The sequence below is a fragment of the Tasmannia lanceolata genome, unplaced genomic scaffold, assembly GCF_043159265.1.
Source record: "Tasmannia lanceolata isolate RefF3 unplaced genomic scaffold, GAP_Taslan_0.1 ptg000025l, whole genome shotgun sequence".
Lineage (NCBI taxonomy): Eukaryota > Viridiplantae > Streptophyta > Magnoliopsida > Canellales > Winteraceae > Tasmannia > Tasmannia lanceolata.
In genome coordinates, this window is record NW_027518702.1 from 1,166,563 (window position 1) to 1,310,741 (window position 144,179).

Below are 144,179 nucleotides of genomic sequence, written 5' to 3' on the forward strand. Positions count from 1 at the left end.
CTCCTCAAAAATTCGTCGGAGATCTAATCGACGCAGAACAGCAAGTTGAATCGATGGATTCTTTTTGTTGCGTAAAGGATCTTGTGTACAACTCTTTGTTCACTTTGTAACCTGATCTAAATCATATTATAATATGGGAATATGTATTTAGATCAATGGAGCTTGGTTGGGTGTTTGTCGTTGATCTAGAAAAGACAAAACTAGTTGATGGAATTGAAGGAGAAGCAGAAGAGAAAGACTTTGGGGTGTCTCTACCAATTTCCAGCACATGGAATTATGAAAAAACTTTTGGAAACTCCAGTCATATGTCTTGTATTTATAGAGTTATCAATTTTCATATGCACAATCCGAAGTTTCTAGAGAAATCTCAAAAAATATGGAAACTAGCCACAATTGGAAGCTCAATTGGGAAAAGCAAGTAACTCCCCATTATGAAAACCCTACGGGACTCCCCCAAGCAATCCCTTGGGTGCTCATGTGGCTCCTTAGTTTCAAATTTGGTTGTTTCTTCTTTCTGTCTATTTCTCTTTCCAATTTCATCAAGTGTTGCTTTAATTTGAAAAAAACAAATCAAGCAATAATATTCTAAATATTATTTGAATTCTAAATTGATAATGGCACACCACATGGGCGTGTGGCGATGGGTCCCACCCAGATTCGTCCCATGTGGGTCCACTTATCCAATTCAAATTCTTATTGCATTTCACATTTAATTCCAAATTAAATTAATGCAATCCACTCCTATCTAATAGAATTAAAGCTCCAATATAATTTATGATATTCCCAAAATACACTTATGGTTGACACTTAACCATTTTGGTATTCCCAATGTTTCCCATAGTGTCTATACACTACATACATTGTGTAAATCCTTTCAATGCATCCAATGCCAGTTCGTGTAAGCAACTAAATAAATGCGGGACCTCTATCTAATAGATTATAATAGGTCAATCAAGTGGTCAGTGGGATCATAGCAAGGATTTAACGGAAGATCTTACAGAACCCACAAGTGGGCCCCATTACGATTATTGCTCCGTAGTCAATTCTACAATCGCATTGAGTCAGCGGTTTCCATCGAGATGTATCCCTGAAGATAACCGTCAAATCATTATACCCCTAATCACATGAAATATGCTGTAAGCCCAATGGTTTTTACCTTGGCATTCCCATCTTGTTTTGATGATTCCAATACACAAGTGATCTTTTATCACTAATGTGTTTGAATGTCTAAGTTGTAGATTATGATAAAGTAAGATCAAGGATGCTTGGATTGAAGGCCAAGAAGCTCACATTGGACCACAAATTGGAAGGCCAAAGTCATCAAGCAAGAAGTCATGAAGACTTGAAGACATGAAGAAATTCATATTGAAGACCATTTTTTGTCTTTTAGAATGTAATTGATCCAAACCTAGATTAGGTTTTTTAGAGGCATAATTAAGTTAATCTCACACACCCTAAATAAACAAGTGATTGTATTTGTGGAGTTCCAACACCTTGGAACCCTCATAGCAATCCCATCTTGGTTGAGAATTGGAAGCCCAAAACAGAACTGAAAATCTGCTCTGCATAGGCTTCTCGGAACTCCGAGAGTTTTTCTCGGAACTCCGAGAGTTTTTCTCGGAACTCCGAGAATTCTCGGAACTCCGAGAATTATTCTCGGAACTCCGAGAAATGGTCCAGTAGACATTTTTTTATCTTCTGTTAGAATTCCCGGAACTCCGAGATTTTTTCTCGGAACTCCGAGAATTATTCTCGGAACTCCGAGAACACTAATAACGGCTAGATTTATATCCGTTGGTGTTTTTCCAGAAATTACCGTAATGCCACTGAACGGTCATATTTTGTTTTTCCTATAAATATGGGTGTTCTAAACATTCAAAGGATCAATCCTAACACTCTAAAACTTCATTTGAATATCCAAGAGTGAATCAAACTTCAATTGTGCCTCTCATCACCATCTTTAGGATTTGGATCATAAGCTCAAATTTGTACATCCATTTTATAACCCTTGTGAGGGATTTTTCATTTCTTTCTTTCAACCTTCGAGTGTTGTATTCGGGCGAGTATTCGGAGAAGCGAAGCCCATTCTCCGTGGTGAGGATAGCCACCAAGGTTAAAGCTGCTGGGGTGAGGATAGCCACCAAAGTTAAAGCTATTGTAATTGGCATTCGATCTTCGCCAAGGTTAAGAAGATCAAATAGTGAAGCCATCAACGGGTTTGGTTGGTGGAGTGGAGTAGGCCTCGGATTTGAGGACCGAACCACTTTAAATCTCGGGTGCACTCTTTCTATCTCTTTGCTCTTTTATTTGCATTGCACCATTAGATTTAACTTGTATGCTTGAATATTGATTCCTGATCTCTTAATCTTAAAATCGGTTTAAAGGTTTTAAATTGGTAGATTCTATTTCTTAAAACAACCATATTCTCCCTCCTCATTGTGTTGCCATTCTAGTATAACTTGGGACCCCTCTACATCGGATTTTCATATGCAATTCCTTTCTCCATGTCCACATTTGCAGAGTTGAGTCCTACGAGGGGGTGGACATCAACTACCCCTGGGCTCACTCACGGTATACCTTTCAGTCAAGCAGTGTTGGCCCGCAAATGTATTTGCTAAAATCATTTCAAAACTTATTTTGTGAAATCCTTTTGATATACACTTTATCAAATCCACCTGGCCAGGTATTTTTCTAAGCCTACTGCTCTGACCAAAACCGTAGAAGTTATCCTATAAAATAGGTGGAGAATTCCATGCTGGGTATCACTATTGACCTCAAAAGTTTGTCCATCACTCCAGTACTACCCTCTTGTGACTCAAAGAGAATCACGGTTAGATAGACAAAAAATGAGGAACTCGCCAACAGATCAATATGACCCCTCATGTCAAAGGACATGTAAAGGATCCAGTCTGGTAGATAACTCAACTGTCTTCTGTCCACAAGCTATTCAAATGTGATCCTGTTCAGTACGCAATCTCATTGTCGTACCCAATCTATCTTACTTAGGATCCACTACCCTAGTGATTGAGATAAGTTACTCTACATCTCGTGCATGTTGACAAGATAGATGCTAGTTGTATACAGGAGGAGGTGTCCAACCTCAACCCCAACTAGGAACTATTAAGGTCTGCAAAGAACCAGAATCTCATATCTCTTTGCTCCCTAGGATCTATGTATCCATGAGCATGAGTCTCCTACTTTGCTACCTAAGGACAAATACGTGCCAGTAACAAGTAGTATGTCACACATATTTAACTTTCAGTACCCATAAATTGTCATGAAAAGAAACTTTCATTGATTAACATGTGAAATATACTGGGTTTTAGGGCACCAAGTCTAACATTATTCTGTATAGTGATCCGTTCAATGAGTGATCCAATGATCACACCCATTTTACATACTTAGAGTCAACTACTCCACTGACCGAGATAAGTCACCCAATGCATGTATGGAAGCAGGTCTAATGTTGGTTGTGTACAGGTGCAAGATGTCCAATCTCAACCAAATTCAAAAAAATTATATGTCTACGAAGAACCGGAAGGTCATATCTCCCTACCACATAATCTTTATGTGCATGACCAATCCTACGATGTTGCCTAAGGACAAACATGTGTCTAGAAGCACATAACACACTCCAATAAAGTGCCAAATAGATGTCATGAAATAATAAATTGTCATCAACATAACAATTTCAATACAACTAGCTTTTATGGCATACATTTACACAGTACACTCGGCGACAAAAAATTGTCCCATGATTCCTAGTAAACAAATCCATAGTATACATAAGATTTTGGATCCATTTTTCGGAAGCTGGCGGACGACCTTCGATATTAAGACTCTCATACAACATCGTATTGTTTGGACCAAGATATTCTGGTGGTCGTATTCGACTGCCGAAATCGCCAGTATTATTTGTAAATTTACTTATCGTTTTAGGGTATTTTAGCTATTTTCTGGAAACAAAAACAACTCGACGAACTTGGGTATATTTCTTTTCTTTTTGCACACATTTCCCAATTACCAGTCCCCAGTTTTTTAACAAACACAGGTTCTCGTCATCCTAGCGGCTCTCATTAAAATTGTTGGATGATCAAAACCTTTCATTTATTAGGCTCCAACTCAAATAGTTCATGTTCTTTGATGAGCACATTTATGTGTGAATTATAGGTAGGAAAAGCACGCATTTCTCTCATTTAAAGCGGTGCTACTAAGGTATTTTTTGTGTTTTTGGTGTTTCAGGTTGTTTTCTAGATTTTCACAGAAAATAGAGCTAAGAGATGGAATTGCAAAGAAAATTCAAGGATCTATATGGTTTGCAAAGATGAAGTGTGTGTGATTTGGATCTCTACCTTCTCACTGCCAGTTACAAATTTGGGAAGGCAAATTGGAAAAACAACTAATTCGTATTTTAGTATTAAAATGAATGGTTCGGATTACACCACACTGAATTCCAAGTTGCTGGAATCGAATTAAAGCTGCTGGAATCAGTTGCTGGAATCGAATTAAAGCTGCTGGAATTCCATGTTGCTGCTAGAATCAGTTGCTGGAATCGAATTAAAGCTGCTGGAATTCCATGTTGCTGCTAGAATCAGTTGCTGGAATCGAATTAAAGCTGCTGGAATTCCATGTTGCTGCTGGAATCAGAAGCTGGAATCAGTTGCTGGAATTAGCAAAGCTGCTGGAATTGAATTGGAATTGAACTGGAATGGAATCAGGTTGCTGGAATTAGCAAAGCTGCTGGAATGAGAAGCTGGAATCAGTTATTGCTGGAAACAAAAGAGGCCTGATGGCATGTATTACATGCAAAAGTAGCCCACGTTTTTCTTTGGAGAAAAATAGCAATTTCCTAATTGCTATACATGCAAGTGGGACCCACTTGAACATGGGAGGAAAATAGCATGCACTCATTCCCACGTTTTGGTTTGGCAAAAGAGCACCAATTCCCACGTAAGAGTAAGAGGAGCAAGAGAAAAGTCAACAAAAATTTACTAAAAGCGAATACCAAGTGGCTGAAATTATGAAGAAAGAAAAGATGAAGTTTGCCATTACCAACAAATACTCAAAGTTACAAAATTGCCAACTACAGGTGGTGATTTCCAAAATTACAATACACTTTCCAAAAGTTAGTGTTTCTCTTGAGTGTTGAAGATAGAAAGGGAAAAAAATATTATATTAAAGAGAAATCTACATCTCTCTCCATTCTCTCTACAATTCTCCACCATTCTCAAGCTCTCTCTCTCTCTCTCTCTTAGGTTTTCTTGTTCTCTTTCATGTTCTTTTGCTTTTCTACTCTCAACCAAGGATCAATCATCCACCATTCAAACTCAAGGTGACATTAAAGCTTGAAGGAGAAAGATTCAACCAAAGATTGGAGGAGAAAAAGAATAAGTTCTTTTTATTTTTTTTGTCATTTATTTTTCAAGTTCAAGTTGATGTATTTTTGTTTCAATTCAAATTAGTGGAGAGTTTATTTTTCTTTTAGTTTTATTTTCAAGTAATTATACATGGCACTCTTTCTTCCATCTATCTCTTTTATTTTTATTTTTCTTCCCTTCTTCATGAATAACTAAATCCTAATTACTTAGGGTTTAGTTGAAGCCATGGGGAAGGAGAAATATTTATAATTAGATCAATCTACTCAATTGAAAAATTGTGTAGGATTTTGTGTTTGAAAAATCACAATCATTCATGCCATTGGCTTTCCCCTTTCGTATGAATGATTGTTGATTAACAAATATAAAGTTCTATATAATCAATGTAAATTGGAGAGTGGATTTGATTAATTACTTATAAGGAATGACATCCCTTTGATCTTATCCCTTCTTGACTAGTTAATTGAATTTTCAATCAAATTCAAGAGATGTTTTAATTAATCAATCTAATCCAAACCCATGGTGGATTCTAACCCTAAGTAATCTTTTATATTGAATTAAGATTTTTTCACTATTCCAAATTACTTTCGCAATTTTTCAATTAACTTAGGCCTTTAGAATTTTAATTTTCTAATTAGATTAGATAAGTAGTTAATCAAGATCATTAGAATTTTGGTACACTTTGCCTAAATTAAGATTTCCAAATCAAGATCGTAGTTGAATTTGATTCTTGGATTGAATAGAATACACGCTTATATATAGTGTTGGCTCCGAGGTCTAAGTCCACGGAAATCCTGAGTCCATTCCAGGCAACACTATATCATAGCTAATATTCTAATCGGTACAAGAATATGATTGACAACTAGATTTCTCTTCCCTGAGTTTGACCCGTATTTACACGATCCGTGCACTTGCGGTTATTTAATATCTCTAACATTCTTAAATCATCCATGTTGATGCCAAAATCCGAACTCGAAACTTAGGTGGTTGGTGAAGACGACGGTGAGTGAGCACATAGTCCAAAAGTTAGAGGGCCAGAAGTTTGGAATTTGGGGGGAACCCCTCAAGTGAGTAATTGGCATTGAACAATGAATCAGAGAGCAATGGAGAGGAAGGAGAACTTGGGTGGATTTTTGGGATCGAAGAAGAGATCACCGTACCTTCGCCGAGGTTCCCTTTATGGGTTTGGAGAGAGTCAAAGGCATTCTTCGTGATTTGTCTTTCGCGGAGTCTGTTGATTGGGCAGGCTTTCAGAAAGGCCAGTCTCCGCCTTGATCATTAGCGCTAACGGGGTTGCCATTGTTAGAAAATTGATGTGCAAATCTGTAATTTAGGATTCGAGAATACCTTATAACAAATTAATCTCACAACTTGAAGACAGAGATCAATAATACTATTTTCTGCAATAATAATCTGTAAAGGAAAAAAGAAATCGTTAGATCACTTATCGAGTTGAGGCACGAAGAATCTTCGCTGTCCTTAAGGCAAATCTCGCCCCCCCCCCCACTATGACGAATCAACGGTACAGATGGGCGTCTCGGAGTATGCCTCCAGGATACAACAACTCTCGCTCCAGGGGTGTGCACTCACGCAGCCCGGATGCCTAAGAACTCGCTTATATTTGCCAAAAGCCTTGAGCAGAAAACCAGAGAGAAAGCCAAAGAAGAGAAAGAGCAGAAGAAGAATCCGTCAAGGATATATTTCTGTTTTCTCTAAAAACCGATTTTATAGAAAGGTAATCGATACGTTAGGATGAAACGTCGCACTCTTTTAGTGCATGAGAGACGTTTTCCAAACGGTCACTAAAGGCAAGATGTGTTATGCATCAGTAGAGGTGTCTTTTGGACTTGAACCTTTACTTAGTGTAGGTATATTGAGTTTATCAAGTACTCGGTGAACATGCGTCTTGAACCAAACACTTTTAGTAATAAATTGAGACAACATACCACACACACAAAACAGAAGGCATAAGCAAGTTCATACGGTGTCGCACTTTTCGGCCATGTGCTATGTCCTGTTTTTATGAGCGCTCTAGAGAAATTAGCCCATTCTCATAGGAAGCGGCCACACTTCCACACTCATATAGGTGTATCTATCAGGAGTGCCCTATAACTACGCACCCCACTGACAATCAGCTAGTCAGCTATAGATAACATTAAGAGTTCTATCATCCTCTTTTTGTTACAGGTTGCACCCATATAATAGGGATAGGCTTAGTGAACTTAATTCACATACAACTTGGTGCAAGACAGATCACTCAAATAACTTGTTTTTCCCCTTGAACCTACTTCTTGAGATCTCCAGTCAGATAGGTTGGGTTCCTGTTATAGGTGATCTAACCAGTGGGCTTCAGCCCCATCCCCCTCGATGTGCTCATGACTAAATTTTTATTTAGTCATTTTGTAAGACAATCTGATATATTATCACTTGATCTTACATAATCAATGGTTATCACTCCATTCTTCAACAACTGTCTTATGGAGTTATGCCTCCGACGAATGTGTCGGGATTTACCATTATATACATTATTACCTGCTCTTCCAATAGCAGCTTGACAATCACAGTGGATTGTAATACCCGGTACTGGCTTATTCCAAAATGGAATATCAGTCAGAAGGTTTCTAAGCTATTCAGCTTCCTCACTTGCTTTCTCTAAAGCAATAAACTCAGACTCCATAGTCGATCTGGCTATACACGTTTGCTTGGTTGATTTCTAAGAAACTGCTGCACTTCCTAGAGTGAAAACATATCCACTCCGTGATTTGGTCTCAAATCCAGATACCCAATTTGCATCGTTATACCCTTCTAATACAACAGGATATTTAGTGAAAGGCAAACCATAGTCTATGATTCCTTTAAGATATTTCAATACTCTAATTAGAGCTTCCTAGTGATCACCACCAGGATTACTGGTATAGCTGCCGAGTCTTCCTACTGCATAGGTTATGTCTGGCCTAGTGCAGTTCATCAAATACATTAGACTCCCTATAACTTTAGAGTATTCAAGTGGATTTACTCCACTTCCTTTATTCTTACATAATCTTATACTAGAATCATATGGAGTAGCCACAGGTTTACAATCAAATTGATTAAACCTTCTAAGAATTTTTTTCTACATAATGAGACTGAGATAGAATTATTTATTCTGGGTTTCTTTTAATTTTGATACCCAGGATTACATCTGCCATTCCCAGATCTTTCATATCAAAATTATTTGATAAAATTTTTTTAGTGCCTTTAATTACACTAATGTCTGTTCTGATGATTAACATATCATCTACATACAGACAAACAATAACACCACTATCCCCACTAAATTTGCTATATACACACTTATCTGATTCATTTATTATGAATCAATTTGATAGCATCACACTATCAAACTTCTCATGCCATTGTTTTGGGGCTTGTTTCAAACCATATAGAGATTTTATAAGTTTACACACATTTTGCTCTTGGCCTTATATTACAAAGCCTTCAGGTTGATCCATATAGATCTCCTCATCTAATTCACCGTTCAAAAATGCAGTTTTGACATCCATTTGATGGATTTTCAGGTTATAGATTGCAGTTATGGCAATTAAAATTCTTATTGTAGTTATTCTGGTTACAGGTGAATATGTGTCAAAGAAGTCCATTCCTTCTTTTTGCTTGAACCCTTTAGCTACTAATCTAGCTTTATATTTATCTATAGTTCCATCAGTTTTAATTTCTTCCTAAAGATCCACTTGCAACCAGGAGGTAGATCTGTCAAGATCCATGTCCCATTACTCAAAATGGAGTCTATTTCACTCTTGACAGCTTCTTTCCAGAATGAAGAATCTGGAAGGGACATTGCCTCTTTATATGTCTTTGGATCTTCTTCTAGAAGATAGGCAATGAACTCTGGACCAAAGTTTTTCTCTACTCTTGCCCGTTTACTTGTTCTAGGCTCTACTGATTCTTCAGACACTAGATGGTCTTTATCTATAGATTCAAAGGGTCTTTTAATTGTGTTCTCACTTAGACTAGTCTTATAAGGAAATAAGGTTTCGAAGAATTCAGCATCTCTGGATTCTATTATGGTGTTAGGTTGCATATCAACATGATCTGACCTATAAATCAAGAACCTATATGCACTACTGTTTTGTGCATATCGAATGAATGCACAATCAATAGTCTTAGGACCTAACTTAGTACTCTTAGGATCTGGAATCCTAACTTTAGCTAAGCACCCCCACACTTTAAGATATTTAAAATGTGATTTTCTATTCTTCCATAGCTCGTAAGGAGTTTTGTCAGAATCTTTAAAAGATATCTTGTTCAGAATATAACAAGCAGAGAGAAGAGCCTCTCCCCATAAATTTTTAGGTAATCCTGAACTTCCTAACATAGAATTTACCATGTTCATTAGAGTTCTGTTTTTACGTTCAGCAACCCATTTTTCTGTGGAGAGTATGGTGCAGTAACTTGATGTATTATGCCTTGGTTTTCACAAAATTCACTAAAAGCATTAGAAGTGTATTCACCACCTCTATCAGATCTTAAAATTTTGATCTTCTTTTCTAACTGATTTTCTACTTCAGTTTTATATGTAATGAATTTATCAAAAGATTCATCTTTATTTATAATAAGATAACAGTACAATATCTAGAGAAATCATCTATAAATGTAATAAAATAACTTTTACCTCCTCTAGTTAAAACATTGTTTAAGTCACATACATCACTGTGAATTAAATTTAATAGTTCTATTTTTCTTTCTTCTACTTTGTGAAAAGGCTTCTTAGAGTACTTTGATTGCACACATAATTCACATTTCTCTACTACTTGATCACTTTTAGGAATTAAACCTATGGTCATCATTTTCTTTAAAGATGCATAGTTAATATGACCTAGTCTACCATGCCATAAACAAGAAGAATCAGTAATATAAGCAGAAGAAGATGAAGGTTTATTCATAATGTTCTCAGTTACATTCAGTTTGAATAAGCCCTCACTAGAGTAACCATTTCCCACAAATTCACCACTTTTAGTGATTACAAATTTATCAGCCTCAAAAACCAGTTTAAAACCTTTCTTGATCAGAAGTGACCCAGACACCAGATTCTTTCTTATATCTGGTACATGAAGGACATCACAGAGCTACAGAACTTTTCCAGATGTAAGCTTCAACAGCACTGTTCCTTTACCCGTCACAGCAGATGATGATGAGTTTCCCATGAAAAGCTGCTCTCCATCCCCTACAAGCTCGTATGAAGAAAATACACTTCTGTCACTACAGATGTGTTTGATGGCACCAGTGTCCACCCACCAGTCCTTCACGTTACTAACCAGGTTCACTTCAGATACTACGGCCGACAGATATTGATCTTCAGTCACATTAGCCTGAGGCGCATTGTTTCCTTGAGAGTTTTTCTTCTTATCATTTTTCCGACAGTTTTTAGCATAGTGGCCTGCTTTCCTACACACAAAGCAGTTACCCTTCTTTTTCTTGAAATCCTTATTATTTTTCTTGAAATGACCTTTTCCTGATCCAGATGCAGGTTTAGAAGAAGTTTTCTTTCCAGATGAAGATTCAGTGAGATTTGCCTTAAAGTTAAACTCATAGGCCTTAGATTTCTGTTTTCTGAAACGATTTTCATCTTCAGTTCTAAGATAAACAAACAAGTCTTGAAGAGAAAAATCATTTCTATCATGCAATAATGTGTCTTGGAATTTCTCCCATGAAGGTGGTAGTTTTTCAATAATTGCACAAATTTGGATCTGTTCTTCTATTTTGATCCGTCTAGCAAGAATGTCAGAAACAATCAATTGGATCTCATTCAGTTGATCCATAATGGATTTTTCATCTACCATCTGATATCGAAAATATTTTCCAATTAGATATTTCTTAGAACCCGCTGCTTCGACTAGGTATTTCTTCTCTAGAGTTTCCCACAACACTTTTGCAGACTCAATTCTAAAAAATACATCAAACAATTGATTACAGAGACAACTCAGTATATGACCTTTATAGAGATAGTTATCTCTTTTTCTTTTCTCAGTGAGATGAGTTCTAGCAGGTTCTTCCTCATCACGTAATGAGTCAGGATCATTCAAGATATAGTCTAGGTTTAGAAAAGTGAGAAAGAATCGCATTTTTCCTGCCATCTACCGAAATCTAATCCGTCAAATTTCTCCGGTCTTTCGGTTTGGGAAGCCATGATGATTAATTTTCAATAATCGAAATCCCAAAAATTACAGATCGAAGATTTGCCTTAAGAATGTTAGAAAATTGATGTGCAAATCTGTAATTTAGGATTCGAGAATACCTTATAACAAATTAATCTCACAACTTGAAGACAGAAATCAATAATACTATTTTCTGCAATAATAATCTGTAAAGGAAAAAAGAAATCGTTAGATCACTTATCGATTTGAGGCACGAAGAATCTTCGCTGTCCTTAAGGCAAATCTCGCCCCCACTATGACGAATCAACGGTGCAGATGGGCGTCTCGGCGTATGCCTCCAGGATACAACAACTCTCGCTCCAGGGGTGTGCACTCACGCAACCCGGATGCCTAAGAACTCGCTTATATTTGCCAAAAGCCTTGAGCAGAAAACCAGAGAGAAAGCCAGAGAAGAGAAAGAGCAGAAGAAAAATTCATCAAGGATATATTTCTGTTTTATCTAAAAATCGATTTTATAGAAAGGTAATCGATACGTTAGGATGAAACGCCACACTCTTTTAGTGCGTGAGAGACGTTTTCCAAACGGTCACTAAACCACGATTAAGGAATCTCAAACGGTAAAAAAGAGTTAAAACAAAATAAATAAATTCTTGACCGTTAAAAGGAAAAATAAATAATAGAAAAAGAAAAGCCTTAGGTCCACGCGCGCGGCCGGGCGGCGCGCGTGTGTGGTAAGATCAAAAGCCTACCGAACCCAAGTGGGCGATCCGTGCTCGTAGGATCCCCATGACCTCTTGCTCATTCACAAGGCTAAGAGAGTGAAAGTATATATATGGCCATTCTCATCCTCTCACACTTCCCATCTAGGACTAAAGTTTTCTCATGACTTTAGTCTTTTTGGGGGGAAGCCCAAAAGCATACATATAATGACTAAAAACACCACATTGTAAGTTTGAATTACAAAAAGACTTTTTTTCACATAAAAAGTCAACAGCTATTTTGAAAGGCAGTTACCAATAATGGTGCTCGGGATGGCGCAAAATGACCTTCCTTTCCCTAATTGTTATTAGTCGTTCGGATCCGTTGACCAGCTCAGGGCCACATTGCGACAACCTATTGGAGGTTGGATTCTCACATTAACATATTGCCCCCACTTCCTTGGGGGATTGCAAGCTAAGGTAGTAGTTGATTGTAGCGGACGTTCGCCTTCGTGGTGGGGTTGGTGACCGCGACTTCGTCCGTTTTGCCTGTTAAACATCCATAACGGCTATATTTCATCTGTAACTATAAAAACAAGGCTTGAGATCATTTGTGATCACTTTTTTGACACTTCAAACGCCCAAGAATACACTTCAATTGAGAATCTTTCAGTTAGTGCACAATATACACTTGCCTTTAATTTTTTGTGCCAATTGTTTACTGGCTTTTTAGAGATTAGGTTAGACCTTATTTATCCTCTATTTTTGTGAGTGTTGTGAGGAATTTCAAGTGTAAATTAGCCTATTGAGATGTCAATATCATCTTCAAATTGTACTCATTGTACGTGGTGGGAACGACTCCATATCAACCTTTAGGAAGTGAAAGCTTGCGAATAAAGGTTGTACTGGGTTAATCTCTACCCGTAAGGAGATCGAGATTAGTGGAGCCTCAAGGAGGAGATATCCTTGAGAGTGCGGACTAGGCCAGATTGGCAGAACCACTTCATACAATCTCTCTCTCTCTCTCCCCCCTTTTGGTTGAACTTTTCATTCTTGTTCTTAACACTGCTCTTATTTCTTATTAATCAAAATAGTTTTTTTTTTAAATGACCAAATTTTTTAATAGACCCAATTCACCCACCTCTTGGGTTTGTCTACTTGGGCTTTCAGTTTCGAATCCGTTGGTGGCCGGAAGATCATATAAAAGCCACACAAGTTGTGACTGAGTTCAGTTCAAATCTAACTGTGAAAACCTTAAAATGAGGCATTTGGAGCCAGGGCTAGATCATACATGGCACTGGCCATGTCTGTCGGGCCAAAAAAAGTAAGGGAAATGATATCAACATAACCGTGTTTTAATAATCACACTGACCCATCTTGTCTTTTTTCATTTAAAGGGCTGTCAAAGATTATTACAATACCCAAAAACCTCTCACAAGCCAAGTACAAAAAAAAACAAGCTAAGTTTGTACAATTATTAAAACATGGTTGTGCTGATATCATTTCATTGGGTTGCCATTTGGGTTAATGGGTTGATTCAGTCTAGTTAACCCAAAGTTGTTTGGTCAGCAAAGATGGCAATAGTTTTAGGTAAATGATATCACCACACCCATGTTTTTATGAGTGCACTTACTCATCTTGTCTTTTCTTATTTAAAGTGCTGTCAAAGGTTGTTACTAGGGCTGCAACAGGGTCGGGTTTTTCAAAACCCTAGCCCAACCCTGGATCCCATTATCTCGGCCCTGACCCTGAGTCAGGGCCGGAAAACCTCAACCCATTACCTGCCCTACAAGGTATTGTGCTGGCCCTGGCCCGCCCTGATTGGGCAGGGCCGGGCCGGACCAGCCCTAATTGACTCTAGTGCAAATACCTGTTAAGAGTGCCAAAAGTAAAGCAACCACTTATCATATGGAACAAAATGATCAATAAACAGAGAAATGGAACAAAATAAGACAATATGAATCAAACAACATGCGGGCAACAGAGACAATTAATAATAATAATCTAAAGAAACATCAATCCAAGATAATAGAAAACATTAGCAAAAGAAACATGCACAGATGGTTCAATTCTATAATAAAAAACTCAGGGTCGGGCCGGGTCAGGGTACCCGAGGCATTAACCCAAAACCCTCTCGACCTGAGTCAGGGTAAAAAAAAAATGAACCCTGACCCGCTCTTAGGGAGTTACCAAAAAGCTCTCACAAAACAATTAAAAGAGAAAAGACAAGATGAATTTGTGTAATTGTTACAACATTGTAGTGCCAATATCAGTCCCTAGTTTTATGATAGAACAAAATCCAGAGTTCTGTCCCAAATCATTTCCATAACTCTCTAATCTCTTTAGAGCTCGCCTTCTGACCAAGCAGCCATGAGCAACGCTTTGAATTTCGAAGTACCCATCTCAACCAAATCCTCCTACTTCAAAATAAACCCTAATAATCTAACATTGCGTTTCATCTCGTCTGCTTGTTTTCCTCTTATTCCCCAACACAAAAGCAGAGAAAAGAAGAACAGCATAAAACAAGCCACAACACTCTTCACCGTCAAAATTAAACAATCTCACTTCTCTCAACCAAGTAAGTAGCCATTTTAATCCCTCTATTGTTGAATAGTTTTTTTAAGCTTATCTCCCTGTTTTGTTAGTGGGTATTTGAGAAACTTGTTGTTTTTTTAATTTTGCACAGGTGTTACTATTTTCTGTTTTGCCCATTTTGGATTATAGATGATTGGTTGCAGATTTTCTCTTATTTCTGGTTCATTGGTACCACAGAGAATTTGGGTTTTGCTTTTCATTTGCTTAACTTTCTTTTCTGTACTTTGCTGGATTGCTTGTTGTTTATTTTCAGTTTTTTTTATTTCCTAAGAATTATGCATTAAAAAAAGTGAGTGTTTGATTTTAGGCAGCCTTTGTAATTTTTTTTGTTTTCTCACTGTTGTTTTCAGCAATTTTCATGTCAAAATTTGTAACTAGTAAAGAGAAAAATTTGTGTTTTAAAGCAGCCATTTAATCATTCTATTGTTGAATAGTTGTTTTTAAGCTTCTCCACCTATTTGGTTTTTGGGTATTTGAGAAACCTTTGGTTTTTTAGCTTCTCTCCCTGTTTGGTTTGTTTGTGTTTGAGAAACCTGTGTTTTTCTCCTGTTTGGATTGCAAGAAAAATATTTCTGACAAAAAAATTCATAGATTTTTTTTTTCCTTTCCAATATTTAGAGGGAAATGATATGATTATGATTACTTTAGAGGGATATTATCATGAATTGATTGAAGGTACCTCTAGATAAAAATTTGAATAGGACTGGTTCAAGACATATTTTTTCTTGTATAAAAAAGTAGGAACTCAACTATAGGATTCATTTCATAGAAAAGTGGCAAAGTTTTCCGGCCGGCTGCCAACCTGACGCCAACCCAATTCCTTTATCCTGGCTTGGGACAGGCTGTGAAAAACACAGTCGGAGTTATAAAAAAAAAAGTAGGAACCTTAGGAAATATTTCTCCTTTCCAAACTTTTCCACAAAATTCCTGCAATCCAAGTAGGGCCTTATTTCTGGTTCATTGGTACCACAGAGAAGTTAGATTTTGGTTTTTTTTTGCTTAACTTTCTTCTTTTTACTTTGCTGGATTGCTTGTTGATTATTTTCAGATCTTGTTTTCCAATAATTATGATTTTAGGCAGCCTTTGTGTTTTTGTTTTCTCACTGCTGTTTTCAGCAATTTTCATGTCAAATTTTACAACTTTATTTTGATAATTGCAGTAAGTCATCTTGTCTTTTATTATTTAAAGAGCTGTCAAAGGTTGTTACAGTTCCCAAAAAGCTCTCAGGAGCCAATTCAGAAGAAAAGTGTTTGTGCAATTATTAAGACAGTTGTGCTGATAACATTTCCCTTTCTTTCTTCTTTTTCTTCTATGTTTTATGCCTAAAATAAAAAAGTGAGTGTTTGATTTTATGTAGACTTTGTGTTTTTTGTTTTCTCACTGTTGTTTTCAGCAATTTTAATGTCAAAATTTTTACTAAGAAAAATTTGTGTTTTTTTATCTTTTTGGTTTCACCATTTTTCCTCTTTTTAGTTCACGGGTATCTGTGTTAACCTTTTTTTTTTTTGAAATGAAAAAGTGTAACTAAACTAGTAATTGAAGGCAGGGAGGGTTTGAGTTATGTGAAATGTCTAAGGTTTTAATCCTCTTTAGTTTTCTTTAGGGAATGATATCAGCACAACTATATTTTGATAATTGCACTAAGTCATCTTCTCTTTTATTATTTAAAGAGCTGTCAAAGGTTATTACAGTTCACAAAAAGCTCTTAGTGGTCAATTACAGAAGAAAAGACAAGCTGTGTTTGTGCAATCATTAAGACAGTTGTGCTGATAACATTTCCCTTTCTTTATTCTTTTTCTTGTATGTTTTATGCCTGATTTTTTCCCCTGATTGTTTCTCATGCGATCGATGGGAATCCGAAAAAATAAAATAAAAAATAGATCTTTCAACAAGTAATATCAACACTGCCCAAGTTGAAGAACAAGCTGAGCTTGAAGTTGCAGAAGGATACACCATGACCCAATTTTGTGATAAGATGATTGAGGTCTTCATGAATGAGAAACCTCAAACAAAGGACTGGAGGAAGCTCTTGGTGTTTAGGGATGAATGGAATAAATACAAAGAGAACTTCTACAGTCGTTGTCAAGAACGCGCTGATACTGAGAACGATCAGGTTATGAAACAAAAACTGATCAGACTAAGGAGAAAGGTTAAGAAGGTAAGCTTGTTCCTTAGTTGTCAACTTTTTTGTTTTCAACATCTATATAATCTAAAGGCATTCTTATGTCATTGCCAAATTTTGCACTTCCTTAGTAGGAGATCATGTCTTATATCTGGATCTTTGGCAATTAATGGTCAGATACTTCTCATTGGTTCTCCCATTCAAGGTTTTAAATGTCGGTTTCGGTCCCGAAAATTTTCAGTTTCGGCCTAAATCATGTAAAATTTAGTAAAAAAAATTCGTGGAAATTTTGGTCTTTTCGGTGAAATTCTTAAAATTTCGCTGGAAATCTTGTAAATTTCAGCGAAATTTCAGATTTAGGTTAAATTTTCACGAAATTTCGCCGAAATCCTCTAAAAAACCCGATCCAATGTAAACCGAAATATTTCGGCCAAAATTTTGGATTTCGGCTGAAAATTAAAACTATGCGCCCATTAGATATCTTGTATTTGTTTTGGAATTTCTATATTCAGTTCTTTCAGCTGAGAGTGAAATTGCAGATTGATGATGAAATGGAGAGGCACTCTGAACTTCTGAAAGAGATTCAAGAGAGTCCAACAGACATTAATGCAGTTGTAGCGAGGCGGCGAAAGGACTTCACTGAGGACTTTTTTCGTCACCTTACAATACTTTCAGATACTTATGATAGCCTGGAGGATCGTGACGGTAATCAAATGATTAGTATATGCAGTTTAAGAGCATTTAAACTGGCTATAACGCTGTTTAAAAACTCTCCAAGTCAACCATTGACTATCCCTAGTCAGCTTCATTGTTAACCTACTATATCCATCAAAAACTCTTTTGACTCGACCAAGTGAATAAAAAATCTCTGATTCCTCTGCTATTAATGCTTATGGAACCTATGTTTTTCAAATTTCTGTTCAAACTTTTGAGCATATGTACAATTATTGTGTAGCTTTTCTTTCCAGATATGGCTCATAGGACCATTCCATGTGTGAGCAGCAATGGCTAGGCTTGGAGCTAAATGTCTGTCGGCAGTGAGTGCATATGATAACACAGTGGAAAATGTTGAGATGCTAGATACTGCTCAATCAAAGTTTGATGATATCTTGAACTCTCCATCACTAGATGCCGCATGTGAGAAGATAAGAAGCCTGGCTAAAGCAAAGGAGCTAGATTCAACATTGATTCTATTGATAAACAAAGCTTGGGCATCGGCAAAAGAGTCCACAACAATGAGAAGTGAGGTATGAATAATTATCCTACATCTCTTCTGAATTTGTCTTTGTTTATGAGAATCATCATCTCCTTGTCCAACATTATAAGGATGTTTCTGGGTTATATAGTTAATCACATGCAAGGTTTGAAATTTCGGTTTCGGTTTCGGTTTCGGTTCTGGTTTCAGTTTCGGCCTCTGCCGAAAACAAAATTATGTTGGCAATTTCAGTTTTGGTGGAAATTTCGGTGTAAATCTTATAATTTCAGTTTCAGTTTTAAATTTCGCTCCCGGCTGAAATCCGGCATTTCGGTCCAAAATTTCGGATTTTGGCCGAAATTTAAAACCATGATCACATGTATGTTCACACCCAGAAAATTATGGATTTTAAGCTTGCTTTAGTTTGCCACTCTTCTCTGGATAACTGGTTTTTGTAGTGTACTTACCTCGTATGTGGATCCTGCAATAATGCAGTAGCTGAATTAGCATTAGGATGAAATGTAAATCTATTCATAACCACGATATCAGGATTATTGAACTGAGAAAAATAAAAATCTAGCAATGCGTATCTTTCTTGAAGGGAGATAATCTCGACACTCAGTCGACGCAGGCTCTATCTTGATTGAACATAACCTGGATTGAGAATATTTACGAATTGTGGACACCAAAATGCTTTTCCACACAAATAGATCATTTTTCCTTTATATTTTTTGTTCATTAATAATTTATAGACACGAGAAAATAAAACTAAAATTCTCCATGCACAGGGGATACAAAGATTAAAAAGGAGCTTAGACTCTATTCGATCATCTGGAGGGACTTCCACCCCAAAAGTACAATGAATGATGCATAGTTCAAAGTGTATGGGCCCCATAACCATACGGGATGCTATCTTTACTTTTTTGAACTAGTTCTGAGGTAGCTTAAAGTTCAACGACGGAATTAGTGGTGGAAATTTGAAAAATACTTGGATTTTAGTTATTTTATTTTCCAATTTTATTTCCTTAGTTCTTTAGGAAAGGGTTATGGAACAATTATTGGGCGCTAGGATTACATAATAATGAAGGATTGGCGTTACAAGGTAGGTTCAATTAGAGGAACATATTATCAGATGAGGAATTTGGGAATTTTTTTACTATGATGTGAAATTTATAGACCAAAGAATCACTTCTACACCATGCTTCTCATGATGAGCTGATAAAAAGCTTTATGCTTAGGCATTCTAGGTCGAGGATTGCAGTAGAAACGAGTTTCAATTCATACATCATGGCAAGGGCCAGGGATTATGATGATGAGGAATTGTAGAGTATGACTCAATCTATGATGATTATCCTGCACAATAACCAGAAATTGATGGGTGGTCAAATTTTGACGAGCACTTTAAAACCGTGATGATTTTCCTGCGCAAGAACCCAGAAATTGATTAAGGTCCAAATTTTGATGAACACTCTAATGAAAAGAACTTCTTAGAAAATTCCAAAAAGCCCATTGATGATGAATAAATTGATGAAGATGTTGACTCATTAAAGATATCTTACAAGTTTGTGTTCATTGGATGTCATGGAGTTATTGAAGAATTTGATAATTTGTATTCTTATTTGTCTGTTGTCCTTCAAACTTTATGCAAGGAGGTGATGTTGGTAAATAGGAAAGTTTATGAACAAAGAATTGTGAAAGTTGTGAAAACCAGCAAGATTTTCTGTTCAAAATATTTAATCCATTGGAAGGGGTTTTCGCAATATATTCCACCAAAAGTTGAATATGCTCATGCGGGATTGTTCAACATGTGCATCTAAAAGAACTTGAGGGCAACATTTCTCGCGTTGGGCAAGAGTAGATTTAGTTAGAAATGGAGTCCTTCAAATTGATGCAGAAAAACTTAGAGATATAAATATTGCTCTAGGTTTGGAAACTAATCGTGTGTGGAGACTAAAATGTTGGTTTAAGGTGGTTAAGAAAATAATTTTTTTTTGAATGATAAGTTAAGAAAATAAATAAATAAATAAATATCTATACAGTTATTAATTTTTGAGGGATTTTGACTATTCTATTGATACTTATTATGAAATTGAAGATTTTAGAGATTGTTCTCTTTAAAATGACGATACATTGACCAGCATGTATCTTTCCTTTTGATTTTTTCTCTGTTTCATGCTAGATTTGATGTAGCCCCTAATTGTACCACATCGCTTTTGAAGGGGAGTAGGACAGAAAAGCCAATAGAAAGGCATTCACTTCAAGATCAAGTTGATCTTGAGTCGAGAGAGGCCTGAAAGTGTTGATGGTCTTGACAGATGAAAGAAAAAACTGCTGCATTTATACCATTAAAAATGAGGAGTTTCACAAGTTGGTTGCTGGGAACGAATGCAAGAATCTCTCGAGCAACTCGTTTCACATTACCTTACCAAGCATAAACCGTCTATTCAAGAAGTCTTTCAGATCCAAGCCTTCTTTGGTGTTTAGGATCTTCAAGCAAAGGCCATATGAGTTGAAGATAAACAACAGAGAGGTGGTCCACGACGTATTCCCTATGGGAGTAGCAACATGGGATCTCACATGACAACTCCTGCCCCATCACGACCCAGTCGGGCACTACATCATCAATTTCGACCACACCTCGTCGACCTATCATAAGCTCTCCGACCGTAGCACCAATGACTCAACAACGAGCACACAGTAATCCATCCGGTTCTTGGTTCTTGAAACTCCAAGGATTCCTTCCATCTTTTCATCTTTTACATCCCAAAGAACTACTGTCCTTCCACCTCCCTTAAAACCAACCGAGAACCCATCTTTATACCTAATTAACCTCCATTAACTCCCCTTATCATTCCCGACACAACCGCCTTCCCTTCAGCAAAGATCTCGATTAGTTTCAACTGCCCTTTCAACCTTTTCAACTTCCTTCCTTTTCTTTCGTGCATTCTACCCACGCTTATACCTTTTAAAATCTTTCTAGAACCTGATTGAACCACCTTCTTTCTTTAAACATCCCAAAAACCCTTTCTTGTTTAGGCCAAACCAAAATCTCCTTGGATCTTGAAACTCCATGATCCCCTTTCATCTTTTCATCTTTAACATCCCAAACAACTACCATTCTTCCACCTCCTTTAAAAAAAACCAAGAATTCATATTTGTACCTAATTAACCTATATTAACTCCTCTTATCATTCCCTACACAACCACCTTTCCTACATCAAAGATCTCTATTAGTTTTAAGTTTTAACTGCCTTTTCTACCCTTTCAACAGCCCTTTCTTCCTTTAAAATCATAATCCTTTCTTCCCCTTTCTCCCATTCAATCCTTCATTTGATACTCGACATTTAGAAAGCTTCCCTGCGTAAAAAACCCCTCTAGTTCCGTGTCTCCATTAGCAGATAACCCTATTGTACAGAGGTAAAAGGAGTTACAAGAGACTGAGACTGCAAAGTCTACTCAACCCCTAGTCTACAACCGAAACAGACTGCTCTCCCAATAGTAGAAAATACACCGTTCATTTTAACAATGTTCATATCCTCATTCAAGCAGTAATGTGATTATGGTAGATGCCCCTTCTCCATGATTTTATATCTCAATTACCAATTTAACTGATTTGCACTCAATCATGTACATAGTCCATTTTGATTCTCAAATCCAGATCCCAAATTGTTCACAAAATTTACTTAAATACATGCATTTGTAAGTTTTTCATAATTTTTATTTAAATTAGAGGCATGCATATATGATTTACGTGTGCTCTTTACATATTTTATTTTAACAATTTTTTTTACTTATTTCTATTTTTTAGGACTATTTATAATATTTTTTCCTTTTTATCATGCTTTCCAAAATTATTTTGTGTGTGATTTCTTGAAAAGGTTTCTCACACGTTTTACATGCATTTCCTATGTGTTTAACATACGTTTTCCTCGTGTTTTCTATACATTTCTCATGTGTTTTACACATGCTTCACATAAGTTTCTCAATTGTTTCCCACATGTATAACATTTCGGAAATGATTCCTTAAAAGTTGTCATGTTTCGGAAATGTTTTTCGAAAATGTTTCCGGGGAAAAGTATTTCCCACCCTCGTGTATCCGGCAACTATGCTGTGATCAATCACTGTTTAACATACTGTGCAATCCTTGCATTCCATCGGTTCCAAGGTCAACGCCTCAAACACAACCTGCTGCTGTCAAAAGCATGACTTCTCATGAAATTAAAAATTCTAAGGTTTGGCCAAAGTATCATGTAGGCTACATCTCTGTGTTACTAGCCAAACAAGGATTTCTGATGTTGCAATAATACTCCACCATCTCATAGACCTGTTCAGCTAGTTTGTTATATGCATTGCTGTGTATATGTTGCCTTCGTAGGGGGCTACAAGTTTACGAATTTGCTGGTATGCACTTACAAAGGAAGATTTCAGATCATCCATCTCTCCGTCTGATGGTTTCTCCGTTTTCTATCAAATTACTAAAATTCTCCATTAGTCAAATGTATAGGCTTCTTTACTTGTTACTTATCTATGAGGCATGCGACTGCTATTTGTTAAATGTTAACGCGCAAACTTTTGCAGGTGAAAGACATAATGTATCAAATATATAAAGCTACAAAGAAAAGCCTTAGGAGCATTGCACCTAAAGAGATAAAGCTGCTCAAGTATCTCCTGAACATAACAGATCCTGAAGAGCGATTTTCAGCATTGGCTACGGCTTTCTCTCCAGGAGATGAACATGAAGCCAAGGACGTTGATATTCTGTACACGTAAGACAACTTGTTCTGGAAGAGCATCATTAGCTTAATGTTAGGCTGGCACAAATATCTTCGATATTTTCAAAATATAGCAATTACATAGCGACATTTTGATAAAACGATAGAATCCCAAGATTTTAAAACATAAAATTATATTGTGATTTTTATCATTTACCGTGAAATATCACGATAATATCGCTATCTTTTTACAATATTTTTTAAGTGATACTCAACTCAACTCAACTCAACTCAACTAAGCCTTTATCCCAAACTAGTTGGGGTCAGCCAATGAATTCTTTAGAAAATTTTCGTGAAGAAAGTGAAAGAATCTACCCAGCTCAAATTAACTAAGTTTAATCTTGACACTAGTTGGGTTCTTCTACATAGATCATTTTCTTCCATTCTCTCCTATCCAATGTCATGTTCTCGGTATGTTCCTAGCCATCAAGTCTTTCCTCACTGTTTCTACCCAAGTTGTTTTCGGTCTGCCCCTACCTCTTTTTAGTCCATCTACTTGGCACGAGTCACCTCTTCTCATCGAAGCATCCAAAGGTCTGCGTTGGATTTGCCCAAACCATCTTTAGCGGTGCTCTCTCATCTTCTCCTCAATTGGTGCTACTCCTACCTTTTTTACATATGTCATCATTTTTAATTCGATCTAACCTTGTGTGGCCGCACATCCATCTAAGCATTCGCATCTCCGCTACACTCATCTTGTGCACATGTTGCTTCTTGGTAGCCAAACATTCTGAGCCGTATAGCATGGCTGGCCTCACAGCTGTCTTATAAAACTTTCCCTTCAACTTGGTAGTGATTTTACGGTCGCACAGAACTCGTGAATTATTCTTCCACTTCAACCAACCTGCTTTTATTCTTAAATACAATATTTTTTAATTGATATTTTTCTTTAATTATATATTTTAAATAAATATATTTTATTATTTTTTCTCATATAAACTCCTCAACTCAACTCAACAAAGCCTTTGTCCCAAACTAGTTGGGGTCGGCTAAATGAATCCTTTAGAAAACTTTCATGAAGAAGGTGAAAGGAATATACCCGGCTCTAATCCCGGTTCTAGTTGGGTTCTTCTACGTGGATCATTTTCTTCCATTCTATCCTATCCTAGGTCATGTTCTTTGTTATGTTCCTAGCTATCAAGCCTTTCCTCACCGTTTCTACCCAAGTTGTTTTCGGTCTGGCCCTACCTCTTTTTACTCCATCAATTGGCACGAGCCGCCTCTTCTCACCGGAGCATCCAAGGTCTGCGTTGGATATGCCCAAACCATCTTAAGCGGTGCTCTCTCATCTTCTCCTCAATTGGTGCCACCCCCAATTTTTATGAATGTCTTCGTTTTTAATTCTATCTAACCTTGTGTGGCCACACATCTATCTAAGCATTCGCATCTCCGCTACACTCATCTTATGCACATGCTGCTTCTTGGTGGCCCAACATTCTGAGCCGGACAGCATGGCTGCCCTCACAGCTGTCTTATAAAACTTTACCTTCAACTTGGTAGTGATTTTACGGTCGCACAGAACTCCTGATGCAAGCTTCCACTTCAACCAACCTGCTCTTATTCTATGGTTTGCATGCTTTTCAATCTCTCATTCCTTATGTAGAATAAAACCAAGATAGCGAAAGATATCCCTCTTGCGTACCTCTGGTCCAGTCATATTTACTACATCCTCGTCCTGCCTCCTTACATTACTAAAGTTGCATTCCATATATTCTATCTTAGTAGTTCTCCATAACTCTAAGTTATCATTTACTCTATTATCTGCATCACTATGTCATCTGCAAATAACATACACCACGGCACCTCATCCTGGATGCCCTCCGTGAGCTCATCCATAACTAGCGTAAAAAGATAAGGGCTTATAGCTGATCCTTGGTGCAATCCTATTGTAATTGGAAACTCACTAGATGTGCCATCCGTGGTTTTGACACTAGTTACTGCTCCATCGTACATATCCTTAATCACATCAATATATTTAGTAGGCATTTTTTTCCGTTCAAGGACCCACCACATAACACTCTTGGGAACCCCATCATTCGCTTTCTCCTAATCAATGAAAACCATATGAAGGTCCTTTTTATTTTCTCTAAATCTCTCCATTAACCGCCTAATCAAGAAGATAGCTTTCATAGTTGATATTCAGGGCATGAAGCCAAACTGATTCTTTGACACCTTATTTCCTTAGTCTATGCTCAATTACCCTCTCCCAAAGCTTCATGGTGTGATTCATTAGCTTAATTCCCCGGTAATTGGTGCAACTCTGAATGTCCCCTTTATTCTTATAAATAGGTACTAATGTACTCTTCCTCCACTCATCAAGCATCTTCTTAGTCTTCAAAATATTGTTAAATAATCTAGTTAACCAAACCTAACCTACATCACCCAAGCATCTCCAAGTCTAAACAGGAATATCGTCAGGCCGCCTAGCCTTACCTAATTTCATATTTTCACAGCTACTCTCAGAATGTTCGGATTCTACGAACAAACCTCCGATTTGTGTCATCAAAATCGTTATCAAGTTCTCCCAAATTCGCTACAGGTTCTCCATTAAACACCTTATCGAAGTAACTTCTCCACCTCTCTTTAACCTCGTTTTCTTTTACTAACAATCTTTGATTCTCGTCTTTGATGCATTTTATTTCTCATATAAACCCCAAAAATAAAAAAATTAATATATCCCGAGATTTTCCCTTGCCAATAAATTCCCGAGAACGATATTTGTGACTTAGATGTTAGGCCTCTAGTTTCCAATTTTTCAAAATGCCCATACATAGAAGAAGATGATATTGCCCTTAACATTCCCGTCCAGAGGAATGCTACTCGTGTTTTGAGAATTATACATGTGGCACAACATCTGTTGTGCTTATTTTTTGTTTGTTTCATTTAATTCAAGGGATTTTCATCTTTTCTATAAGCTACTGATATTGGCACTATCATGTTGTGATAATTGCACTAACTCACCTTGTCCTTCCTTAATTTGATTCTAAGAGCTTTTTTGGGAAGTTGTGACAACCTTTGGCATCTGGTTAAATACTAAAAGACAAGGTGAGTTAGTGCAACTATCAGAACATGGTAGTGCCAATATCAGTAGTTTTCTATATCACTTATAATGGGACTTTACATCGTCTATTTTCTGTTTTGGGACAGTACACCTAAGGAACTGCATAAATGGATTAAGATCATGCTCGATGCGTACCATCTGAACAAAGATGCAACGGACTTGAGGGAAGCCAAGCAAATGACTGAACCAATGGTTATCCAAAGGCTTTTCATCCTCAAGGAAACAATTGAGGAGGAATACATGACACGGCACACGGAAGCAAAAGAACCCGACTCAAAAGAGTGAGGTGCTTTTCTTTTCTCTAATTGTCTAAATTAATGATAGCAAGCAAATCCACATTTTACAGTCGTTATTACAGTCTTTGGTTTTGAGTGTTGCAGGCCAAAGGAGACCTAAACTTTGATTACCAATCAGCTTAATTGGATTGCTAGTAAATTTTGATTATCTTGTCAGGATGAGAAAACTTCAATGTGATCTAGGTCTAGGATGAGCTAGATGATGCAACGAATTATAAAAAATTGAAACTAGAATGTAGGACAACAACCAAGATCTGTTAGTGAGTTATTGAGAATATGTTTTCTAGCAAACATGTAAAATTCAAGGAACTTAACGGTCTGTGTTTAATGCTGATATATAATTAGTGACAGTCAATTTTATACATATCTAAATCACTATCTGTTCTCTACTTTGGAAGGTTTTGATTTAATAATTATGGGTGTTTTAAGTTCTTTTTCATACTTTTTTTTCTCCTTTTGCTGTTTTACTAGGATTGTTGAGGCTGAACTGATGACCTCAATGCTGCTAACCCTTAAACATCAGCTGTTGAGACAAGAAGCTCTACCCTCATAAGGATTTTTGCAATTATTAGGTTATTCAAATTGGTGATAGTAATTTAAAAATAACGACTGAATACTTTATACATATAACTATCTACTTTACACATGCAACTATCAGTTTGTCAGCAAGATGTTCATACTAATCCGCTGTAAGGCATGTTGTTAATATTTGTGCAAATTGATCATGGCTCAGTATTTTTTTATGACATAGGGTATCCCCACCCCAATTTTTAGGGCGGGACTATTCCCTACGAATGCACACAATCACCCGTGAACCGCGCTCATCGGGTAAACCCGGGAGGATTTGAACTCTCGTCATTGGGGAGCATACCCATGACTTTAAGCCAAAGAGCCACACCCGTAGGGTTATGGCTCGGCATTTGTCTAGGAACTATCTCACCATTTTCTACCTTTTTCCTGAATGAAGTAATAATCAATTTCTCTTTCTTTGGTCATTGAATGGATCACTGGATTTTGAGATAGCATGGTTGCACTTTGATTATCACAATAGAGTATGTGACGACATGAATTGGTGCGAAGCTCCCATTATAGAAGACAAATTGATGTAGGCCCGGGAAGAGAAATAGAAGAAAGGGGAAAAAGGAGAAGAAGAAGAGAATAGAAGGAGAAGAATAGAAGAAGAGTGGGGGAAGAAGAGAACAGAAGAAGAATAGGGAAAGAATAGAAAAAGAAATTAGGGGAGAAGAGAAGAGGAATAGAGGAAGGAGAAGAAACCTGTAGAGGGGAGAAGCCAATCAATTCAATAATCATCAAAGTTATGATTCCTAATACAATGAGGCCTATATATAGGCAACTGAAATAAAATTCATGGAAAATAAAGTCCCTAAAACTAAAATATGGAAATATAAATCCTAGAAACTAAACAACTTGGAAATAAGAATCCTAAAAGTCCTAATGGGCAAATATTCTTTTTATTGGGCCTACAATCTGCATCATTCTCCCCCGCTTGAAAAGAACTCGCCCTCGAGCTCTCGTCCGCCTGGATCAAATACGTAAACAATCCACTCAAGTAGTAGTAGATGTAATCCGTAGAAGGCACTCCTGATGTCTAAGACTCATGATAACTGTGAAAGTGATCCGAAATGCTGGCCGAACGATAGGGAAGAAATCGCCCATGTAGAATCATAAATATGCGAAACTCTCCTAGGAATCAATGAAGCTGGGAAAATGGCAACGTACTCCTCTTGGAATGGCATGAGAGCTACAGGATGTATCAATCCATGACCATCCTCCAAAAGATCAACACCCGCCGGTATCTCATCAGGCTCAAGGGAATCATCAATAATCATCTGGTGTATCTGGCTCACTGCTGTCGACCAATGTGCTAAAATCCTCTGTCGGAATATCTACAGGAGACTCAATACTGCCATGATGCTTCTCTGTGCTAACACAAAGCTCGACAATATGCTCAATCATCTCAAAGATAGGGCAATCCTCCGTAATATATCCGATCATCCGTCTCAGGTAATGGCTCAAAAGTCAAGTCACTCGGCGTTGACTCAGGATGATGCTCGGTCAACTCAGTCGGTGGAGTAGCCTCACGTGGGCCTGCCATAATATCTGCGTCGAAAGTGTGAAGCTGTCTCTCTGGATGCTCGGCAATTGGTGCAGGGGAAATCTCAGAATCGTCATGCTCGTCGACTTCAGCCTCAGCAGTCGCCAAACTCTCTGGTTCTATATCGGACATCTCTGACTCAGTATCTGCCATCATGGACTCAGTATCTGACGTAACCAAGGACTCAACTATAATGATCTCATCCACAATGCCAGCTGGATCATCATGCGGCTCCGCAATAGTGGTGGCAAACTCCTCATGCATGCAACACTCTTTTTGCATCAATTTTTGCTTCTCGTGCACGTCGGACTGCGGCTTTTCGTTCACGACGAGCAGCTTCTTCTCGTCGAGTAGCTTCTTCAGGCATCAATTGTTTTTCATACCGATATGCCATTATTGCATAAATACCCATAAACTCATCATGGACCTCCTCGCATCGACGGAATAGAGGCATGCCTCCATGACGACGGTCCGTGACTCGACGTATCCATAACCTCTGGGCATGGTATGCATCTAGAGCATAGATCCACCGCAGACATGCATCCTCATAATAACTATAGTGGACGCGGCCTTCGAAATATTGATCGTCGTACCCGTCAAAATATGGAACATATGGTGGAGCCATTGGGGTCAGTGTAAAAAAAAAAAAACAACTGTCCGATCTGTGTTTCATGTCAAAAGGACACAATGTTTTTCACGGATCTGAGAACGGACTCCTGGATGGTTCAGATCAGTGGTCTGACCAAAATGGACGGACACCCAAAGTTGGTCATTTTGGTGCTTGCACTCACTGGTGGCTACTGAAAGTAGGCTGGATATACGCTAAAAGTTGTCACGAACAACTTCGTGTTGATGGAGAAATCAATTTGTGAGCAGAAGTAGACCAAATGAAGAGTGAGAAAATAGTTGGAGAGATGAGAGGCTAGAGAGAAAGTGAAGAGAGAAAAGAAAAGGCTATTTCTCTTTTTTTTCTGATATTTTTAATTTTCTCTGACTCTTTTTTTGGTGTAGGTGCCGAAAGGTATAAAGAGGGGGTGAAATCTAGTATTATTAATATGGGCGCGGGGGGGGGGGGGGGGGTGCCTAAAGGAAAAGGAGGGATTAATTGTTTTTGCTTACCCTCACGGATGGCTCACTTTATTCCGTGTAGCAAGATAGCTGACGCCGTTCAGGTTGCTAAGCTGTTCGTTAAAGAGGTCGTTAAACTTCACGGGCTATCTATTTCCATTGTGTCTGACAGAGTTGTCAAGTTTCGTTAGCTATTTTTAGAGGAGACTTTGGAAACTCTTTGGAACCTAATTGAAGTTTTCATCAGCATTTCATCCACAGACTGATGGTCAGAGTCGTCAGACTGAGGTCGTTAATCGTAGTTTGGGTGACTTGTTGCGATGTATGTTAGGAGACCGTCCATGCACATGGGATCTTTTGTTACCGATTGCCGAGTTCGCGTACAATAGTTCCGTTAATAGGACCACTGGAAAGAGCCTCTTTGAGAGTGTTCATGGCGTCAACCCTCATCAGCATGTTGATCTTATACCATTACCCCCTGATGCCTCAGCCGAATCTTTTGCCCAGCATATCCGTGACTTACATGCTGATATACGCCGTAGGATTGCTACAACTAATGTTGTCTAAAGGAAAAAGAGGGATTAATTATTTTTGTTTTCCCTCACGGATGGCTCACTTTATTCCGTGTAGCAAGATAGCTGACGCCGTTCAGGTTGCTAAGTTGTTCGTTAAAGAGGTCGTCAAACTTCACGGGCTATCTATTTCCATTGTGTCTGACAGAGATGTCAAGTTCGTTAGCTATTTTTAGAGGAGACTTTGGAAACTCTTTGGAACCTAATTGAAGTTTTCATCAGCATTTCATCCACAGACTGATGGTCAGAGTCGTCAGACTGAGGTCGTTAATCGTAGTTTGGGTGACTTGTTGCGATGTATGTTAGGAGACCGTTCAGGCACATGGGATCTTTTGTTACCGATTGCCGAGTTCGCGTACAATAGTTCCGTTAATAGGACCACTGGAAAGAGCCTCTTTGAGAGTGTTCATGGCGTCAACCCTCGTCAGCCTGTTGATCTTATACCATTACCCCCTGATGCCTCAGCCGAATCTTTTTCCCAGCACATCCGTGACTTACATGCTGATATACGCCGTAGGATTGCTACAAGTAATGTTGACTAAAGGAAAAAGAGGGATTAATTGTTTTTGTTTTCCCTCACGGATGGCTCACTTTATTCCGTGTAGCAAGACAGCTGACGCCGTTCAGGTTGCTAAGCTGTTCGTTAAAGAGGTCGTCAAACTTGACGGGCTATCTATTTCCATTGTGTCTGACAGAGTTGTCAAGTTTCGTTAGCTATTTTTAGAGGACACTTTGGAAACTCTTTGGAACCTAATTGAAGTTTTCATCAGCATTTCATCCACAGACTGATGGTCAGAGTCGTCAGACTGAGGTCGTTAATCGTAGTTTGGGTGACTTGTTGCGATGTATGTTAAGAGACTGTCCAGGCACATGGGATCTTTTGTTACCGATTGCCGAGTTCGCGTACAATAGTTCCGTTAATAGGACCACTGGAAAGAGCCTCTTTGAGAGTGTTCATGGTGTCAACCCTCGTCAGCCTGTTGATCTTATACCATTACCCCCTGATGCCTCAGCCGAATCTTTTGCCCAGCACATCCGTGACTTACATGCTGATATACGCCGTAGGATTGCTACAAGTAATGTTGACTACAAACTAGTCGTTGCTGTACATCGTAGGAACGTTGAATTTAATGAAGGTGACTATGTAATGGTTCGTGTTCGTCCTGAGCGTTACCCTTGTCATTCTTTCAAAAAATTGCATGCTCGAGCCATTGGACCTTTTCGTATCCTCCGTAAGTATGGCCCTAATGCATATTTAATAGACTTACTTGCTGATATGAATATTAGTCCCGTATTCAATATTGAAGATCTTATCACTTATCGAGGTACCTTCGAGCCTCCTACTATGCCGACAGATGTTTCTACAGGTCGTACTACCAGCTCTTATGTTCCAGCCTAAGTTCTAGTGGGTCCACCAGTTCCACCACTTTCAGCCTACCAGATTGATGCTATACTTGCCGATGAGATTGTTTCATCACGCCATAGTGGTTTTCAGCTCTATCTTGTGAAGTGGCGTCGTCGACCAGATTCTGACGCTACTTGGCTTACAGAGGAGGAGCTTCGCCGATTGGACCCCGACATCTTGGAGCAATACCACACTCTTCACTCTCTGAAGGAGAGTTCTTTTCAGCAGGGGGAAATGATGAAGATCGACATCCCTTGCGAGTTTATTCTCGGCGGGGCCCCCCTCGAGGAGCCCCGTTGAGATATTTTTATTGATTTTTATTGTTTTAGGGATATTTTTGAGATTATTTGACATTAGTAGGGTTGTTTTAGTATTTATTGCTTTTAGGGTAGTTTAGTCTTTTAGGGATTCTTAATTTCGCAGGTTTCTTTCTTTTGGGGTTGTTAAAAGCCTATATATAGGCTAAGCTACAACTCTTTTAGTTAACTTTGGATGATTAATTGAATTGAGACTAATTTAGTGCTTCCCTCTTCCCTAAATTGCTTCCCTTTACTTCTAATTCTCTTCTACTTCTCTTCTTCTCCTTATTTTCTTTCCCAACCTACATGACAAATACTAGTAAGTTCAGCAGTAGTAGTTACCATAGCATGGTAATGGGCTTTGGCAATGGATCTTCAACAATTTGTTGTTTCTTCTTACTACTTCATTAGATTAGGAAATTATTTATCAGAACACATTCAGGCTTTGGCAATGAACCAATCCACATCTAAATATCCTTCTACCTTTATCGTTGTATTATCACTAACTCCATAAAACAGTTTGTGATTTAGAGTATCCTGACATACCTCATCACTGTCTTCACTGCTTGTTAATATTCTTCATTAGGTCATGTGACATACCTCATTTAGGGCCAACATAAGATCACGTCTCCTGTCTGTCGGATATTGTATGGCCCCAACCATACTTTAATAGGTGTAAGGATCTTTAATTCTGTTCCCTTTATCACATACTAAGCATAGTTTCCATGTCAAGAACCAGGCTTGTAGTCACAAGGAGGCTGCTAACAATCGATGGCCACGATCATGGCCACAGTGAGAGGAACTAGCAGCCTAAAGAGACTCGAATATCTTTAAAGTAGCTGTCGGAGTCATAGGAGGTTTGGTGGTTGCTCATGTTGTGGACAAGAGTCCCTCATGTTGCAAAATAAGTATATGTAACTCAGAAAGAGTTGGAAGGTCCCAACAAGTGAGACTAGATGTCTTAAGTATCACATGTTCATAGACCAATGCTGCGAGAGTGCGCCATACTTGATCTTTCTCGTCTGACCACCGCTAGATGGAAGCAAACTTGTTTTTTTTTTTGGTGGTGGTGGGGGAGGGGTGGTGGCCTTTAAAAAATTTTGTTCTTTTAAAATGAATTACACAAATTTAAGCATGAACAATTAAACTTAAGAACTGAATCAACCATGCACATGCATAGAAGGAAGAGATAGAAGAGTGCACCGGGTTTATTAGTGGTTCGGCTCAATCCAGGCCTGCTTACACTCTCTCAAGTATATCCCCTCCTTGAGCCTTCGTTAAACCGATCTTACAGGTGAAGATCAAACCTTTTACATTCCAAAGGTTGATCCGGTACCTTCCCACCAACTCCAAGGTTGTGTGCATACATACTTTCAGTCAGATTATTGAAATACCGATAATGACTTAATTCTTATGCTGTCTACTTTTCTAACAGATAGGACCTCTGAATGTCCATTAATGTATACTCTTCCTGTTCTATTTTTATTCCCTTTGATTTATACTGTTATTTAGCAGGGTGAATTGTTGCATTCATAATCTCTTGGAAGTCTGATTAGTTTTGTTAAAGTATAAAAATAATGCCTTTCTCGCTTAAGCTTTTGGAGAATTTGGTAAGTTAACATGGTATCAAAGCCAAAGGTCTCGAATTCAAACCTCCCGGATAGCAAAATTCCACATGTGATGGTCGGCCCGAAGTGGGACCACATGTGCCACATGTTTGCCAAGTGGGCCACACGTGCGTATAAAAGATAAATAACGCCTTTCTCCAATAGCTTAAGCTTTTGGAGAGGTTGGTAAGTTAACATGTTTCATTTATTGTAGTATTCTTCCTCTTTGATTTGGATGAGAGATTCACAAAATTTCTCTGCTTGATAGATTTAAACAAACCATTCAGCATAGTTTAGGTGGCTGTTCTTTTTATTAGAGAAATGCTAGTTGCAGTTCCGACGTAATCTAAGGAGTCCATAGGCAAGAACAATTTGAAACAGCCAAATCACATATATTGATGTGTTTACTTTTCCCTGCTGAGAACATAGTGGATACAGTTTGCGTGTGTTCCTAAATCTCCATTAAATCTCCATTGCTCTGGTGAGATCTCCCTGTGTAACATAAATTTAAGAGAAAAAAACAGATTAAAGGAGGAAGAATAGATGGGACAAAAAAAAGAAGAATAAATGGGGAAAAAATGTTGCATAAACCAGTTGGGAATTTCCTATCTCCTATTGTTTACTCTCCTAAACATTAACCCTAAACTGGTATTTTTATTTGTGTATTATAATTAGCCGCACGTTTCGTGCAAGATAAAAATAATTTTTCATAATTCCTGCAAAATATAAACAAAGTTTCTTTTAGGGGACTGATATCCGCACCACCATATTGTGGTAATGGCAGTGCTCACTTTGTTTTACTTTTTAAATTAGCTTTTCGCGGCTATTAAAATACTCAAGAGTCAAGATGTTATCAACATCCCATAATAAGAAAGTGTAAAAACAAAGTGAGCAGTGTGGATAGTAGTCCCTTTTTTATGTTACATCTTGTTGCTGCAAAACAATATACATTAGGAGCTCTTACATTTTTGATTCATGAAGGCATCATTTTACATAAAATGTTAAAGAATATTAAGTATTAGAAAATAAGTCTATCAGCTCTGCCTCTTTTTTCTTTTCTTTTTTGGTAAGGATTCCCCTTCTGATTACTTATACAAGAATATTTCCTTTTGATTGTTCCTGACAAAGGCATTTTATCCGTGTTTCGAGAAATCTGGACCAAGAGATGGATGGATTTAATCGGTGTTTTCTTCGTAATCTGAAATTCTCTACAAATAAGGAGAGTTATGATTATTTTGCCTTCGCCTTAATGCTTGTGCATGTGACAATGGCGAAGGCTTGACTCATAAAGGAGATCATCTATGCTCAACTCAGTTTGGATATACGAAAATGATGATCGAAATTCAAACTACTTCTACGAGTTCAAACCCTAGTCATAAGGTCGTTATATCATATATTGTGCCTATCGACAATTTATGTACTTTGAACAACATTTTCTAAGAATGTACTATCTTATATCTTATATCACTACATTTTATTATTATTAAGTATTATAAATTAGCAACATCGGAACACTATTTGTACTTGGTTTGAGCATAGGATATAAGAGATTATAAATTTATGGAACATTAATTATGAGATCCCCGACTGTAATATTCTCATATAATATTGTTACATGTGTTCTTATATGATAGATGGAAAAATATGAGCAGAAAAAAGTGCAGTTGGGGCGTAGTTGCTTAATGATCCAAAGCATTTCTATTTGTCTCCTTAGCAATAGAGTTGATGGAATATAATTTGGTCGAAACCCTAAGATTCTTTTAGGGCTGTAATTTGAGCAAGGTCTGTAAGCGTTTTTGCTAAAAAATAAATTGGAATCAACCCGAACCCGACTCGATTCTATGGTAAAAGTTCAACCCGGATACCAAAAAATCGACTGAAGTTGCGCCCTAGATTATACATATGTAGGTAATCCAACCCATCATATAAAAACCTAATTAGGGTTTAACTATGTCTTGTAATTAACCACTACAAATTGGATCTACTAAATGACAACCTAACTTGTAATATGTCACAACAAAAATACTTCTAACCTGTGCCACATCTGGTGCACCCTTCACTATGGGCATGTTTGGAAATGTTGGAGTTCCACACCAAAGCAAATAGTCTGATAAACTTTAGAAATTTCACTATTTCTTAAATGCAATTACAGTAATCAAATGGTGCTTATATAAAGCACTTACATGATAAGCATAGAAGGGAAATCAAGATAATTATGGCAGGGAAGGAATCCTAATCAAATCTACCTAATTAAATCTACTTTCCTAATCTTTCTTGCTTGCCTCTTCTTATCCACTCGCCTAATTTATCTAGTCTCCTCATTTAGCCAACTTACCCAATCTACTTCGAAGATGATCCAACGCTGAGATCTTAACCCAATCCAACCGTTGGATCCCACATATTCTAACATAGTCCCACATCGAAAAAGTGATGGGGATGGGGCTGAGTTATAAGGGAATGGGCACCCTGCCTCTAATGGCTAGCTTTTAGCCAAGGGTGAGTTCTACCCGGTTTAGTTCCCTAACAAATGGTATTAGAGCCGGGGCGTGGTAACTCTCGGAAAGATCTCGGTAACCCCGGTATGAAAAAAGAGGAATGATGGGATGAATGGCGCCCTTGCACAAATCAGCTTCAAGGGCGCCCCTATTGGTTGATTTCTGCAAAGTCAACACGGTTTCCAATTTTTTAGGCGCCATCCACTTCTTTCGGCGCCACGCTTTGTAGCACTTTGCAGAAATTAACCAATAGGAGTGTCCTTGAAGGATTTTGCAAGGGCGTCCCTCATTCTATCATTTCTCATGAAAAATATATTCCATGAAATATTTGTAGGGCCAGTTGTGAGAAATGGGTGGAGGAACTTGAGAAGCTTTTTTTAGGGAGGTAAGTTGGGATTAAATCTCTGACCTCTAGGCTGAATAATAAAGCCTTGACCATTGAGCTAGAGGCTCAATCCCAGAAATTGAGAAGCTTGGAGTGAGGATGAGTCTAAAAAGTCCATAAAAAAGGAACTGAAAACACAAAAAATTATGTTGATTGACTTTTTGAATTTTTTTTATAAAGAAACTATTTTTAAAATTTATGTGTTTACAGGAACAAAAACCAATTTGAAGTGGTGTATTTATTTTGTACTACTTTAGGGATTTCTCATGAACTCTTCATGCTCTCTCCACCCATACCCTTTCAAGTCTATCGCCCTGCCTCCTCAAACCCTCTCTCACAGTTGGGCCAAATGATATTGCATGGTGGCCAAACATGCCCTCCCTTAAGATTATTTTGGTCAAGTGTTTGTTAGATTAGGTTGTGATTTTAATTTTCACAATAATCTGTTATAATAAATTTGAATTTATCAAAAGAATTAAATATAGCGGATGGCTAATGGTATCTACACTACGATGTTTTGATAATGACACAAACTCAACTTGTATTTTCCTTTTTAGTTGGCTCCTGAGAGCTTTTTATGAATCTTTTGGTAGGTAGGCTGGGATGGAACTTGCGACCCCAAGGTTGAGATACAAAGCCTCAACCATTGAGCTACATGCCCAACTCCTGCGACCTCAAGCTTTTTGGGAATTGTAATAACTTTTGAGTTTTGATAGCCGGTTAAATAATAAAAGCCAAGGTGATTTTGTGTCATTATCAAAACATGGTAGTGCAAATATGAATAGAGTAACGTAATTTTTACAGTTTAAAACCGAGCAAAAAAAAAAAAAAAACTTTTTAAAGATTTTTTTTCAATCGATTTCTTTCTATGTAAAATAAGAGCAAAACAAATTTTACACCAATTTTTTCTCTTAAAAAAGGGACTAAATTTTAGGGTGCAATTAGGCGCGGGCTCAACCCGATTTTTGGCTTGGGTTGAGCTGGCATTTCCTCTGATTGGATTGGGTTAGGTTAGGACTGAAGCCTTGGCAACCTGCCTCAACATGAACCCGACCTCCTTCTTCTAATTTTATTGTAATTTTCTTAGGGTTATGTTTTTTTCTGTCTGTCCCTAAGTGAACCTGAACCCAAGCCGACTCGACCTCACGCGATCTGGAAAAAAAAAACAGGTTTGACAGGTAGGATTTTGGTTGAGAGATTTAGAGGCGGGTTGCGTTAGGGTTGACCATCCTTGCCCCGAGGCTCTGGTCAGGTCGGGTTAGGGTTGAGTGATGAGTGAATGCTATCTCTGGTTGGGCTATGTTTAGCCTCGACCCAATGCAACTGGAGCCGACTTGCACCCCTAATAAATTTTGTTTTATGCCGGTTTCACCTCAAAAGATACATCCTGGAAAATTTGTCAATGTGCTCTTATATGATGAATGGCCGTATAAATCATTATTTTTCAAAAAGTACTGTACAGCCCACATCATAGGATGATCCAAACCGTTCATATGTATAGCCACAACGTAAATATGTTGTGCCCCCAAAAATCATCTCCGTAGGTTGATCCTAACCCTCCAATCTGTACATGTTCCATAATTTGTGGTCCCTACATAGATAAGAAGGGTAGGATCATCCTATGGAGATGATTTTTGGGGCACAACATAATGATGAATGGCCGTATAAACCATTATTTTTCAAAAAGTACTGTACGGCCCACTTCATAGGATGATCCAAACCGTTCATTTGTAGAGCCACAACGTAAATATGTTGTGCCCCCAAAAATCATCTCCATAGGATGATCCTAACCCTCCAATCTGTACATGTTCCATAATTTGTGGTCCCTACACAGATAAGAAGGGTAGGATCATACTATGGAGATGATTTTTGGGGCACAACATAATGGTGAATGGCCGTATAAACCATTATTTTTCAAAAAGTACTGTACGGCCCACTTCATAGGATGATCCAAACCGTTCATTTGTAGAGCCACAACATAAATATGTTGTGCCCCCAAAAATCATCTCCATAGGATGATCCTAACCTTCCAATCTGAACATGTTCCATAATTTGTGGTCCCGACATAGATCAGAAGGGTAGGATCAACACAAATGAACGCTTTGGATCATCCTATGAAGTGGGCCGTACAGTACTTTTTGAAAAAAAAAAAAAAGTTTTATTTATACGGCCATTCATCATATAAAATTAAAATCTCGCTAGGTAGGTAGCCGAATTGGGGCATAAGCGTAATTTGACCAAAGCCAAGCTACACCGTCAACAAGTCTAGAGGACCGGTACGTGCCGGTAATTTTCAATTTTTACCGAATAAGCAGGCATTTGCGAAAACCCCTCAAAACCCTACGCTTCCACAACTCAAAACCTTGTTTGTTTTTTTATCTCTAAAAAATCACGAACATGGCGACTTCGGTGTTGCTTAGAGCTCTAAGACGCCCAGATCTCACTTCTTCTCTATCCGCTTACAAATCCGTAAGTTCTTAAATTCTTGATTCCGCTCTCATATTTGTTGTGTTTCTGTACCGATCTTCTAGGGTTTATCAAAATTTGTTGAATAATTTGGCGAGTTGCTATGATTGTTGATTGGGAAATGAATGAATGTTGGGAAATCTGGTTGTTTTTATGTGAAAATCGTAAGGATCGTTTTTGTAGAAACTGATATGATTGTTTTTCTTTTATAAATCTCAATTTTCTTTGTATAAGTCGGCATATATTAATCATTTTATCAGAGTGTAATTTAAAGATAATGAGACATTCTTCTAAATGTGCAAAGTATCCGTGTCAATCACGTCTCGGATTCCAATACTTTAGGATTTATGGTGACACTCCTAGGTCACTTTTATTTGTTTTTAATTCTAGTACCGCAACTTTATAATTATCGCATGTTTTGAGTTTTATCCATCCTAATAGTAAATTTTTTATGTGAAATTAAAACATTATTTATACTTAACCTATTAATATTACTTGCTATAATTAAAATTTGACAATTGATTAAAATATTTTGTTGAAACCATGAAATTTTCTTTTTGAGGTTTGTTGAATCCGACACTCGATACCCATGTCAGATTCCGACACTCGTAGCCATACCGATGCAACATAGATTTTTCTCTAATTTTAGTAAACTTACAATTTACAAATAGGTTGAGGTTTCCAGGCGGTAGCATGCTCCTAGTTGGCTTGTGTTTATATGTATATTGAATGCTAAGGATTTGTTAGTTTACTTGGTAGCCTTTTTTTGTTTCCATCGTATTTGAGACTCACTTGGAAAATGATTTTTTATTCAACATATCTTTGCTTTATTCAACTGTTGTGATTTTGAGAACATGGAAATTATAGTCCATGGAAATATAGCTTACGGAACATTAGAGTGATTTCTTTCTTCTTTGTTTTCCCGTTGTTATGCCAGACTATCGGTCAATTTAACTTGTATAATTTGACTTTGTTCCATTCGACCATTAAATTAAGAGTAATGACCTTAATTAGTTTGGTAGATTGGTTTGTAGTTCGCAGTGGGTCTTATAACAAATTTGGTACCAAGTATTTTGCCCCATGCTAAATTTCATGGTCGTCCTTAATGATAACTCTATGCTTCCGTTAGAAGATATTGAAGGACACAAATTGGTCCGTTACCCTGTTCTTCTGGGGGAGGGATGATGGATTGACTTCTAAAGCTCCTAAGGGATAGACAAGACAAGATATCAGGTGGGTTCTCCGTCCTTTGTATCTTGGGATCCGGTGATGACACATAAATAGTATAGGTTGAAATTAGGCCACCAGAGCTTCAAGAAATTCAATCATCGAAATATACAAAACTTGACACAAATATTGTACAATGATCTAGACTGTTAAGGCACTCTTCTCACACCATTGATGGAATATATGCTTGAATCTCTCAAGATCCACAAGAAATCTTATCGTAATAGCTGGCACCAAGGCAACAATCTGACCCTTAGTGATTCATGTTTCTGCCGTTGATTTCATTTGCCTCAATCCCTTTATGGCCACCCAGTGAGAATATACATTACATCACGAAGGTTGTGAGGTGCTCGGCAGATATCTATCTCTACCTGATTCCTCCAATGCCATTTCCACTTAATCACTCTGGACATGCCATTTAAGCTCCCACTTGCTGCCTACGATTCTTTCCATACAGGCACCAAGCTACTTGAGACTACCTCTTCATCTTCATCAAGCATGACCTCCATTGAAGGCCCCAAAATCGGTAATTTCATGATTACATGGACATTTTCAGCCGCCAGCATCCTCTCCAGAGCTTCAAGAAATTCAATCATCGAAATATACAAAACTTGACACAAATATTGTTCAATGATCTAGACTGTTAAGGCACTCTTCTCACACCATTGATGGAACGTATGCGTGAATCCCTCAAGGTCCACAAGAATGTTTATCGTAATAGCTGGCACCAAGGCAACAATCTGACCCTTAGTGATTCATGTTTCTGTTTTTGATTTCATTTGCTGCAATCCCTTTGTGGCCACCCAGTGAGAATATACATTGATTTGAAAGCCACTACATCACGAAGGTTGTGAGGTGCTCGGCAGATATCTATCCCTACCTTATTCCTCCGATGCCATTTCTACTTGGTCCCTCTGGAGTCTGGACATGCCATTTAAGCTTCCACTGGTCGCCTTTGACTCTTTCCGTACAGGCATGGAGCTACTTGAGACTGCCTTTTCATCGTCGTCAAGCATGACCTCCATCGAAGGCTCCAAAATCAGCAATTCCATGATTACATGGACATTTTCAGCTGCCAGCATCCTCTCCGGTCATGGTAATACAAAAGTGGCACTACGTGGCTTAAAAATGCTCATAAGTAGCACCAAATCTCTAACGTCTCGGTTAATATAAGTTCCCGCGATCTTTATTAGCACAACATTCTGGATTCGAAATGCTCTTCCACTGCCTTATTAGCCAGAAGAAGTTCTCAACATGCAGGATATTCTTGTGCAAGTTCAGACCAACTACAACAAATCATGGTAGGCAATGAGCACTTTCTCGTAGGATTGGTGGTTGGTCTAGTTTCTATCTATCCTTCCTTTGTACCAACTGGGAACTCAGAGACCAAGATAGCCTATCTGTCCCTTTGGGAGCTGTAGTAGTGAGACCATCATCCCCAAAAATTTGGAATTCGATCAGATATATGCCCCAGACCTTTATCCCTCTATCCCAACGCCTCATCCTGTCCTTACTTTCCATCCAAGAAAAACATATTGGAACACCTTTTTTTTTCATTCATGTGCAATTTTCAGTATTTAATCTCTATAGTTCCACGTTGTTACATTTGACCATTAAATTAAGAGTGAAATTTGATTAATTTTGTCGGCCGATTTGCAGCTCGGGATTTATCCAAACTTAGGTGTAGGTTTCCTCTCCAAACGAACCCAACTTGAATGCCTAATATTTTACTGCCTTTGCTTGTACAAGGATAATGCCTAATATTGTATGAGAAGTAGGCACACCTGAGCAAAGAATAACAAAAGAAGATATGGGAGTTGGGGGTAATCGTCCACTACCCCAAGTGACTTTTCCTTAATAGAAAAATTGAAGTTGAAGGAATAATCGTCTACTTACAATTCATCCTACCATTTGTTTTTTGAAATGGCAAATTGAATTCATTAAGAAAGAAGAGGGCCGAGATGGACCCCCCAAAGAATACAAAGACACAATACAAATACAAAGATAACCCATTTCAAAAAACAAAAACAAAAACAAATACAAATACAAAGATAACAAGAAGACTCTTAAGGAGGAAGTCAAACCACTCTAACTCCAAACGGCTAACCCCACCCCTAGCCAAAGAGTCCTCTTCCCCATTAGCAAATCTCCTCACATGATTAAAGCTAATAGAAGAACCCGAGATTAGATCGTCTATTTCATCAAAAATAGAAGAAAATCTCCAAGGTGGCAACACCGATCCACGCAACCATCTAATCACATTAAGTGCATCACCCTTCACTATAATACAATCCATACTCTATCAAGCCTTTTGATACCTTGATATACCGCTTTCACGTCAAATACTCTAGAATTTCTCTCTTTCCAAATCACCCACCAAGTCGCAAGAAGGCAAATACTCCACAACAGTTTGCCTTTCTTTTTCCACGGCACAAAGACCCAATGATGCATCAATTCTGAAATAGTAAATGGAAAAACCCAACAAATACCAAATCTTTGAAATATGAAACTTTATATTTGACGGGAAAAGAGCAATGCATGAAGAGATGACCCACATAAATACCATCTAAAGCATAGGGGGCAATGGTCAACAAGCATCATACCACGATTCCGAAGAAAGTTAATCGCTTGAATCTGATCGCAACATTCTGCCCACCCGAAGAAAGGAACTGTAGGCGGGCAAGGAATTTTCCATACCTTGGCTGAGATAGAGGATGCATGGCAAGGCACTAAGAGAAAATAGAAGGATTTAACAGAAAAATACTAGAGAATTCCGCAGTCCATACTCTCTTATCCAACCCATTCCTCTTAATATAGCACCCATCTAAAAGCTCAAGAAAAAAGAATACAATCCAACTCCCTGTCAAAGAAATTTCTCTTAAACCTAGGAGACCAATCTAAGCTACCCTGGCTGCGAACAAAGCAGTCACTGACAAAAGCCTCTTTCTCAGAAGCAACAACATATAAATCTGGGAACAATTTCATAACAGGCTCACAAGCACACCACACATCACTCCAAAATTTAATACATTCCCCATAATAGACCCGAAATTTAATACTCCTGTTAAAAATGTGAGGCATTTTCAATATATCGTGTCACACGGTCAATCCTTGTTTATTAAAAAGGTTGTTTGATTCCCACTCCCCCGGTTTGCAACCATATTTACTCCTAATCACCTTTACCCACAAATGCGATTGTTCCTCCCCAAACCTTCATAACCACTTTCCCAACAGGGCGTGGTTAAATTCTTTCACACTTCTAATATACCTAAACCACCATTCTTAGTAGGAAGACATAATTTTTTCCAGTTCACCAAGGAAATACCCTTCTTCTCCTCAGTGCCTCCTCATGAGAATCTCTGCTGTATTTGTTCAATACGAACTATTACACTGACAGGGTGTTTAAACAGAGACAAAATATTATGGGAATATTGTCCAAGACCGCCTTAACCAAAACAAGTCTTCCCCCTCTAGAGACAAGATTCCTTTTCCAAGTCTCCAATCTCCTTTCTATTCTTTCAACGACAGGATCCCACAAATCTTTATTTGGTCTTCCTACCCTCAGAGGAAGGCCCAAGTAGGTAGAGGGCAGACAATCTAACTGACAACCTAAGATCCCCACCAGATCAAGAGCCTTGGCCTTGGGGATGTTTAGGGCATACAACCTAGACTTGCTGAAATTAGATCTCTGCCTAGTAATCAGCTCATAACATCTAAGGGAAGATTTCAAATTCATCAGTTGATTCACAGCCGTTGCACGAAAAAGAAGGGTATCATTTTCAAATTGAAGATGAGACACTTCTACTTGATCATTCCCAATTTTAAAACCATTGAATAATCCCATCCCAATCTCTCTAGAGATCAATCTACTCAGGGTCTCAGCCATGATGACAAAAAGGAAGGGGGATAGAGGATCTTCCTGCCTAAGTCCTCGAGATGACTTAAAAAATTCTTTAGGGGACCCATTAATCAGAATTGAGAACCAGGCAGAAGATACACAACTCTCCATCCATGCTCTCCACCGACTCCTAAATCCCATTCTTCCAAGCAAGTAATCCAAACAATCCCATTCCACCCTATCATAGGCCTTTTCCAATTTGCACAATTCATCCTACTATTTGTAGGGGGCTGCTAAATTTTCTCCATATGAGAGATCTCCTTCCATTAAAATTTCGTAGGGGGGAGTATTTCCTATGAAATAGGTGTTTTGGAGAAGCATGGGGCTTCTTCACAAACTCCTCTCTTTCTCTCTCTTAGATATTTCTCATGAAGATATTATAGTTGCCTAGCATACTAGGAGCTACATCCATTCAAATAAAAAAAGCAAACTAGGAACTACTCATGTACACTTTGTTAGGTATAGTGTAGCCCTCGCTTTTAGGAATTCAAATCCTATAAAATAAGATCTTAAATCATTCCCTGAATGAGGTTGGCGTGTATGTCCTCCCTGTAAATAGGTGTATGGGATGTCCCTTCCTACAAAAAGGGCGCATGGGAGTTCCCCTTGTCTAGGTGAATATATTCCAAGTATTTTCACACCAATAGAAAATCTCTACATGAGGTGTCATCCATATCTTCTCGACTTCCACCTCTTTCGTATAGGTCACGGGTTCAGGACTAGCCTGTGAGACTGATGCCTCTTTTGCGTACACCAATTGTGACACCATCGACATGATGTTCGTCATCTGGCTCTCGATCTCGGAAAGTTTTGATCAACTCGATGATCCTCCGCCGGATCTCTTCGGTCCACGGGCGCAAGTACTAGGTCATCTTTTTCTTGTGCTTGTTGTCACGAAATGTGGGTGTTCACTATTGTTCAGTCTTGGGTGATGGCGAAATACGGATATGATACCACTTGATCCAAAATCACGTGGAGGGATTCTTCTCTCCAAATGAGCTTTACGTGGATGCCTAATATTCGATTGCTTTTGCTTCTACAGGGATAATACAATTAGAAAATAACATACAGCATGAGAAGTAGGTACCCAAGCAAAGAATCACAAAGAAAGATATGTGAGTGGGGTAACTGTCCCCCACTTGAAGTGGCTATTCCTTAATAAAAGAAACTCAAGTTGAAGGAATAATCCTCCTATTATAATTCATCCTACTATTTATAGGGGATTCTAAATTTGGAGAAGGTTGAGACTTCTCCATTGAAAAACACAAGTTGATGGAGATCTCCTTCCAACAAAATTTCGTAGGGGTGAGTATTTCCTAAAAATTAGGTGCTTTGGAGAAGGATGAGGCTTCTCCATGCTTTTTCTTCTCTCCTCTTAGAAATTTCCCACAAAAATATGATAGTTGCCTAGCATACTATGAACTATCCTTGTTATGTGTAGTTTAGTGCCCCTTTTAGGAAATCAAATCCTATAAAATAGGATCTGAAATCCTTCCTTTAATGAGGTTGGCGCATGCCTCGTCCTTTGAAATAGGCGTATGGGAGCTCCCTTTCGACAAAATAGGCGCATTGGAGGTCCCCTTCTTTAGGTGAATTCATTTAATGTATTTCCACCAATAGGAAGCCTCTACATGGCTGAGCCTTTACGCCCTAAACATCTCCCAGGCCGAGGCTCTTGATCTGACTGGAATTTCGGGTTGTCAATTAGATTGTCTTCCTTCTTCCTACTTGGGCCTTCCTCTGGAGGTAAGAAGACTAAATAAAGCTTTGTGGGAGCCTGTCGTTGAAAGAATTGAAAGGAGATTGGAGACTTGGAAAAGAAATCTCGTCTCTAGAGGGGGAAGACTTGTTTTGGTTAAGGCGGTCCTGGCCAATATTCCCATATATTTTTTTGTCTCTGTTTAAATGCCCTGTCAGTGTAGTACTTTGTTTTGAACAAATTCAGAGGAGATTCTTATGGGGAGGCACTGAGGAGAAGAAGGATATTCTGTAGTGAACTGGAAAAAAAGTGTCTTCCTACTAAGAATGGTGGTTTAGGTATTAGAAGGGTGGAAGAATTTCACCATGCTTTGTTGGGTAAGTGTTTATGGAGGTTTGTGGAGGAACAATTGCATTTGTGGGTAAAGGTGATTGGGAGTAAATATGGTTGTAAATCGGGGAAGTGGGAATCGAACAGCCTTTTTAATAAACAAGGATTGACCGTGTGACGTGATATATTGAAAATGTCTCACATTTTAAATAGTAGTATTAGGTTTAGGGTCTATTATGGGGATCGCATTAAATTTTGGAGTGATGCGTGGTGTGCTTGTGAGCCTCTTATAAAGTTGGTCCCGGATTTATATGTTGTTGCTCCTAAGAATGAGGCTTTTGTCAGTGACTGCTTTGTTCGCAACCTGGGTAGCTTAGATTGGTCACTAGGTTTAGGATAAATTTCTTTGATAGGGAGTTGGATTCAGTATTCCTTTTTCTTAAGCTTTTACATAGGTGCTACATTAAGAGGAATGGGCTGGATATGAGAGTATGGACTGCGGAATCCTCTGGTATTTTTTCTGTTAAATCTTTCTATTTTCTCTTAGTCCCTTGCTTTGCATCCTCTATCTCAACCAAGGTATGGAAAATTCCTTGCTCGCCTACCGTTCTTATCTTCGGGTGGGCGGTATGTTGCGATCAGATTCAAATGATTAACTTCCTTCGGAACTGTGGTATGATGCTTGTTGACCATTGCCCCTATGCTTAGAAGATGGTGAATATGTGGGTCATCTCTTCATGCATTGCTCTTGTGCCTATCCGATATGGAGTTTCATATTTAAGAGGTTTGGTATTTGTTGGGTTTTTCCATCTACTATTTCAGAATTGACGTGTCATTGGATTTTTGTGCCGTGGAAAAAGAAAGGCAAACTGCTATGGAGTAGTTGCCTTCTTGCGACTTGGTGGGTGATTTGGAAAGAGAGAAATTTTAGAATATTTGAGGGGATAGCGAAATCTCCTATTGGCTATATATGAAAATTATTGCTCTCACTATATCTTGGGTGAGAAACCTTTCGGCTTGCCGTTTTGTACCGGCCTTTGACTTATGGGAGGGTTGGAGGGAAGTATGTTTCAGTAGATAGGATCAGCCTATGGTAGTGCAGCGGTGGGAGGCTCCGCCTAATGGGATGCTCAAAGTTAATTTCAACGAGTCGAGTCTCGGGAAGCCGGGTCCAGGGGTTGGTGGTCTTTGCCGAGATGCTTGCGGCAATGTTAGTTGGGCTTATTCTGGCCCTCTTGGGGTATGTGATGCCTCGGAGGTAGGTGAAAGCGGTATATCAAGGCATCAAAAGGCTTGATAGAGTGAGTATGAATTGTACTATAGTGGAGAGTGATTCACTTCATGTGATTAGATGGTTTTGTGGATCGGTGTTGCCGCCTTGGAGATTTTCTTCTAGTTTTGATGACATGGATGATCTAATCTCGGGTTCTTCTATTAGCTTTAATCATGTGAGGAGATCTGCTAATGGGGAAGCAAACTCTTTGGCTAGGGTTGGGGTTAGTCGTTTGGAGTTGGTGTGGTTTGACTTCGTACCTTCTTGAGAGTCTTCTTGCTATCTATGTATTTGCATTTCTCTTGTATTCTTTGGGGCGTCCATCTCTGCCCTCTTATTTCTTAATGAATTCAATTTGCCATTTCAAAAAAGAAAAAAAGAAAAAAAAAGGAAGCCTCTACGTGAGGTGTCATCCATATCTTCTCATCTATTGATTTTCCATAAATGGGAGCTAGGTCTGCCTCCATGCCTTGTCACCCTTGCATCTTGCCACATTTGCATGTAAATCCATGCAATCCTTGCTTGCCATGTGTCATCTGTGTGACTTGGCAGCCAACCACATTCCTCCACTTGTTAAAACACACCAACCTCTTGGGATGGTAAAAAAGACTGCGGGGCCACATCTGTCTCCACTTGCGGTTCCTCGAGTGGGCCCACCTTGATACTGTGAACTATGGGACCCTTGAGCTAGACCCACATTGATGCTAGAGCCTCCTGGATCAAAGATGTGGTCTTATTGCAAGTTTGATATCTAGGGTTCTAAGAAGCACGGGTACGACACGACACGGGTACGCGGGTACGTGATTTTCCAAAAAACCCGGGTGCGGGTACGTTCAGGTACGTTAAATATAATAATATTTTTTATTATTTTATTATATATTTATAAAAATTAAAAACAATTAAAGAACAATCAAATTACAATTAACATCACCAAAATAGCAAAATCTAATATTACTCCATATTTCATAAGTTCCAACTTTAAGTACAAGATGTTACGATCGCATCATTCATTAGATACAATGTCCGTCGCCTCATCTCCAATATCATCATCTACATTATCGGTAAAAACAACGGCTTCCAAATCAGGCTCATCGAGTGAAAGGCTAGCAACTTCAAGCACCCCAACATCCTCAAAAGAGTCAAATGAATCTCCACCTATGTCTCACATCCTCGTCTCTCCCTGTGCATACTGTGGAGATCGTCTTGATAGAAGACGAAGATTACTATGAACAAAAAGCAAGTCCTGAGCCCGTTGTGGAGTTATCTTGTTCCTTCTCAAAGAATGCACAAAGGAGTAAGTGCTCCAATTCCTCTCGGCACAAGATGAAGACGAAGGCTGCATAAGAAGCTTCAAAGCTAAGCTTTGAAGCATAGGAGCACACGTACCGTGGACAGCCCACCAATCATGAGGCTCTAAAGTAGCTCGGTCATTGATGGAATCAACGTCATTGAATAATCCAGACTTCATAGAGAAGTGGGCAAACTCTACATTAGCCTTCTTGCGATCTGCTGAATTGGGAAAGTACCTTTTGAGGCACTTTACCCTCTCTGCATAAATCTCTGTATCCTTATGTGGAGGAACACGATTTGAACCGGCACTAAGCCATTCTTCGTTGTAATACCTTCAAGAATAGAAAAAATAATTTAGTTTCATGTTAAAAGTAGGAAATAAAGTTCACAATGAACATAACTATTAATCTAAATAAAATTTGAAGTCACCTAACCTTGGATTCAATGAATGAGCCAAGCAATGAAGCGAAGTGTTGCTCTTGTTCCAACGATCAAAAAGAATTTCTTGCACCACTTCATAAAAGCTAGACTCTTCTTCTTTTCTCTTTGCTTCCTTCCTATAGATTGTCGTCTTCACTTTCTCAATCATCGTGTCCCACATATCATAAACCAAATGAAGACAAGGCTTATCCGTGTCACACTCTCTTAGCATGTCATACATAGGAGATGTAAAAGGGAGTATGTAATCGATAGAATCCCACCAAATGTCATCCAACACCTTCTCTTTCACAAACTTTGCTTTTCCTACATCATCATCTCGATAGCAATTCCATTTGTCACTAATCACCATCGATTATAGACCTTGCTTTAAGAGTTTAAATCACTTAAGCATCACAATAACACTCGCAAAGCGAGTCTCGGCAACGGAAAGCAACTTCAAACTATTGAAGTCGTTGAATATGGCCAATCTCATCGAATGATTCATGATGAAATTCTTCACTAGCATGACATCTCCCGCAATATCCGAGATCCAACTACATTCTCCATAGACAATTTGATTTACTTCCACATTCTTTGCCGCACAAATGTTCTTCAAAGCAAGATTGAGTGTGTGCACCACACACGGGGTCCAAAATATGGAAGGAAATTGAGCTTCAACAAGTTGTCCGGCCGCCTTGCAATTTGGAGCATTATCGGTAACTACCTGGACAACCTTATCATGTCCAACCTCATTAATGACTTCCTTCAATAAGTTAGCAATGAAATGCTTGTCTTTTGTCTCCTCCGAACAATCTATCGCCTTCAGAAACATAGCTCTACCTTCCGATACCGCCATGAAGTTAATGAGAGGCCTCCTCTGTGAGTCGCTCTATCCATCACTAACAATGCTCACGCCTTTCTCCCTCCACGTGTCTCTAATAGGTTGCAACAACCTATCAATATTAGCTCTCTCTCTTTGAAGTAGAGTTGTCCTAAGCAAGTTGTATTCCGGAGGCAAATAACCCGAAAGTGCATTGTTGGCGGCAAAAGTGTAGGAACTAGCATAGTATGGGTTTCTTGCTAGGTGAAAGGGCAAGCCACCGGAGTAAAACATCCTAACAATCTCGGTATGTAGTTGATCACGGGCCGCAATGTTGAAAGCTTTTTCAAGTGCACTCACATTTCCACTTGTCTTTCTCTTCTTCAAATCATAACTTGGAGCCACAAACATACTTGTGCAACCCAATGATCCAGTACTCGACGATGGCGGCAATGGCACTTTCTTGGGAGCATTTTGCTTCATAATCTTCTTGGCCTATTCCTCCATCCTTTGCATAGCAACTAGATCACTCGTCTTCACTTTAGGACATGCTCCGATTCCTTGTCCGGCTATCTTTAACAAGTGTACCCTAACCCTTGTGTACGAGCTACTAAAATTCTTCTGACAATAATTGCACTGCCACTTCACATTCCCTCCACCTTTAGGATCTTTATCAAATCTCGACACATGCTTCCACAAAGGCTTCGAGACATCTTCATTGGTAGGAGGTGTCACACTAGCACCGGATGAAGACATTCTTAAATCTATTAAAAGAACAATGAACAGATTATTGGAATAAAATATACAACAAATTATTGAATAGATATATAATAAAATATCTATCCAATGAACAATGAACAGACTATCACAGTATAAAAATATCAAATGAACAGGGCCTAAATGTGAGCTCCAAACAGATTATTGGACTCAAAATTAAACAAAATTTTGAATCCAATAATCAATTTTGGACTCTCAACAGGTATTACACCCCAAAAACAGATTATTGTACCCAAAAAACAAATAGACAAACAATTAGTTTTGAATCCAACAGATTATTGCACCAAAAATAGCATTTACGCCCTGTTTGTTTCGGATTTTGAGAACAGATTGTGAGTCCGAAGCTGATTCTTGGACTCAAAATTAGACTCAACAGATTGTGAGTCCAAAAATCTGCTTTGGACTCACAATCTGTCCTCAAAATCCAAAAGAAAGAGGGCCCAATAATTTGTTTTTGGACTCAAAATCGATTCACAAAATCCCCAAAAAAACAGATTCACAAAATCCCCAAAAAGAAAGAAAGACAGAGATACAGAGAGAGAGAGAGAGAGAGAGAGGCCGAGAGAGAGAGAGAGAGAAAGAGAGAGAGGCTGAGAGAGAGAGTAACAGAGAGAGGCTGAGAGAGAGAGAGACTGAGAGAGAGACTGAGAGAGAGAGAGAGAGGCTGAGAGAGAGAGACGGAGAGAGAGAGAGGCTGAGAGAGAGAGAGAGACGGAGAGAGAGAGGCTGAGAGAGAGAGAGAGAGAGAGAGAATCATAGAGAGAGAGAGAGAGGTGAGAGGGAGTGAGGATTACCGTTAAGGTTTGCCGGAGGGGAGGGAGCTTGTCGGAGTGGAGGAAATCTCGTCGGAGAAGAGGGTTTAGGGTTTGAGAGAGGGAGAGAAATGATCGGGGTTTTTCCCCTTTATTTGTTTTTATAAACACCCCCCCATATGTTATAACCACACCCTCTTAAGTTGCTAAAACAGCCCCCTTTTCTTTAAAAAACCCACCAAACGTGTCGGGTACGCGTGGGTGTGCACCCGCGACGCACCCGACACGTACCCAGACTTAAAATTTGGGTTTTTTTTTAAATATAGGGTGCGTACCCGAATGTACCCGCACCCCATACGTGTGGGGTACGAGTATGGGACCCCCGGGAGAGTACCCGTGCTTCAGAGCTAGGGTTTTTCCCTGTATTAGTTTTATTGTATGGTATGTTTTTGCCCCGTATTAAATGCCAGGAAGTAATGATAACTCCACGATTCAGTTATTAGATAGTGAAGGACATAAATTGGTCTTTGGCCCACATAAATAAGAAGACTATTGTTTGTTAATATTGTTGGCTATTAGCTCATGTTAAATGAATTTGTGGAAATTCAAAATGCCTAAACAAAATTTCATATCTAAATGTTTATTTCAAAATAAAATTGGGGATGAAGTGTTGTTGTGAAGAATGACAATGAGGATCTGAAGGTTTTTAGGTCAGGATACTACAAATCAACAGCAAGAGCTAGCAGTTGGTGCCTTTAATTCTTTTCGTCAATGGAGATAACCATGATTTGTGGAGCATTGAGATCGTGATCGATGAATCATTGTAGTTATGTTCGTGAAGTTTGGTGTTTGATTTTGATGAGATTCGGTATTCCGTGGGTCTTTCCGTACTCTACTGAACAAGTTCTTGAAAGCTGGGATTTTGTTCCTTGGAAGAAAAAAGGCAAGGTTCTTTGAAAAATTTGTTTATTGGCAGTCTGGTGGTCCATTTGGAAAGAGCGTAACGAGAGAATCTTTAATGGAAAGGCAAAATCTTCCTATGGTCTATATTTGAAGATTATTGCCCTGGCTATTCTCTGGGCGAAAAGTTCTCATCTTTTCTGTGCGGTTTTTTGCCTATGATTTGTGGGAGGGTTGGCAAATCATATGCAATGAGGCGTCGTTTAAATCAAAGGTGATTCAAAAGTGGGCTCTTCCTCCCGTTGGTCTTTTCAAGCTAAATTTTGATGGTGCTTCTTTTGGGAATCCGGGTGCAGCTGGAATTGGTGGTCTTCTTAGGAATGATAGAGGTGAAGTGATTTGGGCTTTTTCCGGTCCAATCGGTATAAGCGATTCTTCTGATGCGGAAGTAAAAGCGGCTTTTTCCGGAATATTACATTTAGATAATCTCATCCTGGACAAGGTGATGGTAGAAGGGGACTCGACAAATGTGGTAAAGTGGCTTTCGGGTTCTGCTCCGCCGCCATGGAGATTTCTCAGTATTATGGATGAGATCTCTGATTATGTTTCTGATTCGGCTGCAGTTTTCACTCATATTCCGAGATCGGCAAATGGAGAATCTGATTCCCTTGACAAATCTAGAGTTAGCAGGGCTAGTTTAGAGTGGTTTGATTATCTCCCTCCGTAAATTGTACTTTCTTTTTCCTTTTCTTTGTATTTTGTGAACCTTCTCGGTTCCTTCTATCAATATATTAATATTTCAAAAAAAAAAAAAAATTTATTTGGTCCGGCTTGAAAGGGACCTCCTAGTCTATATGTCCAGATGCTCAGAGAGCCAAAGCATAAATAGTGAGTGACTATCATTGAAAAGAGAGATGGCAATGAATCAATTGTAAGCTTATATGGTTTGGTTTGAAATGGACCTTTCATTCTATTTGTCCAGATGTGGAGAGATCCAAAAAGGAAATAATGAATATCAATAACAAGCATTGTTAAAAAAAGAAAAATAACAACCATTGTTAACATCAATGCACTTTTGATAATAGTTTTTGGTATCTTCGTAACATTAGAATCAAAGGTCATGACTATCTTCTTACAAGAATATGAAGATATGATCAAGTTAAATTCAATTTATTAACAAAAAAAGATGTAGTGTGAATTGTACTTGTGGTTTTAATTTTCTATTAAAACCGTCGTGAAATGACTAGTGTTTATGTTTCTATCCTCACCGAAATGCATACTGAAATCGAAACGCACATTGAAGCCAAAATTGTAAGTTTATTAGTGGTATACCATACCAGTATGTGTTATATAATTATATTTATATGAATTGCATATGAAATGTGGTTTATGTCTTATGTATAAATACTTGTATCAAATACGAGTGAAATGTAGTATTAGTATTTACTGAATTATCATACATGCATGACAATGCATCCAACTGGGTATTCAATTTTATACCATTATGGGTGGTGCTTTTGCTTATATGACGATTTTGTAGTCTGTATTTGTGCTTATTCTAACAGTCCATGAAGTTTCATCTTAAATGTCCATCATTTGCATATGTTTTCATATGTTTCTATGATTTTACAGAATTTCTTCCGAAATTTTCATCCGAAACTGACATGTTTTTGTGAAGGTTTTAACTTTGGTTGGACCCACATCGACCCAACTCAAAATACTCTGGGTCGGGTTAAAAAATCATGGGTCTTGGGTTGGGTCTGTTTTCAAGTTGAAAAACCTGGCCAAATCTTAGGTCGGGTCGGGTCGGGTTTAAAGAAAAAAAACCCTGACCCAACTCTTATAGCCGTACTTTAAAATTCTTAATTATCTCTTGAATAACATGATAAGTATGTGTTTGGCAATGTTCAACAGAAACGTTGTAAATGTTTTTTTTTTCCGATTTTAAGATCATAAAGTTCTAAGAATCATGTTTAGCATATAAACTGGAATCTTTTTTCTTCATTTTTTTTTCTTTCTAGAAACATTTAGAAAGAAACACAATATAGTCATTTCCCTCTCAGAACAGAAACGACGGATCGTTTTATCTGGAGAACTATATGACATCTTTCTAAATACCCCTACCCCTTTCATCAGTCTCGCATGTCTCTCTCTTAAAAGAAATAAAAAAAACAGAACACTGTCGGCCGATTTCCGATTTCTGATCCCGATTTCCGACCGCCGACCGTTTGTCATCCCCTGTCAGCTCTCATCTACCCCCCCCTCTCTCTCTCTCTAGTGCTGCTCTCCTCTTCAATATCTCTCTGTGCAATGGTCGCTCCTTCTGGTCACAACTAGCCTCTTGTCCAAGCCCGTCCAGCTTCTCACGACGATTAAACAAAAGGTGCTTCCAGAAAAAGAAACTACCCGGGGGTTTTATTTTTCATTGTGTGAGAAAAATGGGCTTGGTTTTCCTCATTTGGTGTTGACTTTGGCATCTTACTGTAGTTTTAGGCTAGAAATTTGTGGGGCATATCCTAGAGTTAGTATTTTTTTTATGCTTAGGGTTGATTTGGGGGTGAGATAGGTTGTTTCATAAGTGCATTTGGGATTTGTGGCGTTTTCACGAGGGAAGAATTTTGGGGCTGACCGAAAGATTTTAGATTGAGTTGTTGTTAGCTTTCAGCAGTTGATTTCAGTGGAGAAATTTCCCACTTAGTTTCTCTGTGTGTCGTTCTCTCTCTCTCTCTCTCTCTCTCTCTTAGATTGAATCGTGTCCTTCATAGCTTCTTCAATGTTGTTTTGGGTTTGCTCGATCTGAACTACTGGGGACTCTGGCCAGAGGTTCTGAAATTTTCAATTCTATTATTGTGATGAGATCAACCCTGAGCTACCGAGGACTCTGGTCATGTTGGATTCCAGTGGAAACAGTCCAAAACATACTACATAGAGTGTCCAGGAAACGTCTTCTACAGATGATATCTATTTTTATTCCATGCCATATGTTTGTAGGAATGCCTCAAACATATGACATATTAAGAGTATTTCATTTGCCTGCTTTCAGGCAATTCCTCACAGCAGGCATTAGTACTTGAGTGGTAAATTCTTATCTCATGCCTTTCTTGGGAGCTCTTATAGCAGATGCATATTGTGGAAGATATTTAACTACTTGCCGTTTTCGGTTAGGGAAGCTTGGGATCGAACCTCCGACCCATTGAGCTAGAGGCTCAATCCCTACTTGCCTATATGTATTGAATAAGTGATAATCTCTCTCTCTCTCTCTCTCTCTCTCTCTCTCTCTCTCTCTCTCTCTCCAACCATGCTTTGTTTGACAGTCGTGAATAAGAATTTTGTCATATCATGGGTTGTGTTCACTGTAAATCTTTAATAGAAATTGGAAACAGAAATATAAAACAAGGATGCTCAATGTTAATTTGAGTTTCCTAGTCTTGAGCTAGAACATAAGTTAGGTTTAAAGATGCAAACAGTATGTTTTTTTTTTTTGAAATGGCGAAAATATATCATTAAAAGAAGAGGCAGGACCGAGATGGACCACACCCGAATATACAGGAATAAAAAAAGAAAGAAAAATTACAAAATAATTCTCACGGAGGGAGAAAATCAAACCACTCCAAGTCCGAGCGACTAACTCCACCCCTAGCAAACCATCCGCCTCCCCATTAGCGGACCTCCGCACATGATTAAACACGATACTCGAACCCTAGATTAAATCTTCTATTTCATCAAAAATAGAAGAAAATCTCCATGGAGGCAACACCGCCCTACTTAACCACTGAATCACATTGAGTGAATCACCCTCCACAATAGTTTTATCCATGCTCTCTCAATCCTTTTGATACCTTGATAAGGCGCCTTCACTTCAGTCTCCGAAGCATCACATATCCCCAGAGGGCCAGAATAGGCCTACACAACTCCACCACAATCATTACGAAACACATCTCCAAACCCGGCGGTCCCGGGTTTCCAAGACTCGAACCATCAAAATTCATTTTAAGCATTCCACAAGAAGGCGGCTCCCACCGTTGAACAATCCCAGGCCTATTATCCCCTACTAAAACAAACTTCCCTCGACCCCTCCCATAGGTCAAAGGCTGATACAAAACGGAAAGACGAATGACATCTTGCCCAAGTTATCGAATAGTGCAATAATTTTTATGTAAAGCCAATACGGAGATTTGGATATCCCCTCAAAAACTCTAGAGTTTCTCTCTTTCCAAATCACCCACCACGTCGCAAGCAAACAAATATTCTATAATATTTTTCCTTTCTTCCTCCAAGGCACAAAACCCCATTGATTTACCAAATTCGGAATAGATGATGGAAAGACCCAAGCTATACCAAACCTCGAAAATATGAAGCTCCATAGCTGACGAGTGAAGGAGCAACGCATGAAAAGATGACCCACAGATTCCCCATCCTTCAAGCATAGGGGGCAATGGTCAATGAGCAACATACCATGCTTTCGTAGAAAGTTAATCGTTTGAATCCGATCGCGACATACTGCCCGACCGAAGATACAAACTCTAGGGGGGCAATGAAATTTCCATACCTTGGCTGAGATAGAGGATACACCACCAGGCACCAAGATAAAATACAAAGATTTGACAGAGAAGATACCCGAAGATTCCGCAGTCGATATTCTTTTATCCACACCTTTCCTCTTAATGTAACACCCATCAAGAAGCTTAAGAAAACGGGATGCCGACTCCCTATCAAAGAAATTCCTCCTGAAGACCGGGGACCATACAAGAACACCGCTAATGCGGTCAAAACAAACACCAACAAAAGCCTCTTTATCAGAAGCTGCTCTATAAAGATCCGGGAACAATTCCAAGAGCTAGGGCCAAAGAGAAGTCGTATTTGCATCAATCAGTTAGGGCCAAAGACAAGTCTTATTTGCATCAATTGGCTTCCCCGTTTGAAAACAAATATGAAGAACGATACATGCATTAGATTTACAAAATAAAAAATTAGTGTACTCATCGTCAAGCCCAATTCCTCTTTCCCTTTTTATTTTTGTTTATACAGTGCTCGCGAGTTTATTCCTTGTTTACATCTTCAATTTTCCCTAATTTCATATCTAGATTCATTCATTTTTTTTTTTAATACACTTGTCGGCTTCCAGCCAAACCCAGGCTTACCCTTTAAAAAAAGTTCAGCATCAACAACTTTTTTCATATGCATTTCCATAAATCTTCTTCTTATTCATTGCCACGCTCTGGTAAATTTGGAAGCTAGATTTCTCAGTTTTGTGACTTTGTTAGCCCCCATCATCTCCCTTTGTCAGCTAAGGTTTTGTAACTTTGTCGCCCCCTAATATGGAGAAAAGCGAAGTAAGCTGCGAATTTCCTCTTAGGAAACACATTTTCCTTGCAAAGGGGAGAATATTGCCCTCTTCCCTCCGTGATTTTGGACTCAAAGACTCTAATGGAACCCAATACCAAAGATTGTAACTCTATATTTTTATTAATATTCTGGTAGGGGTCTTGCCAAAGCCCAACTTACCCATAAGAAAAAAACCCTTATCACCTTCCTTCATCACCCCTCAAGAAAGATATGGTTTCAAGAGTTTGCCACTATCATTCTTCGCCGCCTTTTTTCTCCCTCCTCTCTTGCTTTTTTTTCTTTCTTACAGCTGTGAAACCCTAACCCCTTAAAGCCTTATTGGTAGCTAGCACTTTTAAAGTTAATCCATGTTCAGATACTCACTGTAATAACTATTTGACAACATACATTCTTTCAATTTAGTAAATTAGAAGTTCATAGTTCCCCCCTTTTCACTCTTTTTTGTTGTTTTTATGACCTACTTGAGTTGGCTGAGTCACATGAGTATATTGGAGCCAAGCCAGCTCGGATTTCCCGTGTGTGCGTTTTGGCCTGCATCCATGTGTTGAAACATTGATTGATCTTAGTAAAGAGTTGGCAGTTGGCACCCTCCTTCTGACATATCCAAAAAATTGCCACTTGCATGGCGGATACCTTGGTGAGAGGTGTAGATTGGCTAGGACTTTGCATTGGATATGTGACGTAGAGTAGGCGTGGCCCGTGTGGCAGCGGAAGCTCTGATACCAAATGACGTTGAGTAGGTATAGGAGAAGCTTTACCAAGGATTAAAGGAGGAATAAAAAGGAAAAGGGGAGGAAAAGACTCGTAAATTGGAAGGAAAGGGTTGTGAAAAATGTTGAAAAGGGAATGTGAAAGTGTTGAAGGGGCAGTTGAAAATGGCACTTGAAGCTAAAGTATCCTCTTTAATGGAGGAAGGTGTTTGTGTAGGGAATCCTATGGGTGAGCTAAAGTATGTTCATTAAGGTGGAAGGGGTGTATCATGGAATTCTTGAATTGGTTTTAAGAATCGTTCCTGGGGTGGTTAAAAGATATCAATAATTGGTTATGGTGGTTGAACAAGAATGGAAACAGAAGGGTTGTTGGTTGATTGCTGGATTTCAAGAATCAAGAAGATGAAGGGTGGTGGGGTTTTTTTTTTAATGGTACAAAAAATGGTTATGAGGCTAAAGATAACAAGAAATGGTTGCCATTTATTGGAAGAAAAAATGGTTTCCAGGTTAAAGATAACAAAGATGATGAGATTCTATTATGAAGGGAAGTATGTTTGATGATTAAAGAAAATCAAGAAGATGAAGGGTGGCTGGTTTTTTTTTGAATGGTACAAAAAATGGTTGGGAGGTTAAAGATAACAAGAAATGGTTGCCATTTATTGGAAGAAAAAATGGTTGGGAGGTTAAAGATAACATAGATGATGAGATTCTATTATGAAGGGAAGTATGTTTGATGATTAAAGAAAATCAAGAAACATGGTGTAATTCGGTTATGGCAAGAAAGGAAGCAATAAAGAGAATTCAGGCTTGATCAGTTAAAGAAGAGGGGAGTTTCAGTGAGGTTTGGGTTGGTCAAAGATAAGAAATATGCTATGATTTCTGTACACGGATACGGAGTGTCGGACATTGCAAACCCCCTAACTTTAGAAACGGGGACACAGCGAAAATAGAAAGTATATGTTATCATGATTTGTGGATATGGATTCGTGTGTCCAGTTTGGACATGGATACGAGTTGTCTAAATGAGGTAAACACAATATTCAATAAAAAAACAGAATGTCACACTTGACACGGTACAAAAACATGTCCACACACCCACATTAACACTTACAGCAATACAAGTAAAACTGTCCAAAGGAGTGTCTACACGTGTGGACACGCGTGTCGTGTAGGACATGGCAGGACACGTGAGTCGGCAATAAATTCGAAGTGTCGGCCAAATGATAGGAAATATGTAGGGACTTACTGGTAATAGAAAAGGGGATGAAGGGCTGGTTTTGAGGTGATTTTTATGGGCTGGTTTGTAACAGCTTTTGGGGCTAGTTCACGTCAACAACAATTGGATAATAATGCTGTGGTTGGGGGCGGTATAAAGCTATGTGATGCAGATCGTAGGGCAATAAGTGGCATATTTGCCCATTAGGATTTCTAGGCATTTATTTTCCATGTTATTTAGTTTTTAAGCTTTTATTTTCCATGTTATTTAGAATTATGAAGTTTAGCCTTTTAGGAATTCTTATTTTAGTAGATTTCTATCTTTTAGGTTGTTAATTGCCTATTTATAGGCCTCTTTATAGCTTTATTGTGAATTTTGATGATTATTGAATAAAGATTGATGTCTCTCCCCTCTACAGGTTTCTTCTCCTCCCTCTAATTTCTTCTCTTCTTCTCTCAGATTCCTTCTTCTATTCTCTTCTAATCTTCTACTTCTCTTCTTCTATTCTTCCCTCTCATCTCCTCTTCTTCTAATCTTCTTCTACTTCTCTCCTATTTCTTCTCTTCTCCCACTCTTCCTCTCCTATTTCTTCTATTTCTCTTCCCGGTCCTACATCACTATGTGATGCAGATATTAGGATCTATTTGCGTATTATTTACTTTCTCGTATTTTTATTTCCATGTTATTTAGAATTAGGAAGTTTAGTGTTTTAGGAATTCTTATTTTAGTAGGTTTCTATCTTTTAGGTTGTTAATTGCCTATTTATAGGCCTCTTTACAGCTTGTTTTGTAACTTTGATGATTATTGATATTTAAGGGTGTCAATTTTGGCTCGGGCTCGGAAGCTCGCTGAAGCTCGGCTCGAATCTATAACGAGCTGAGCCGAGCCGGCTCGCCAGGCTCGTTAAGCTTAACGAGCTGAGTCCGATTTAGGCCAGGCTCGGCTCGTTAAGGCTCGTTAAGAATTTAATATATTTAAATATATATTATATATTAATATATACATTAAAAGGGTTGTCCAGGGAGTGAAAGGGGGGGGGGGGGCAAAATATGTCACTTCATTTTTGGAACCACATTTGTTACTAGGACCACCCCCCACAGTGTAAAAAAAGTAGTCAAATTACACTAGTAGGGCTGTCCAGGGAAGATGAGGGGTGTGAACTTAATATAATCCGAGCTCGGTAAGGCTCGCGAGCCTGACCGAGCCGAGCCGAGCCCGAGCCTGTTTCGAGCCCGAGCCGAGCTTTTGAGCTTAACGAGCCGAGCCGAGCTTTTGATATTGAATAAAGATTCTTTTCCCTCTAATTCTGGTTTTCTTCTTCTCTCTTCTGATTTCTTGTCTTCTCTCCCTAAATTCGTCTATTCTTCTGGTTATTTTCGTCTTTTCTTCCCCTATTCTTCTAATTCTCTCCCCTTTCATCTATTTCTCTCCCATTTCCTCAATTTTTCTTCACGGTGTTGCATCAATTTGGTATCAAAGCAAATGATCCAAGTTGCAGAAATTAATCTCGAAACTCCTTCCAAGGTATGCCACCATATTTCCGTTTAACCCTTGTTTCTTTCACCCCTTTCAGCCCATTGGTGACAAGCCCAAAACAGCCCTCTTCCAACTGATTTTACGCCACTGTTCATCCGTGACCTAGAACTTCAACTCTAGTCCCTATTTCCTCTTCGGTAAACACACAGTCATCTCATCCATAAGCCCTTGATTTTCAATCTCAGCAGCCCTTTCCCAAGTTACTTCAGTCCATGATTTCAGCCTTTTGAAAACCATCATGTGTCCTATAATTTAAGCCACCAAGAACCTCAGCCGTATTACCGATCTGGTCATCTTTGGCCCTACTTGGTCCCACCTTTTCCTTCAAAAACCAGCCATCCTTGCAGCCACCTACCTCCAGCCTTGAAAAACCTACCTTTACCCCCCTCTCTTTGTGAGCCGACCACATCAAACCAGAAACCGCCACTTCTGGGGGGTGACCTTGCTGTTGTTGGTCTTCCTATTGCCGTGCTTGATCAGGAAAGTAACTCTTATTGTTTCCATAAAATTGAGGAAAGTAAATCAGCGAGTTAACAAAAGGAGGAAGTCTCTTTATTTGGTAGCTTTTATTTGGTATCTTGTATATATCCGGTGAAGGTGGGTCACACAGGTAAGTCTTTTTTTTTATATTTTAGACAACTTTATTGGATAACTTGCCCAGCAAGTTATTATCACAAAATACAAAAAAGGCAACTCACGTGTCCTCCACTCCTCCTAAGTCAAGGTACATAAAGTTAGAAAAAAAAAGGGTGTCTCTTTAATAGTAACATATAGAAAAGGGGTAACTTGCTAGAGAAGCAATATTTAAAAAAGGCAAGTTATCTCAACTTTATTCTCATTCTCAGCAGTAATTGTTATCCAAGTGGTATGTTACGTGTCCAACACCCACTAAATGCTTTTTAATTAGAGTCTTTCTAATTCGGTTCAATTTCCAACACCCTAATCTTTCTATTAACTCTAGATTCTCTACACATACCCCCTACTTCCTCTTCTTACCCCTTTCTCATTTAAGGTACACTATTTAACCCCTTCTATTTTACCTCTAGACACCCCCTCCAAAAAACAACAACAAAGAAAACAGAAAAAGAACCTTTTCTCACTCTTTCTCTCTCCTCATTTGGGCAATTTCTGCTCAAAATTGGCCCTCAACTTCAACATGAAAGTTGTTCGTGACAACTTTTAGAGCGCATCCAGCCTATTTTCAGCAGCGGACAACAGTCTTCAGCACAGTTTCAGGACCCATCTCAGCCATTGATCGCGCCCCTTCTTCCGATCATCAGTTTTCACTCATCTGATTTCAGATCCGCGACGGACGTTGTGCTTATTTCAACATGCCAGATATATCATATAGTTGATTTCAATTTTTGACGCTGATCCCAATGGCTCTACCATATGTTCCATATTTTAACGAGTACGACGATCAATATTTCGAAGGCCGCACTCACTATAGTTATTATGAGAATGCATGTCTGCGGTGGATCAATGCTCTTGATGGATATCATGAGTACTACGGCTATGATCACCGAGCTACCATCTACCGAGCCAGTGAAACTGTACGACGACAAGCCCAGAGGTTATGGATACGTCGAATCACGGACCGTCATCGCCGATGGGAGAATGTTCGTGATGAGTTTATGGGTATTTATGCAATAATGGCATATCGGTATGAAAAACAATTGATGCGTGAAGTAGTTGCTCGACGAGAAGAAGCTGCTCTTTGTGAACGAAAAGCCGCAGCCCGACGTGCACGAGTCGACGAAATTGCAGCAGCCACTAGATATCAAGAGCGTCACATGCGTGAGTCGGATTTGCAGAGCCACTTCACTACTTCTTCCCCCGTACCACTTGTTGATGATATTCTTACGGAGCCCGATGCTAGTATTGATGAGATTATCGATGTTGAGCCTTTGATTCCATCAGATTCAGATTTAGAATCTGAGATGGACGATCCAGAGCCAGAGACTCCGTTGCTTTCTGAGGATGACGATTCCGGGATTTCTGCCGCACCGATTGCCGAGCATCCGGCGAGCCATCTTTTAATCTTCTGAGGCAGATATTGTGGCAGATCCACGTGAGGCTGATCCATTGCTTGAGTCCGAGCCGAGTGACTAGATCGTTGAGACATTACCAGAGCATACATAGCACGAGCTGATCATTGCTATCTCCAGGAGATGCACCAATCAAGATGATTATGGAGGTTGAGCCCGCCGATTTCAGTACACATGACGACCATCTTGATGCTGATCATGGATTGATACTGCCCATAGCTGTTTTGCCGATCCAGGAGGAGTATGTTGCGATCTTTCCAGCTAGTTTACTTCTCCAGCGCAGATTCTGTTCGCATGAGTTTACATGGGCACTTTCTTCCCTCTTCTTCTGCCGACCTTGCAGATTCTTCTCCCGATTGTCTCGAGCGTTAGACATCATGATTGCCTCCGCCGGACTACGCGTTCTATTACTTCAGTGGATTTTTTACATCTTTGACTCAGGTGGACTAGAACTTGAAGGCGAGTTCTTTTTCAAGCGGGGGAGAATGATGCATATATTAAGATCTATTTCCGTATTATTTACTTTCTTGTATTTTTATTTCCATGTTATTAGTTTCTATGATTTTATTTAGAATTAGGAAGTTTATTGTTTTAGGAATTCTTATTTTAGTAGGTTTCTATCTTTTAGGTTGTTAATTGCCAATTTATAGGCCTCTTTACAGCTTATTTTGTAACTTTGATGATTATTGATATTGAATAAAGATTCTTCTAACCATTCAAAAAAATAAAAATAAAGATTCTTCTTCCTCTAATTCTGGTTTTATTCTTCTCTTCTGATTTCTTCTCTTCTCTCCCTATATTCGTCTATTCTTCTGGTTATTTTCGTCTTTTCTTCCCTTATTCTTCTAATTTTCTCCCCTTTCGTCTATTTCTCTCCCCTTTCCTCAATTTTTCTTCACGGTGCTGCATCACTATGTCACAGATGTCGTTCTCGGGAATTTCTCGGCAAGGGAAAATCTCGGGATATATTAGTTTTTATTATTTTTTTTGGGTTTTTATTGGGAAATTAATGGTAAAAATAAAATTATTTAAAAATATTAAATTTAAGACAAAAAATATAAAATGAAAATATCTTAAAAATATTGGGATAATCTCGTGATATTATCGGGATATTTTATGATAAAAACGGAAATATCGCTATATTTTTAAAATCTTGGGATTTTGTCGTTTTATCAAAATCTCGCGATAAAAACGCTATATTTTGAAAATATCGGAGATATTTGTGACATAGGTATAAAGGACTGGCTGTCAACTAACTTGGAGCATGTTGTTTTTTAGGACTCTCGAAGCATGCTGATCAATGTGGGTTGTTGATCTTTTAGGACTCTTGAATTAGGCAAACTTAAAAAAATCCCAAAAATAATTAATAAAGAAAATAAAGCTAATTTAGGACTCTTGAAGCATGCTGATCAATGTGGGTTGTTGATCTTTTCCCTGTTCTGATCTACGGGCGATCTGGGACGATCGGTGCACAAGGTATTCCTTCGCCATAGTCTTGAGATTGAGATTAGTCGTCGATCTGGGGAGTTGGTTTGGCAATCTAATGGTCCGTAGTAGTCCGATCATGGATGTGATGTGCTCTGCCTTCGAACGGCGTAGATGCACACCTGCATCAATATGCATTCCCTCTTAGTAGTTGTTTGACTTGTTATTGTTTGTGTCGGTCATCTCATCCCCACGCCTTTTTATTTTTAATGCTGTATTCTTTTTTGCTCTATATTTCAAAAAGTACATAAAATCAAATAAGTTATTCAGAAATTTTATATAAATTAAATAAGGTGTTCAGCAACTTTATATAAATTAGGAGTTATCTCATATGATTTTATGGTCTGATTCAATCTTCAGAATATTGCTGTGCACGGTTTTGATGAGGTACTTTCCATCATTTTCTTTTCAGCTCAGATACCTTTGCTAAAATTAAGAGAATCCCTAACAGTTACTCCAATTATTGTTTGGATTCCTCTTCTAAAACTGATGTGAAGATACTATTGAGAGTGAACATATAATTGTGCAAATCACCCCAATAAAGCTTGTCTTCTTTATCGTGGATTGCTCATGCAGGTGACTAGCAGTGCAAGGATGCCATGGGCTTCTCCTTTGGGCCACAAATTGGCAAGTTTGACAAGACCATTTAGGTACATGTTGATCAAAATATTCTATTCTGCTTTGCCTTGTGACTGCTTTTCGAACTCTTAAAAATCCCCATGTTTCTTTCTTATCTGAGAACAATGATTTTCCAAATATTTTGATCCAGCTCAAAACCTGCGGGCAATGATGTTATTGGGATTGATTTGGGTACCACAAACTCATGTGTGTCAGTAATGGAAGGAAAGGTTAGTTGTCTGACATCTGATGTCGTTATTTGTCACAGTATTACTACTAATAAGTCTAATATTATATGCAGAGTGCAAAAGTAATTGAGAATTCCGAGGGAGCCCGGACCACACCATCTGTGGTTGCCTTCAACCAGAAGGGAGAACTGCTTGTGGGAACTCCGGCAAAGCGCCAGGCTGTCACCAACCCAACAAACACAGTTTTTGGGACAAAGCGTCTGATTGGAAGGCGTTTTGAGGACCCACAAACACAGAAAGAAATGAAAATGGTTCCCTACAAGATCGTCAAGGCTCCCAACGGAGATGCATGGGTTGAAGCTAATGGACAAAAATATTCACCGAGCCAGATTGGTGCCTTTATTTTGACAAAGATGAAAGAAACTGCTGAGTCTTATCTTGGAAAGTCTGTTTCAAAAGCTGTAATTACTGTTCCGGCATATTTCAATGACGCTCAGAGACAGGCAACAAAGGACGCAGGGAGGATTGCAGGTTTGGATGTGCAGCGAATCATCAATGAGCCAACTGCCGCTGCACTTTCTTATGGGTTGAATAACAAGGAGGGCCTTATAGCTGTGTTTGATCTTGGTGGTGGAACTTTTGATGTCTCAATCCTAGAAATCTCCAATGGCGTCTTTGAAGTAAGCATTTTACTTGTTCTTATTAAAACTGTTCATACATCCCTATGTCCCAAATATCTCCGGTATTTTCAAAATATCTCGTTTTTATCCTGACATTTTGATAAAATGATAAAATCCTGAGGTTTAAAAAAATGTAGCGATAGTTTCATTTTTATCATACCATATCACGATAATATCTTGATATTTTTATGATTTTTTTATTTTATATTTTTTCTTAAATTTTATATATTTATATATTTTAAAATAATTTTTTTTTATTGTTTTCCCCTATATAGACCTGAAAAAAATAAAAAACTTTAATATATCCTCAGATTTCCCTTGCCGAGAAATTCCCGTGAACGATGTTTCTGACATAGATACATCCTTAATCTGGATGAAACCCCTCACCTAATTACATCTCCTGCAGGTTAAAGCGACCAATGGTGACACTTTCTTGGGTGGTGAGGATTTTGATAATGCCCTGTTGGAGTTCTTAGTGAGTGAGTTCAAGAGAACTGAGGCGATTGATCTTTCAAAGGACAAACTGGCACTCCAAAGGCTTCGGGAAGCAGCCGAGAAAGCTAAGATTGAACTCTCTTCTACAACCCAAACAGAGATCAACCTGCCATTTATAACTGCTGATGCATCAGGAGCAAAACATTTGAATATCACTCTGACAAGATCAAAGTTTGAGACTTTGGTGAACAACTTGATTGAGAGGACTAGAAATCCATGTAAGAGCTGTTTGAAGGATGCTGGCATATCTCTCAAGGAAGTGGATGAGGTTCTTCTTGTCGGGGGGATGACCCGAGTTCCGAAAGTTCAAGAAATTGTTGCTGAGATCTTCGGTAAGAGTCCAAGCAAAGGAGTGAATCCGGATGAGGCTGTTGCGATGGGAGCTGCAATCCAGGGTGGCATTCTCCGTGGGGACGTTAAGGAGTTGCTTCTTTTGGATGTCACTCCTCTTTCACTCGGTATCGAGACTCTGGGAGGTATCTTCACCAGGTTGATCAACAGGAACACGACCATTCCAACAAAGAAGAGTCAGGTTAGTCCACAGTTTCAACCAAAAGTAAAAGGCTATGATCCAGATTTTCACTTGCACACCACATTTTCTTTCCGTCACCTGATTGTACGGTGATGAGATGTGTGGCTTTCTAACTTATTCCATACCCCTGCTGAAAAAAAGGACTGTGCTTGGTGTGTGAGTGAAACCATGGATTTTTCCTCTTCAAGAAGAAAAACGTTGTTTAATTATTTGAAAAATGTAAGTTCATAACTGGTTATAGAACTGACTACTCATCATCATATTACCCTCATTTGACCAAAGTACCCATGTTTCTCTTTAATTGCATTATTACCTATTTAATATTAGAGGAATGATCCATTGTAATCACTTGCACAAAAAAATCCAGTTGTTGCCAAGGATGCAGATCATCATCACCTGAAACTGTCCCACATTTAGAAAACAATTCACTTGCACAGAAAGTTTTGATGCAATGGGTTACGGAATCAATTATTATTTATGAAGTTGTTTCATCTCCTTCACGACTAAATGCTTCGCCCGAAATCAGCCTTTCACTTTTTGTGAAGGGCTGGGATTAATCTCACTAAAAACATGTTTTTTAATCCAAGCCCTTCACGAAGAAGTGAAAGGCTGATTTCTGGGTGAAGCGCTTAGTCACAACACTATGTGCAACATGGTGAAACAATCTCTATTATTTATGGTATTTGCTAGGGACCATCACAAAAGGCATTTCCCGGACCGGCTGTTGCATGAGAGCAGCCACATAGGCTTACTTTTTGTCTTATTCATTTAGTTCATCCTATGTGGCTGTTCTCTCATGCAACAGCCGGTACGTGAAATGGCTTTTGTGATAGTCCCTAGCAAATCCCATTATTCATATAGCAAGATATGTCGGTGCGTGAAATGCCTTTTGCGATAGTCCCTAGCAAATCCCATTATTCATATAGCAAGATATGTCGGTATGTGAAATGCCTTTTGCGATAGTCCCTAGCAAATCCCATTATTCATATAGCAAGATATGTTTAGCTTGAGGTGAATGGAAATGAGGCATCTGGTTTCAAGATGACTTCAAATAGTTCTATGGCTACAGAGAATCACAGTTGGTGAGTTGAGTTGCCGTGCCAGTATTGTTTGTATTAAAGAATGGAACTGATATTTCCATCCCCTTTCCTATCTTTTCCACCCTCTTCAGTTTCCTTTTCTTTAAAAATAACTTCATTTTCTGAGAAAAGACAACCAAGAAATATCATTTCCCGTAAAGAATTCTCACAGGCATTATCATCATTATTAGAAATTATGAGGTATCAAATGAATCATTGGCACTATTTATATGATTATAGATTTCATAACTAAATGCATACCCTTTGTTGGCTTTGATTATCTTTGCTTTTTAACCTGTTATTTAATTTTTATCCCTGATATCCATGTCTATGATCAGGTATTCTCAACTGCAGCCGACAACCAGACTCAAGTCGGTGTTCGGGTACTCCAAGGGGAGCGTGAAATGGCATCTGACAACAAGCTCCTAGGTGAGTTTGAGCTCGTGGGCATTCCACCCGCACCCAGAGGTCTCCCCCAAATTGAGGTCACATTCGACATTGACGCCAATGGAATCGTGACCGTGTCGGCCAAAGACAAGTCCACCGGAAAAGAGCAACAGATCACAATCCGGTCATCCGGAGGACTCTCCGAGGACGAGATCGAGAAGATGGTTAGCGAGGCTGAATTGCACTCACAGAGAGACCAGGAGAGGAAAGCTCTGATTGATATCAAGAACAGTGCTGACACTACAATCTACAGCATAGAGAAGAGCTTGGGTGAATACAGGGAGAAGATTCCGGCAGAGGTTGCATCTGAAATTGAGTCGGCAGTGGCCGATCTAAGGACGGCCATGGCCGGAGAGAATGTTGAAGAGATCAAGGCTAAGCTCGATGCCGCAAATAAAGCTGTTTCGAAGATTGGGCAGCATATGTCGGGGAGTGGGTCCGGTGGGTCGGCCTCTGGTGGGTCCCAGGGTGGTGACCAACCCCCAGAAGCAGACTATGAAGAGGTGAAGAAGTAGAAGGCTGACAAGTGATATGGTCCTTAAAGAATGATTTGTGGGAATTTGGAAGTTGATATCCTAATTGTCTTAATTTGTTAAATGTTACAGTGTAAGATTTGAAGTTTTGTACTTAATCTTTTGAAGTTTTAGTAGAACCTTAGCTCTGAGAATTCTACAGATTTTATGAAACTCTTTTGAGAGATGGAAGTGCATAAAGGTAATCAGAGAGACATGGGAAACAAAGCCAGTTTCTTGAGTGGCCCCTGTTGACATCTTTTTGTTTGAGCACACATGACCATATTTTTGTCTTTTAATTTCCTTCTTTAAGCTTTTTTGAATTCTTATACTCGGCCAGGAGTTTCTCTCCTCAGCTCCTACTAAAGCGTCTCTGAAAATCAGCAAAAATAAAAATCAGCCATTCACTCTCTTTTATTTTGTTGGTAAATGGTTGTGATTAATCCTAATAAAAATTATTAATCTCAGCCAAAAAGCTGATTTTTTTTTTTCAGGTGAGAGGAGGTTAAACAGCTTTGTTTAAAAGTATGTTTATGTAATGGGAAGTGATCCCTCCTCACCTCTTGTCTTACTTTTAAATGACTGCTTTGAACCTCCTTTTTGTCTGTGTCTATTATCAATAACAATCTAAACAAGAACAAGTGAAAATGTTGAGAATGGGGGTTTGGCTATATTATTTCCTCAGGGCCCTATTTGGATAGCAATTTTTTTTTTGGCTATGGACATTTTTTTTTTAGAGGGGAAGAGACTTTTTCTTTCCATAATTTAGAGGGGAAATAATATGGTTATGATTAATTTAGTGGGATATTATCATAAATTTAGGAGTAAGTCTAAACTGAAGGGAGCCCTTGCAAAAAAGAGGTGAAAGGGCTCCCCCATTGGCTGCACATCACATCATGTTTAACAGAGAATTTATATGGTGAAGGGAGCCCTTGCAAAAAAGAGGTGAAAGGGCTCCCCCATTGGCTGCACATCACCATCATGTTTAACAGAGAATTTATATGGTGAAGGGAGCCCTTGCTAAAAAGAGGTGAAAGGGCTCTCCCATTGGCTGCACATCACCATCATGTTTAACAGAGAATTTAGATGGTGGACGACCATGTGTGCACCTTCACCAAAAAATACCGTGGGGCCCATATTGCTTGGGTGATCCAAACCGTTCATTTATTGGGCCCATATATAGATAGGGTGTGCCTAGAAAATTATTTCCATAGGATGATCCTAACCCTGTGATCTGTGGAGGTTTTCATAATGTTCCTTCAATATTCAACCTCCGTTAGGATCATCCTACAGAGAAGATTTATTGGCACAGGATCACCCAATCAATGTGGGCCCCACTGCCATTTTGGTCTGCACTTGCATGCACGGCCCATCTTCCTTGTAATTTCTGCTTTTGGCAAGCCAAGGCATTCTTGTAAACGTCTCAATTAACTAAAACGGAATCCTCTTATATTTACACCCCCAGTTTTGATTTCACTCGCCCCTCTCTCTCATTCATCATATAAAATCTTCCTAGAAGGCTAGAGGAGGGCGAGAGTTGGATTGTCAAACAGAAATTTGTGGGAAAAAGCTGTAATCCCTCTTTCTATATTAATTATCTAGTAGTGTATTTCTACTCGAACTCTTCAAAGCAGAAGTCTAAAGAGACATGATTTAAGTAAAAGATTAGTTTATCTTCCCCTACATAGCTCATCCGACCATCGATCAAGGTTTGTTCTTCTCTATATCTCTTACTTCTCCGTCTACTTTGGATTTATGGGTTGTTTATCTCTTGACAAAGTAATGTGATTTGTTGGTTCTTTTTTGTCTGAGATTTGGGTGGATATCTTGGTAAAAGTTCACAAACTTTTTGGGTAATTTATCTTGAGACTTGACCAAATTCATATTTCTTTGTTTTTTTTATATATCTTGGCACTAGTATGAGATTTCTGGTTTGGTTTTTGTGTGGGTGTTTTGGGTTTTGTATCTTAAAAAGTATCAAATATTTCTTGAGTTGATTATCTTGAAATAAAATCGAGATTTTAGGGATTTTATCTTGAAAAAAATTTGAGAGTTGGGTTGGTTGTTTTTGTTTCAATTTGGTGCTTTGTCATGGTTATTGAGTTTGGGCGTCATTCGGCTTTGAGATGTTCCTCTTTCCAAATACAGGTTGAAGTTGGAGAAATTGGCTTCATTGTTAATGTTCATTATAGTTATTTTATTTATTGTTTTGTGTTTCTGATTTTTGCATAATTTGTAATAAAGAGGCTATGCATGATCATTGATGGATTTCCACTTTACATCCTCAAATTTCTGTTAAGTTAATCACAATTCACCTTCTTCTATACATACTGATGCAAGCAGAACTATAACTGAAAATTACAGTTGCTTACCTGCTAAATAAACCCAGGAATTTTAGCTTTTTAGTGGAAAATATCATGAAAATTTCATTTCCACACATAATTTCATATCCTGTAAGTTTTTATTCTGAAAATTTCATTCCACTGAAATTTTCATATAGCTGAAACCTTCTTTAACAACCCGATTTCCGTGACCGGATCGCTACAAGCAAACACTTGTCAAAATACTCATAATTTTTTTTTTAACCATATATGAAAATTAAACAACCATTGCTCTTATTCCAATATTGAGAATGTCTCCTTACAATAACTTTAACTTAAAACAAATTACTCAACTAAATAAAGTCTCAAACTAGCCAATCTAAAATAAATTCCAAGTGTCGACGAAGGGTATCGTCTTCCTTAATTAATTGCTCCCATCATCCTACGCTCCTAGACATCCTCGTGCGCAAACGCACCCTCATTAGGATCCTCTAGTCCTGGGGAGAAAATAGGGTCAGCAGGATGATAGAAACTGAACTAGTATAAGAGTTCAATTTAAAACAACAAATCAAGATCCATATATTATAGATAAGACAATTGAAATTTTCCAGAATAATGGTTTACCAAAATCTTCTGCAACTGAATAGAAAAATCATTTTAAAGTGAAAAATGTACTAATAACTGAAAGAGAAAAATTCAATAACTATAGGAACAATTATAAATCTACCACATTCTTATCATAACAATTTCATTTAAACCCAGGGCACTCCAGCTCCCACTAGCTTGTTGCCCTTGCCGACACGGCCGACTCCGCGTGGACTTATTACGGTAGATCATACCGCCTAGGGACTCTTGGTCTCCGTAGGATTCCAACATCAACTAGGAGTTGCGTGGTTCTCCCAAGTTGTATACCTTTAATTACGAGGATAACTCAAGGTTTCCCATCACCCTTTCCCATTTCCTCTTTGGATATTTCTTATATTTTCAAACTGCTTCCCAGTTATTCCATGTGATTGACAAATACAATTAAACTGATAATTCTTTATTAGAAACCAGATTTCTATTTCTAACATGTAATATAAGAAACAAAATTTTATTTATCATAGAATAACTTAGAAAACAATAAAAATGAAGATACTTCACCATTCTTGTTGCATGAATTGAAAGCCATACGAGCAAAGTTAGCTATCACATGCCTTGTAAAACCTCGGATGTGAATATTGAGATGGCCTCTAAGTGAGAGTGTGAGGGAAATAATCCTGAAGATAAGAATCATACCCAACCATTTATGTTTGATATAAGATTAAGAAAATAGCAAGGGGATTGTAAATTACCCGCCTCGTACAAGGACATTGGATCGAAGAAATGATCTAACTTATATGAAAATTGTTTGATTTAGCTTCATACATAAGATTTGAGATCTGCCTATATATATCTAATATATAAAAGAGGCTTTTAAAAAAATACTTCTTTATAAGATCTGTTTAGATAAAAAAAATCATCTTTAGAGCTATTACATGTATAGCCTTGATGAGATCGAAGTAGTCACAGAAATCATTTTAGGGAACTCTTTGTGCATACACTGCTAGTTTAGAAATGTGTCCCCAAAAAATTGTCTTGTACTCTTATGAGCATGCACTGATAAGATAGGACCTACTCAAAATTAGTTTAAAACCCTATGTGTTTATATACAGTTACGATGGAATACACTCAAAGCTCATAAATTTGATCCGATTTGGACAACAAAACGCACACACACCTATAACCAGTGTTTAAAAACTCGTTGACTCGGCTCGGAACTCCGCCGAGTCAACGCGGAATGGTGGTGAGTGGTGACCGCGTCATGGAGTTACAGACTCGGGCGAGTCCGCGCCATCTCGGTCGAGTTCATACCTAGTCAAACAAGAATCCATCCTTTTACTGGATGTGATCGACTTTGGCAACCATTTTTGCCCATCCATGGACCATGACTCCTCGGACCTTTAATCTTTCCAAATACTGCTTGTTATTCAAAAGAAAAAAAGATCTCTGTCAAAAACATCATACCTATAAATTTGGGTCAATGTTGATTCTCATTCAATCTGTGCAAAAGCTCGACAACCTTTGTTTTATCATCAAACCATTTTTGCTAGTAGGTTACTGATTATCTGAAAGATTGGTGTTAATGTCTCATTTATGGTGTTGCTACTTGGTTTATGTTCTACTGTTTCTTGTTTCACAAAGGGTTGGTTTTTGTTTCTCAAGGTAAGAAGAAGATGATGACCTAAGACCAAAAAGTTATACCTTTATTTGTTTAAAAAACAAATAATGGTTAAAAGGTGTTTGAAATCTTAGCCGTTGGATTAACATATGCAAAACCCAAAATTTCTATGGGTGGAAAATGAAATTTAGAAGGTATAGATATGATATGTTATATTCGCCCCTTTGTTACGTGAGACAGCCCCATGTATTATAAAAGAGTAGTAAGAAATACAGTAGAGGAGGCTGTCCTTAGTAAAAATAAGGGTAGAATATATCACTTCTATTGTCCTTTATTATGGCAGACACAGCTAGAGAAATAGATAGAGTGATAAAGCTAGCTATATGACCGCTAGTATGTTGTCTTGTCTTAAAGCTGGCATCTCTCTCTCTCTCTCTCTCTCTCTCTCCTGCCAAATTTAACACTTTTTCCATTTGTTAATACTGCAGTGCCCTATTTTGATAATGCCACCCCAAAGTTTGTCTTCACATTCGAATTTGAATTTGATAGTGCATCGAGTATTATAAATTAGTAATAGTCATGTGCTGATATCATTTGGCTAAAAGTTTCTTAAAAAAGAGTTATATTGCCCATACCATAGGATGATCCAAACCGTCCATTTGATGGGTCACACCAAGGGCTAGAATCATCCTATTGAAATGTTTTATTAGGCACAACTTGTTTATGTTGTGGCCCATCAAAAGGACGGTTTAGATCATTGGATCATCCTATGTTGTGTGTATCCGGTCTCCTAACTTATACCAATTGTTTTTTTTTAAAGTTAGATAAATCTTTTACTAAAAAAATATATATTCTATAAAATAATCAATCTGACTAACATTCACTAAAGTAGTCAATTCATTAAAATTAACTAAAAGAAGTTACATAAATCCTTTTCTTTTTCATTTATTATTTATAAAAATTACAACTCATCCGACTTAGCCGCATCAACCGCGTTCTCGGCTGCCTCAACCCTGTTCCGCGTCGAGTAGACAAGGATTTTCTCTGGCCGCGTTCCGTGTCGCATCCGCATTTTTAAACACTGCCTATAACTCATACATCTGGTCTATTTTGGGCTTGAGAATACAAGTACATACTATCCAAAAATCTAGTCCATTGTGGACTTGAAAATACATGCTTACATATTATAAATCTGCCCTGTTTTCGGGGCCATAAGATACTCTCATTTTCAAACACAACCTGGTCCATTTTTTGTCCTAAAAATCTTAGACCAGTAGGGTGTAAATTTGGTCAAATTTGGTCCAATTTGGACCTAAATACTCATATATATATATATATATATATATATATATATATATATATATATATATATATAGGACATAAATCTGGACAAATTTGTGCTCACGGTTTGAGGTACAAAAACAGTACCAAAATTGGGCCAGCTTACTCCAAAAATCCACATACCATCAGCCCAAAAATCTAAACAGATTGCTGCCCAAAGTAGGGCATACAAATAGTTAAATATTGGGACTGATTCATGCTCCCAAAATGGTTATGAAACCAAAAGTGAACTTTATATGGGAGTGTAACCCCGTATACCTTCAACTGTTGGAATGGAAATTATATAGAAATTTCTACTGTTATTACAATCATTATTATTATTTCATTATTATTATTATACCTTCAACTGTTGGATTCGTAAACAAAAATAAAAATTTCGTTTTTAATCAATGAGCATCTACTACTGTCAAAATCGAAGGCCATTTATAGTTTCCTTTTTATTATTACTTGTAACCACAACTGTACAAAATTGAAAACTATATAAAATCCCCTTTTCTACGACCTACCCGTAAAGTATCTTATTAGGGAAATCATACAATCATATACTCATGAATGGATTTTGAGTTTGATACATGATAGAGATAAGATACTTACTTGATCAATGGAGAAAGAAAACCAAAAAATTTGAGTCCTCCCCTATATATCAAGCCAACTCTTCAATGAACTCCTTTTCCTTCCTTGTCTTTTTTTTGGCTATCTCTCTCTCTCTCACTTGGGCGTCCAACTTGGGATGTGGGAGGGAGAGTGCCCAATTTATGTTTTCCTTGAAACTTGCCCCACAAGTCTTACTAACTTTAGACTCCCCCCTTAATTTCTCAATCATTCCCTAATCTTTCTACTCTACTTTTGCTTAACATAGTTGTAATCTTTCTTCTTTTGTTTTCTAGAGGCAACAATGTATATTTATAAATTGTATTTCCTAGTTATGAGACTAAATTGGCTACGAACAACGTATGAAAATTTCTGTCCCTGCCCATAGCCCTCATTTATAGACAAAATCCACCCCTATCACACCTGTACTCAGATTGTACTCTCAACTTATTAGCTGGAATTCTAAATCAAATAAACAACTTCGACTTCTGTTTTGTGTTTAAACTCAGAAATTACAACCTTTCCTACTTATCACAATTCTCTTCTCCACAAGTCACTGTCTTTTGCATATATCAATCTCCACAATTGGCAGGACTAGAGCAGTAGATTAAAGAAAACAATATCAAATCAGAACCAGAGGAATAAAAAGGATCCTTGTCTTCTAAAGCTTAGGCCCTGTTTGTTTTGGATGTTTAGAAGTGATTGTGAGTCCAAAACTGATTAACACTCACAATCGGTTCCCAAAATCCAAAACAAACATGGCCTTAGTAGATCACTTGCAAGTGACGATGATCATCACTTGGCTTACTTTGTTTACCTTTTATTATTATTATTATGATCATCATCATTAGGGAAAAATACAGATACACCCCCTCAACTATGGCCAAATTCCACTTCTAACCCCGTGGTTTCGAAGTTACTAAAGACACCCCATAAACTATCCGTGGGTTTGTTTAACGTGACGGAGTGGACTGAGAGGAGGAAATGACTATAATGCCCTCGTCTTCCCCAACTAAAAATTAGGGTTTTCAGGTTTTCATACCTGAAAACTGAAAATTAGGGTTTGATTCAAACCATTGTTTATTTATCAGCTCAAACCCTCGATATAGAGGTTTATTTGTCTTCATTCAGATCATTATCATGCTTTGCACATAAACCCTAATATTTTAGATCTTTTTTGTTTGTTTTTATCAGTGTTTTTTTCTTGAGATGTGGGGTTTGGATGCAGCCATGGAGTGGGGTTTCATTGTCTGTGGTGGAGGTGGAGGTGACGGCGGTGGCCGAAGATGGCGACGACGACGGCGGCCAGAGATGGCGACGGCAGCAGTGGCCGGAGGTGGCGACAATGGCGTGGGAAATGGCGTAACCCTACTCCCTCTGCAAATGGCTTAAAACCAGTGACGAGGGTATTTCTGTCCTCAAAATATTAACCATGGTTAGTGTTAGTCATCCCGCCAGGAGTGTTAATGGGGGGGTCTACTTAAAAATATTAGAAAGTTGAGGGGCGTCTTTGGTACCTTCGATACCACGGGGTTAGAAGTGGAATTTGGCCATAGTTGAGGGGGTGTCTTTGGTACCTTCGATACCACGGGGTTAGAAGTGGAATTTGGCCACAGTTGAGGGGGTGTCTTTGGTACCTTCGATACCACGGGGTTAGAAGTGGAATTTGGCCATAGTTGGGGGGTGTCTTTGGTACCTTCAATACCACGGGGTTAGAAGTGGAATTTGGCCATAGTTGAGGGGGTGTATCTGTATTTTTCCCTTATTATTTTTCAATCGTGAATATTCATTAAAGATAGGGAAGACTGAGATGGTCCGCCCAAAAAGGGTACATATAGGATAAAAATACAAAGGGAGAAACAAGGAAAATACAAGAAGAAAAATAAAATTCAAGGAGGCAAAAAGTCAAACATCTCAGGACCTAATCTTCCAAACCCTTCCCGCGCTAATCTATCAGCTTCACTGTTAGCCGACATTCTCACATGACAAAAAGAGATAGAGGATCCTTCAATCCAGTCCTGGATCTTGTCAAAAAAGTGCGCAAACCTATTGTTTCCTCCAAATTTTATTTGATTGAGAGGTTTATATTCATCAAATCTTGTACTTAGTTGGTCAAGTAATTCTATTGTTTCCTCCAATGCACTATCAGAACACGACCATGGTTAATAGACAGATAGGGTGTTGAATTAATATCTTTATGTTGCAATTCATTTCTGTCATAATAGTGACACTATCCTTTTCTTTCTGAAGCCTTTGTTTGAAATATGAAATGATCAGCTTTATTGTTGTATGTGCCATGTATCCGATAGGTGTAATGAGAAGAAAGTGGTCACAGGTAGTTGTTAGTAATAATCACAATGATAATAAGCATTTAGTCTGAAAATCGTAAAAAAATGGAAATATCAATTAATCTAGTCTGATCAATCACCATATTCCGAAAGGTGACTCTAATACAAACTTTTATCTATGACTTAGTATAATATGTTGAACTCACCTCCAGTCATGAGGACTAGCTCCTGATGTTTGTTCTCCGATGGGTTAGTCCTATGTGGGCCACCCCATATTTATGATGTTCCTAAAGATGGGTTAGTCCTAAAGATGGGGTTAGTCCTATGTGAGCCACCCCATATTTATGCCAACAAAAGCAACTTTGACTCATTCATAGGCCAGTTTGGATGTATTAAAATTTTCTCGGGGAAATTTTGTTTCCCATGGAATATGAACATTAAACTTATTCATGATTTTTTTCCAAAATATTTTTTTTCCTGTTTTAATGGAAACTTGCAAGCCTACTAGACCCTAGAATTTTATTTTCCGTGAAATTTTTTCTGTAATTGACCCCTTCCCCCCGATTGGCTTCAAGCCCTTCAAAGATGTAAAAGAAAACTCTCATTTGGACAAATTGGATCCCCAATGGCTATAGCGACAATGGTCTTTGTGGGGCCTATCTTTGGTTGATTAGGATCATCTATGTAGTGGGTCCTAGCATGAATCTCCATTTGGTCGAATTTCATGTCAATAGGGCAATCCTATTGACCAAATTAAATGTAACTGTGGTTCATTGGGTGTGGACCATTGTGCTTATATTTTAGTTTTTCACTTTCCATATGCAGGCTCTTTGATCAAATTATTACGATCATCAAAAGGCATTTGTTGGTGGGACCCACAATATCAAATATCTTGATTACCTCTCTCTCTCTCTCTCTCTCTCTCTCTATATATATATATATATATATATATATATATATATATATATATATCACACACAGACACACTAGATGTTAACAAAATCTTTATTGTTTTCCCTGTCTTGGATTTTGTACATTAGTTTATAAAAGCTCTACAGTTGGGTTCGAACTAATGCTTGAGCTTCTGCAAAATATAAGTTCTTATTTCATAATCCTGGCTGTTGAATTTCAAAGTGAGAATCAGGGCCTTACGTTCATCGGGCTAGGGAGAGATGAAAAAATGGGGAGACTGGACCTGCTCTAAATGCGGTTATTTTAACTTTACTTGGCGAAGAGATTGTCGATGCTGTAAGGTCCGGAAAGCAAAAGGTAAATCTTGGCTGTCTCCACCTTTTCAGGATATTTTGCTCATACCTCGACAGATGTAAGACTCGAGGGTCTTTGGCCAGACTCTGGGGAAATCCTAGGCGGTACGGAAAATGGGATTCCGACCTTAACCATCTCCGGGAAGGAGGTGGAGGACCGTAAACACCTTCTTAAATCATGCTTGGTTGGTAGGATAAAATGGAGGAATTGGAATCTTGTTGATATATGGAATCGAGCTAAGACTTTATGGAATATTCCGTCTCTCTCTATGCCATGCATTCTTGGTCCTAATGAGATCCTTTTCATGTTTGATAATGAAGATATGGCATCTAGGCTTTTGACAATGGAAGAAGAAGCGTGCAATTACTTCATTCCCTTCTTGAGTGGAGGCCGTTAAAAAGACAAGAGGAAAAGGCTATCTGGGTTAATTTTATTGGGATTCCTCTTCGTGTATGAGCAACATCTACTGTGGAGGCTCTGGGAAAATTATTTGGAAAAGTCCTTGATGTAAGAATGGAAGGCAACCATGGCCACTGTATGACGCATGCATCGGCTCTTATTCTTACTTCGGTTTGGCTCGAAACCAGATCCTTCGTTCAGATTTGGGTCCAGGACATTTGTTTCAAAATAGGTATAGAAATTCAAGCCTCCATGCCTCAAACTCAAAGACCGGTACAAAAGTCTATACATATTCGTAAGAATTTGTTCAGGGCTTCCTCTACCCGAGTTGATTCCTTGAATTTTCGTCCTTTGCCTCTGCCCCCTGTTGTTTCTAAGGAGCCCTCAGTCGTTCCTTTATCTCTGGGTCGGAAGGCCCAGGGTGTCGTCCAAAATATTGTTAATTCAGGCGGAGGTGATACCTTTGATCAGCAAATTGCACCAGGGCCGGCGATGGTTAATCTGGACCGACTTGGTGGGTCTGGCTCGATTGTCCTTCCTTCGATTTTGAAATTCAAAATTCAAAATCACCCGTCTTTTCGGAATGGGCCCTCCAAGACTGATTTTTCGGTAGTAGGCTCAGCAATGGGTGATCCAAAAATAGCTGTTTCACCTCCTATGGGTGTGGAGCTAAGACCACAGGATCATTTTGACAATATTAAGTGTTGGACTTAATGGTCTGATCTGTGACTTAATCGAACCCGAAAAACTGTTACTTGAAACGAGAACCTTTTTCTGTTGGAAATAAGAAATCTAAATAAACCAGTACTTATCTCTTTTGTAGAAAAAATTTGTGGAAAAACCCGATTAAGAAGAAGGCTGAATCGTGCCACTGGTCACTCTCCTTAAGAATCGTATCCGCCCCCTACCGGTGCAACCGGGATCTGTGAACCGATGCTCCAAGATAAAACAGCCAAAGTTGGCTCCAGTCCACGTGTACTCGCTGACTGGTCCACGCAGAACCACCTTGGAATAGTGCTCAGACACAGAAAGATCGGAGGAAGAAGATGATAAAAACAGAAGAAAAGTTGCCTCTGAAAATCAGAATTCGTGTACATAGATCTGTCCCCAAACGGTGTTGTTCTCTCCTTTTTATAGATGATGAGGAAGTGACCGTTGGAAGAGATTAACCACCATTAGTGTCTTAAACGTTTCTCTCCCAACAGTCACAAATATGATTGTTGGATATGAAACGATTTTCACACTTATTAGGGGTGTCAATACCAAAACGTGGGGAGATTAGCAAACCGATTTAAATTTAATGGGAAAAATTAAATACGATTTGGGCACGAAAAAGATACTTTATTGCAAGGTTGCCAGCGCGGGAATCGAAAGCGGGAATCGAAGGCTCCCAGGGAAGAATCCTACTAAAGGTTGCCAGAGCAGGAATCGAAATGGGAATCGAAGGCTCCCAGGGAAGAATCCTGCTTCCTTGCTTTATTGTACCCAAACCCAAATCCGGACCTCGGACCACGGACCACGGACCACGGGCCACGGCCCGGCGAGGCGAGGCGAGGCACGCGCGCGTGTGTTATTTACATTTTGGCTTGTGCTTTTCTAAAAGCCCAAGACCCAACAAATTCTAAAGCCCTTTGAAGGCCCAAGCCTTTCTCCAACTCTCTATCTTATATGGATAAGAAGAAATTTCTTCCAAAGCAATGTGGGACTATTAATTTGCCTTTGGTTTAGAGAGCACAACATACACACACACACTCCAAGGTTTTGGGTTCAAGTCCCCATTTAGTCAAAAGACATTTGCTTTCAAAACAAGAGGGGGAAACTTTAATTTGAATCTTCCCTCCAAATTTTAAACCCAAAGGAAAAAGCATCTTTGACTTTTCAACTTAAAATTTTCTTTTAAAATTTCTAACATCACGGCTTGGGGCCAAACATTGGCTTTCTTGAGATATGGAAAATCAAACATTAAAGCCAAGAAAATCCTGGGTATCCTAATGAGTAGTGTTCTTGGTCAATCAGTAAAAGATTTGAGCCGTCTGGCCTCATTTTCAAACTCTGGAGGGCCTAGGTTGTGGTAAATTTCTGCAACAATTGCTGGGTCGTCAAATCTGGAGGAGAGTCCTCAACTCTCCTCTTTTATTATAATCCTTTTTGGGAAAAGGACCTTTCGGAAGCGGTGGCCTCTAGGATGGGATATATGGATTGTTCAATGCAAAATCGAGGTTTCTTGGTAAATGCGTTTCTTTGGTAGAATAAGCTAAAGACTCCGGAAGTGGTGGCTCTCTAGGCAGGAAAAGTAAATAGATTACGCAAAATACAAATCTTGGGAACAGTGTCTTCGAGGAGATATAAGTACATTTGTGGTTTATATGACAAATGGCTCGTTGTTAGTGTTGATATTAATTGGGAGGTGACGTCTCTTTAATAGATTTTCTTGCTTTGCACGTTTTCGTCTGTGGGGCCTTTTAATTGGTAGTTTAGACGGTTCGTTCTTAAAAGGTAGATTCATGGGCCTCCAGTAAAAGGAAAGGGCATCATTTTTAGAGTTTAAAAATGGAATCCTGCAGCGCTTTCTCTTCGGAAGTTCGAACATTCAAGCATAGAAGGTTGCAACCAGTGGACTGCTCCCCTTGGATGGAGATCTTAAATGAGGTGCAACACTTATGGTATAATGAAACCAAGGCCTCCCTTGAAGCCCCCACCCCAAGAGAGATCGTCAAAAGTACCCTTAAAAGACAATGGAATCAGCTTAGAGAGGATTTTCTTCAGAATGTGGAGGAGCTCTTCCCTCTCACAGGCACAGCAACATTAAGGATATATGCCTGCTGGTTTACAAGCTTTGTTTCTTCAAGAACAGCCTTGAGGATGAGAAAAGAGAGCACCGTCTCAGTTGGGAAGCCAACTGACAGCTTTGCATCCGGAAGTTGGAGAAACTGATTGCCATCAATTCGGACCCGATGGAAGAAGTACCGGTACCGGAGTTTGCTATCGTGTTCTTCCCTAAAGAAAAGGAGCTACAACCCGGGATTGATTATTTTCTGTGTGAGTTAAGAAAGTGCTCTTAGGTTTGGAGATGTCTTTCTGAGTAGCATAGACATGGTTAGTTTCTTTTTGGAAAATATCTAGTTTTGGGAGTTTTTGGAAACCCATGAAGTTCTGACAAACAGGGCATGGTGGACTTCTGAGTCTCGGTTCAATTCTGAAGGATGTCAAGATCTTCATGGAAGGTCGCATAAAAAGCTAGCTTTAATTTTTGAAAGGTTACTCTCAAGATCTTCGTCTGAAGATCGCAAAGATGTTATGTTGTGCTGTTTTAATAGTGTATTTGCAGGAATGATCTTCTAGGAAGATTATAGTTTTTGAATTATTAGTATCTTGTGGTCTTGATGTATAGAGGCATGCAAAAAGTCTGATGATGTAGAAAAGTCTTTTTAGAGTCTGAAAAGAAGAGTAGCAAAAGGTATGAAGCAGGGAAGAAGAGAAATGTTAATATTTTGCCTTGTTTTTCTGTAGTCTTATCACTGGTCTCGGGTATGCCCGTTCCAGCTATCTCTGATATTTTGTAAAGCAGGACGGGACTCCTGGTCCCTAATGCTATTCCAATATCAATGAAATCTGTCACTTTTCAGAAAAAAAATAAAAATAAATTCAAAGTGAATGTTTGGGCTTTGTGAAAATGTTTTCAACTCACAAGACTCTAAAAGTAGCTTACAGAAGCCCTATAAATATAGGCTTTACTTCAATATCTTGTAGGTATATCAGTAAAAAACCAACTTCCATGCAAATAAAAAACAAACCAAAAAAATGCCTACTCCCATGTTCTCTTTTTGTGGTGTACTTTTTGACTTGTAAGTAGCATCTCTACTATTCTATACAGTGCCATCCTCTTATTCTTGCTGCTACAATTTCATTTATGGTGCCCATTTGCTTTTGATTCAATTTGTTTCGTCTTTCTTCATATAATAGTTGATGCAACTTTGAGATGGCTGAATTTTTGTTTGTTTAATTTCAGAAGAAAACAAGAATAGAATTCTCCCTCCGAAATGAAAGTGGGGCGAGCTTCAACTGTCGATGTGATCAGCAATCTTCCAAGGGATGCCATAGATGCAATTCTCTCATATTTGCCGATCAAGGATGCTGTGAGGACAAGCATCTTGTCAAATAAATGGAGGTATATGTGGGTCACAATTCCATACATTGTATTCGATGAGCGATGTTATCCAAGTGGTATCCCATCTTCGAAGAAGGAACTCTTTACCCTTAAGTGTGTGAACATTGTCGATCAAGTTCTCTTGCAGCATAGAGGATCAATTCACGGGTTCGAGTGTGTCAATTATCTTCCTTCCTGTTCTGATTTCGATTGGTGGATACTTTTCGTGTCAAGACAGGGGATTAAGCAATTATTCCTTGAATTTATTTGTAGTGATCTTTATAAGTTGCCTTCATGTTTCTTCTCTTGTCGAGAGCTATATCATTTGAGATTGCAGGGTTGCATTTTCAATATACCTCCGGCATTTGATAGCTTTAGTCGTCTGCAGAGCCTTTATCTTTGTAGTGTAGTCATCTCCAATGACGAATTCCAATGTCTGATTTCCAAATCTCCGCTTCTTGAGAGTTTGACATATCTAGGTTATGATTACACTTGTCCTAAAATCAATATTCCGAATCTCCGATACTTATTCCTCTATGGTTCAGTTGAAGCTCTTTGTTTTGAAAACACCCCAATTGAGGAGCTTGGGATGCACAAGGTTCTCTGCTGTTTAAAGCAATGTTGAGGGGCTTGGGATGCAGAATCAATTCTTACAAACCACAATATTAATTTTCTTCTTTTTCATTGGTGTTCTAGGATCTGGCTGTTGGTGATATCCCGGTGATGGTTCCTAATACATGTGGGCATCTTAGGTATCTCTCTTTGGACGTAGATTTTGGAAATGGAAAAGAGATCTTGGCCATTCTTTGCATGCTTAGAAGCTCGCAGCATCTCCAGTTACTTGTAATTAGAGTGAGTTATCTAAACACAAGATTTAGTTTTTTTTTTTTCTTTTTCGGGATACTACTCTAACTTAGATTCCAAATTCTAGGTATGGGATAGCAGTGCTTTCCCTGAGGACTACTGCTTGGAAGCTCAAGAACACAAAGATTGCATGTGGAAACACCTCCAAACCGTGGAGATGACTCATATGCATGGAAGTAACTCGGAAATAGAATTCATAAGACTGCTTCTCGTTAATTCACCGGTGCTTAAGACACTGACTATCAAGAATGAAGCCAACGAGGTAAAGGATGAAGAAGCAAAGATTTTGAAAAAGTTGGTTCGATTTCGAAGAGCTTCAGCACAAGCAGAGATCTTATTCAGTGCTTCAGGGGAGGACATGGGCATTCCATGATCTGGCCTTTGGTAAATATGATTTTTGTTTATTCTTATCATTAATGGGGTCCTGGGGAAAATTTTAACTTCTCTTTGCTTGTTTAAACTTTACCATTGCACGTTATTGATTCTTTTGTCACACAATGAGTCGTGACTTTACTCATTGACAAACAGATTACAGAGTGGAACTAACCTTAATAATGATCATCACTGAGTCGATTCTAACAATAGCTTGCATACTTTTTCTGAATTGTTTTCTCTTCTGAGTAAAACTTGACGATGAAACTTTGTAGCCTTGTTTAATAAATGGGATTTGCTAGCCACTTTCGAGGAAATCCATTTCTCGCCCCGATTTTGCATTTCATGACAGCCATGTCAGATGAATTAAATGAGTAAGACAAAATCTGCGAAATAGTCAACATGTGTGGCTGAAATGCAAATGCTGGGCGCAAACTGGCTTTCCAGAAAAGTGGCTAGCAACTCCCTTAATAAATATATGAAAGCTTGTATATATGTTTACCTAAAATTGATTGGGATTTGCCAGGAATTTACCAGGGACTTTCGTAGAAAGGTATTTCGGCTGGCTGTTGCATGAGAGAGCAGCCCCACACAGGCAGGGGTGGCAACGGTTCGGTTTGACCCTCAAACCGAAACCGAACCGAACATGCTTACCTCCAAACCGAAACCGAACCCGAACCGAACCGAAACCTAAACCGAAACACTCCAAACTGAACCGAACCGATGAAAAGGGGCACATTTATCATTTTCCTATGAAAAGGGGTGCATTTATCATTGTCCAAACCATACCGAAACTGAACCGATCATCGGTTTGGTAGAACCAAACCGAATCTAGCAAACCAAAACCGAACCGAAATTTGAATCGGTTTGGTTTAACCAAACCGAAACCGAATTTTCAGTTCGGTTTCGGCTCGGTTCGGTTCGGCCAATTTTGCCAAGCCTACACACTGGCCAATTTTCAGAAGATTCATTTAATTCATCTGAGGTGGGTGCTCTCTCATGCAACAACCAGCGGCGAAATGTCTTTCTGCGAAAGTCCCTAGCAAATCCCAAATTGATTATAACTGAGTCTACAATTCCTTTGTTTGTATGGAGACATGGTTGAACGATCATATAGCATGCTCATTAGATTGAATTATGTAGTACTTTTTCCTGGCAACTGAAATTTAATGAGGTTGGTTCAAGCTATTATAACGCACGTATCACCCTGTGAGTAAAAATTTATTAAAGCTATCATTTTTAGTATGTAAAAAAAGGGATTTGCTAGCGTCCATCGCAGAAGGCATTCCGTGGATGGTTTATTGCATGTGAGAGCAGCCCACCTTATTAATGACGACAAAATCTGTTGAAAAGTGAGCCTGTGTGGCTGCTCTCACATGCAACAGACCGTCTGCGAAATGCCTTCTGCAATGGATACTAGCAAATCCCGGAAACAAAAGTAGGACCTTTTAGAAATATTTTCCCTTTCCAAACTAATTCCGATTCTGGGTGTGCTTGGATTGCCGGAAACAGGTACTAGAATCCTCATATTTCTTGGTTTTGTCCGATTCTGACATTTTGATAATAAAACAAGTAATCAAGGGGCGGAATTGACACCAAGGTGGAATTAAAAGGGGAAAATGACATTTTCTACCCAAGAGGTGGAATTCCTATTCTGCCGTGGTTGGAATAAAAATTTTATTGAATCTTTTTGAAGAGGAAGTCTAAACTGAAGGGAGCCCTTGCAAAAAAGTGGTGAAAGGGCTCCTCCGTTAGCTGCACATCACCATCATGTTGACTTTTCGGCCGTTATTAATGCATGATGGTGATGTGTAGCCAATAGGAGAGCCCTTTCACCTCTTTTTTACAAGGGCTCCCTTCAGTCTAGAATTCCTCATTTTTAAATTGAAGTTTTTATTTAAGTTTTTTCTCCACTTCTTTTACAGGGAAATCGGAATAGGAATTAGACTAGGATGTTGATTCCAATTCTTGATTCCAGCAATAAAAAAACAATGCGTGAATGCGCCTATTCTTTTGATGAAAAAGCATTTTGTGCATTAATTAGGGCATGTTTGGATTATGGATTCTATTTTCTTGCAAAATGATTTTTCCTACAAAATGATTTTTCTATTGTTTGTTTGGATAACTCATTTTCAGGGATATTTTATTCATGGGCTTAAATTTTCTCCAAAATACAGGGAAACCCAAAAATTTGGCCATACTTACTATTTTATGTTTAAAGAAAACAAAATGTCCAATCTCCTAGAACGACAAATTATATGGTGCCCAAGTCTGCTTGGGCACATACACTAGTGGGGGCTTCTGCCCTTGAAAAAATGGGCTGCTGTTGGATCAAACATCAAGGGTGGATGCCCCGCTAGCGAACTAAGCATGTTTCATTCCGTTGTTATTCCCTCTTTTTCCAGGAATATTTTTTATTGGAAAATATTTTCTCATAGAAAAATTGTTGTTCCTATTAAAACGATTTTAGGCGCCACTAACTTGATTTGAATTATGTTTTGCCGTTAGCTTTAGGGTGATGATATTTTCACCCCCCGCATTACGTATGCGCCCCCCAACGCCCCAACGTGATTTGACGTCAAAAAGCGTTAAAGTTGCCCACTGTTCACGTCAAATCACGTTATAATGGGGGCGCATGCGTACTGCACGGGGTTGAAAATATCATCTCCCTAACTTTTAACCTTAACCAGTTGGTATTACAGATTGGAACAATTACCAATGTGAGACAAAAATTAGGCGGAATTATCAACTTGACGCTTTTATGAAATTATCAATGAGGGACAAAAGAGGTCTTGTCAGTAAGAGCTGGATGAAAATGCCCTTTTTTTAAGCAACAAGTATTGCTTTTCCACTTTTCCCTCTTCTTTCCCTCTTTTTTTTTTTACTTTTCCATTTCCAACTTTATTTTTTTAGCCTACTAGTCATCTTCTTTATCGTTTAGCCACCATTGGAGGCGGGAAAGCTCCAAAACTTAAAACGTGAGTTCATTGCCATCTATCTCTCTGTATCTAGGTTTTGTTTTTCATTTATTTTAGGGTTTTGCATTTCTCCTTCTCCCTTTCAATGGCAGATGAGGAAGATGAACTGTAGGATAGAAAGAAAAAAATGGTGAAAATGAATGAGTGAAAAAAAAACAGAAAGTAAAAATGTGTTTATAAGGGACTTGATAAGCTCATTCGGAAATTGGTAACCCCATTTTGATACCAGATAACTCCAATCCCAGAGACTTGAAAACCCCATTCCAAAACTCCAGTACCCTCAGCCAATTTTAAGGGACTTGATAAGCCCATTCGTAAATGGGTAACCCCATTTTGATACTAGATAACCCCAATCCCAAAGACTTGAAAACCCCTTTTTGAAACTCCAGTACCCAAGCCCATTTTTCAGGGACTTGATATGCCCATTTGGAAATTGGTAACCCCATTTTGATACTAGATAACCCCAATCCTAGAGACTTGAAAACCCCTTTCCAAAACTCCACTACCTTCGGCCAATTTTCAGGGACTTGATTAGCCCATTTGGAAATTGGTAACCCCATTTTTTATACTAGATAGCCCCAATCCCAGAGACTTGAAAACCCCCTTCCAAAACTCCAGTACCCTCGACCAATTTTCAGGAATTTGATAACCCCATTCGAAAGTTGATAACCCCATTTTTATACTAGATAACCCCACTCCCAGAGACTTGAAAACCCCATTCCAAAACTCCAGTACCCTCAGCCAATTTTCAGGCACTTGATAAGCCCATTCGAAAATTGGTAACCCTACTTTTGAGAGTTGCTAATCCTCTTCCAGAAAATTGATAAACCCCTTCTGCTACAAAACCCTTGCCTATAGCAACTCTTCTAATGGCATTACAATTATGCTCATGATAGAAATAACAAAATCAATGGATGTTGTTTTCATTAAATGTGCTTCATGTATTAAATCCCAATTTATGTATTACAAAAAATTTAAGTATATCAAAAAATGTTTAGCCATCCATTCATGCATCCAAAAGGTGTAATGAGAAGTGGTCACAGTTAGTTGCTAGTAATAATCACACTGATGATGAGCATTTAATCTGAAAATCGTAAAAAATAGAAAATCAATTAACCTAGTCAGATCAATCACCATATTCCGAAGGGTGTGGCTCTGTTATCAACTGTTATCTATGATTCTGTGTATTATGTTGAACTCTCATCCGGCCATGATTACTACTAGGTCTTGATGTCTGTTCTCTGATCGACGATTAGCTTCGGTGAAGTTGACGCTCTCTTCCATTGTTTATGATCCGTGAAGGAGTGCTACTAGTCTGATGAAGGCCTGATGGCTAAATTGATTCGATCACAAGCTATCTCTTATCAGGGACACTTTTATGATCGGTTTTCAATTCTATTTGTCCCACGTTTTCCTCCAGTGAAGGATAGTGGTATGAATACTGAGTAATTAGCGTTAGGCAACAGGTCCTAATCACACCAGAATTCCTATATTATTAAATATTTAGATATGCATGGGGATACATGGGAACTAAGTCTAAAATCGTTGTTGCTAAAAGAAACTCTAAAAGTGGAGAAGAAATAGAAGATAGGGACGTTCCTAAATATGGGTTAGTCCTATGTGGACCTCACCATATTTATGCACACTGAAGCTACTTTTGAGTGTTACTCATAGGCTATGATTTAGCCGATACTTTGAATTTATTGTCGACACACATGTCCAGCCATATCCGACATGACCCGCGTGTTCACACGTATCGGCACTCCTTTGGACACTTTTAAAGGTGATGCTAGAAGTGTTAATGTGGGCGTGTGGACACATTTTTTGTACTATGTTAAGTGTGACATTCTGTTTTATTGTTGAATATTGTGTTTACCTCTTTTACCATTAACACTTCTTTTATTCTAATCTCTTCTTTAACTAATATTTGCTGTTATATCCTCTCCCATAAACCTATAACACTAAACAAACTATTATTCCAATACTATATTCATTGTATAATATTGGTCTCCCTTTCTCGTTATATATTGTAGAGGAAGAGAACTAGATTAAATTGTTGAATGCGTTACTATTTGATTATCTCATATTTTATAGCTTATAGGTGATTAATTCTAAGATTTATTAGTTTGTTTAATGAATTCGTATTTGGGAGATTTTTTTTCGCTCCCTCTAGGATAATACAACCCCGCTTTAATGTGAATTGATGCCAAAAAGCGTTAAAGTCTGCCCACAATTCATGTTAAAAGGGGGTGTATTATCTGTAGGGGGGGAATAAATCATCTCCCTTCCTATTTATATTGTTACAAATTTAATTATGATAGTAATCAGTAATTTATATGTATACACGTCACGTGCAACTATTTATAGATTTTTAGATGTTGTCATGTCATCTGTATCGAAACACGACTCATGAATCCATATCTACAATCATGATTATATATACTCTGTATTTTAGTCGTGTCCCTGTTTCAAAATTTTGAGGGTTTGCCGTGTCTGACAATTCATATCCATGTCCGTGACTCCGTGTTGTCCGTGTCCATAAATAGCTCATAGGGGCTAGGGCACTTTGGATGTATGAAAATTTTATTGGAAAAAATTTCATAGGGAATTTTTTCCATGGAATATGAACTTTAAACTTATTCATGATTTTTTTTCCAAAATATTTTTTTTCCTGTTATAAAGGAAACATTCATACTATACCCTAGAATTTTATTTCCCATGATATTTTTTCAATAATTGTTTAAAAAAAAAAAACCTACTTCCATGGTCTCTGCTTGTGGTGAACTTTTTAACATCTAACATCTATACAAAGCTGTCCTCCCTTATTATTGCTGCTGCAATTTCATTTATGTTGCCCATTTGCTTTTGATTCAATTTGTTTCTTCATATAATATTTGATGTAACTTGTAGGTAGATGATTTTTTTTTGTTGAGTTTCAGAACAAAACAATAATAGATTTCTCCCTCCAAAATGGAAGTGGGGCAAGCTGTAACCTTGGATGTGATCAGCAATCTTCCAAGGGATGTCATAGATGCAATTCTCATGCATTTGCCAATCAAGGATGCTGTGAGGACAAGCATCTTGTCAACTAAATGGAGGCATATGTGGGTTACATTACAATACCACACACTGTCTTCGATTGGCAATGCGATCCAACCGATAGCCCATCTTCGAACGAGAACCTTAAGTGTGTGAACATTGTCGATCAAGTTCTCTTGCAGCATAGAGGATCAATTCACAAGTTCAAATGTTTTAGTTCGTCCTCCTGCCTGTTCTGATTTCGATCGGTGTTTACTTTTCCTCTCAAGACACGGGATTAAGGAATTAATCCTTGATTTTTATGGTGCTGAATTTTATACGTTGCCTTCATGTTTCTACTCTTGTCAAGAGCTATACAATTTGAGATTGTATAGCTGCCTTTTTAATATACCTCCGGCATTTGAAGGCTTTAGTCGTCTCAAGAGCCTTGAGCTCTTTCGTGTAGTCTTCTCCAGTGACGAGTTCCAATGTCTGATTTCCAATTCGCCGCTTCTTGAGAGTTTGACATATATAGAATATAATAATCCTTGTCCTAAAATCAATATTCCGAATCTCTGATACTTATACCTTGGTGGTCCATTCGAAGTTCTTTGTTTTGAAAACACTAGGGCTGCAACTCGGGTCGGGCGGGTCGGGTTTTGGAGAACCCAACCCTACCCGAGAAATATCTCGGGTCGGGTTTTTTTCGGAAAACCCACGATTCCCAAACCTTGCCCTACCCATGATAAATCTTGGATTGGGTCGAGTTTTTTCACGTTGACGCAATTTTTTAAGAAAAATTCTTGTTTGGCAAGGCAACTCAACTCATAGAAGCAGAAATTACACTCACATTACACTTGAATCAAACAATGATGTAATTACACTCACATTACACTTGAATCAAACAATGCTGTAATCAAACAATGTTGTAATTACAATCAAACAATGCTGAATCAAACACTTGAATCAACTCAACTCATAGAAGCAAAAATTACACTCACATACAATAACCCTGGGTGCGTGGGTTTTCACTTTTAACTTTTAACTAACGATAGAAAAAAATGTACATACTATAACTTATGTAACTCGGGTCGGGCCCCTTCAAACCCGGCTTGACCCGAGATTCATGCGGGCTTTTGAATGCTCAACCCGGCTCGACCCGAAACCCATGAAACCTGAACCCAACCCAGGCTATTTTTGGGTCGGGTCGGGTAAAACCCGGCTCGAGTTGCAGCCCTAGAAAACACCCCAGTTGTGGAGCTTGGGATGCACAAGGTTCTAAAATCGAGTCTACAATTCCTTGTTGTGTATGGAGATGTGGTCGAATGATCTCATAGCATGTTCACTTGGTTTTTAGGCAACTGATACTGAGCCTTCCATGTTTTGGTAATGTGAGGAACTCAATCTCTCTTTTTTTTAATTGGTTGCTCAGAGCTTTTTGGGAATTGTAATATTCTTTGAAATCTGGTTAAATAATAAGAAAAAGATTAGTTAGTCCATAACCAAAACATGGTAGTGCGAATATCAGTTGCTGTTTTTTTACCCTACTTTTTAATTGAGAAACTCTATGGTGGCCAATCCTATGGTTTAGGGTGGTAGAAAGTGCGGTGGGAACTGCTTGTTGGATGATCTATGCTCTTCATTTGTTTGAACGATGGCATGATCGGTGCAGTCATTGGACCCACTTCAAATATTCTCCCACATCGGAAAAATGGTTCCATTAATTACACCAAACATATGAGGGAAACTCATTTATGTGTCCTTGAAGGATACATAAATTGCTCAATCGAAAACTAAGCATGGGTATTGAACAATCTGACCCATTCATTACTTGATGCCAAGGTTTCAAGGGGCTCATATCTTGGTTTTCTTTGGACCCCAATTGATACTGAGATGTAAGCATTGGATCCATAGTCTTGTTTGAATAGTAAGAAGGGGAAATATGGTTTTTACCGGTACTAAGAAAAGATCCATGTATTTCCTGTGTCTTGGAGTTTGTACGCTAGTTTATTAAAGCAAAGCTATTGGGTTTGAAATAATGGTGGGATTCTGGAAAAATTATTATTTTTTAATCCTGACTTGAATTAAGGGCGAGCCTTGACATACGGTAAGGTTGCTCTATTGTGACCTGGTGGTCACGGGTTCAAGTCACGGAAACAACGTCTCTGCAAAGCTGACCCCATAATGACAGGAGTCTCGTGCACTGGGTCGCCTTTTTAATCTTGACTAGAATTCCCAAGTGAGTGTGGGTCTTTGCCAACATGTTTTCAACTAACAAGACTCTAAAAATAGCCTACATGTAGACACCCCATTTTGACAGGGCCCTAAACCCGCGTATTCGAATGAAATCCCGAGGTTGAACAAGGTCTCGAAGTGCGAAACCAACCCGAAAAACCTGGAGAATACTGTCGTTGCCAGGCCCTTTGATCGATGTTCTTAACCCGAGAAGCTCCCCTTAATTTGAAGCCCTGATCCCCACTCTCATGTCCCCGGAATCGGTGAAATTACCAATGTAACCCTCGCCTCTGATATTGGCCCTTTATTTATTTATTTATTTATTTTGAACCTTGAATTGTCGGTATTAATATCCGACGCTCATGTCTATAGATTGGGTCGAGTCAGGCCAGGGTCAGGCGGAAAATGAATGGAATTAATCTGAGCCTAACCCGATTGCCAGTTGAAAATCTCAACCCGAATTTCGTGAATCAACCCAAGTCGCATCCTAACCCGTGTCTCGAGCTCGAGCTGGGCGTAGTTTAAAGAAATATGAAAAGGGAGGGTGAATTAGCAGGGCATGGGTGTGCCAATACTAGCTTACCATAGGCAAATCAAAGAAGAAGAAAATTTATTCCGCCCCCTTTTCCTACCCGAGCCAGCCCCCCTGTAGAGATAAGAGTAGTTAAAATACACTAGATGGGGCTGTCTAGAGCAAAAAGGGGGGGGGGGGCAAGTATATCATTCTTCAAAATAGGGATTTGGGCAAAGAGGAAATCAACCCATCTTTAAGGGTATTCTTGGATGTTCACATTGCTTGCTTGAGGAGTAACAATTCTAAGCCATAGGATCAACAAGGAAAGTGTGTGGGTAGGATGAGGTGAGAAAGAGATTTTTTAGGGTTTGTAAAGGCAATGGAAGAGATCAAGGGTTGAAATTGCACAAGGCACATGGGCTTTGCAATGAATGGCTAAGATCATGCCCATGAAAATATCTAGGTTATAAGAAGCAACCAGAGAGAGAGAAAAGGGAGGCTCATGGTCGTTTGAGAAAACAGAGAGGGAGAAGCATAGGAAAAAAAAAAAAAAACCCACAACCACCATTTCCTCCTCCACCGAGCCACCACCACCACCAAAACCGATTCTACCCTACCCACAGCCACCGCCATCAGCCAGCAGAAACCCATTTCAAAGCAAATAAAATAAAATAAAATAAAATAAAACACAGTCACCACCTTCTTCTCCGGCAAGCTTGCCGGAATCCGGCAAGCCTACAACCTCTCCATCTTCCTCCTCCACCGAGCCACATCAAACCCATTTCACAACCCTCTCTTTCACCCACCATCACCGGCCTTTTTCTCCGGCCAAACCACTGGAATCCGGCAAAAAAAGAAAAAAAAAACACCACCACCGGCCACCCTCTGCCATTTTCTCAAGCTCGTTTTTAACCTCCACCACCATCTTCCCCTTTCACCCACAATCCCCACCTCTACTTTCCTTCCTACAGAACCCCCTATTAAAACCCATTTTATTCCACCTTCACCGACCACCTCCTCCATTTTTATTTTATTTTTATTTTTTTCTCCACCAGCCACCACCACCTCCTCTGCAGATTTTCGCCCCCAACCACCTATCCCCATCTTCTCCGGTAAGCTTGCCGGAATCCGGCAAGCTCAATCCCACTCCTCCACAGCCACTCTCCATCGGCCGCAACCTCCACCCCTCACAAACCATTTGTTTTCCCTCTTCACCACCTCCTCCCCAAAACCGAGCCACCCTTACCGCAACCACCTCCACTCCCACCACCGAACCCCACCCAAACCACCACCTCTGCAACTCCTCCACCCCAAAACCCATTTTACCCAAACCCAATACCCATTTTTGAACCAAACCCATTTCAAAAAAAAAAACAAAACCCAAAAACCAGCCATCGTCGTCCCCCATTTCTTCCACCTCCACCGCCGTACCCCACCACCTCTAACTCGACAAACCGCCACCACCACCTCCTCCATCTCACCCATCTCCCTCGTTCCTAGGTCTAAAACCCATTTCATTTTGATTTTCCCCATTTTCTACCAACAAACCCATCTCATTTTCACCCTAACCGCCACCATCTCCGACCACCTCCATCGTCTTCAACCCCCATTAAACCCTCTGTCAAAACCCCCATTAAGAACCCATTTCTCCTCCACCATTGAAGCCGCCCTCGCCGGCCTAAACCCATCTCCGAAAAACCACCTCCACCATCCGACTCTCCCTCCCTGCAACTCCAAACAGACCCTAAAAATCTGAAATTTTCTTAGAGAGAAAGAGAGAGAGAGAGAGAGAGAGAGAGAGAGAGAGAGAGAGAGGGAGAGAAGAGGGGCTCGTCTGTTTGTATAAAAAAAATAATATAAAAATATACATATATACAGAGAGAGAGAGAGAGAGAGAGAGAGGGAGCTCGACCCCCAACTCCGTCTCCTCCAGCCGGCCTCTGCCCATCCGCCAATCACACCCATTTCCACCGCTCATCCCATTTTGGCATCCCGCCATCGGACCTGAGTTCGTAGTGATCTTCAGGTATGTCATCTCTCCTCTTCTAACAGCTCAGGTAACATTTCCATTTATTTCTAATGTTGATCGCACTAGGATGTTTGTTCTTGCTTCATTTCTTTCGATTGAATGGTGTCTATTGCATGATTTGGTTTCAATAGGAGGATCTATTTTGGCCCTGAGCATTGGGTAATGTTGTGATTGTCGGTCCTCTTTAGTTGTGGCTTTGATATATATATTTGAATGTCCTGAAATTGCAGATAGATTGGGCTGTGATTGGGGTGTGCAAATAAATTTCCGTTGTAATATACTTTGATTACAAACCAAGTTGGAATTGCGCGGTCCGCACAAGTTGATCTTGGTCTTTTAATGCACTCTGCAATTCTAGCTTGTTTTTGGATACCTCTGTGCTTACAAACTGAATTTAGTTGTAATACTCTGTGATTATCCTTGCCACCTGTTAATGATAGCAGGCTTATGATTCCCAATAGATTCGACCATCCAGTTGGCCTATGGGGTATCCTTCCCTTCAGATGCTCTTTTCTAATGTTGATATAGTCACTCAGGGCATCAATAATTCTTGGTCATTTTGTTAGACTAGCTGGTTGTGTGGTGACACCCTAAGACCATTTTTCTTCTCCCTGCTGATTGGGCTTTCTTTGTGTACTTCTAATTGAATCGTAGGAATCTCGGAGCCTACCCTTCATTTTTCACTCATTCTTTTGGAGTTTGTGTTGATGCTTGGGTTTCGTTTTCTAGAGTTTCCTTTTGTTTTTGGAGTCTTCAGCGGAGTTCGAGATTGTCGTTAGCATTCGATACCTTCGTCGATTTTCGAAAAACTTCCCCGGCGGAGGCTATGACGGAATGCTTCTTGAGCCAATCCCTTCCCTTCCTACCTTAGGGTTCCCGCAGGTTAAGGGATTTCTTCCTCTTTAGAGTCTGTCATAGAGAGTTTATGAGTCTGTCCTTTCATCTTTCAGAGTCAGTCTTCAGCATAGGAGTCAGTCCTTCAGTCTTTCAGAAGTCAGTCTTATCATTATAGGGGTTAGGATTTTGTCCACCCTCTCATCAAGTCGTGCGTTTTTCTATCCACTCCTGCAAGGTATAGGATGCTGTCCAACCCTTGCAGAGATGTTATTCTGTTCGTTCCCCCGCAAAGCATAGGATGCTGTCCAACCTTTGCGGGATATCAGGAGTCTGTCGTACCCTTACGATGATAGGGTTCTGTCCTCTTGTGTCAAAAATTCCAAAAAATATTTCAAAAACACTTAAAAAATAAAAAAACATCTAAAAATCGAAAATCTCAAAATCTCGAGTCATTAGGATTGTAGTTAGGAAAATCTGGTCCGTACTACGGATGGCTTGATCCCTAGCTGAGGGGTACGTAGGCAGCTCAGGCGTGCAGCTGGCATCCTGAGTCCAGTCATCACCCTTTCTTTTTACACCATTTTTACACCCTTTCACCTTTTTTGTACTCTTTTCACACCCTTTTCATCACCATTTTTGCAAATATCTTTCACAACTTCAAAAACTTCTATAAGCTTCAAAATCTTTCAAACCTCTCAAAACTTCAAAAATTCTTCAAAATAACCTTACCAGTAATTTTCAAAAGATCTTCCCATAGAGTTAGGAGTCTGTCCTAGGCGTGTGGGGTGTCTTAGAGTTAGGAGTCTGTCCTGGTTGTGTTGCTTTGCCGTGTCTGGTCGTGTGAGTGTCCCTAGAGTTAGGAGGCCTCGAGTCATGGTCGGCTAGACACTTAGTCGAGCCGATGGCTAGACCAGAGCGCGCTTAGATAGCCCATGGTTTTCCTTAGGACGCGCAGCCTAGTCACACATAGGGTGTAGGGTCCACTTGCATTAGTTAGGGCATATAGGGAGTCCTAAAAATTACCATTCACTCGAACCTAAGTAACGGCACAAGAAGCCTTAAAAACTAGTCAGGTCTAGTTGATCGAGTCTAGGATAGCAGTCCTAGAGGGTTAAGCATTGTAGTTTAGCATAGGCCGCCGAACTACGTTGGCTCTGATTCTTCCCGAGGCCGGGATACGTAGTGCAGCTAAGATGGATGGCCATCTTGGTCCGAGCCAATTATCGCATTAGAGTCTAGGGTTTGTCATATTGTATGTTTTGCTGTGTTTTCTTACTTCCCTGTACAGATCCTATACCTTTAGCTGTAGCATGCATGCGTTTGTCCACTAGAACATAGACACCAATTAGGCATGACACTCATAACCTAGCTATTCTTAGGCGTCATGTCTTTCATTTCCCTTTTGTGTGTGCTTCTTATTCATCTCCGAGACATGCATGATTAGCTAGACGTTATCTCGGGGATATTCGTTCCCATTTCGCATGATTTTCGCCCAAAACTCTTCAAAGTTAATGATAAATGGCATAAGAGACCAGGTGCTTGCACTTGGGCAAATTGGGGCGCCTAACCCCTTCCCCATTCGTCATCAAGCACGGACCTTTTATATCTCTGGTTATCTGTTGCGACAGAGCACAGGGTGGGATCCAGGGCCTACTTCCTTGGATGGCGACTCTTTCTTCGTTCAAGGTGCGTCTCGAATCCGGGCTAGTCCCCGAATCGAGAGGTATCTCACTTTACATCGCCGCTCATGCTGTGAGGGGCACTCTTTCGAGAGTTCCTTGGCGGAGCTCTCCTTCGCGTGGACGATCTTGAGACTGGCGTGGGGGCATGTCCCCCCGCCTCTCTCGGATTGGGGTCCACAGATTGGCGACTCTGCTGGGGATTTTTTGAAACATTGCCTAACTCTGTAAAAATGACATTTTAATTAATTTTGAAGAAATTTGGGTCAAAACCAAGCTAAATGGGAACTTTATCGTTAGAATCCAGGGGCACCAGATAGGTGCGTAATTAAAACGAGGGATTTACACACTGCATATCATGCATCGTCATATTCTTTATTTCTTTCATTGTTTTCATTATTATTGGCTCCACAGGATAGATTCGATGCGTGCCCGACTGGGATGTCATTACACCCTGATGGTACTGTTGAATCTATTTCCAAGCTATGCGCCGGTGCTGCAGCCGTAGACATTGGGCGTACTTTTGTCTACAGCAGCTGATGGGCAATGAAGCATACTATGTATAACATTGGGCGTACTTTTGTTATACATGTTAAGTATGTTTCTGTGGACCTCGATCCGAGAGAGAGGCGGCGGGGGACGGGTCCCACGCGCGAACAGTCTCAGGATCATCCACGTGAATGGAGAGCTCTACCAAGGAACTCTCGAAAGAAGAATGCCTCTCACAGCATGAGTGACGATATAAGGTGAGATACCTCTCGATTCGGAGACTAGCCCAGATTCGAGGCGTACCTTAAACAAAGAAGAGTCGCCATCCAAGGAAGTGGGCCAAGGATCCCATACTATGCTCTGTTGCAACGGATAACCAGAGATTATAAAAAGAGGGTTCGTGCCTGGTTACGAATTTGGAAGGTCTAAAGAGCACCTCATCCGCCCAAGTGCAAGCACCTGGTCTCTTATGCCATTTATTATTGATTTTGAAGAGTTTTGGGCGAAAGTCATATGAAATAGGAACGCATATCTCGGAGAAGACGTCTATCTAATCATACATGTCTCGGAGATGAAAAATAAGCATACATAAAAATAAATGAAAGAAGTGTCACCTAAGAATAACTAGGTTATGAGTGTCATACCTAATTGGTGTCTGAGTTCTGGTGTGCAAACACATGCATGCTACAGCTAAATGTATAGGATCTGTATATGAAAGTAAGAAAACACAGCAAAACACACAACACAATTCAATTCTATACATGACTGGACAAAATGAGTCCTAACTCTAATGCGACCTGACTCGGACCAAGATGGCCGTCCATCCCAGCTCCTCTACGTATCCCGGCCTAGGGAAGAATTGGAGTCAACGTAGTTCGATGCCCTATTCTAAACTAATATGCCTAACCATCTAGAACTGCTATCCTAGACTCGATTCCACTAGACTCGACTGATTTTTAAAGCTTTTTTGTACAATTGCTTAAATTCATGTGAGTTGTAATTTTTATGACTCTATATGCCCTAACTAATGCAAGTTGGTTAGCCTTAAGCTAATGCAGGTGGGCCCTACATCCTATGTGTAACTAGGGTGTGCAACCTAAGGAAAACTATGGGCTGACTATATGCTTCCTAGTCTAGCCATCGGTTCGACTAGATGTCTAACCGATCAACTTGAGGCCTCCTAAATCTAGGGACACTCACACGACAAGACACACCATATCAATACAAATCAGGACCGACTTCCAACTCTAAAACACCCTAAATATCTAGGGCAGACTCCTAACTCTAGGGGGAAGATCTTTTTGAAAAGGCTTTGAAGTTTTTAGTATTTTTGGAGGTTTAAAATGTTTATTTTTAAAGGTTTGGCTGGACCTGAGATGTGGATCCCAAGCTGCACTACGTACCCTGTGGAAGGGATCAAGCCAACGTAGTTCGGAAATAGAACTCCTAACTACTCTCCTAATGACTTAAGATTTTTGAGATTTTTAGTTTTTTAGATGTTTTTGATATTTTGACACTAGAGGACAGAAAACTATCATCATAAGGAGAGGACAGACTTCTGGAATCCCGCAAAGGTCGGACAGCATCCTATGCTTTGCTGGGGAAAATGACAGAAACACGACTCTGCAAGGGTTGGACAGCATCCTATACCTTGCAAGAGCGGATAGAAAAACATGATATGATGAGAGGTTGGAAAGAAATCTAACCCCTATGATGATAGGACTGACTCCCTAGACTAAGGACGGATTCCTATGCTAGTGGACTATCAAACTAAGATAAAGCTCACAAGTAATAAGGAAAAAGAGACCTTGTGCATATTTGGTAAAGGTAAAACACCCAGCCGGGCCGGACAACTACCTAGCCCTAGGGTGCAACAAATGTGCAACCCAATACCCATAAGGGTAGGGGTATGATGCCAAGCCGAGTAGGGTGTTCTCCCAAAACCAAAAGACGCACAAAGAGGAGGTTTAGTAAGAGAATGAGACTGGGTAAGTCTCTTTGACACAGAGGTAGGATAGAGAAAAATGCTAACAAGACTAGGCAAGTCTCTTAGGCACAGAGATGAGATAGAGAAAAATGCTAGCAAGACTGGGCAAGTCTCTTAGGATGGGCTTGGGCTATCACCTTCATCGCCCTTGCAATGAGAGGGGATTCTAATATCTAAAGAATTTTAACAGAAATCTATAAGACTGTGTTAGTCTATCAAAGAGAGAAGAAAAAGCTACCAGATAATCGCAAATTCCATTCTATCAAGTGCTAAGCAAAGAAGAATTTTCAATAAGAAAATACACAATCTATAGTAATCATAAAATGATAAACAACATTAATTAGTCTAGACCAGCCGCTGGATAGCCTAATAAAGTAAAAGAAAACAATATCAAACACTTCTATGCCCAACCACAAACACCACCCCAATATAGGGATGAAATCAGATGATGCTAAAGTAATCATCTGATATCATATACACATAATAATATTTCTATATCCCGCCTTGAAATCAGACAGTACTCATGTCGATAATATCGAATAGAGTAGTCATCTGATCTCCTTCTTCCTATTAAATAATTTATTTAAATAAAAAGGAATGAGTATAATAAGCTTTGAGATAATCTCACCTGAACAATCTATTTATTACCGTCTTCGAACCCTAACTCAAAGTTTAGTATGAAAGAAAATTATTAAATTTCCAACAGATATTTAATAAACCTTGATATGCAAACAAGAGAGGATTAATAAGCTTTCATTATACATGTACCCTAAAAGTACCCTGAACATTCGCAAACTTCAAGAACTAAAGCCAGGAATATATATATATATATATATAAATCATACAGAGAATTATAAACAAAGAGACAAAATCATTCTAAGATCTGAACAATGAACTCAAGTATTTTTAGAAACCAAAAGAATTATAAGAGAGAGTACTTTTTAGGTTGTAGTACTAACCTGAGTTCTAATCAGAATTTTTCAGTACAATCGAAGCTTTCGAAACTAGATGATGTGCCGATCAAATATTATTAAATTTATGCATGCTTAAGAACATAAACCGGCTTGTCCTCCTCTGATTGCACATTTCTTCTGATAGCAAGCAAATGATGTATCTAATCTTCTGTTTTCTTCAATTTTCAGTTCCCATTACCACAAAGATTTCATAAAATTACCAGATCAACAGCTTACAAGGTAAGAGAAGATCTGATCTTAGGTTTCAGGGTGCGAATCAGAACATAAGTAATTCAGATCTCATACTTTAGAGTAGAACTAGGGTTTCAGTTAGGGTTTGAGGTAAAAATTGAAATTCTAGGGTTTCTCAAACTGAAATTGAAACATGATATGCAGAAACAAAGGAAATTGAAGAAGATTTAAAGAAAACAAAAAGAAAATATGCTGGCCGGAGTGCTACAGGAGCTTGATCGGAATCTTACCGGAGTTCGACCGGAGAAGACAATGGATAGCCAGATCTAAATTCTCTCTCTAATATTTCTCTCAGATTCGGGGAAAAACCTCTGTAAATGAGATGAGAGCTTCATTGGACGGATTTTTCCATTTAAGAAGGGTTCGTCCACAGAAATCGTAGATCCAGAAATTGTAGATCCAGCAGTAGAGAATCGAGGTAAGGTGATAATGGAAGAGGAAGATGCCGGAAAATAGCCGGAGTTTGGCCAGATTCCGACCGGAATCCTGTCGGAGAAGATAAGCAAGGGGATTATGGTTTGGCTCGGTATTCTCTCCCTCTCTCTCTCTCTGCAGATCCTCCTCCTCCAATCAGATTTTGTTTAATTGAAATCAAATATACTCGTATCTCTCTTATTTCAACTTGCTATAGACATTGGCACTGATTGCCTATTGTGTGCTTGATATCTTTTATGACGCAAGTCATAAAAGATGCCCCTAGAGTGCTGTGATTCCATGACAAGAGTCTTAAGGAAGCGGAACCAGGATAGGTAAGGGAAATTTGAATTTGCATGGGTTCTTTCTTTGAAATAGGAAGAAGAATCTCAAGAATGGCTGAGTCTGAGAATTCCTTCTGTCACTGCTCACTGTTTGAGGTCTTGATGTCTCTGGTAGGTATGAACAAGATCTCTATTGCCTCTCTTTGATTCTTACACCAGGATTTTCTTTGAATTTTCTTCGCATTTTGGAAGGTGTACTCTCGCTCTCCAGTGCCAGACAACTTTAGACCTTGAGAACTTTAGACCTTGAGAGAAACATGGATAAGAATGAGGAGTAGACTTCTACTGACTCGATCAACGAAAATTTATACGATTCAAGGGACGACTCACTTTTGATTCACCCTTAGATCCAACGTATTATTTTTTTTTTAGGGTAAGGCTAGCCGCTCTCAGAGTAATTTCGAAAACCATGTCAAGAGGCACTAATTTCCTCCATCGGTATTTCCGTCATGGTTATTACCCCTCTTCGGATTGCTCAGTTTTAATGCCCCTAGTTTAAAAGGGTATCAAAGTAAGTCTCACCAATACTACTCGGGTTCCGGGATCTGCCCAGTTTGAAGACTGCTTCTCCATCTCATTGATTTCTCCTCTTTCCAGGAAATCATAACTAATGTCTTCCGGGTTTTCAGTCTTGCAAACTGCTTGTCTTGATTCTTGCTTTGAGTTCTCACTCTACACTCAATTTCTGAAATTCTCCATAACTGAGGAGCTCCTTCTGTATCTCACCAACTTTCTGTCTGTGGGAAGTCTTTGCTGCTAACTAGATTGCCTTCTTGAATTTTTCAATCTAGCAGACCGCTATCCTTACTTTGCATAAGCCAACCTCTTTCGTTGTTGACTTAGCAAGAAAAAATGATTCTCACTTTTCTCTAGGCCACCCTTTCAGGTTTTCAACCTAGCAGGTCTTCAGACTCTCGTTCTTTTTATTTTTTTCTGTTTTTGTTTTCAATTGCCTTGAACCTTTGCTCGTTTCACCAGAAGAACTTTATAGGTAGGCTCGGGTTCAAAAGGGTTAGATATCAAAAGTTCAAATGATTTGGATCGAATCTGGTCTAGCCAGACTACCTACGTATCCCAAAAATGGAGGATCAGATCCGCGTAGTTCGCTTTGGGGTTTACAAAGAATGGTTTAGCTTTTTAGCTTCAAAATTTTGAAAGGGGGATGATTTAGCTTTTATCCCAAAGGTTTTAACCGAACCTGAGTTGATCAGGTTGCCTACGTACCCCCGAAGAGTTGGGGATCAGGTCCGCGTAGTTCGGGTGCATAAAATGCCCCTGGTTTATAATGTGGTTTTAAGAATTGTTTGGTTTTAAAGTGTTGGCTCAAAGGGCTCACAAAAGGATTTTTTAAGCGTTGGGATTTTGGCTATAAAGGCTCAAACGTCCAAGGATGGCCTCCTGGTATTTTGATGTACAAGCTTTTGAATGTTTAAGGTTCAAGACTTTGAATTTTTTTTTTTTTTCAAGTGAGTCTGGCGGTATTTGCAAGCAAGACTTCAACCACGGTGCCCCATTTGAACTTGTGCGCTTCTCGAATATCTTGAATTTATACTCAAGGTTATACAGCTCTCGATAGTTTCCAAATGTTGGAGACAATTCTGATATTCAATCTGTCTCATAGACTCCATCACTTGGGTCTTTGATTTTTCTAAGGAGTTGTCTAAATGACACATTCCCTTCTCCTTTTTATCTTTTCTTTCATATTCTTTTTTTTTTTTTTTACTTTTTTAGACATTAGAAATGTCCTTACTCTTGAAGTATTCCACTTCAGAATCTCATTGAAAACATGTAGCCCAAGTGCTCTTTTCGGGCTCGAATTGGTGACTTCATTTTCTGAAAGTCTTCGCTAAATTTCTCATCAGCTCGACTGGATGTTTGATGTTTCACTCTCTTGAATTTTGCTTTACGACTGATATCTAAAGCCGATGGAGTCTTGCTTTGCACAGGGCGTTTACCCGGTTTATCCTTATAGGATTAAGCAAGGCTACCTCGAACCCCTATAAACAGGTTTATCAATTCTTTGCGCTCCTTGGGAGATAAAGTTTTGCCAATCCATCTTTCCCGAGTTTCGGATTTCAATACCACTATCAACAGCTTTGATTTCTTCTTTGAGTGGCTATGCTCGACGCTCTTCCTCTCGTTTGATCATGTTTCAGATTTCGAGGGGAATTTCGTCTGCATTCTCATCCGAGAAGGGTGTCTTTAGTTATTTAAACATTAGATCCAAGATTGAATCAATGAATACTGAAGATAGAGAACCAAACACTTTATTGAATTGAAAACTTTCAAGTACATCAATAGTTCTCAACATGCCTCAGTGGGCTCTACATCAGATTTGACAGAAAATAAAACACTGACTCTAAATGAGAAAGACTGACAGATATGACACACACATTTTTTTTTTGACACTATGACTCACCAACTTTCAACACAAGAGTTGGTATACACTTGATAGAAACATCTTGAAATATGACACTTGGAACATGACTTTTGAACAGAGACAAGGGTTTGGCACTGAAATTCGCGAGTAGCACGCCTTCCTCCATGATGTTGTCAACTAGTGGTTTCGATCTTGGTATAGGAATCTCGGAAGAGGCGGTCCCATGTAGTTCTGTCTACCTGGCCCAAACTGCCCTTGAAAATCTGCCGGTGGCATCATGCTCTCTGCCCTGACATTCTTCGGAGGCTCAAATTCTGACATCTTTCCTTTTCCTTTCAATTCATTTCTCTGTTCTGAGGTGGCATAAGCAAATGTGGTGGGACATTTGAAGGGTTGAATGGGTCTAACCGGTGCATAATTCGCGAAAGCATAGAGTTCAGGAAGAATGGAAGAATCTCCATCTATCTCGTCCTGAATTTTATGTTTCAATGCCATGCACTTTTCTGTTGTATGACCAATACCTCCGTGGTACTCACAATACTGATCTCTTCTCCAGGATTTGGGGAGTGGATTAGGAAAAGGCTTCGGATCTAAAAGTGTCAAACGACCTTCACTGACCCATTTCTTCATGATAACTTCCTGAGGACAAGGTAGGTGAGTGTATTCCCTCCTCAGTCTCTGACCCATCCTTTCCTCCACCTCTATGATTGGCTTCTTAAAAGGTTGACGATAGGGTCCAACATTCTTAACTTCACTGGGAACAAATGCAGGCTTTGTCCCACTATGCAAATCAACATATCTGTCAAGAATTAAACTCTGAACTGATGTTTCTTCTGTCATAGTACCTATATCGGCAAACTGCTTAGGAGCTGAATCACATCCGGTAGATAGATATCGTATCTGAATGATAGGTCTGATCATGGCGAATAATTTGTTAGATAAATGGATAGCAGAGACTGTTAAATCTTTTCCATTAAGATGCGAAGAAAGGAGTGTGGTTGAGCATTTCATCGGTTCATTTACTCATCTGAACAGTCGCGGTATAGATTGGAAGTTTCTTCAAGCAGCTGCTGGATTTTGGGACCCTGTTTTCCATGTCTTTCGATTTGGGTCTTTTGAACTTTGTCCTATATTCGAAGATTGGTGTGCCTTGTTAGGACTTCCTCCTGGGGGACTTTGGATCCGACCTTCGAGCGTAGACTCCCCTCATGATCTTTTTTGCAGATTATTCAAAAATAAGATTGTGAAAACCCTGCATTGTTTAGTAGAGAAAAATGTGCAATTTCAGACCCTCATTGAGTTGTTTTCCAAAAACGTCGATCCAACTGACTCCCGTTTTCAGGAATGTCGACGTAATGCCCTAGTCTTTGCTGTCTTTGCACGCCATGTCCTTCGTAGAGACTCTAGTGCCGCCCCTTTCACTTTGTTGACGATAGTAGATCAGATAAATGAGGGGAGAAATCCTGTCCCTACAATGCTAGCCGAAACCTTTTATGGCTTAGACCTTATTGCTAGTAAAAAGGTGCAGGATAATTTTTTCGGATGTGCTAAGCTGTTATATGTGTGGCTATGTGAGAAACTCACTATCATTCAGCCACAAAACAGCATTGAGTACATCCTCAAGGGTTTTCATTCTTGGAAGACAAAGATTAAGCAATCCCAGCTTAATGAGTGGCACCATTGGCTGCAGAATGTAGGGGAAGACCAATTTCATTGGGTGAGTCAATCCTGTCAAAAAATTATCACCAGCACCTACCCATACTCATTTGTCTATCTTATGGGTTTAGAAAAATCATCTTTCTATGCACCTTTGTGTTTCCCTTGCCAGATTAATGCAAGCTCTTGTGCTCCTAAGGTTATCACACCACCTAACTGTGAAGACCTTACTCCTGATCTCATTGCATCCATAGTAGCTGCTTGGAGAGACAAAATCACGGAGAGGAGATCTGCTTTCGTGTCTAAACTTCGGAAGGAAGGAATGTCTGGAGGGCCTGCAAGCCGAAAAGCTCGGATTGGTGAACCATGAATATTTTCGGCATGAGATTATCATTTCTTTACTATCTTCACTTGTTTTACTTGGACATAATCAAAGTCAAAGATTGTAATCCCGGTCTCATTATAGATGAAAATATAGAGAAAAGAGTTTTACTTGATACATGTTATAAGCAGTTGGCGATTCAAAGTTTCATCAATTTTTACGTTGCCAATCGTCGTCATTGTAACCTGTCTCGATATAATCAATGCAAAGTGTGTTTCTTTTCTTTCTCTCTATTTGTGGAAGCTACCTGATTTCAATTATCAAATGTGCAATCTAACTTATTAACTTCCATTCAGGAGTCTTAGCGGGACATCATCGCTCCTAAGAAAGTCAATTCAAAATCGGTCTGGTCCCGTCAGTCTTCAGATTCCAGGCTGAATAGACTTTCTTTTTCCCCAGAATCCTTCACCTCTCCTGCGCCGCTTCTCCCTGGTCGTCCAGAAATTCTTTCATCCTCTCCACTTGCATTTGAATCAATGGAAGGGACTGTGGACCCCGATCCGAGATAGGCGGCGAGGGAACGGGTCCCTAGCACCATCCTCTGGATCATCCACGTGTGTGGAGAGCTCTACCAAGGAACTCTCAAAACGGATGCCACCCTCATAGCATAGCACGAGTGGCGATATAAAAAGAAAGAGATATGTCTCGATCCGGAGCTAAGGCTCGAAACCAAGACATACCTGAAATAAACTCAGAGTCGCCATCCATGGATATGCCATGGAACCCTAAAATCAAATCCTCTGTGCAATGGATAACCAGAAATATATATGGGTTCGTGCCTGGTTACGAATGGGGAAGGTCTGAGAGCACCCCCAATTCGTCCGAGTGCAAGCACTTGGTCTCTTATGCCATTTTTAGTAACTCCAAAGAAGTTTGAATAAAAATCATGTGAAATGGGAACAATCCTCAGGACTCGTCTACCTAAGCATGCATTTCCTGAGGATAAAAATAATAAACACATAAAATAAAATGAAAGATGTGCCACCTAAGCATAGCTAGGTTATGAGTGACAAGCATAATGGGTGTCTAAGTTCTGATGTGCAAACACATGCAAGCTATAGCTAAAGGTATAGGATCAGTACAAAAAAATGAGAAAACATATCAAATCGTACAATAACTACAAAACAAATCCTAAGACTCTAAATTATTAGCCCGAGTCCTCGGATGGTCTGGTATTCATCCAAAGAAGCTTACGTATCCCCGCCTCTACGAGAATCAAGGAAACGTAGTTCTTCGCGCCTATTCTAAGCTATGATGCCTAAGACACCTAGCCCTCTATCCTAGACTCGATCTAAAAGACCGGACTAGTTATTAAAATTTCTTGTACGATTATTTAAATTCCAGTGAATTGTGGATTTTTAGGACACCCTATATGCCCTAACTAAATGCATGTTAGCCCTAGGCTAATGCAAGTGATTCCTACAACCTATGTGTAACTAGGCTGTATTTCCTAAGGAAAACCAAAGGTGGACTAGCGTATCCTACTCTAGTCATCACTCGGCGATGTGGATCGCCGACTGACCGGACGGAGGCGCTCCTATAACTCTAGGATAGACCCCTAACTCTAAAACAAGCACACATCAAACAAACAATCAAACAACCTATCAAAAGAAAAACCCTAACTCTAAAACTCTCTATCTAGGAGAAACTCCTAACTCTAGAGGAAGATCTTTTGAAAACAAGATTTTAAAGGTTTTTGAAGAAGGTTTAAAACGTTTATTTACAAAAAAGTTTGGCTGGACTTGGGATGTAAATCCCAAGCTGCACTACGTACCTCGTGGAAGAGGATCAAGCCAACGTAGTTCGAAACGAACTCTCAAACTAACAAACACTTACAGCAAATCAACTATTTTTTATGTTTTAAGTTTCTAATGTTTTTGAGATTTTTAATGATTTCAATGCTTATGGATTTTAAAATTTCTGATGTTTTCACCCTTTTGGCCAAAGACCGGAGAGAATATACAAGCAAAACCCTAGGGCCAAACCCTAGGGTGAATAAGGGAAACTATGCTCTAATAACACCGTTATAAGAGCAAATGAGTCAAAGACTCTCTAATAAGAGTAACTGATAACACCGAAAATGAGATAACGGAGTCAAAGACTCTCTAATGACTGCAAAAGGAAAGGCGAGTCAAAGACTCTCTAATAAATCCAACTGAAAGTACAAATGAATCAAAGACTCTCTAAGAAAGCTGCGAAAGAGATAAATGAGTCAAAGACTCTCTAATAACATCACCAAAGGAATAAATGAACCAAAGATTCTCTGAAAGAAAAGGAAACAAGATTCAAAGACTCTCTAAGAGAGATGAAAACACGAGTCAAAGACTCTACTGACAACAACTAAAGGATATACGAGTCAAAGACTCTCTAAGAGATGAAAACACGAGTCAAAGACTCCACTGACAACAACTAAAGGATATACGAGTCAAAGACTCTTTAAGAGATGGAAACACGAGTCAAAGACTCCAAAAACACCGACTAAAGGATATACGAGTCAAAGACTGTCTAAGAGATGGAAACACGAGTCAAAGACTCCAAAAAAAAAACCGACTAAAGGATAAATGAGTCAAAGACTCTCTAAAAGAGAAAGATTGAGTCAGAACTCTTTAATAACAACACCTGAAAGACAAATGAGTCCAAGACTCTCCTACAACACTACTGAAAAGACAAATGAGTCAAAGACTCTCTAATAACGCCACCTAAAAGGCGAATGAGTCAAAGACTCTCTAATAACACTATCTAAAGGATGAATGAGTCAAAGACTCTCTAATCAAGGCTGACTCCTATGCGAATGGACTATCGACTAAGGAGAAGCTTACAAGCAAAAGGAATAAGAGACCTTGTGCATATTTGGCAAAGGTAAAACACCCAGCCAGGCCGGACAGCTACCTAGCCCCAGGGTGCAACAAATGTGCAACCCAATACCCATAAGGGTAGGGGTATGAAGCCAAGCCGAGTAGGGTGTTCTCCCAAAATCAAAAAGCACACAAAGAGGATTAACGAGAGAATGAGACCGGGCGGGTCTAAAAGGAATAAGAGACCTTGTGCATATTTGGCAAAGGTAAAACACCCAGCCAGGCCGGACAGCTACCTAGCCCTAGGGTGCAACAAATGTGCAACCCAATACCCATAAGGGTAGGGGTATGAAGCCAAGCCGAGTAGGGTGTTCTCCCAAAACCAAACGGCGCACAAAGAGGACTAACGAGAGAATGAGACCAGACGGGTCTCCCAAACACACACAAAGATGGGCTCCAAGTAACCTTATCATTGCCCTTGCAAGGGGTAAGCAAGGCTAGGACAACTAATTGACCAAATTGGTCTCTAATTAACAGAGGAATAAATTGAGGTGTAACCTCAGAGAGGATTCTACAAATGAGGCCAAGCAGGCCTTCTAAAGGCTAATTACTTACAAAGCCAAGACAGATGACTCCCTAATAACATCAATAAAGATCAAATGAGTCAAAGACTCCCCCGATAACATCACCACACAAACGAAAGATTCAAAGACTCTCTAAATGAGGCAAAGCATGCCTCCTATGGGTATACCATTTATCAAAATCAAAGCAACCTCCTTGAGGTTAAGCTAAAAAAAGATAAACAATAATAATAGCAATCATAGCATGGTAAACAACATTAATTAGCCCAGACCAGCCGCCGGGTAGCCTAATGAAGTAAAACAATACCAAACACTTCAAAGCCAACCACAAACCCCAATACGGGGACTCCAATGAAATCAGATGATGCCAAAGTAATCATCTGATTTCCTACACATATAATATTTCTACAAACCGCCTTGAAATCAGACGTTATTCGTGTCAAGGACATCGAATAGTGCAAATCATCTGATTTCCTTCTTCAATTAAACAATTTATTTAAAATAAAATTAATTAGCCCAGACCAGCCGCTGGGTAGCCTAATGAAATTAAAAAATGATATTAAACACTTCAGAGTCAACTACAAACATGTTCAACAATAAATAATATCATTAACTTGTGCTTTAAAGTGATGGACTCGCCAAATTACAAGTGACTTTTCACAGCTTTTCAAATAGAGCTACAGCCTACTAATATTAAGTGAATCTCGCAGCTCACAAAATTCCATCCACATATCTAACAGTGAGTAACTACCACATGAATTCAGAACCTGAATTGTCATAAGCAATACAAATTTATCTTGAAGTCCAAGGGAGATGCAATCTTATGATATCTCATCTAGCCTAAAAGGGACAATTATTGATACACTTAAACAGGGCTTCCAAAATTTCTAACAGGTTCTCACTTCATGAGCAAGTTATAAATGGAAAATTATTGCAGATCTTGAAATGATAGCCATAAGCTCCACACAGAAAATACAATCATATTCCAATCAACTTAGGAGAACCATCCAAATGCTCAAAATCTAACAGATCTATATATTACGATGAACAGCAAATGAAGAGAACAAATTAAAAGTAATTTAAAAGACATAATACCTCTTTTCCTTAATAGAGAATGAAAATTTATGAGCAAATACACCAGCAGATGATGAATGCTTAGATCTCCTTCCCCTTGAGCTGCAGAATCTTGTATTCGACGACCACCACGGCAAAGCTTTTTTTACATGCTCAAATCTGAACTATGTGCACTCAAATCCAATGCTTGAGTAAAGAAAATTGAAGATCGGAAATCAGAAAACTAGAGATCTTAGCTTTGAGGTCTTGAATCTAGGGTTTCAAGGCTAGAGAAAATGGATATGGGGTTTTAAACACAAAAAGTGGATGGATCTGAGATTTGAGGATTTAAAATAGCTAAATCTGATCTCTAACTGGACTGTGAAGATCAAGATCTAGACAAACAAACTGATTGGAGAGGTGGCCGGAGTATTGTAGGCGATCGGAGAAACAATCGGATTCTGATCGGAAAAGAAAATGGCTGAAGGTTTTGAACGAGGTTTAAACAAGAAAACAAAGAAGTAAATGGAAAGATAACGCAAGCCGGAGCTTGGAGGTAGGGAAAATAATGGAGAAGGGGGTTTAAAATGAGGAAAATTCTCGGCCGGAGATCCGGCAAGCTTACCGGAGAAGATGATGAAATGAACGAAGATTTGAAGGACTTGGGATTTTTCTCCTCAGATCTCCCTCTCTTTCTTTCTTTCTCTCTCTCTGCTTCTGTCTTTTTAAACCTCTCTCTCTCTGTCTCATCTCTCTTCTCAGATCTCTCTCTGTCTCATCTCCCTTCTCATCTGCGATCTCAGATCTGAGATTTCAGATCTCAGATCTGAGAATCCAGCAATGATCGGAGGAGGATCGGAGAAGAAGGAAGAGGAACAGGGGTGGCGGTTGTGGCCGGAGATCCGAAGGATCGGATCAGAGAATCTGATCGGAAAAGATGATCGACGGAAGATCGATCGGCCGGAGGAGGAGAGGAATGACCGGAGCAATGGATGCGGCCGGAAGAAGAAGGATTGGCCGGAATCCTACGGATCTGGTCGGAGAAGAAGGATTGGATGGTGGATCCGGTGGATCTACAGAGGAGGAGGATCGGAGAAAATGGAGTTGCCGGAGGAGGAAGAAGGCCGGAGAAGAGGAAGACTGCCTGAGGTGGAAGAAGGCCGGAGAAGGATCAGAGATCCGGTCGAAAAAAAAAGAAAAAACCCAAATTTCCCTCCTTCCCTTTCTATCTTCTCTCTCAGATTTCTGCGAAATTTCCGGCTATGAACAGTGTCTTTTTTTTTTCTGATTTTTTTTTTGATATATAAAGAGAAGGCTGCTGATAATGGCACTACCCCTACTTGATAAGGCGCGCGAATTGCTAGGCGCACCTCTCCCGCTTTGTCTTATTAGACAAAAGGCAAAACTTCGGCTATTTTTCAAAAGGACACCCCCCTGTGCGGATAATTTGCCCCCCTTCCAAATTTGAACTACGACCACTGCCTCGATCCGTTCACCGATCAAACGAGCTCGGATTCCAACGAAAATTTACAGGGACCTATGGGGGACCCTAACCTAGCTTAGGGTTTAATTTGGGACCCCAGCTCACCGATTTGACGAGGTTGTGCGCAACCACTCGCGAACCTGGGTCCGGTCAAAATGGGGTGTCTACAGATGCCCCTCTTTGGCAGAGCGTGTGTAACACGCGAATGGCAAAGCTGAACAGACGACACATTTTGACTGACCCGAAAGCAAAGCAAATTTTTGGGTTTTCAGTTTTTAAAACGATATTCACAAAGGTAAGACTCAACTAACAATAGCGAGATAGCCTCTCATTGACTCTTAACTCGGCAACTACGACATCTCAAAGAGATAGTCTCTCCCTAATACTCATGACTCAACTATCTAAACTAGTTAACAAAGATGAACAAACGATTATAAAAAACACAAACACTCTCTTTTTTTTTTATCAGGCTAAGTCAAAGTAAACATAACAATTGCTCAAAGAGCACCAACCAAACAAACAAATGAATTATTTCAATCACTCAAAGAGTTTCCATCTTTTTTATCAGGCTAAGCCAAAGTAAACATAACAATTGCTCAAAGAGCACCAACCAAACAAACAAATGAATTATTTCAATCACTCAAAGAGTTTTTATTATTATTTTTTTTATCAGGCTAAGCCAAAGCAAACATAACAATTGCTCAAAGAGCACCAACCAAACAAACAAATCAATCACTTCAATTACTCAAAGAGCTTTCATTTTTTATTTTTTATTTTTTATTTTTATTTTTATTTTTTTTAGAAACCACGTTGCAATTTGTCTAAGACAAGCACAAACTTAAACACTCAAAGAGTTTTTCCTTTTTAAAAACCTGCAAAAATAGGCCAAAGACCAATGTATTGAAACTCGTCCAAAACAAGTTCAAAATTAAACACTCAAAGAGTAAAAAATTTTATAATGCCGATCAGTCTAAGACTTGACCAATTAATAAGGTATTCGAATATTTGAGCTAAACTCAAACATCTAATACCGAGGCGAGACTAAGTCTCAAGCCTAGCGATAGTTATACAGATCATTGCTGAAAATAAATCTGTTTAACTATCCGAGTAATTCTGACTCCTTTTTTTTCAAAGTAGCGAATCACTCCGGATTATGCGGTTCTGCTAAACAGTTCCACATAAATCCAAATTCGTATGTCCTGCTAAACAGTCCCATACAAACCTCTTCACAGATACACATGACTCCTAACACGTTAGGAAGCTGCACATTGCGGAACGATGATTAGGTAAGTCACTACTTGACATTACAATACTAATCATCAGGGTACTAAATACCCGGGAGAAGGAAAAAAAGACCAATCCGTGTAACACAAGATCGGAAATATTTTCCTTACTAAAACATTTCAAAAAGACCAAACCGTGTAACACAGGTTCGATAATTTCCATCTCTATTAAAATCTTTCAAAAAGGACCAAACTGTGTAACACAGGTTTGGTAATTTCCAATTCTATTAAAATCTTTCAAAAAGACCAAACCGTGTAACACGGGTTCGGTAATTTCTATCTCTATTAAAATCTTTCAAAAAGGACCAAACTGTGTAACACAGGTTTGGTAATTCCTAATTCTATTAAAAATCTTTCAAAAAGGACCAAACTGTGTAACACAGGTTTGGTAATTTCCAATTCTGTTAAAAATCTTTCAAAAAGGACCAAACCGTGTAACACAGGTTCAGTAATTTCTCTCTATAAAACATTTTCAAAAACATGTCAAAGGAACCACCAGATAGTGCAACACTAAATCCGATAATTTCTTACTCTATTAAAACACTCTTCAAAATACTTTGAAGAAAAGACCAGACCGTGTAACACATATTCTGGTAATCTCTATCTTTATTAAGAAGCTTCTCAGAACAAAAGAAGAAAGACCAGATCGTGGAACATGGAATCTGTTAATTTCTATCTTTATTAAAAATCCTTCAAAACTCGAGTAACTTGAAAGAATTTTTGAAGGTCAAACCCCTTTTTAAAAAAAAAAAAAAAACAGATGCAAAGCATTCTACTGAAATTTGAAAATCTCTAGATTGAATTCTAGACTCCACTGGGATAAAGATTTTTCAAAGAAATTCAACTCCAAAGGAAAATAACCTGACTAAGAAGCTTAATATAAAGAACATTCGAATTTCTCGTCTCTATTTTATGAAAATATCTATCTCAAGTATCAATGATTACTTGACATCTTTTATGACGTAAGTTATAAAAGATGCCCCCTAGTATGATTACTTCCATGACAAAATTCATTAGAGAGCAACAAAAAGGGAATGGGCCAAAGGCTTTTATTACTGAACATTTGAAATTACAACAAATTTTTCTGATAAACACCTGGGTTTACAAGGTTTTTCATAGGTACAAGAAACTTGTTATGCTCAAAATTTTCTCATCTTCGTCGTTTGCTGATACCGGAACTGAGCTAAAAGCTAGCCGACATCCGAACACTGCTCTGCTTTACATTGTCCATAGGAACCACAAATTCTCTGCCTCTCTGAGCCTCTGAGTCTTTATCACCCCGACTTTGGGAGGAATACTGACTAAACAGGACTCTGGAAATTGACTTTGACTTGACAACAGACTGACTTTGACAGATAATGACCAAAGACTTTGACGAGTTTTAAACAAGACTCCAAAAGAGACTGAATCTGCTTCTTTAACTGATAAACATTTTAAAAGGGTCAAAGGTCCATCACTCTTAGAGTCTTTTAAATACCATGTTTTAAGATGTTTCAACCTCTTTTCAAGATCTTCGTCATGGTTATTATCCCTTCAGATTGTTTAGTTTCAATTTCCTGACTCAAAGAGTAGCAAAAGAAGCTCTGATGGCACTTACTCAGACATTAAAGAAGAGCCAAAGAGAAAAATAGAAGTTCAACCGGCTTTCAGAAAGCTCTATCCTTCGTGAAGTCTTGCCATGACCAAATCGCCCTTGTGGGTTTTTGATTTAGTGGACCGCATGCCTTAATTTTTGCCTGGACTGTCTGTCCTTGCAGATTTTCCATCCAGCAGGCCCAGTGCCCTGATTTTTGTCTAAACTGCCCTTTCGGGTTTTCAGCTTAGCGGGTCTAAGACTCCATCATTTTTTTTATTTTTCTGTTTCTCTACAAACCTGGGCCTAAATATACTAGAAGGACTTTCAGGTAGGCTTAGGTTCAAAAAGGGTAAACATTGGTGTGTTTGAGTGTATTTAAACCGAATCTGGACCCTCCAGACTGCCTACGTATCCCTGAAGAAAATGGGAATCAGGTCTGCGTAGTTCGCCCCATTTGGACTTACAAAAGATGCAAGAGATGTGACCGAACCTGAATTGAATAGGCTACCTACGTACCCTTAAAAAGGGATCAGGTCATAACGTAGTTCAAACTATTTTTATTTTTTATTTTTTTATATCTATATATATAAAAAAAATGCCCCTAGTTTGGGTTTATCAAAGAAACAAATTGTTTATAGGCCCAAAGGGCTTGCAAAATGGTTTAAAACATTTAGGTTGTTGGCTCAAAGCTCAGGTCGATCAAAGACGGCCTCCTAGTGTATTTAAGCATAATATTTTTTTAACTGATCCAGGTTTGTAGGTTCATTTAATTTTTCTCCATTTTCATTGAGGAGTCTTACGGCTTTTCCAGGCAGGACTTCATCAACAATGTAAGGACCAGACCAGTTTGGCCTAAATTTACCTCTCGGATCAAATACCGGTGCCCTGTAGGACTTCAAAACAAGATCTCCAGGCTTCAGATCTCGAACACGAACTTTCTTGTTGAAAGCTCTCTCGATTCGCCTCTGATATCCCTGGATATGGTACAAAGCTCTCAACCTCTTCTCGTCCATCATGTCTGGCTCTAGCCCAATCAGACTCTGGCAAGTCAGCTTCCATCATCACTCTCAAAGAGGGAATCCTTACCTCAACGGGGAGGACTGCTTCCATTCCGTACACCAAAGAATATGGAGTTACACCTGTTGAAGATCTGATCGATGTCCGATAAGCCCATAAGGCATATTGAAGCTTATTCGACCAGTCCTTATAAGTCTCAATCATCTTGCTAATAATGACTTTAACATTCTTATTTGCCGCCTTTACAGCTCCGTTTGTTTGAGGTCTGTAAGGAGATGACTTGTGATGTCTTATTTTAAATTCTTCACACAGGTGTAACACCTTTTTCTTGAAATGCGACCCATTATCTGAAATCAGCTCGTGAGGCACTCCATATCTGCAAATAATGTTGGCACGGATGAACTTCGCAACTGTGTTCGACGTTATGGAAGCATACGAAGCGGCTTCAATCCATTTCGTAAAGTAATCAATTGCGACCAGAATGTATTCATGTCCGCTTGAAGACTTCGGATAAACCTTTCCAATTATATCAATTCCCCACACTGAAAACGGCCATGGAGAAGTCATAGAGTGCAACTCCGAAGGAGGAACATGAATAAGATTTGCATAGATTTGACATTTATGGCATTTCTTCACAAATGCGAAGCAGTCTGCTTCCATTGTGGGCCAATAAAATCCAAGTCTCAAAATCTTTCTTGACAACATTTTTCCATTCATATGAGGACCACAAACTCCCTCATGGGTCTGCTCAATAAGCTCTGCGGCTTTGTCTTCATCAACACAGAGAAGCTGTATGCCATCAAATGACCTTCTGTACAGCTCTTCACCACAAATGATAAAGTTGGCAGCCAACTTCTGAAGCGTCTTCCTTTCTTTGCTTGAAGCTTCTAGAGGATGTCCTTTACCAGCAATAAGATTTATGATATCTGTGTACCACGGTTTCCCATCTGGACACCTGGCTAAAATCTCTATTGCATTCACATGCGAAGGAGCCCACTGAAGTCTGACAACTAGCGGCTGAACCTCCATTGATACAGAAATATCTAACATCGAGGCCAAAGTAGCCAAAGCGTCAGCAAAATGATTTCTGGTCCTTGACAAGTGAGTGAACGTAATGTTCTTGAACTTTCTGACCAAAGATTCCAAATAAGTGTTATAAGGGATCAACTTATCTTCTCGAGTTTTCCATTGTCCATTAATCTGGCAAATGATCAAGATAGAATCCCCAAACACATCAATATCCTGAATTTCCAAAGCTAAGGCTGCCTCTAACCCGGCAATGCAAGCTTCATATTCTGCCATATTGTTCGTGCACTCAAATTGTAGCTTGATAGAAACAGGAATATATTCTTTCCGAGGGGATATAAGCACAGCTCCTACTCCTTGTCCTCGACTGTTGACAGCTCCATCAAAGTACATAAGCCACTTAGTACTCGAAGCTTCTTCTTCAATATCCATGATTTCTTCGTCAGGGAATTCTGCCTTCAGAAAAGCATTCTCTTCAACAGGTGCATCAGCCAACTGTTCAGCAACCACACGCCCTTTAATTGATTTCTGAGTAACATATGTGATGTCAAACTCAGACAATAACAATAACCACCTAGCGGTTCTTCCCGTAAGGGCCGGCTTCTCAAACAAATATTTTAACGGATCCATCCGCGAAAGCAAAAAGATCTTGCTCGAAAGCAAATAATGTCTAAGCCTCTAGGTAGCCCAAACTAATGCTAGACATGTCTTTTCCAAAACTGTGTACTTCAACTCGTACTCTAGCATCTTCTTACTGATGTAGTAAATGGGCTTCTCCCTTTTAGACTCTGAATCTTGCTGAGCAAGCATGCAACCCATCGCTGTATCTGTGATAGACAAGTACAACAATAACGGCTGGCCCGGAATGACAGGTGATAGAACAGGGGGCAAGGATAGACACTGCTTAACCTTTTCAAAAGCCTCCTGACACTCTTCATTCCATTTCTTCGAGGAATTTTTCTTCAGAAGCTTGAAAATGGGTTCACATGTCATCGTCAGATGTGCTATGAACCGTCTCAAATATTGAACTTTGCCAAGGAAACCTCAGATCTGCCTTTCTGTCTTCGGCGGCTGCATTTCTTGAATCGCCTTAATCTTTTGCGGGTCTACTTCGATCCCTCTTTCGCTGACCATAAACCCTAAGAGCTTTCCTGATGTAACACCAAAGACGCACTTATTCGGATTTAGGCGGAGCTGATACTTCTTGATCCGTTCAAAGAACTTTCTCAATGCGACAGTGTGCTCAGGTCGAGTCTTGCCTTTTACAATCATGTCATCGACCTCTTTATGGATCATATCATGTAAAAGAGTTGTAGCAACCCTCTGATATGTAGCACCAGCATTTTTCAGACCAAATGGCATCACCCTATAGCAGTATGTACCCCACTGAGTAATGAACGCTGTCTTCATCATGTCCTCGGGCGCCATCTTAATCTGATTGTAGCCTGAGAAACCATCCATAAAGGATAGAAGAGCATGACCAGCTGTATTATCAACCAGGAGATCAATATTTGGAAGAGGAAAGTCATCTTTAGGACTTGCCTTGTTCAAGTCTCGAAAATCGACACACATTCGAACTTTCCCATCCTTTTTGGGCACCGGTACAATGTTTGCAAGCCATTCTGGGTATTCAACCACTTGAATGAATTTTACTTCTAAGAGTTTCTTTACTTCTTCGTAAACTTTTAACTCCCATTCAGTTTTGAGTTTTCGGAGTTTTTGCTTCTTTGGCTTAATACCAGGGATTAAGGGTAAGCGATGCTGAACAATTTCCTCACTTAATCCTGGCATGTCATCATATGACCAAGCAAAAACTTCCTTGAATTCTTTAAGTAAGGCAATTAATTCCTCGCGTTCCTCAGGAGATAAAATTTTGCCAATTCGAATCTCCCGAATCAAGGTTTCATCACCTATATTCACAGTTTCAATTTCCTCTTCGAGTGGTTTTGCGCGGCGACTCTCATCCTGTTGAATCATGTATTTGATTTCAGGGGGAGTGTCGTCGGCATCCTCATCAGAGGGGGAGTCTTGATTGTTATTATTAAGTTTATCAGATTCTGAAGCAGAAATATTAGAAATAAAAGTAGAGACATGAATGTACACAGAAGAATCTTTTATTTCATTGAATGTTGAATCAAGTACATCAAATGATGAATTACCCACATCGGGCTTTACAATAGACTCTTGAAACAAATTTACAGACTCAACAGATATATTGACATCTGTGTCAATTGACTCTGAACTATGCATTGAAAGAATATCTGACTCAGCATCTGACTCAATCCTGTTAGAAGAGGGGGAATCACTATCGACCTCAGGAGACTCGACTTTTATAGTACCTGCATCAAAAGAATCGTTAGAATAAACAGACTCCGAATCAGATTCAAAGACTGACGCATACTTACGGACAACCGACTCTTTTAAAGGGACACGACTGTTTAAGAAAGTAACCTGAGGCAAGACCTGAAAGGTCCAGTTGGCCAATGGCTCCTCTGCCGGGGTGATTAAGTGAGTAGGGTTCAGAATTGAGGTCCTCCGATCAATCACAGCAATAGTCTGTGAATCTTCAAGAAACAATGAATTCAGAAGGCTCGGCTCTACATGTTCCGCCCAATCAGCTTCTGACTCATCTTCTGAAATCTGCATACCAGTCTGATTGTCTTCTAACTGCAAATCGAAGAAAATTTCAAAGCCTGGCAACCTTTGCCCTGAACTCTTATCCAACCAAGTTTCGGCAAAACCACAGAAAGGGACATCAGCACCCTCTTGTCTAAACCGGCCATTCATTGTCAAATTAATTGGCGCCATTGGTAATTCTAACCCTCTTCGGCGACATTCAGCCCATTTCCGCATCAGTAGTTTCATTTCTTTAATTTCTTTCTTTGAGGGCTTGTACCCCAGCCCAAATAGACCGTTGAAGGATTCGAACTCAGGGAACTCGGTCAAACCCTGATGGTATTTACCCAGCCCTGCACCTGGCATATATCCCTGTCAGCGAATCATCCTGACGACATTTAAGTTTGTACTGGTTAGGAAACAAATTTCCTCATTCATAGCTTCTTTAAAGGTGATGGCAGTCACCTCTAATGAAAATCCAGTTAAACTAATATCCTCAGCCTTCTCTACAGTCAGGTCCTGAGTAATCAGCCCTACTTCAAGGTCTGGGTCTCCCTTTACAGTTACCACTCCGTTTTTACGAAGAAATTTCAGTTTTTGGTGAAGAGAGGATGGAACAACCCCGAACTTGTGCAACCAAGGGCGCCCAAGTAACAGCAAAAATGAGGCTTTGATGTCAAAGACCTGGAATTCTATTTCGAAGTCTTCTCCTCCGATTTGTATCTCAGTTACTAGGGTTCCAATCACATCTCGGCGAGTACCATCGTACGCCAGAATACCCTGTTCAGACGGGATGAAATCTGCGGGACCAAATCCAAGAGTTGTTGCTGTACTCAGTGGGCAGACATTCAAAGCAGAGCCGTTGTCAACCAACACCTCTGGTACCCTCTTTTTGTTGCAAACCACTGTGATTTTTAAAGATTTGGTGTGGTCTCGGCCCTCAGAAGGCAGATCATCATTAGTAAAAGACAAGGTCTTAGACACCCTTGTCATGGCAACCAAGCTTACCAGATCATCAGGAGTAGTGTCTACAGAGACTTGTGCTGAGTTAAGCTCTTGAAGGACTAACTTTCTGTGCTTAGATGAGGCCATGAGTAAACCCCATACTGAGATATTAGCCTGAGTCTTTTTCAGCTGTTTCAACAAGCTCTCTTCTTCTTCATCGGCGTTGGCTTTACTGACCTTATTCTGTCTCTGGTTTTCAGCATTTCGCGCAACCTCTGCAGGATTTTCTACACTCAGCTCTGGAGGTTTGAATACACGCCCACCTCGGGTCATATGACGCATTTCGTCACAAAAGTCATCTAGCAACAACAGTTCATCTTCTTCAAAGTCCTCAGCCCGTAGGACATATGGAGCTCTTCTCATATTTCTTACATTGTCAGTCTGAAATACACAAGACTGAGATGATGATGACTCAGCAACTTCGTCGTCATCGAAGGAAATCACATAACGTTCTCTCTTTTCTGCTGCTTCCAGCTCTCTATCATCAAACCTCATGACATAGGTTTTTTCTGGGGTAATGGTACAAATGAGAGTTGAAGGATCAAGCGAAGGCTCATCAGTAAAGATGGCATTGGTAGTAGGAGGAGGCATGGCATGATGGTTAGGAAGTGGGTTCTGAGTGACGTTTGGTCTCTCCACTGCCAATTCATTTTTGTCAATCATATTTTGAATGGCATGCTTCAAGGCCAAACAATTCTCAGTCAAATGCCCTGGACCTCTATGATATTCACAATATTGGTCCATCTTCCAGAATGTGGGTAAGGGATTGGGTGGAGGTTTGATATCCGGGAGCTGGATTTTCCTGTCTTTCATAAGCCTCTTGAATATCATTATTATAGGATATGGAAGAGGATCAAATTTTCTGTCAAATGTACCTCTCCTGGGTGCTCTGGCAGCTTCTGTAACAACCTTGGCCACAGGCTTGGTGTAACTGACAGCATGAATTTCTTTGGGCTGGACCATAGGTCTTTTCCCTTCTCGAATCTCTGTAGAAACTTTTGCTCTCAGACCCTTTGCTATGGCATCTTCCGTCTGAGTACCCGTCTTGATTAAGTGATCAAAACTCGGGTAATGCTGAGGAGCGAGAAAATGAAAGTATTGGGGAGACAAACTTTTCAGAACCAGCTTTATCTGCTCTGATTCAGACATTCTCTGGCTTAGCTGGGCAGATTTGCGTCTCCAGCGTCTGATAAAGAAAGTAAAGGTCTCCTGAGGACCTTGCTTCAGCTGTTTCAGGTCCCTCTTTGTGACCTCTATTCCTTCCTCCATTGAGAATTGCTCTATCAGCTTCTCAGAAATGTCTTCCAGGGTTCTCACCTCTTCCGGTTTCAGCCTTAGGAACCACTTCTTCGCAATTCCAGTCAAAGAGATCGGGAATAACTGGGCCATCTGCTCACGGCTCAAACCGTACTGCTGGGATAAAATGATAAACCACCTCATGTGGTTACGCGGGCACCCAGTTCCGTCATATTTATCATAATCAGGAGCTTTGAAGTTGGGCGGCAAAGATACTGTTGAAGACAATATTAATTCAGAGACATCAAATTTCTTTGGCCCCTGTACCTTCATCTGCTCCATCTCATGAGCCATCTTGCTAAATTTTTCGGACATTTCTTTCTCAAATTTTTCAAATTTTTCTTTTTCTCCATCAACCTTTGGAGCGCAATACTCTGCAGCGTATTGGGCGTCATCTATATCAACCTCAAAGGGCAAGATATCAGGTCTACGCGCTTCCGGAGATGCAGCACGAGTATGCTGAAGTACAGGTCTCGATGTGGAAGTCTTATCACTTATCTGTGTTTTCATGTTTGCCATTTCTTCTTTCATCCCGGCCATGTTCCGAGTAAGGTTTTTCATCATTTCTTGCATACTGAGCAAAAGGTCAGTTGGGTCAGCCATTTGGTTCACTTCAAAGGAATCGGAAGACTCTGGTGAAGGAGGTAAATGTACTGCGGATGACACAGGAGAATCAAAGTGACGAACAAGTCTAGACACTGAAGTAGGTCTAGACCAGGCGGGTTTAGCTTGGGAGTCCTTTTTGGGAGCGATGGTTGCTATCTTTCAGAATCCTGATTGGAAGTTAACAAACTAGATTAAATGATTGACAAATGAAATAAGATAATTTGCACCAATAGAGAGGAAAGAAAAACAAACATCCTTTGTATTGATTATATTGACAGGTTACAACGCCAGCAATTAGTTACATGAAAAATGATAAAACCCTGAATTACCGACTGTCTATAACATGTATCAAGTAAAATTTCTTTCTTTAAATTTTCATCTATAATGAAATCAGATTTACAATTTTTGACTCTGATTATATTCAAGTAAAACAAATGAAAACAATAAAAGAAATGACAATCTTGAGCCGAAGATTTTCATGGTTCACCAATTCGAGCTCTTCGGTTTGCAGGCTCTCCAAATACTCCTCCCTTCCGAAGCTTAGACATGAAAACGGATCTCCTCTCCGTGATTTTGTTTCTCCAAGCAGCTACTATGGATGCAATGAGATTAGGAGTAAGGTCTTCATAACAAGGTGGTGTGATAACCTTAGAAGGATACAAGATTCCAATAATCTGAGAAGGGAAACACAAAGGTGCATAGAAAGATGATTTTTCTAAACCCATAAGATGGACAAATGAGTATGGGCATGTACTGATAATAATTTGTGGACATGATTGACTCACCCAACGAATTTGATTTTCTCCTATGGTCTGCAACCAATGGTGCCATTCATTAAGCTGAGGTTGTTTAATCTTTACTTTCCAGGAATGAAAACTCTTAAGGGTGTACTCAATGCGGTTTGGTGGTTGAAGGATAGTGAGTTTTTCACATAACCACACGTATAACAACTTGGCACATCCAAAAAAGTTATCCTGCACCTTTCTACTAGCGATAAAGTCTAACCCAAAAACGGTTTCAGCCAGCATAGTAGGGACAGGATTTCTCCCCTCATTTATCTGATCTATTATTGTCAACAAAGTGAAAGGAGCGGCACTAGAGTCTCTGCGAAGGACATGACGTGCAAAGACAGCAAATACTAAGGCGCTACGTCGACACTGCTGAAAACGGGAGTCAGTAGGATCGACGTTTTTAGAAAAAAGTTCGATGAGGGCTTGAAATTGCACATTTTTCTCAGTTAAGCATGGCAAAGTTTTCACGATCTTATTTTCAAAAAGTTTGCAAAAAAGATCATGAGGGGAGTCTGTGCTTGAAGGTCGGATCCAGAGTCTCTCGGGAGGAAGCTCTAACAAGGCACACCAGTCCTCAAATATAGGACAGAGTTGAAAGGACCCGAATCGGAAGACATGGAAAACAGGATCCCAACATCTAGCAGCTGCTTGAAGAAACTTCCAATTTATACCGCGACTATTCAGATGAGTAAATGAACCGATGAAACGCTCAGCCACACTCCATTCTTCACACCTCAGCGGAAAAGATTTAATGGTCTCGGCTATCCACTTGTCTAGCAGATTATTCGCCATGATCAGACCTAACACTCAGATAAAACAAGATGATAAGGGAGAGAAGATAACCTTTAAGTAAACAATAAGAATGAATTTGACAATCAAATATACGGGAAGGATACAATCTGGGACATGGAATTTTTCATCAAAGATGAGAGATCATCAAGAGATCAGACAATAGACCACGGCCATAAAATGACAAAAGTAGGTCGCAAACCGGATCTAAATCTGGCGATGAAAATCATCAACTATGCGATCAAAAGGATCAGAATGATAGACCATGGTCATAGGGACAGCAAATGAGCTATCGGCCAGATCTCAAGACAAAACAGGCGAGGATCTAATCCTATTGAGCAATGAATACACATGATGAATTTATGACATAACAAAAGAGTGGATACATAATCAAAGGGTAACAAATAATTTGTGACCACAAGCACAATATATACAGGCCACTGACCGAATGAAACTGAAAGGATATAAATACAACTGATCAAATCAGAAGTTCTCACTGGAAGTAGGTTCCAAGCTAGTCAAAGCTGTATATGGGAATCAAGATAAGGTAAATTGACTCCAAAGGATAGCAATCATGCTCAACATGTGTTGCGAATAATTCGGCAGCACAACGGCTATACAAGAAGGTCAAGGCAAGGTGAACTCAAGGTTTAACTAACTCTAAGAAATAACAGTTATGCTCAAAATATTCTGCGAAAAATTCGGCAGCATAACGACACTAGACAAGGAAGTAAGGTAAAGTAAACTAATGGCTTTCCTAACTCTAAGAGATAGCGGTTATGCTCAAAAATATTCTGGATAAAATCCGGCAGCATAACGACTATACAAAGAATTCTCACAGCTCAATCAAAGGTATGAACAATGATTACAAGAGAAAAGTGATCAACTAAAGTACTGACCAAAGGTGAGAATATACAACAAAGGGTCAAACCCTATAATCAACAGATCAAGGACTAAACCTGGCCAAGGTGATGGCGGTCAAAAGTCACTGACTAGATCTAGATCTGAATAAGGAATGGATATAACAAACTGAAAGGAATAAGGAATCTCGACTAAGAGGAGAACCCTAATATATATAATCAGTATATATAGGTATATACACATACACACAAATCCTAACCAGGGGCACCAGCCCTAATTCTAATCTAGCGGAGTCGAGAAAATCTCGACTCAAGACAAACTGGTGAGTGTGCTAGGACCGTGTTGTAGCCATATAAAATGAGCTACCCTAGTCTATAAATGGGGCAAAGCTCCTAACTCTAGGTTCTACATGTGTGAGCAACACATGTTCAATCTATATGAATGCAATATACTTATATAAACACGGGTACTTCCTAGTTGGATTTCACTAGGTCAGTAAGTATATACATAATATATAAAAACAAAATAGGGCTCCGGACTCAATCTAAAAGGTACTATGCGTATGAAACATACTTAACATGTATAACACAAGTACGCCCCGTGTCATACATAGTATGCTTCATTGCTCATCGGCTGCTGTAGACAAAAGTACGCCCAATGTCTACGACTGCAGCTCTAGCGCATAGCTTGGAAATAGATTCAACAGTACCATCAGGGTGAAGACATCCCAGTCGGGTACGCATCGAATCTATCCCGTGGAGCCAAGAAGGAAAAACAATGAAATAAATAACAAATATGATAATGCATGATGTGCAGTGTGTGAATCCCTCGTTTTAATTACGCACCTGTCTGGTGCCCCTGGATTCTAACGATAACATTCCCATTTAAAATGATTTTAGCTCAAATTTCTCCCAAGTTAGTAAAAATGGCATTTTAACAGAGTTAGGCAATGTTCCAAGAAATCCCCAGCAGAGTCGCCAGCCTGTGGACTCCGATCCGAGATAGGCGGCGAGGGAACGGGTCCCTAGCACCATCCTCTGGATCATCCACGTGTGTGGAGAGCTCTACCAAGGAACTCTCAAAACGGATGCCACCCTCATAGCATAGCACGAGTGGCGATATAAAAAGAAAGAGATATGTCTCGATCCGGAGCCAAGGCTCGAAACCAAGACATACCTGAAATAAACTCAGAGTCGCCATCCATGGATATGCCATGGAACCCTAAAATCAAATCCTCTGTGCAATGGATAACCAGAAATATATATGGGTTCGTGCCTGGTTACGAATGGGGAAGGTCTGAGAGCACCCCCAATTCGTCCGAGTGCAAGCACTTGGTCTCTTATGCCATTTTTAGTAACTCCAAAGAAGTTTGAATAAAAATCATGTGAAATGGGAACAATCCTCAGGACTCGTCTACCTAAGCATGCATTTCCTGAGGATAAAAATAATAAACACATATAAAATAAAATGAAAGATGTGTCACCTAAGCATAGCTAGGTTATGAGTGACAAGCATAATGGGTGTCTAAGTTCTGATGTGCAAACACATGCAAGCTATAGCTAAAGGTATAGGATCAGTACAAAAAAAATGAGAAAACATATCAAATCGTACAATAACTACAAAACAAATCCTAAGACTCTAAATTATTAGCCCGAGTCCTCGGATGGTCTGGTATTCATCCAAAGAAGCATACGTATCCCCGCCTCCACGAGAATCAAGGCAACGTAGTTCTTCCCGCCTATTCTAAGCTATGATGCCTAAGACACCTAGCCCTCTATCCTAGACTCGATCTAAAAGACCGGACTAGTTATTAAAATTTCTTGTACGATTATTTAAATTCCAGTGAATTGTGGATTTTTAGGACACCCTATATGCCCTAACTAAATGCATGTTAGCCCTAGGCTAATGCAAGTGATTCCTACAACCTATGTGTAACTAGGCTGTATTTCCTAAGGAAAACCAAAGGTGGACTAGCGTATCCTACTCTAGTCATCACTCGGCGATGTGGATCGCCGACTGACCGGACGGAGGCGCTCCTATAACTCTAGGACAGACTCCTAACTCTAAAACAAGCACACATCAAACAAACAATCAAACAACCTATCAAAAGAAAAACCCTAACTCTAAAACTCTCTATCTAGGAGAAACTCCTAACTCTAGAGGAAGATATTTTGAAAACAAGATTTTAAAGGTTTTTGAAGAAGGTTTAAAACGTTTATTTACAAAAAAGTTTGGCTGGACTTGGGATGTAAATCCCAAGCTGCACTACGTACCTCGTGGAAGAGGATCAAGCCAACGTAGTTCGAAACGAACTCTCAAACTAACAAACACTTACAGCAAATCAACTATTTTTTATGTTTTAAGTTTCTAATGTTTTTGAGATTTTTAATGATTTCAATGCTTATGGATTTTAAAATTTCTGATGTTTTCACCCTTTTGGCCAAAGACCGGAGAGAATATACAAGCAAAACCCTAGGGCCAAACCCTAGGGTGAATAAGGGAAACTATGCTCTAATAACACCGTTATAAGAGCAAATGAGTCAAAGACTCTCTAATAAGAGTAACTGATAACACCGAAAATGAGATAACGGAGTCAAAGACTCTCTAATGACTGCAAAAGGAAAGGCGAGTCAAAGACTCTCTAATAAATCCAACTGAAAGTACAAATGAATCAAAGACTCTCTAAGAAAGCTGCGAAAGAGATAAATGAGTCAAAGACTCTCTAATAACATCACCAAAGGAATAAATGAACCAAAGATTCTCTGAAAGAAAAGGAAACACGATTCAAAGACTCTCTAAGAGAGATGAAAACACGAGTCAAAGACTCTACTGACAACAACTAAAGGATATACGAGTCAAAGACTCTCTAAGAGATGAAAACACGAGTCAAAGACTCCACTGACAACAACTAAAGGATATACGAGTCAAAGACTCTTTAAGAGATGGAAACACGAGTCAAAGACTCCAAAAACACCGACTAAAGGATATACGAGTCAAAGACTCTCTAAGAGATGGAAACACGAGTCAAAGACTCCAAAAAAAACACCGACTAAAGGATAAATGAGTCAAAGACTCTCTAAAAGAGAAAGATTGAGTCAGAACTCTTTAATAACAACACCTGAAAGACAAATGAGTCCAAGACTCTCCTACAACACTACTGAAAAGACAAATGAGTCAAAGACTCTCTAATAACGCCACCTAAAAGGCGAATGAGTCAAAGACTCTCTAATAACACTATCTAAAGGATGAATGAGTCAAAGACTCTCTAATCAAGGCTGACTCCTATGCGAATGGACTATCGACTAAGGAGAAGCTTACAAGCAAAAGGAATAAGAGACCTTGTGCATATTTGGCAAAGGTAAAACACCCAGCCAGGCCGGACAGCTACCTAGCCCCAGGGTGCAACAAATGTGCAACCCAATACCCATAAGGGTAGGGGTATGAAGCCAAGCCGAGTAGGGTGTTCTCCCAAAATCAAAAAGCACACAAAGAGGATTAACGAGAGAATGAGACCGGGCGGGTCTAAAAGGAATAAGAGACCTTGTGCATATTTGGCAAAGGTAAAACACCCAGCCAGGCCGGACAGCTACCTAGCCCTAGGGTGCAACAAATGTGCAACCCAATACCCATAAGGGTAGGGGTATGAAGCCAAGCCGAGTAGGGTGTTCTCCCAAAACCAAACGGCGCACAAAGAGGACTAACGAGAGAATGAGACCAGACGGGTCTCCCAAACACACACAAAGATGGGCTCCAAGTAACCTTATCATTGCCCTTGCAAGGGGTAAGCAAGGCTAGGACAACTAATTGACCAAATTGGTCTCTAATTAACAGAGGAATAAATTGAGGTGTAACCTCAGAGAGGATTCTACAAATGAGGCCAAGCAGGCCTTCTAAAGGCTAATTACTTACAAAGCCAAGACAGATGACTCCCTAATAACATCAATAAAGATCAAATGAGTCAAAGACTCCCCCGATAACATCACCACACAAACGAAAGATTCAAAGACTCTCTAAATGAGGCAAAGCATGCCTCCTATGGGTACACCATTTATCAAAATCAAAGCAACCTCCTTGAGGTTAAGCTAAAAAAAGATAAACAATAATAATAGCAATCATAGCATGGTAAACAACATTAATTAGCCCAGACCAGCCGCCGGGTAGCCTAATGAAGTAAAACAATACCAAACACTTCAAAGCCAACCACAAACCCCAATACGGGGACTCCAATGAAATCAGATGATGCCAAAGTAATCATCTGATTTCCTACACATATAATATTTCTACAAACCGCCTTGAAATCAGACGTTATTCGTGTCAAGGACATCGAATAGTGCAAATCATCTGATTTCCTTCTTCAATTAAACAATTTATTTAAAATAAAATTAATTAGCCCAGACCAGCCGCTGGGTAGCCTAATGAAATTAAAAAATGATATTAAACACTTCAGAGTCAACTACAAACATGTTCAACAATAAATAATATCATTAACTTGTGCTTTAAAGTGATGGACTCGCCAAATTACAAGTGACTTTTCACAGCTTTTCAAATAGAGCTACAGCCTACTAATATTAAGTGAATCTCGCAGCTCACAAAATTCCATCCACATATCTAACAGTGAGTAACTACCACATGAATTCAGAACCTGAATTGTCATAAGCAATACAAATTTATCTTGAAGTCCAAGGGAGATGCAATCTTATGATATCTCATCTAGCCTAAAAGGGACAATTATTGATACACTTAAACAGGGCTTCCAAAATTTCTAACAGGTTCTCACTTCATGAGCAAGTTATAAATGGAAAATTATTGCAGATCTTGAAATGATAGCCATAAGCTCCACACAGAAAATACAATCATATTTCAATCAACTTAGGAGAACCATCCAAATGCTCAAAATCTAACAGATCTATATATTACGATGAACAGCAAATGAAGAGAACAAATTAAAAGTAATTTAAAAGACATAATACCTCTTTTCCTTAATAGAGAATGAAAATTTATGAGCAAATACACCAGCAGATGATGAATGCTTAGATCTCCTTCCCCTTGAGCTGCAGAATCTTGTATTCGACGACCACCACGGCAAAGCTTTTTTTACATGCTCAAATCTGAACTATGTGCACTCAAATCCAATGCTTGAGTAAAGAAAATTGAAGATCGGAAATCAGAAAACTAGAGATCTTAGCTTTGAGGTCTTGAATCTAGGGTTTCAAGGCTAGAGAAAATGGATATGGGGTTTTAAACACAAAAAGTGGATGGATCTGAGATTTGAGGATTTAAAATAGCTAAATCTGATCTCTAACTGGACTGTGAAGATCAAGATCTAGACAAACAAACTGATTGGAGAGGTGGCCGGAGTATTGTAGGCGATCGGAGAAACAATCGGATTCTGATCGGAAAAGAAAATGGCTGAAGGTTTTGAACGAGGTTTAAACAAGAAAACAAAGAAGTAAATGGAAAGATAACGCAAGCCGGAGCTTGGAGGTAGGGAAAATAATGGAGAAGGGGGTTTAAAATGAGGAAAATTCTCGGCCGGAGATCCGGCAAGCTTACCGGAGAAGATGATGAAATGAACGAAGATTTGAAGGACTTGGGATTTTTCTCCTCAGATCTCCCTCTCTTTCTTTCTTTCTCTCTCTCTGCTTCTGTCTTTTTAAACCTCTCTCTCTCTGTCTCATCTCTCTTCTCAGATCTCTCTCTGTCTCATCTCCCTTCTCATCTGCGATCTCAGATCTGAGATTTCAGATCTCAGATCTGAGAATCCAGCAATGATCGGAGGAGGATCGGAGAAGAAGGAAGAGGAACAGGGGTGGCGGTTGTGGCCGGAGATCCGAAGGATCGGATCAGAGAATCTGATCGGAAAAGATGATCGACGGAAGATCGATCGGCCGGAGGAGGAGAGGAATGACCGGAGCAATGGATGCGGCCGGAAGAAGAAGGATTGGCCGGAATCCTACGGATCTGGTCGGAGAAGAAGGATTGGATGGTGGATCCGGTGGATCTACAGAGGAGGAGGATCGGAGAAAATGGAGTTGCCGGAGGAGGAAGAAGGCCGGAGAAGAGGAAGACTGCCTGAGGTGGAAGAAGGCCGGAGAAGGATCAGAGATCCGGTCGAAAAAAAAAGAAAAAACCCAAATTTCCCTCCTTCCCTTTCTATCTTCTCTCTCAGATTTCTGCGAAATTTCCGGCTATGAACAGTGTCTTTTTTTTTTTCTGATTTTTTTTTTGATATATAAAGAGAAGGCTGCTGATAATGGCACTACCCCTACTTGATAAGGCGCGCGAATTGCTAGGCGCATCTCTCCCGCTTTGTCTTATTAGACAAAAGGCAAAACTTCGGCTATTTTTCAAAAGGACACCCCCCTGTGCGGATAATTTGCCCCCCTTCCAGATTTGAACTACGACCACTGCCTTGATCCGTTCACTGATCAAACGAGCTCGGATTCCAACAAAAATTTACAGGGACCTATGGGGGACCCTAACCTAGCTTAGGGTTTAATTTGGGACCCCAGCTCACCGATTTGACGAGGTTGTGCGCAACCACTCGCGAACCTGGGTCCGGTCAAAATGGGGTGTCTACAGGGACCGGAAACAACAGTCCTGATACGAATGAAATGATGAAGGCTATTCTCCTTCAGTTGAGTGCCATGAAGGATGATATAGCCCTCTTGAAGAATGATCGTCTTTCTACCTCTAAAGACCCGGCCAATCAGCGGTCCCCAGTTATACCTTCCGTTCCTCTTGTTTCTCCCAGGCCAGCTGTATTGCCTGAAATCGAAGACTTTGATGAGTGCCAATACGCAGCAGAGAACTGTCTTCCTAACCTGGGAAATCCTGATAAAACACAGGAGTTGGCTGACCAAATTGAGAAGCTGACCCGGGATATGGAAACCATGAAGTGCCAAGGTCCCAAAAATTTGGATATGTCTGAATTCATGATAGCTCCAGGGATCGTACTTCCGCCCAAGTTCAAAATGCCAGACTTTGACAAGTACGACGGAATGGGGTGCCCTCGTAGCCATCTCAAGTCAGTCATTCCTCTGTTGCAGCAGCAGGGTTTATCCCCAGAGCAGATTGCTCTAGTGTTCCCTAGAACCTTGACTGGGACAGCCAAGAAATGGTTTCTGCATCTGAAGCCAGAAGAGGTCCGGACCCTTGAAGTTGTAGCTAACAAATTTGTCCAGCAATTCTCCATGGAAGAGGGGATTGACGTGACAAAAAGGGACCTTAGCTTTGCATATTCAAGAGATAGATGTTTTTGGGGACTCAATCTTGATCTCTTGTCAGATCAATGGTCAATGGAAAACAAAGGAGGATAGATTGATCCCGTATCACACGCATCTGGATTCCCTGGTCAAGAGATTCAAGAATGTTACATTCACTCATCTGTCGAGGACAAGAAATCATTTCGCGGACTCTTTGGCTACACTGGCCTCAATGTTAGATATCTCTGCATCAATGGAAGTTCAGCCTCTAGCAGTGCGGTTACAATGGGCTCCAGCGCATGTGAACGCTATAGAGATAGCAGCCCGATGTCCAGATGGAAAGCCATGGTACACTGATATAAAGAATCTCATTCTAGGCCAAGGGCACCCCCCTGAAGCATCAGGAAAAGAGCGGAGGTCTCTCCAGAAGTTGGCGGCTAACTTCATTATCTGCGGCAATGAGCTCTTCAGGAGGTCATTTGATGGAATCCAGCTTCTTTGTGTAGATGAAGATCGAGCAGCTAATCTCATAGAGCAGACGCATGAAGGAGTCTGTGGGCCTCACATGAACGGGAAGATGCTGTCGAGAAAGATCCTGAGACTTGGGTACTACTGGCCAACCATGGAAGCTGATTGCTTCGCATACGTGAAGAAGTGTCATAAATGTCAGGTTTATGCGAACCTCATTCATGTGCCGCCTTCTGAGTTACATTCTCTGACTTCGTCGTGGCCGTTTTCAGTCTGGGGAATCGATATTATCGGAAAGGTGTTTCCGAAATCTTCAAGTGGGCATGAGTACATCCTGGTAGCCATCGATTACTTCACTAAGTGGGTCGAAGCCGCATCGTTCGCATCGCTGACTTCAGCCTCAGTTGCCAAATTCATTCGAATGAACATCATCTGCAGATATGGGGTACCGCATGAGCTGATCTCAGACAATGGATCGCACTTCAAGAAAGAAGTGGTACGCCTATGTGAGGAGTTCAAGATTAAGCATCACAAGTCCTCACCATACAGGCCCCAGACAAATGGAGCCGTCGAAGCTGCAAACAAGAACATCAAAACCATCATCAGCAAGATGACAGAGACGTACAGGGACTGGTCAAATAAGCTACCATTTGCTTTGTGGGCTTACAGAACGTCGATCAGGGCCTCTACGGGAGCTACGCCATATTCACTAGTGTATGGGATGGAAGCGGTCCTACCAGTTGAGCTGAGAATTCCTTCGTTAAGGGTAATGATGGAAGCTGGTTTGCCAGAATCAGAATGGGCAAGGGCCCGGTATCAGGAGTTGCAGATGATTGATGAGAAGAGGCTCAGAGCTCTGTATCATGTCCAGGGATATCAGCGTCGAATTGAGAAAGCCTTTAACAAGAAGGTGAAGATCAGAGATCTCCAGAAAGGTGACCTCGTTTTGAAATCCTACAGGGCACCGGTCCATGATCCCCGAGGAAAGTTCAGACCAAACTGGTCGGGTCCTTACATTGTCGATGAAGTCCTGCCTGGAAAAGCCGTCAGACTCCTTGATCAAAATGGTGAAAAACTAACAGAACCCACAAACCTTGATCAACTTAAAAAGTATTATGCCTAAGACACCAGAGGCCGTCCTTGGTCGATCTGAGCTTCAAATCCAAAAATCCAATTGAAAAACAAAAGAGAAAAGTCAAAGACCGTTTGCAAACCCTTTGAGCCAATAAGCAAAATCAAAATTTCTTTGTCACCCTCAAACCAGGGGCATCTTTTATGACCTACGCCATAAAAGATGCAACGCCTGAACTACGCCATGACCTGATCCCTTTCCACAGGGTACGTAGGCAACCTGACAACGTCGGGTTCGGTCAAATCTTTCAAAGCTGTTGAAAAGAAAGAAAAAAAAAAGAGAGAACTTTCAAAAAGAAAAAAAAAAGTCAAATCAAAACAATCTCAACCCAAAGACCCCAATGGGCGAACTACGCGGACCTGATCCTCACTCTTTGGAGGTACGTAGGCTATCTGGACGGGTCCAGATTCGGTCCAGTCAATGCAAGCACCCTGATCCAATTCTTTCAAACCCTAACCCACCTAGAAGTCCTCCTGATGTGATAAGGCAAAGGTTTGTGGAGAAACAGAAAAAGAAATAAAAGAATAATAGAGTCTTAGACCTGCTAGACTGAAAACCCGAAAGGGCGGTATAGGCAAAAGCTAGGGTCATTCACCCGCTAAGTTGAAAACCCGAAAGGGCGGCTTAGGCAAAAATCAGGGTTCGGAGCCTGCTGGACGGAAAACCTGCAAGGGCAGGCAGTCCAGGCAAAAATTAAGGCAAGTGGTCTGCCAGATTGAAAACCCAAAAGGGCAACCTGGTCATGGCAGTGACTTCTCGTAAAGGACTAAATTTCAGAAGCTAGCAAGACCTTCATACCTGTATCGGCATCACTTCAAGGTCTGAATAGTGCCGGCAAGGCTTCCTTTGATATCCCTCTAAGCTAGGGGTTAAGACCGAGCAATCCAAAGGGTATAATAACCATGACTAAATACCAGAAAGAGGCGAAATTACCTTAAAATGCGGTATTCAAAGAGTTCCAAGAGTGGTAAGCTGTACCCTCTTAAAACAATTATCAAATTAAGAAGCAGATTCGGTCTTTCTTGAAAGTCAGTCTTGTAACTCGGTTGTGTACTCACCAAAAGTCCTTCGTCAAGCAGTTGTCAAGGTCATTCTTTGTCAAGTCAAAGTCATGTACTCAGTCGAGTCAGGTGTGTCCCAAAATGACCTGTTTGGTCCAGTATCCTTTCAAAAGCTGCGGTAACAGGTACCAGAGAATAAAGTCGCATCTCCAGAAGGCGAAATGACCTATACATGGTCTAGAAGCGCGGCAAGCTCTCAGGCCCATTTGAAATTCCTGCAACAGGCAGGGAGTTGAAGATATGTCAAGCAGAATCAGTCTGCTTGGAAGTTGAAAACCATTGTAACCTGAAATTCTGACAGCTGGTAGAAAATTGAAAGTGTTTCAGGCAGAATCAGTCTCTTGTGCATTTTGAAAGCCTTTGAGGCCCGGAGCCCTGCTATTGGCATAAAAGTGGTAGACCTTTCAGCAAGAGTCAGTCTCTTGTACCTTCAAAATCTTTGTAACCCAAGTTTCATAAAAGAAAGCTTGAATCTGTTTGAGTTTTGTTAAGACTCCTGAACTGGAAGCGAAATTATACTAGGGGCATCTTTTATATCTTGATGAAAGTCAGACCATAAAAGATACCTAGCACGCATTGATGTTTGAGATATCAGTTTTAACGAATCGGGATTTGAGAAACTTGAACACGTCTTTCAAATCAAATTTTCAATTTAGGAATGATCATGATGCCGTCTAATCATTTCGTTTTCTTCATCTGTCAAGATGCTGTCTTCTCAGATCCCAATTTAGGTTTGATCATGATGCTGTCTAATCATTCCGCTTTGTTCATCTTTCAAGATGCTGTCTTCTCAGATCCCAATTTAGGTTTGATCATGATGCTGTCTAATCATTCCGCTTTGTTCATCTGTCAAGATGCTGTCTTCTCAGATCCCAATTCAGGTTTGATCATGATGCTGTCTAATCATTTCGCCTTGTCGATCTGTCAAGATGCTGTCTTCTCAGATCCTAATTCAGGTTTGATCATGATGCTGTCTAATCATTCCGCTTTGTTCATCTGTTAAGATACTGTCTTCTCAGATCCTAATTCAGGTTTGATCATGATGCTGTCTAATCATTCCGCCTTGTTCATCTGTCAAGATGCTGTCTTCTCAGATCCTAATTCAGGTTTGAGATCATGATACTGTCTAATCATTCCGCTTTGTCGATCTGTCAAGATGTTGTCTTCTTAGATCCTAATTCAGGTTTGATCATGATGCTGTCTAATCATTCCGCTTCGTCGATCCGTCAAGATGCTGTCTTCTCAGATCCTAATTCAGGTTTGATCATGATGCTGTCTAATCATTCCGCTTTGCTGATCTGTCAAGATGTTGTCTTCTCAGATCCTAATTCAGGTTTGATCATGATGCTGTCTAATCATTCCACTTCGTCGATCCGTCAAGATGCTGTCTTCTCAGATCCTAAATCAGGTTTGATCATGATGCTGTCTAATCATTCCGCTTTATAATCTCCAAATCCCTGAGTGGCTTAATTAGAGGCTGTCTAATTATTCCATTCTGCAATTTGTGAGGGTATGTCTCACTATCCCTTGAGAGTCCATCTCAGTAGTCTTTTCGAGAATATGTCTCGTCAATTCATCTTATCATTCCCTCTCGATGAGAATCTGTCTCGTCGACCCATCTCGTCACCCCCTTGCATCCCTTCCGTTCGAAATCTTGGGCCAGTCAAAATGTGTTGTCTGCTCGGCTTTGGCTTCCGTGCGACAAGCACACTCTGCCAAAGAGGGGCATCTGTAGACACCCCATTTTGACAGGGCCCTAAACCCGCGTATTCGAATGAAATCCCGAGGTTGAACAAGGTCTCAAAGTGCGAAACCAACCCGAAAAACCTGGAGAATACTGTCGTTGCCAGGCCCTTTGATCGATGTTCTTAACCCGAGAAACTCCCCTTAATTTGAAGCCCTGATCCCCACTCTCATGTCCCCGGAATCGGTGAAATTACCAATGTAACCCTCGCCTCTGATATCGGCCCTTTTTTTTGAACCTTGAATTGTCGGTATTAATATCCGACGCTCATGTCTATAGATTGGGTCGAGTCAGGCCAGGGTCAGGCGGAAAATGAATGGAATTAATCTGAGCCTAACCCGATTGCCAGTTGAAAATCTCAACCCGAATTTCGTGAATCAACCCAAGTCGCATCCTAACCCGTGTCTCGAGCTGGGCATAGTTTAAAGAAATATGAAAAGGGAGGGTGAATTAGCAGGGCATGGGTGTGCCAATACTAGCTTACCATAGGCAAATCAAAGAAGAAGAAAATTTATTCCGCCCCCTTTTCCTACCCGAGCCAGCCCCCCTGTAGAGATAAGAGTAGTTAAAATACACTAGATGGGGCTGTCTAGAGCAAAAAGGGGGGGGGGGCAAGTATATATTTCTTCAAAATAGGGATTTGGGCAAAGAGGAAATCAACCCATCTTTAAGGGTATTCTTGGATGTTCACATTGCTTGCTTGAGGAGTAACAATTCTAAGCCATAGGATCAACAAGGAAAGTGTGTGGGTAGGATGAGGTGAGAAAGAGATTTTTTAGGGTTTGTAAAGGCAATGGAAGAGATCAAGGGTTGAAATTGCACAAAGCACATGGGCTTTGCAATGAATGGCTAAGATCATGCCCATGAAAATATCTAGGTTATAAGAAGCAACCAGAGAGAGAGAAAAGGGAGGCTCATGGTCGTTTGAGAAAACAGAGAGGGAGAAGCACAGGAAAAAAAAACCCACAACCACAATTTCCTCCTCCACCATTTCCTCCTCCACCAAGCCACCACCACCACCAAAACCGATTCTACCCTACCCACAGCCACCACCATCAGCCAGCAGAAACCCATTTCAAAGGATAAAAAAATAAAATAAAATAAAATAAAACACAGTCACCACCTTCTTCTCCGGCAAGCCTACAACCTCTCCATCTTCCTCCTCCACCGAGCCACATCAAACCCATTTCACAACCCTCTCTTTCACCCACCATCACCGGCCTTTTTCTCCGGCCGAACCACCGAAATCCGGCAAAAAAAGAAAAAAAAAACACCACCACCGGCCACCCTCTGCCATTTTCTCAAGCTCGTTTTTAACCTCCACCACCATCTTCCCCTTTCACCCACAATCCCCACCTCCACTTTCCTTCCTACAGAACCCCCTATTAAAACCCATTTTATTCCACCTTCACCGACCACCTCCTCCATTTTTATTTTTATTTTTATTTTTTTCTCCACCAGCCACCGCCACCTCCTCTGCAGATTTTCGCCCCCAACCACCTATCCCCATCTTCTCCAGTAAGCTTGCCGGAATCCAGCAAGCTCAACCCCACTCCTCCACAGCCACTCTCCATCGGCCGCAACCTCCACCCCTCACAAACCATTTTTTTCCCTCTTCACCACCTCCTCCCCAAAACCGAGCCACCCTTACCGCAACCACCTCCACTCCCACCACCGAACCCCACCCAAACCACCACCTCTGCAACTCCTCCACCCCAAAACCCATTTTACCCAAACCCAATACCCATTTTCGAACCAAACCCATTTCAAAAAAAAACAAAACCCAAAAACCAGCCACCGTCGTCCCCCATTTCTTTCACCTCCACCGCCGTACCCCACCACCTCTAACTCGACAAACCGCCACCACCACCTCCTCCATCTCACCCATCTCCCTGGTTCCTAGGTCTAAAACCCATTTCATTTTGATTTTTCCCATTTTCTACCAACAAACCCATCTCATTTTCACCCCAACCGCCACCATCTCCGACCACCTCCATCGTCTTCAACCCCCATTAAACCCTCTGTCAAAACCCCCATTAAGAACCCATTTCTCCTCCACCATTGCAGCCGCCCTCGCCGGCCTAAACCCATCTCCGAAAAACGACCTCCACCATCCGACTCTCCCTCCCTGCAACTCCAAACAGACCCTAAAAATCTGAAATTTTCTTAGAGAGAAAGAGAGAGAGACAGAGACAGAGAGAGAGAGGGAGAGAAGAGGGGCTCGTCTGTTTGTATAAAAAAAAATATATAAAAATATACATATATACAGAGAGACAGAGAGAGAGAGAGAGAGGGAGCTCGACCCCCAACTCCGTCTCCTCCAGCCGGCCTCTGCCCATCCGCCAATCACACCCATTTCCACCGCTCATCCCATTTTGGTATCCCGCCATCGGACCTGAGTTCGTAGCGATATTCAGGTATGTCATCTCTCCTCTTCTAACAGCTCAGGTAACATTTCCATTTATTTCTAATGTTGATCGCACTAGGATGTTTGTTCTTGCTTCATTTCTTTCGATTGAATGGTGTCTATTGCATGATTTGGTTTCAATAGGAGGATCTATTTTGGCCCTGAGCATTGGGTAATGTTGTGATCGTCGGTCCTCTTTAGTTGTGGCTTTGATATATATATTTGAACGTCCTGAAATTGCAGATAGATTGGGCTGTGATTGGGGTTTGCAAATAAATTTCCGTTGTAATATACTTTGATTACAAACCAAGTTGGAATTGCGCGGTCCGCACAAGTTGATCTTGGTCTTTTAATGCACTCTGCAATTGTAGCTTGTTTTTGGATACCTCTGTGCTTACAAACTGAATTTAGTTGTAATACTCTGTGATTATCCTTGCCACCTGTTAATGATAGCAGGCTTATGATTCCCAATAGATTCGACCATCCAGTTGGCCTATGGGGTATCCTTCCCTTCAGATGCTCTTTTCTAATGTTGATATAGTCACTCAGGGCATCGATAATTCTTGGTCATTTTGTTGGACTAGCTGGTTGTGTGGTGACACCCTAAGACCATTTTTCTTGTCCCTGCTGATTGGGCTTTCTTTGTGTACTTCTAATTGAATCGTAGGAATCTCGGAGCCTACCCTTCCTTTTTCACTCATTCTTTTGGAGTTTGTGTTGATGCTTGGGTTTCATTTTCTAGAGTTTCCTTTTGTTTTTGGAGTCTTCAGCGGAGTTCGAGATTGTCGTTAGCATTCGATACCTTCGTCGATTTTCGAAAAACTTCCCCGGCGGAGGCTATGACGGAATGCTTCTTGAGCCAATCCCTTCCCTTCCTACCTTAGGGTTCCTGCAGGTTAAGGGATTTCTTCCTCTTTAGAGTCTGTCATAGAGAGTTTATGAGTCTATCCTTTCATCTTTCAGAGTCAGTCTTCAGCATAGGAGTCAGTCCTTCAGTCTTTCAGGAGTCAGTCTTATCATTATAGGGGTTAGGATTCTGTCCACCCTCTCATCAAGTCGTGCGTTTTTCTATCCACTCCTGCAAGGTATAGGATGCTGTCCAACCCTTGCAGAGATGTTATTCTGTTCGTTCCCCCGCAAAGCATAGGATGCTGTCCAACCTTTGTGGGATATCAGGAGTCTGTCGTACCCTTACGATGATAGGGTTCTGTCCTCTTGTGTCAAAAATTCCAAAAAATATTTCAAAAACACTTAAAAAATCAAAAAACATCTAAAAATCGAAAATCTCAAAATCTCGAGTCATTAGGATTGTAGTTAGGAAAATCTGGTCCGAACTACGGATGGCTTGATCCCTAGCTGAGGGGTACGTAGGCAGCTCAGGCGTGCAGCTGGCATCCTGAGTCCAGTCATCACCCTTTCTTTTTACACCATTTTTACACCCTTTCACCTTTTTTGTACTCTTTTCACAGCCTTTTCATCACCATTTTTGCAAATATCTTTCACAACTTCAAAAACTTCTATAAGCTTCAAAATCTTTCAAACCTCTCAAAACTTCAAAAATTCTTCAAAATAACCTTACCAGCAATTTTCAAAAGATCTTCCCATAGAGTTAGGAGTCTGTCCTAGGCGTGTGGGGTGTCTTAGAGTTAGGAGTCTGTCCTGGTTGTGTTGCTTTGCCGTGTCTGGTCGTGTGAGTGTCCCTAGAGTTAGGAGGCCTCGAGTCATGGTCGGCTAGACACTTAGTCGAGCCGATGGCTAGACCAGAGCGCGCTTAGATAGCCCATGGTTTTCCTTAGGACGCGCAGCCTAGTCACACATAGGGTGTAGGGTCCACTTGCATTAGTTAGGGCATATAGGGAGTCCTAAAAATTACCATTCACTTGAACCTAAGTAACGGCACAAGAAGCCTTAAAAACTAGTCAGGTCTAGTTGATCGAGTCTAGGATAGCAGTCCTAGAGGGTTAAGCATTGTAGTTTAGCATAGGCCACCGAACTACATTGGCTCTGATTCTTCCCGAGGCCGGGATACGTAGTGCAGCTAAGATGGATGGCCATCTTGGTCCGAGCCAATTATCGCATTAGAGTCTAGGGTTTGTCATATTGTATGTTTTGCTGTGTTTTCTTACTTCCCTGTACAGATCCTATACCTTTAGCTGTAGCATGCATGCGTTTGTCCACTAGAACATAGACACCAATTAGGCATGACACTCATAACCTAGCTATTCTTAGGCGTCATGTCTTTCATTTCTCTTTTGTGTGTGCTTCTTATTCATCTCCGAGACATGCATGATTAGCTAGACGTTATCTCGGGGATATTCGTTCCCATTTCGCATGATTTTCACCCAAAACTCTTCAAAGTTAATAATAAATGGCATAAGAGACCAGGTGCTTGCACTTGGGCGAATTGGGGGCGCCTAACCTCTTCCCCATTCGTCATCAGGCACGGACCTTTTATATCTCTAGTTATCTGTTGCGACAGAGCACAGCGTGGGATCCAGGGCCTACTTCCTTGGATGACGACTCTTTCTTCGTTCAAGGTGCGTCTCGAATCCGGGCTAGTCCCCGAATCGAGAGGTATCTCACTTTACATCGCCGATCATGCTGTGAGGGGCACTCTTTCGAGAGTTCCTTGGCGGAGCTCTCCTTCGCGTGGACGATCTTGAGACTGGCGTGGGGGCATGTCCCCCCGCCTCTCTCGGATCGGGGTCCACACTACATAAGCTCTGAAAATATAGGATATATATACTGCAATAGCTTGTGAAATACCCCAGAATGGGATGCCTTTTGGGAGGCATATTTTTGTCCCAAATTAAAACCTAATTGAGGAGGGTTTGCTAGTTGAGTTTTTTTTTTTTTGATGACCTAGGGTAGGGTGTCCCCACCCCACTTTGTAGAGTGGGACTAATTCCCTCCGGATGCGCGTAATCACCCGTAAACCACACGCATCGGGTAAACCCAGGGGATTTGAACTCTCGTCTTTGGGGACCATACCCAAGACTTTAAGCCAAAGAGCCACACCTGTACGGGTTATTCCTAGTTGAGTTGAATTATGGTTTTCCTATTCTAACTAATCAGTATCTATCTCCGTGACTTTGCTTTGTTAAAGAGATCTTCAATACATGCACAGAACTCGAACACAAAATTCATTAGTAAAAACAAAATGAATCAACTTGTGTTTGTGTTGTGAAGATCTTAAAAAAAGGTGTTGGGAAAGTTGCCTTATTTTCCACTCACGGTGGTTGCTTGGGTGGGAAGGCAAAGGCAAAAATAGAGACGTCTATTTTTAGCTTTTGGGGAAAACTAAACTATAAAAAGAGAAGTGTTGTTCTCTTGGGTTGCAGCGAAGCAAGAAGTCTTTGGTGTGTCGGCTGCCAAAGGAGAGAGAAAGGGAGAAGAGGTTTTTCATCTCGGGGTTTTTCTCTTGGGTTCTTTTTCAGGTTTATCTCTTGCGTTATCTCTTGTGTACGGTCTTGGGTTTGAGAAGCAAGGAAATGGTTGCGGGTTTGCGATTAATCCATTATAATCCTTGTATATTGTTTTTCTCATAGTGGAAGATCGTGTTTCTCGCCCGTGGAGTAGGCTTGGCCGAACCACGAAAAATCTTGGTGTTCATCTTGTGGCTTGATTTGCTTGTTTATTTTACTTTTCCGTTATATTTGTGCACGATCAGATCGGATTGCCTGACGGATTTTCTCAACAAGTGGTATCAGAGCTCAGGTGGAGCGATTGTCAAGGCCGGGTGGAGTGATCGTGGGTGTTGTGGTTGGATCGCGGTTAAAGCGATTTTTGGGAGTAGAAAGATTGTCCAAGAAAGATTCTCGTTCGAGGTGGAGCGCTACACCGTGAAGAGCGGAGTAATATGAGATAGCTGTAAAATCAAGTTCTACTCAGTTCAACATCAACAGATTTGACAGAAAAGGGCAATTTCATCCTATGACAGATGAGGGTGAAGGACATCCTAGTTCAACAGGGCTTGGATAAGGTGTTGAAGGGAAATGATGGCAAGCATGAGAAGATGATGGTGCCTGTGTTGGGGAGGATGGATCGAGATCCCTCTCCATGGTTGACTAGGTGAGTCAACGGGTTGGCAAAGCTACACATGTGCATTGGCTGTGTGGATCGAATCGGGAGGAGTCAGAACTAAGGTGATTCGAGGGTGCGTAGCTGGTACTTCGGAAGGTCAATGGTGGTTTGCTGCGATACGATAGCGGACCGGTGGTGACATCAACGAAAAATCTTCAGGTGGTTGGGAAATAAGCCCAGGTGGAGATTGTTAGGAAAGTTGCTTTATTTCCCACCCACGGTGGTTGCTTGGGTGGGAAGGCAAAGGCAAAAATAGAGATATCTATTTTTAGCTTTTGGGGAAAACTAAACTATAAAAAGAGAAGTGTTGTTCTCTTGGGTTGTGGCGAAGCAAGACGTCTTTGGTGTGTCGGCTGTCAAAGTAGAGAGAAGAAAAAGAAAGAGAAAGGGAGAAGAGGTTTTTCATC

At 39.8% G+C, this 144,179-nt stretch overlaps 3 protein-coding genes and 1 long non-coding RNA gene across 6 annotated transcripts; all 4 read left to right on the forward strand.

The window, feature by feature from the left end:
- The first annotated feature begins 14,536 nt into the window (after positions 1-14,536).
- On the forward strand, positions 14,537-34,864 carry LOC143858098 (uncharacterized protein At4g37920-like). Of its 3 annotated transcripts, none has more exons than XM_077368716.1 (7): positions 14,537-14,803; positions 16,702-16,979; positions 17,483-17,648; positions 17,946-18,190; positions 22,717-22,904; positions 26,058-26,257; positions 34,463-34,864. In XM_077368716.1, the coding sequence occupies exons 1-6, from the start codon at positions 14,596-14,598 to the stop codon at positions 26,254-26,256; spliced, it is 1,284 nt and encodes a 427-aa protein (XP_077224831.1). In that variant the 5' UTR covers positions 14,537-14,595; the 3' UTR covers position 26,257; positions 34,463-34,864. The 3 variants fall into 3 exon arrangements, with proteins under 3 accessions (XP_077224831.1, XP_077224830.1, XP_077224829.1); XM_077368715.1 differs by lacking the exon at positions 34,463-34,864 and adding an exon at positions 26,352-26,631; XM_077368714.1 differs by lacking the exon at positions 34,463-34,864 and having other exon boundaries at positions 26,058-26,631.
- A 3,664-nt stretch (positions 34,865-38,528) lies between these two features.
- Positions 38,529-69,199, forward strand: LOC143857817 (heat shock 70 kDa protein, mitochondrial). The gene is made up of 6 exons (XM_077368321.1): positions 38,529-38,683; positions 64,984-65,057; positions 65,177-65,255; positions 65,327-65,893; positions 66,300-66,920; positions 68,338-69,199. Exons 1-6 carry the CDS (start codon positions 38,612-38,614, stop codon positions 68,959-68,961), a joined length of 2,037 nt encoding a protein of 678 aa, XP_077224436.1. The 5' UTR covers positions 38,529-38,611; the 3' UTR covers positions 68,962-69,199.
- Positions 69,200-83,404: 14,205 nt separating this feature from the next.
- LOC143858232 (F-box/FBD/LRR-repeat protein At1g13570-like) lies at positions 83,405-84,136 on the forward strand. The gene has a single exon (XM_077368891.1). The coding sequence runs from the start codon at positions 83,405-83,407 to the stop codon at positions 84,134-84,136; it is 732 nt and encodes a 243-aa protein (XP_077225006.1).
- Positions 84,137-84,225: 89 nt separating this feature from the next.
- On the forward strand, positions 84,226-84,957 carry LOC143858066 (uncharacterized). The gene is made up of 2 exons (XR_013238853.1): positions 84,226-84,363; positions 84,443-84,957. It is a non-coding gene; the product is annotated as an uncharacterized LOC143858066 (long non-coding RNA).
- The last annotated feature ends 59,222 nt before the right edge of the window (positions 84,958-144,179 follow it).

Excerpts from the sequence above, each read along its gene's own strand:
- LOC143857817 (XM_077368321.1), top strand. The coding sequence starts at position 38,612 with ATGGCGACTTCGGTGTTGCTTAGAGCTCTAAGACGCCCAGATCTCACT. Across the intron at positions 65,058-65,176 it reads AGTTTGACAAGACCATTTAG|CTCAAAACCTGCGGGCAATG; the intron begins GTACATGTTGAT and ends ATTTTGATCCAG. Across the intron at positions 66,921-68,337 it reads TTCCAACAAAGAAGAGTCAG|GTATTCTCAACTGCAGCCGA; the intron begins GTTAGTCCACAG and ends GTCTATGATCAG.
- LOC143858098 (XM_077368716.1), top strand. The coding sequence starts at position 14,596 with ATGAGCAACGCTTTGAATTTCGAAGTACCCATCTCAACCAAATCCTCC. Across the intron at positions 16,980-17,482 it reads TAAGGAGAAAGGTTAAGAAG|ATTGATGATGAAATGGAGAG; the intron begins GTAAGCTTGTTC and ends GTGAAATTGCAG. Across the intron at positions 18,191-22,716 it reads CCACAACAATGAGAAGTGAG|GTGAAAGACATAATGTATCA; the intron begins GTATGAATAATT and ends AAACTTTTGCAG.
- LOC143858232 (XM_077368891.1), top strand. The coding sequence starts at position 83,405 with ATGAAAGTGGGGCGAGCTTCAACTGTCGATGTGATCAGCAATCTTCCA.